Source organism: Equus asinus, chromosome 7, assembly GCF_041296235.1.
Source record: "Equus asinus isolate D_3611 breed Donkey chromosome 7, EquAss-T2T_v2, whole genome shotgun sequence".
Lineage (NCBI taxonomy): Eukaryota > Metazoa > Chordata > Mammalia > Perissodactyla > Equidae > Equus > Equus asinus.
Window position 1 is genome coordinate 64,386,883 of NC_091796.1, and position 144,179 is coordinate 64,531,061.

Below are 144,179 nucleotides of genomic sequence, written 5' to 3' on the forward strand. Positions count from 1 at the left end.
TTTGGAGGAAGCAAGTATTTCAAAAGTCTCAGGAGAAATCACAAGTCTTAAGAAGTCTAATGTCCTGACTAGCAGTTGGAGACTGGGTTAGCTTAAACCTCTGAGAGTTTACTCTGAGAGGAAGCTTTGGGGAAGTCCAAGCACGTCGTTTGTGCCTGCTTTACACTGATGATACATCAACTGTAGACTATTTCACAATCTCATTGTGCAGGCCTTGAGCAGAGGGAGGTGTGACCAGCTGCCAGCTGGGTTACCTTCTCCTTGGAAATTGAAAAGAAATTAGCTTGAGTTCTTGGGTCCCTCCTTAGGGAAGTCTGGGTAATTTATGCATTTTCCATTCACCTCAGAATCTGGAGAATTAATCTCCTTTATCAACTGTTCTGCCTCACAATGTGCTGTTACTTTTCTGCACTGCTTTGTCCCAAGTGAGGAATGTCAGCCATTGACCCCTCAACCTCCCTTGAATTACCATTCATACAAGGCATCTGAGTACACGGCAAACTTGACAGAAGTGTGCTTCGTTTCCCTCCCCCTTCCAGTCCTTTCACATCTTCCCACTTGAAACTTACCAACGTTCTAGGGGGCTCCTCATCAGCTCAGTTCTCTTTATACGCAGAACTATTTTGATCTTTTCTAGGCCTGCCTTTGAATATCCCAAAACTCTATCGTGTTTTGCAAAACAGTGGCTCTTCTAAGGGAATGTGAACCTTGAGCCTGCAAGGAGAAGTTCTGGCACAGACTTTTCTTTTTGGCCTTTGTGAGAAGTGGGGAGCAAATACTTCCCCACTGGCTGGGAATTATTGTTACATTGTCTTTAGAAGGTAGAAGTGGCTACAGTTTTGGTCTCACATAATTTGCTTCTTCTCCCTCATAGAAAGGACCAGATTTCATAGCCATCTGGGTTACATTTTTCCCCTTGCCTAACATTATTCACTCCATAAAACAAACAATTCAAAGGTAAAACAAAACAAAACAAGAAACTCAGTATGCAGTTCCTAGGTCTGTGAGAAAGTGCTCCATCTAAATCCTATTAAGCATATTTAAATACTATTCCTGAAATGTTTGGGCCACTCGACGACTAGGATTCATGGGCTAGGGTTATGATCTTAAAAGTTATTTAGGTTATTAGGTTGACTTAAAGTCATCACTGACCGACATGTCAGTTACTGAAGTTCTTTCAGAATTCTGGGACAGATGGTCAAATCATCCTACGTTTAAAGATTCTGATCCTTTATTCTCCTAAATGTCTGGATAAGACACTTCTATTTCCTATATTCTACAATCTCCCAATGTCTGCCTCAGGGATAATAGTCATATTTATATTGCTCAATACTCTTAAAAGAATAAGGAATACTTACATTTCATGGTATTTAGAGACTATGGTATAGAAATTTATCAGAGACTGTTCTTCATATTATTTTATTTCTGCCATTGGTGTTGTATTGTTTGTTGTTTCCAAAAAAACCCCGCCTTCACATGCATACAATTAAAAATTCAAAAGGCACAAAAGACTCTATAGCTAAACGTGAGCTTCCGTCCCACTCCTGTCCCTCAGTTACTGAATTCTCTTCTGCAGGCGAAACCGCTCTCCTCACCGACTGACTGCCCGGAGTAACTCAGAGGAGGGTTCTCCGCAGCACTTGTTCCTCTTTTAGTTGAGAGAGTCAATTATCAACCACCTTGTGCAGACAGGGCAGGAAGTGCCCAAGAGTCACCTGTGCTTCATTCTAACATTAAGATCTCTGCCCCAGAAGGAGCTTAGCCTTAATTCCTTAACATGTGATATATGTGGGAGCATGTTTTCAAACTGCAACTGCACTAGTGAATATCCACCTCTACATGTGATGACGAAACTTGCCTTTTGAATATTCATTCCCCATCTGAAATAAAAGGCCCCTGCTTTCCCTTGCTTGGAAAGCCAGGGCTTTGGAAATGATTCCCTGTGGTCTCGTTACTTGCTGCAAATAAATTTTACTTTGTGTGACAACTACTTCGGGTGAAGGCTTTGATTTCAACTCACTGAGAAGTGAACCCACTTTGGTTTGGTGACACCAGGACTAGTTTCTTATCTTCCAGAGGTATTTTATACTCCCCTCCCCAAGAGTGCACCTCTGTACACTCTACATTCTATATACACTGTTCTGTAGTTTGGGTTTCACTTAACCATAGAGTTTGGGGATTGTCCTATACCTGTGCATTGCCTTATCTTATAAGGCTCTTATAAGGATTGCCTTATCTTTAACTTTTTTTTATCTTTAAGCTGCACATGATTCCCCTTTATGGAGATACCAGCATTCATTTAACCAATTCCACTCAATGGACATTTACATTGCTTCTAATCTTTTGCTATCACCAACAACTCTGCAATGAATTACTTCATGTGTAGGTAATTTTGCATGTATAGAATATTTGCAGGATAAATTTGTAGAAGAAAATTGCTGAGCTAAACAGTATGGGTATTTTCAATTCTGAAAGCTATTGCCAAATTATCCTCCAGAGGGGTTATGCCCACTCACGTTTCCACTAGCACCATTTGAGAGTTCCTGTTTCCTAGCACCCTGACCCACACAGCATATCAAGCTTTCGAACTTTGTCAGTGTTATAATAGGTGAAAAGCAGTTTCTCGTACTTTTAGATTCTTTCACTGAATGATTTGAAATGTCAAATTTATCGCATACTATTTGTCTATCTGACCTATTTCTGGACACTGCTCTCTCATCTCTCCCTACACTATTACACAGTGGCTTTACACTATGTTTTACTCCACAAGTCAGTCTCATTACCTTTATTGCTCTTCTTTTCCCTAAGGCTTTTCCTGTCTATTTTTCTTATTTTTCCTATGTGACTTTGAGAAATAGTTTGTCTGGCTTAAAAAAAATATCCTGTTGCACTTTTACTGAGATTGCATCACATTAATAGGTTATTTAGGGGGACTGTTCCCTGCTAAAGCTATCGTCAGGAGCTTACCATTTCTCGTCCCTATCTTTTGAGTTGTGTCTTCCTTGTGCTTATAAAAATGTCTTAAATAAAACGTTTTCTTATTAATTCTTCACAGCATTTTTGGAAACAGGCAGGGAAGGTAGAAGATAAGGGATTAAACTGAGATTCTATTTGAGAGAAAGTCCTAATCCAGTTTACATCTGCTATTTGGTAAGGTCTCACTAGCGGATTTTATGCAAATTCAAAAACAAAACAAACTTTTCCACCAAGGATTAGATTTTCTTACTGCAAAAAGCTAGCGATACATAAGCACAACTCTGCAGTGTCTTTCCGGTGTATTTCCTGTGGCCAAGCACAGTGGAATGCATTCCAATAGCAAAAGAATTCTGAAACCAGAGTTAGCTTGAATGCTGTACAATGACACCCAAGATCTTGCCCTACTTCCTAGATTTTCCTTGTTTGGTTTTTTATCAAGTTTGATCATGCCTGGGTATTTGCTGAATATGGTACTTGGAACAGTGACTTTCTGAATGTGACATTGAGATCAATGGCATTTGTCTGCCAAAGGGTCTTTGGACTATAATTTTCAGAAATACTGGAGTGGTAACTCAGTTCTCTACCGACCTGGTGCTCAGGAAGCCCTGGAACAAAGGTGCAAACAGGAAGGGCAACTGGTGAATTGACTATGGAAGGTAAAGATCTTGAGGGAGAATGTTCTTTTGTGAATATTGAGTTACATACCTGGGCACTCTGGCATTCCAGCTGGAGGATCTTCCAGGCTTTAAATAAGTGTCTAATGAATTTAAAAGCTATCTTTAATGCTGCCTTTGATAAATGGCCACTCACTAAAGGTCAACCAAGACTTGATCAACAGTTGATTACCTGCAGCAACCTGGGCACTTCCCCCCATCAGCCTACTTCTGCAACACGGGGAGAGCTGAAAAGGAGCCTGCATACGTTACTGAATTACTTAGGATACAGGTATGTGTTGACATACATCTGAGTGTATTTTTGGATTACATTTCCAAAACAAATATTGTTTTCATCATTGTGTTATAGTCAACACTTTTCCCCTCAAACCCATGTGTAATTAAGAGCTGAAGACTGCAAAAAATATTTTACAAAGTGTACAGTAGTACGATATACATACCTAGGTAATGTCTGAGGTTTCTTGCTACCACGTAAATGAGAACAGTCTTTACTTAGCCCTCTGCAACAAAAAGACTACTGTGTTCTAAGAGAGAATGTTATGCAAGAATCTGAATAGCACACAGTTTACTGAATGCTCAGACTGTTTAGTGACATACCAGAAAGTAGGACAGAGGCTAAAAGCAGAAGTGTGGGGCAAGTTTTAAGTAATGAAGTTAAAGGCACGTGGCTGATGAAATATTTAATTATTAAAGTGGAGACCAGCTTGTAAAATTTAGCTAGTGAAAGTATAAAGATGAGCTGTGAACAGGAGAGCTGTTTAATTCAATGATTTCACTGGTTTGTTGAGCATTGAGAATGTTGCCAAAATCACTAAACTAGACCTTTCCGAACAGAGAATGGCAATGGTGTGACAGGGTCAGATATCACTTGCCTTTTATCCCCACTATAATGGTAACACTTCGGGCTATAAACAATAATTATTTAGACACAAGAAATTAATGAAAGGTGAGACAAAATGGGCAGCAAAAGGAAACTGTTACAGTAAACTAGTATCCTGCATATCAAGTTAGGAGAGCATTTTCAAGTCTAGGAAAATGACATACAAATTTCCTGATTATCCTTATATTAATAGAATCTGTTTCAACCAAGTCATATGAGGAATACTTTTTATAAACATGACTGTGCTCTGAAGTTTGAAATTTGCCTTAAGTATTACTAAATTCTGTGGTTACAGGACTCAACAAATCTGAGATAAGTGGAAATCCGAGTCTGACAAGTCTCTCAGAGAAAATAAAGGGAATTCTAGCTCCTTTTGATGAGAATTTTTCATTTAAGATTTATGGATTCCTTAGTTAGGGACCTTAGTACAGCTGAGGACCTGAGCGCCTTTATACAGAGACAGACATATATATTTATATACACACACCTACGTGTATATATATATATATATAAATAATTGTTCTAGAGAATTGTCTAAAAGATTTCAGGATCTGAATTCTGAAAAAGACTTCACACCATTAAAAATGTGGTTCCAGGATGATTATAATAGATTACAATACAGGATATTTTCAGCCTTCTTTAGCCTGGGGAATGTGGATTGACAATTCCCAGGACTACTTTATTCCTAGGTAAGAATATTTAGCTGCCATACGTAGTGAAACGAATACAGGTAAGATAATACGCTTTGGGCAGTTAATCTGTCGAGACGTCAGCCATTGTGCTCACAGCCCTGAAGGAGGCAGACGAGGATGTGTTTACTTCGGTTTACTCTTCTCACGAAATATGCTCATTTCTATTTGACTTGCAAGCATTGTGGTTATTTTTACCAGCAATAGAGACCAGAAGCAGGGGAGTGAGCTGGAATCTTGACTGAGGTAATGATTCTCAGGGCTCTGGCTGCAGTTGTTTGTGTGGAGTCTGGCCCTGAGTCCATTGGACTGCATGCCCGCACGCTGCACTGGCAGACGCAGCAGAGCACAGGCTGAAGCATCCACGCACTGCGGCTCCACCTCGTCTGGTAGTCGCGAGACCATGGTCTGGTTACTTAACCCTGTGTCTTGGTTTCCTTGTCGGACGATGAGGGCTAACGATGGCATTTACCTTACAGAGTATTGTGAACAACAAGTGAGGGAAAAGGTGTAAAGCGTCTAGAACAGTGCTGGGTAAAAGTTAACAATGATTGCAATAAAAGCCACACGATTGAGGATTTAATAAATTTGGCAAGCTAGTAAGCTTCCAGCCCTACATATACAGATGTATCCTTAAATCTGTTTACAGTTGAGAGGGGAAAGAATGAGCAGAGAAACCTCTGAAACAGGTGGTGGTAGCAAACCTTTACAAGCACAGATCTAGCTGAGAATTCCCAGTTCTCTGACTTGGCGTCGCTAAGAGGAACCAGCTCAGCCCCCGAACAAGACACCCATCTTGTTCCTGTCGCCCAAGTAACTTTCCACGTCACTGCCTTTGTGAGCAGTTCTCGCCCAGACTAGTCCTTCCGCTTCACTGTGCTCGGTATCCTTTCCCCACAGAAGTCATCTTTAGCACAACTTGTGGGCAGTCAACTAGCAGAGGCAAAAGTTTTGTGTAAGGACTGATCTTGAGGCGCATTTATATATAGGTACACACTGGCGATCCTTAGCCTCCAAAAAAGTTGCTGTCCCAACAGCTATTTATCTAAAGTTGGGAATACATTCCCTTCTTCATAAACAAAACACAACAAAACGTTACAGTGTCTCTGACTAAAAGCAAATTAATTGACCAACTACCATTTCCCATGAACTCATCTTTTCCACTTTTGCTTGTTTTCCCTTCCATTATGTTTCAGTTGCCGAGAGAGTAAATCCTAAGTTACCGTCTGGTATAGAGAGAAAATAGTCTGCAGCTGGAATTGGGAAAGCACTGGGAATTTTTTCTTCTCTAATTATAAATGCAGTGATTACTGACTTCCAAGTAAGTAAAAGTTCAGTAACGGGGGAAAAAATAGAACACATTCCAGGGTGCAGGGACAGCAAGTGCAAAGGCGGAGAGATGTGAACATGCACTGTTAGGTTTAGGGAACAGAACATGGCAAGGAGGAAACACTTCTTGGTCTTTGCAGGACACAGCCCCTGAATTACCATGGGGCACAAGCTGGGGCGTGCCTGTAATTATAAAATCTAGTCAGGCATTTTCATTGGGCACAGGTTAATGCAACAATCAGTTTTTAAAATAGTACACCTAAGATGTATTTTCAAGTTCATCCTGACATACTTCCCGCTCTTCTGCCATATCCCAAAAGCTATTAATTTTGCTTTCTTTGGTTGTGGAAAAAGCAAGGCCATTTTGTCTGAGCTTCTTCGTTCCTGGCAGGGTTTGCCTTTTCTCCAGGCTTCTCCCAACTCAGCAATTCCCATGAATTTTGATCACGCAATTTTCCTACTAGAATGTAAACTTCATGAAAGCAAGAATTTTTATGTTTCTAATTCATGGTTATTCCTAGCACTTAGACTAGAGCCTGGTACATAGTACAAGTCTAGATATAGTTCAATAAATTTAAACACCCATGATGAGGTGCCCTGTGCAGGGCCCGATGATGTTTAACGTATGCTCCCTATTTTTAAAGAGCTTGCAAACAAGTGGGAAAGGGACATGTAATCAAACTTCAAATCAAGCAAAAGGAAACCAGTGCAACTACTGAGGTACATACTGTTAACGGTGGGGGGGGGGGTGCTATGGACTGAAAGTGTCTCCCCCAAATTCCTATGTTGAGACCTAATCCCCACTGTGATGGTAGCTGGGAGGTGATTAGGTCATGAGGGTGGGTAGAGTCCTCATGAATGGGATTAGTGCCCTTACAAAAAGAGATCCCAGAGAGCTCCCTTGTCCCTTCTGCCATGTGAGGTTGCAGTGAGAAGATGGCAGTCAATGAGGAAGCGGACCCTCACCAGACACCAAATCTGCTGGTGCCATGATCTTGGACTTCCCAGCCTCCAGAACTGTGAGCAATGTCGTTTGTTTATAAGCTGCCCATTGTACGGTATTTTTGCTATGGCAGCCTGAATGGACTACGACAGGGTGCTCACAAGCAGTTATTAATTTCAACTAGAGGATGGAGGAAAGAAAAATTCACAAGACATTGTCCTCAAAGACAAAATTTCCATTAGGGCTGTGGAGGTTATTTTTGGTTGAATGATAATTAATTTGAACTCTTCTGGATCCAAGAAACAGAAACTCATCTCAAAATAGCTTCAGCAAATAGAAGGAACGTATAACTGGGAAATCTGGGGTGGCATTTTCTTCAGCTCTCCAGGAGCTCTTGGCCCTGCTCATGTGTCCACTTCCTTCTCCCACACAGATGGACATAATCCATGTTGCAGATGGCTCCAAGCTCATATCACACCATGAGCCACTGGATTATACTTAAGAGCCATGGAAAGCTATCTGCAGTTTGGGGCTAGCAAATAAAATCCTATGGAAGGCCTCTACTTGGTCTAGTTTGGGTCATGCGCCTATCTCTGGGCTAATCACTGTGGCTCATGGGGTGGGAAATATGGTCTGACCTGAACCATGTACCCATCACCTGACCATGGTACAGACATTGCTGTGATTGAGCTGTGTTAACAGGGGCTCATACAAAGCAGAACATAATTTTAACCAGGGGTGGGAAAGAGTTGCAAGGAGACTTTTATAGGATTGGCTGCCTATGAGAACAGGGAATAGGCAGGGCTAGGGCGGTACCTCATAAGGAGATGGGGAGGAAAGGACCCAAGAGGAGAAATAGGATGTTGGGCAGACAAACACAACGGGTAACCACTACAGTAACTAAAATGCACGCATTCTTAAACGAATGGTGCACAGCTTGCTGTAATAGAAATATGACTGCTGAGGCCAGGCAGTGGGAGGTCAGGCAGAGGAGTTGGGTTGGGCTAGGTTGTGGGGAGCCTCCAGTGAAACTGGGGTCGTCAAAGGGCTTCAATTGAAGGAATGTTGTGATCAGACCTGTCACTCTTTTCTCCCTTTCTCAGAAACAGCCCCTGGGCTAACTTTTCTGAAACATCTGAGCTGTCAGATCATCACGACCACATACCAAGTCTCTTTCCTTCCCAACGTTCGCCTTTCTTTCTCCAGTCCACACAACTGTCCCACTTCAATTCTATATGTAGTCCTACATCATGGCCATTTACTTCCCAATCCCAGATCAGAGTATCAATTCAGGGAATTACTTTTGTCCAGCACTGAAATTCCTAGATTCTTACAACATACATCTAGAACCTACTTTTCTGTCACTCTGGCACCAAACAAAGGATGTGGGAGTGAGAGGTTAAGTGGGAATGTAGTAGCAGTTGGCCCCAGTCTGCACTGGTTCTTGGAGTTAATTTTCTATCAGTTACCACATGTTCAGATTAGTCTGAAAGATAACTCTTGAACCCTGGACTCACAAGTTGTGAATGGATTATACGCTCCAAGATGAGAATGTCTCAATCTTCTCCCATGCACATACTCTATCCTCTGATGTTCTCAAGGAAGGAGTGTGCCACTGTGGCCACCAACCCTCCTGGTAAGAGGCAGTGTGGGTGACCACGGCTCATGAATTGCTAGATTTTAATATCTTTCACTCTTCATAAACTTTTTGGGAAGATTACCATGAACTGTACGGGATCAGAATTGTGTTCCCAAGAATGCTTAGAAGAGCCTACTCTTTGAGGTTGTTTAACGTGGGGCACAGCTACATGCTTCTGGTGAATGAGATAATGAATGGATCAATTCAGCAAGAGAAACACAGTCAGTCCAGGAGAAAACTACATTTACCTCTCGCTTCCTTGAACTATGTGCACGCACTAGTTCCAAAGAAGAAAAATCAAAACTGGACAATCTAAAATGAAAGTTATGGTTTTTTGTTTTTTTGCCATCCAAGCTGATCACTGCAGAGATAGAACAGGACTAATGCATCAGGAAAATTGAAGATGCTAAGAAAACTACCCTGCCTCGACTATTGAACATGAGAGGCAACAAAAGAAAGAGAAAAGACAAAGGTCAGCTTCTAAGAGTTTTCCTGCAGTCACTGACAGCCCCTGGTGCTGTGTGGGAGCCTGAACATGAGAACAGGTCCTGGACGCCGGAGGGGGAAGCGACGCACGGCTCTCAGGGGAGTCACAGTGCTGGCTGCTTCTGAGAAATCTACGTAGGAGCAAAAAGCAAAAAATGCCCCAGACTCTTACTGGCAGAGTTTGGATTTATTATGACAGCCTTAGGACCAGAAAATGGTCACAGGGAGTCAAATATTTTCAAAGATGAAGCAGAGATGGTAGTGTATGTGGGTGTAATCAAGGAAAGGTATGAATGATGCTCATCCAGGAGAAAGCATTAAAGCTGAAGTACTAACACACTTGTTTTTCATCTTACTCCAACAGAAGACCAGATGTAACCTTCCTAAATAGCGTCCCCACATGCCCTGACAACGGTAGGGTGGGGAGGAAGTGAGCTGTACCCTGTTATGCACAAACGAAAAACCATAAGGTAACAGACAGTACTAAGCTCATTCCCCCCTATTCAAATACAAAGGCAGAGGAAAAGTGCATGCTACGTCTCTGCCAAGAGACTATTTTTGGGGAAAACACACACACACACAGAGCAGCAAAAACTCTTCTATTCTCCAAAAAGTACAGTATTTAAATTTTAAAATTTCTATTAGTTAACCTGTGATGGAACAGTTTTAGAAGGGATCTATCTACTTGTCCTGAATTGATGAAAGGGCAACATATAAACACTATGGAAAGGAATACCAAATATTCAACACTGTGCAACTTGTCTCCCTACCAAGTTTGCATTTGTCACCAGAATGGACAACTAACACCACGTTTCCTGGGTATTTTGTGTTTTTAATTTATTTAATTTTCTTACTCTTTTGCTTTTCTTTCTCCAGGATCTTGTGAATCTGAGATATGGAAGGAAGTCTGTCCAGGCCTGGCAGGTCACTCTTTTATGAGGGCCTGGAAACAAGGTGACCACTGGAGACTCAGGCTTACAGCTATCTGTTGAGAGGCTGCAGCACAAACAGTGTCAGGTCACACAAGAGGGTGGGGAGTGGGGACAAAAGACAGAGAGCTGGTTCCTGTCCTTCAGTAGTTCCCTGTTAACTAGGGGAAGGAAAGAGGCAGGACGGAGTAAGACACAGCTGGGACTCAGGGAGCCAGGTTCAAATTCTGACCGTCTTTGGCTGGCCATGGGATCTTACAGGGTGGGAACACCCACTTGTCAAATGAAGGAATCAATCTCTGTAAAATGCAGGGATTAAATGTGATCAGCATTTCTCTAAGAATATTCCAATAAACATAACTCTGGTTAGCTAAGTTTGGAAAAACTGCCCCCGCCCCAGCACCAGATAGTGTCACACTGCACTGAGTGCATCAAAGGCTCCTCACGTCCTGCTGTAAAGGAATCTTTAACTGCATTTCTCAAACTTACTTTCTGAGACAACAGCTGTTAACATGTGCAGAACACGCTTTGGGGAATGCCCTCCCCACCCATGCTAGCTTTAGAAGTCTGCCTTGCTAACGGGGCTGGCCCTTCGGGACTCCACCTCTTCCCTCCTCTGCTGTTGTGTATTCAGTCCACCACTGAGCATTTGGGCTGAGCCTCACAAGCCACCACTCAATGCCGCCCCTCACTTTACTTCTCATGAACTTCACGTTATTTAAATGCTCACATGAAACTAAAACAGAGTTGGGCTATATAACCTCTAAAATCTGGACAAAGCCTGAAATTTTAGGATTCTTTGAAAATGATCACCAATACCCACTGAAACAGGATGTATATAACCAAGATGTTTCCAGCACTGCACTAACATTTTCTAAATGAGACCTCAGACGAAATTCCATGCCCCTGCCATTGTGCACACTGCTCTAAGCTCAACACTGCATCTCCTTGACAACTTCCTTTTCCCTTGACCAATGCAAAAGAAGAATGCAGGGAGACAGCATGGCTGTATTGGCTCCCCAGACCCATCCAGAGGTAACAGAGCTCAGGGGAGTGCTTCCTGTCAAATCTGCTCTTTGTAGGCACAGCAAAAGGTTTTTATGTAGGCAAATTATTATAAAACATTAGGAAACTATACGTATTGCCCATAACCATAAAAATATTTTAATCTATGTGTTTCAAATTGAGCCAGAGTATACCATCCAATTCCTGGCAGACCATGAGGCCCCGGGATGACAGCAGAAAATGGATTAGACACAATTTGAGAATAACCACAAGTCAACTACCCTACAATCAGTTTAGTCACATTCTAGTTCTTTCTCCAGTGTATGACTGCAGCCTCTTTCTAGTTCTGCCTTGACTCTTCTTTAACATCACATATTCCTTCTTCAGTCCCATGTCCATAATGACAAAAGATTATTCAGGGTGGCCCTGTGGCTGAGCGGTTAAGTTTGGGTGCTCTGCTTCAGTGGCCCAGGGTTTCGCCGGTTTAGATCCTGGGCGTGGACATGGCACTGCTCATCAGGCCACGCTGAGGCGGCGTCCCACATGCCACAACCAGAGGCAGTCACAGCTAGAATCTACAACTGTGTACTGGGAGGCTTTGGGGAGAATAAAAAAAGGAAAGAAGACTGGCAACAGCTGTTAGCTTAGGTGCCAATCTTTAAAAAAGGATTATTCAAAAACAATTTTAAGACATACAAATTAGTTTTCTCAATTGTCCAAATGCCTTATTCATTAGTAGCTGAGAAGACAGAAATATTAACCAACCCAATTAATTAAAAGCAAGTCAGGGGCTGACCCCGTGGCCCAGTGGTTAAGGTCACATACTCCACTTCAGAGGCCCAGGGTTTCCTGGTTCTGATCCTGGGTGCGGACACGGCGCCTTGTCAGGCCACGCTGAGGCAGTGTCCCACATGGCACAACCAGAGGCACTCACAGCTAGAATCTACAACTATGCACCAGAGGGCTTTGGGGAGAAGAAAAAAAAAGCAACTCAATCATTTTTCCTCTCCTGTAGGCCTTAATGGTGCAACCTCTAGGTTTGGTCTGCCTCCACTTTAAGTAGCTCGCGTTCCGTCACAGGAATGAACGCTGGAACTGGCTGACGAGAGTGCACTGACGATTCTTCTGTCTACTCTTTGGGAGGATGCAAAGCTGGGATATGGTGTGTTCAATGCCATGAGGACCAGGACGCTTCAGTTCCCAAAGAGGAAACAACAGAGAAAAAAAGAGAATGAAGATGACTGTGTACACATCACTGTCTGAGGCCTTCAAAAGAACATATTCAGGGTGAGAATTCCCAAAGATTGACAGATGCTGTTTAATAGAAGTAAAATGTAAGATTCCGAAGGCTTGCTTCGCATTTGAGGAGTAGTTATTGGGAAACCCGGTACATTTTGTAAGTATGTTCTAAACTACAGTAACACTGGATTATAACATAAGCATGGTTACCGCTGAAAATAAAGCTATGAACTAACAACAAAAGGCTTTAGCAAAGCCTAATTTTAAAGTAAAAATAAAGCAAGATTTAATCCAAAAGATTCTCCTTATTCTAGGTTTAAATAACTCTTGGGAACCTAAGTGGATTAAAATCGAACGATCTGCCCAGTACTTAGAAGAATCATCATAGCGTGTACACAAAATAGAGAATAAAATTTTAATGGTATCAAAACCAGAGCTTTTTGGCCAGTTTAGTACTTGCTGAAATAAAGCTGCAAAATGTTACTCAGTAACTGACTTAGCTTCTAAATCAAGCCAGAATTACACATATTCTGTATATTACGTTAGTATATACAAGTACATTCCGTGATAACATGCAGAGACATGGAAACAAGAGTACTGTAAAGTCAAAATCACCATCTCTATGGATGAAATAATGAACTGAAAGCAAAACAACCGTCCAGTAATGCAGAATATCTCATTTTGAAAAGGCGGTTTTGAATGCTGCTTTTTCAACCATTCAAATAAACTCCACATGGTTAAATTTGATTTTTTCTCAATATGAAAAAAGGGAAGCAGACATATTTCATAGCTATGGGAATATGTTTCTTTTTACTCAATATCAAATTAAAAGGTTTGATAGACTTTCACTCTTAGGTGAAAAGGACTCTTCACACCGTAGTGGTTAAGAATGAATCCCTTGGAGCTTGTAGGCATTTGAGTGTCATACCACCCACAGCAACATATGCTCAGGTATCTTCAATGATCCAGTCATATGAGACATGAGTTTAATATTCCGAGAACTAACTTAGACCTATGAAATAAACAGGGTATGAAAGTGGCCCGAGCTCACAGGACTCTCTGATCCGACAGAGACTGCGTCAGCGCTGCTAAGATCTCATCAGAAGCCTTTTATAGCACGGGTTTCTTAGTGAGTCACATATTTGGTCACGGAGCCTTGGGATCTTTTTAAATACTAAAAAGAAGTGCTTTGTTATGTTGTGCAAATTCAGTGAAAGGCCAAAATAGACAAGAGGACTGATGGTGCTGAGTAAAGCTTACAGGTAAGCTACAGATTTTACTATCTTATAAAGAAAGGAGTAGGTGAGATGTGCAACTGACCAGCTTTGCTCCCAGTTTGACAGTGATACTGGGAGGCCAAGAAAAATCCTTGCAAGATAAGCAAAGACAGCACCTTAAGTGAAACCTGGTGGAAGCTACTCAGAAGTGAGGGTTGGTTGTGGCAGAGATGGCTACCAATCCCCTCTAGTAACTCCTCCTTTGTGGGTGAGAACCCAAGAATGTATAAGACAGGAAGGGTAAAATATTGGCTTCAGTCATTTCTCCAAATTACGAATTGCAACTACTTATTATTGTTTGCGAACTAAGAGGTCACATATGAATTACTAGTGGCTTAAGAGCATATAAAAGAATGTGGTCTGGCTTCAATCGGAGCTCTTCTGCTTTGCTCTGTAATCTAATTCAGGACACTTTAAATGTTTTGGTGCCTTAGTGTATTAACATGTAACATGAGAAAAACTTGCCTCAAGGAGCTACTACATAGATTATTGAATCGTAAAGCACTTTGAGCTCCTCGGATGAAAAGCACTGTGGAAACAATTGCAGCTGAGGAAAATTCTCCCAATGCCTTGGAATCCTGACCTATTGTGCCGTGTGTCTCAATCATGTTTTCTTAAACATTTTGAAAATAAAATTTGTTAGTGGAATTCTATCCCTTTATATATTTTAATTGTTTGGCACAAAGATTTTTATATATTTAAAATAGCTGTCACACTCCCTACTCCAAAGTAGTTTACTAATTTTCCAATAAAGTTAATGAAATGTACTCATTATGGAGTACTCTGTCAAGTTCAGAAAACTTTTACTTCTTCTGAGGTACATGTGATGTAATATAAAGTTAATTTTTTCCCAATACAATTGAGCTAGTGTTATTTGTGTGGAACTACAAGTTTATAATGAAAAATTACTCAAAGTATGCCACACTGTCTACATATTCATCTGAAGAGTACAAAGATGGAGTTCTGAGAAAAAAGACAACACTGTAGAAAATAAATATGGTTCTTAAATTGTTCAAAGGAAACATTTAAAAAAATGCAATGTTTCATAACTTAAATAAAGCAATTAGTCAGAGGTAATAAATTATAAATACAGTAGTTCAAACATTTTGTTTCTTTTTTAGCAGTTTTTCCAAACAAGTTAAATTCAAACACTTTCAATCTGTCATACTCTTCTTTCAAAGGCATTTTGGAAATGGAAGCTTTCCTAGAAATCCAAACAATGATACCACCTCCTGATCTTTACATAGAACACACTGGACCTTGACCGTTCTAGATTTCTAACATACTTTGGTTAATACATTAGCTTCAACCCATTAATATGCCTCTATATTTGGGAGAGATTAGATTGTGATTTATAACCCTGCAGTTCACCCAAGCCTGCTTCACTTCTTGCTTGATTCTCTGCAGGGGTTTCTGTCAGACTGACAATTAAAATGATGAAAACTGTAAATAACTTCTTTCGGACTGAAAAAATGTTTTGTTTTTAGAATAAAATAAAGTGCTTTTAAATTCAAATATTTCTTGCTCTAAACAAAATTGGAACATACTTAAACCTGAAGTCTCCATACCTTGACACACATATTTTAACAGAAAAAAATGAGTTTTGGGCCATTAATGTCCTTCAAGAGTTCAGACAGGATCTAAACTGGGTTTTGCATTGTTATTGTGCTCATGCTTGTGCATGAAGGTTAAAAGAAAGAGGGCAACATCCAAGGATGACCAATAGGCTGTGTGCGAGGTGACAGCTGACCAATAGCGGCTCTCCACGAGGCCTTCTCTGAGCTCAAAATCGATTCTGTGATCCAGTTCCACTGAAAAGAAAAGGAGTCAAACAAATGAATACGTATGACAATAAGATAGTGTCTATAAAGACTTACTAGAGTTGAGAATAACAATTTAACTAATACAAGTGATTCTCCTAATTTTTTTCTTTTTAAGTGACTTTTCAGTTTAATCTTATGGGAAAAAACACTCAGGGCCTTAGTAGCCCAGGATTCTATTCGGTGGAGTCCTTTCCTTTGCAAGTCCAGATCAATATGGAATATAAAGGAAGAAAACAAAAACATTCACGTGGCATCAGAGTATATTTGGAGTAAAGACTCTCGGCTCAACTCCTGGCTTTCCCATTTAATCTGTGTGCCTAATGGGTAAAGTAAGGAAAACAGCCCTCTTGCGCAATCATGGGCCAGGCTTACACGCCATGATGCCTGTGAGAGGGCCACAGGGTGCTCAACGGCTCCGTCATGGGGAGGCCCAATACAGCAACTGGCTCTCTGGGGATGTGCTAGAAGACCAGCATCTGTTCACAGTCCTAGAACATTTTCTTCCCCACTTGGCTGAACTCCCCAAAGGCAGTATGACCCACCCTAGCCTCCATCCAGTCAATAGGGCCTACCCTGTGCCGGGGCATACAGGTGCTCAGTAAATGTCTACTCAATGAAAGCACCCACTGGGTGGCGGGAGGAACGGGGAGGAAGGACTGCATTTGTAACTGCTGTCCTCAAACACTTCAGTGAATTCAATCAAGTCTTTTCTAAAACCCACAGAAAGTGCCTGCAATATCTGTTAGAGAAAAATCATCTTAACAAAAGAAGGCTATAGGAGAAATGCAATCGATTCATTTAATAAATCCTTAGCGACAAAATACATAGAAAAATATTTTGATCTTCAGAAACTCCTTAAAACTGTCAATGACCCCTAGGGTATTTTGAAGGGTCTATCTTAAAAACAAAAACAACCAAATCACCACCACTCAGACACTCAGTCTGTTCTTTGTTCAGAATGCCAGAGGATGTGAAAAGTAAAAACTGGCAAAAATTAAGGATGTTGGAGAAAAAGTTAGGTTTTGCTTTACACTGGGAATTCGGTAACCCTTCATAGGAAATCACATCTCTCTTGAGGAGGATTTCATCTCACTGTTTAGCTAATGCTTATTTTAAACAGGTATTTTGTGACAAGACCAAAAATGCATATACAGCTGTTATTTTTTTATTCAATGGTGCTTTTCTGACAAGGAATGTCCATCGATCTCTCTATACATTTTCAGATAAGGTTCACACTTAAGCAGCAGAAAAACCAATTAGCTTGTAAAACACCTATAAAATATACGACATAGGCTTTTTTATAAAGTTTTTTGTAACTGCTATTTTGCTCATTTATATTACGATAAACTAATCCACAAGAAGTCAGAAGTAGCTGGAATCCGTATGTGCAACTGTGGGGTAGCAGTAATGTCAATCTTTTATCTTTCATATTCCATGGGACATTTGCATTAGATTTCTAGCTACATTCTGGCACACGAGACAGGAAGATGAAAAAGAGGAAACTGGAACTCTCAAGCATGATGAAGAGGAGTCAAGGTGAAGTTAGTTACTAAAAAAAAAAAAAGGGAGAAATAAGAGGAAAACCAGAAGAGATGGGAAACATACGCATTAATACTGGTGAAGACCACCAAGCTATAATTTCTAAGAATTCACTTTCAAATGCCACTGTAGAATGTCTTCCTACTCCAACAGTCTTAAGCTGAATTGTTTTACAGGTAAAGAAAAGGAGATTTTTTTCTGTTATAACAAGTGTTACTCTTAACATGCTATTATGGCTGTGCAACACTGCCTCTCAAACACCAGACACTGAAGTGCTAAATTTAATTATTGTCCTATGACATGCCTTTGTTGTTCCTGCCACCCACAGGAGCTTTAGTCAGTGTCGCTAACTAGACCGGCCTTCCCTATCCCTATTATCTGTCGGTTGTCCCCATCAAAACGGGAGTTAGGCAGCCAGCTTGTCCCTGATGAGCCTGTTTTAGTCTCTTGCCTTCCTTAAAAGGTTTACCCCAGGCAGTCTGGTTGCAGGTGCAGCAGACCCCACAGGTGTTGGTTTGCAGGTGGATGGATGGAAGCAGGGGCGCCTATGTCTCATCTTCCCTCCACTTTTTATGGAGATGGCAGAATTCCCAAGGGAGTGAGGTTCTATGTGGCAGCACCAGTCTCTATGTGCTGTGAGATCTGTTCTTAGCCAACGTTGGCCCAAATCTACATGGAGTTGCCTTGGATCTACTTTCCCATTAGTACCATTTCAAGAATGGGTGGTGCCACACAAATTGGTAGTTTTTTTTGCTAGTTTATCTCGCTGAGTTAGGTGAAAGAGAAAGGGGAACATAAAGCCATCACTTTGTCCTTCTTTCTCTCTCTTGAGTGCCTAAGTGCTAGAGTTTCTCTATCTACAAAGAAAAGAAGGAGATTCCTGCACAGTTGAAGAGAAGTAAAAATGAGAAAAAGACTGTGGGATTTTAACAGTCAGCAGCAGTTTGCTTATACTGTTTTAAAACATGGATCACAGTTGTCCCTTGGTATCCATGGGGGACTGGCTCCTGAACTCCCCGAAGATACCGAAATCCGTGGATACTCAAGTTCCTTAGCTGGCCCTCTGTATCTGTAGGTTCCGAACCTGTGCATACAGAGGGCCGACTGTATTTTCTTCTCTGGGGAGTCACACATACAGGCATACTTCCCCTCCTCATGACCCAAAGTGAATCCCTGCAATCTACATAGTGTCACCAGTCCTGTGCTTTCATCAGAGAGTCCTTTTATGCACAAGGCCTGTCAACATGGATATAGTATTAAAAAGATAACATGTGAATAGAAAGTAAGCATCTTAGTAACATGTGTACTAACTGGACAGGTTTCTACCATTTAATGGAAGCATCTTAACTTCCCTGGAGAGAAATTTTCAAAAGTGCAATAAATCTTAGACGTTATCTTACTTGTAAGTAATAATTATGGTCATAATTGCATGATTTCGGCTCTAGGAAGACACCAAGAAAAATACTTAAAGTAGTAGTGAAGGAAACCCTGTTTCCAAATGACTGGTGAAGGATTCATTTGTAATAAGAAAGATTATGCTCAGAGTTCTTGTTGGTAAGGTATGTCTTCTTATTTTTGTGCTGCCTCACGGTGACTATACATTTCAACAGGGTAGGTGTCTGACATTCAAAGAATGTTTACATTTTGTGAATTATCATAGCTCCAAATGCATCTAAGAATATTCTCCAGTCATCCTTTATTTGAAAAAAAGTAACAAAAAATCCTAAAATGAGTTTTACAATCAGTTGTCATACTTGCCAAAAAAAATTTCCCAACACTAATCTTCCCTGAGAGACATTCAAATACCTGACATCTGACCACACGTGGGCTATGTGGGTAAATATAGGTTCTGTGGGTAAATTTTGAATACAAACTAACTCCAAGAGACGGCCAGATTTGTTGGACCCTCTTCAATCTGGTTTAAGAAACTTTATTCAATCATATTCAGAACCCCCTTCCCTCACCATGGTTCTCGTCAAGAAAACCATCTTCTGATTCTCAGTATACCCACGCTTCCCACCTCTGTGCTTCTGCTTCTGATGCTTCTTCCCCTGCAATGTCTTTTTGTCTGCATGTCCAAATCCTACTTCCACAATGCCTTTCACTATTTCTCCAGGTGAAAGTATTTTCTCATTCCTTAGAACCGACAGAGTCCTTTACCTGTGCCTCCGCTATGTGCTTCATCACATTCTACCATATATTACAATTATTTATGCAGTTATCTACCTTTCCTAGTAAAGTACATGCCCTCTAGGAAATTTTTCATTTCTACAGTAGCATTTAACATCTTTATGGGCAGTACTGAAGTCTGTTTCATCTGGGCATCTTTTCTACTGACTACCCTGGTATGTTGGCTCATGGTGAACACTTAATACAATTGTTGAATGAATAAAAACAAGGGAGGAGAAAATAGAAGCCATATACACATGACCATCTGAACCAGTGTGGTGTAGCTACGGTTAGTGGTCTAATTGCTCGGGCAGTTGGGATCGCTTTAAGACAGTGGATGTAAGGCTACTTGAATGCAGCACCAATGTATGAGTAGATTAATTTTCCTTTCTCCAAATAAATATACAAAAAGCACAGATCCAGTGATTTCTTTACAGAAGTGAATAGGACATGAGCAGGGACCAGAGAGAACATTCATGTAAGATCACTTCTTAAGTGAAATCACTGAGTTAGATCAATGCAAACTGTTGCCATGGAGCAAAAAACCCCAAATCAACTTGTTATATGAAAACATTATTTTGAAACTTGTATCAAGCAAGAATTTCTTTTAAAAATAGAAAAAAATTAATGAAAATTAGCAATTAAATACAGAAGTTATAAAATTAGATGCAGTTAAAAATCCAAAGAAAAACCTGTAACATTTTTTGTTAAGACAAAACCCAATATTAAAGAAAAGGCAAGAGAGAGGAGCTATGGAAAAAGAAATGAGAAGTTAATGATAAAAATAATTTTAAACTGCTAAGATTAATCTTAGTGATACATTTAGAATCTGCTCAAAATTAGGAGACCGAAAATATCTCTTGCATCCAATGATACTAATTTTTTTTAAGCAAACCTACCCCTCTAACAAAACATTAAATATTTGTGTTGAAACCAGCTATCAGCTATGGCATGCCTATGGCCCTACCTGGTAGCATCCGACATCTGAAATAACTAGGAATGAGACAATTCTTTATGCCATGACACCCTTTTACATCTAAGTGTATTACAGCAAAAGCAGAGTGAACCTCTTTGAAGCCTCTAGTCCTAAAGGACTACTGTCCAGTATTGTCCAAAGAGAAGAAAGTAAGCAGCCTAATGCTTTTCTCCCCTCTCCAAAGGCCCTTCTTTGTAGGAGTGTACAGGAACATCATGTATTCTAGCATATTAAGTGGCTCATCAATACTTGGGTTTCATGATCACTACCATTTAAGATAAGAAAATACAGGAAGGAAATACATATACTTTACAATGGTAACATTCAAGCTGATCTCATAGAAGAATTGATCCGGTTTATCAATGAGCAGAAGAACTCTAGGCAGTTCATTTTCACAATACTCTGAATGCTATTCCTGACAGATACCATACCGAGGGCATTATCTTTATTCTGCATTACATTTTCCGGAAAAAGAAGTTGTGGGAGATTAAAGAACGATTCTTGAAGTCTGAAATCTGTGGAAAAAAAACACAAGATGCTGTAAAGTGTCGGCTGATGGTTACAAATGGCCTTCAGATGCAGTGGCCAAAAGTTAGAATAATATTCCTAAACATGCTGATTAAACCTAGCATACACAAAGCAGCACACACTGTGGTTCTTGTGAAGAGCTCTTACATGGAAAATGTAAGCATAATTAACTTTGAAATATAATGTCATAATCTGTTAACACCCAGATATCCCCAAAATTTATAGCTCATTTAAGTTCTAACCTAGAGGCAAAACAACGCTAAAAGAATTCATAATATGTTAGAAATACAGAGCCCAAGAAATGAAACAGTGAAACTACTGGAAATAAGCCTAGACTTTTCAAAAGAAATGAAGAATAGCCATATAAGATATTTCAGCTTGATGATAATAAAATGGTCTCAACTGACAACACATCCTTCAAAGAGAGAAACCCTGATTACTCATGAATTCAAAATCTGTGTCCATCTTACCCTCAAAAAGCGAGAGAATCAAAGTCGGCAGCTTCAGAACAAAGATTATCGAGAAGAAATGAGGCAATCAATGTGAGCAGAAAGAAGGAAGGAAGCCAAAGTCACCAGTCACAATGACCAAATTCCAGAAAGAAGACTGATGGAAAGACAGGTTTTACGATTTGCACGATATAGCCAAAATAGCACTCACGACAAGAATTTGTCTAAACAGGAGTACATGGAAGAGTATATTACTGAAGCAAGTCCAAGAATTAGTAAGGCAAATCTTGGGAATTTGATTTAAAAGATAGACTTCTACTGTAGTACTACTCCAGTTTTACTAGTTACATCTATGTCTAGAGATGAATATACGTAACTAAGACTCATGATTAGTTCACATTTAGTTCGGAGTCTGTAGTTGACAAGGAATTAACCATTAGGACTAAGAAAGAATTTATATGCAAGGATGACAGAAAATGTGTTTCGTTAGGCTATCAAAATATAATGATGCAATACAGCTAAGCACTTCTACTGACTGTGGTCCTAAAAGAAGAAACAGGCTACTCTACTATCATTTTGAAATTACTACCTTAAACAGTAAAAACTACTAAAAATAGCTTTCGTCTCTCACATCCTATAGATTCTCTCTGTATGTCTTCATTACCCTTTTCTGGGGCTCAAACCCTCCTCTGCTCTTCTTGTCCCCTCACTCACCCTAACATTTACTGGCATCATCACTGTGCATTAACATTATAAGGAACTGTGACTTTTTACCTGCCATTTAACAAAATTCTTTGAAATTATTTTTCCTCAGAAGTTTAGATTTCTTTTGACATCTGCATGTCACAACAGCATTTTCTATTTTCACGAGCACATTTCTGATATTAAGTAGAAGTGAGAGCTTAAGTCAGCAATGGTATAGGAACTCAAAAGAAAACTGAAATATTAATTTTGTACATATATCAAAGTCTAAAAAGAATGTTGTAGACAGTGTTCAAAAGGCTTGCAGCTACAAAATTTTCAGCACTCAGTCTGACACAGACAGGATTAAGTTAAAAAATGCTATTGGCCCAAATAGGAATGTCCAGGATAATTCACCCTGGAGTATGGTTGACTGTGGAGAAGGACCCAGCTTTCAGGGCTATCACTCCTTTTCAAGTAAGTTTTATGGATGGGAATTGATGCTGGTTATTTTAAAATTTAGAGTAGCAGACACAGTAAGTAAACAAGGCTACAAGTATCTGAAATGAAATCTGTTTAAAACCTTTTAGAGAAAGTTTTCCTCTTGCTATAGTTACAGAAAGGAAGTAACTGGTTTCAGAAACTACGTTTCCTCATATAAGCCAATGGAAAAATAGGACTAGACTTCTTAGTCTTATTTTACTGGACACTTAAAATAAGGTTCAAGTTTAGACCCCTGAAAGTAAATATACACGAAGTGTATTACTGTTTGACTACTATTTGAGATTTTAAACCTTATAAATGCACTGGCAGAAAACTAAGCCATCCATTCACTCGCTCGTTTCTTGAGCTCCCACTTCACCTGAGGTAGGCGGAGAGGACTGGACGTCACACAGTGGATCTAAGACAACTGAAGCTCTGAAGGTTGCAATGAGGTTGGACGAAGGCATTCAGGGGACTACCAGTAGGACGGCACTGGCTCAGCATTTAAAAAGTGTCAGGGGTAGACACAGCATAGGTTTAAAGCAATTACATGAATTTTTAAGGCTGAGAAGACTACATTTTAAAACATCTACTTTGTAAAAATTAGGGGTGCTTACCCCAGATAGATTTGTTTTATGCTTGGTGTTTAAAATGCCTGTCCCACAGGGTCCTGATTAATAACGTTCTCATCTATTAATTCACCAATGCAGAGTAAAACTGCATTTACCTGGGGATTATTCGTAAAAATGTAAGCAGAGAGAAAGTATTTTTCTTTAAAAGCTGAAGTATGCTTTAGGTTTTAGAGCTGACCGCTGGTGTTAATATCATAATCCCCTTTGCCTTTCTCAAGTGTTATAAAGATACAGTATAAACTTAAGGAAAGAACTGTGTGAACTAACATGCAGAATCAAGAAACCCAGAACTGCTGTGTGGAAGGGTCTGTGTTGCCACAGTGGTGGTAGCAGGCGAGGCAGCCGGCTTCTTCTCATCTTCTAGGGAGTCTTTGGATGTCTCAGATGGCTGTGATGCAGATGAGCGTCCAAATCTTGAGAACAACATTCCTCCGAGCCCCTTTCCAATGCTCGCAGCCCCTGCGTTTCACAAACAGGGCAGTCACTCTGCTGAATTACACCATGTAGCAAGCTGAGAGCACCACCCACAATCACCGCCAACTGGCAGAGGGACCAAGCCCTAGTCACGTTGTTCCAGGGTGGGAACGTATCAAAAAGACAACTTACACTGTAGGTTTCTAAATAAAAATGGTGTTGAACAGAATGAGAGCTGTACCAACTCTAGGAATACAGCTTACAAACAAAGGAATAAAGATTCTATGTATTTTATTCAAGTGATCATTGCTTATTAAAGGGTTCAGTAAGATTAAAAACTTTAATTAAAAAACCATGCCACTGACATCGGCATATATTTACCATTGACATACTTACTACTAAAATTAAGTGGATGATAATCTGTGATATGATCAAGTAAAGTATCAATGAGTCCAGCAGATAAAGCCTATTTATAGTGCCATCTTGTGGCATTTTACATGAAGGCAACTTACAAGCAAAAGCAATGGACAAATTCAAGTTTCACATAATTGAGCTCCAATGCTACACCAAACACTGTGGCTTGTCCTGGAGATCACTCAAAGGGGAACTAAGTCTCCTTGTTGCCCTCAGGGAGGACACAGTTTAGAGATTTTTGGAATCGGATCAGAGAACTGGCTGGCTAGGGCACCCTTAAAACTTAAATATTGCCTCATTTCTCTGAGGAGGAAGCAGAGCATTAGAAACTGTGTGACTTGCCCAGTATCTCTCAGTCAGTGGTAGGGCCAAGACTGAAAGAGGGACTTGATTCCTAGGCCTTTTCTAGTGCATCCAGCTATTTCAGATTCTAGACAACGACAGGGGCTTTTGGCCCTCATATACGATCAGTGAGAAGGTAGTTAACTCTAAACACATGAATTAACTGTTGGACGTTTTGTAATACATAGAGTATTCCCAAGTACCCAAAAGTTAAATGCCTATATAAAAAGTGCTTATACTCATTGATAAGGAATACTGAAGAGAAATTACCTAATATGCTTGCTTTGCCTATATTTGTTATAGATTCCCCATAGTGTCGGCGGGACAAGACTGGTGAAGTCACGGGGCTTGGTACTGTTGAAATGCCTTCATTCTCTGAAACTGAGGTAGGTTCTTTTGCTGGGTGGAGAAAGCTTGGCTTCATATGCTCATAAGGTAGAGGATTGGAAGTATTGTACCAGTGGATCTGGACAGGTGAAATGTTGCTGTAGTGTTTCAGTATTAAAGGTTCTAATCTGTAAGCCTTGATTAAAAAAAATTCAAAGAAACACAACATTAAGGCACAATGCTTGGATTTTAGTAAATCCTGTTTATTCTTATTCTATTGCATGCTCAGTAGACATTAGGGAACTTTTAAAAACCTGAAATTTCTAACATGGATTCCTATTTGTTCACTCTTAATAATGTGTATTTGATCAAATTATATACCCTTAATGATGAGACTACGAAAGGAAAAATAGAGTTAGTCCAGGCTAATAGTGCCCATTAATTTATTTTCAGAGAGACAGATTCATTTTTATTATGTTCTGATATCATCTAACAATTAGATTTATGTTAGTCTCACAAAAAAGCCAAAGTAGTAAACAGTAAACTGGAAAACAGGAAATAAGGTCAATTTTTAATTTTTAGGAGCTCCTACTGAACTCTGTTTTCAAACAAATTAATATAGTAACACAAATTAGATGAGATATAAGATCATTTGTCTAATGTGAAGCAGGGATGATACGGAAGAAAGGCAATGGCCTTGGCGTCAAGATCACTAGAGTTTATACTCTGGCCTCTGTCTCTAACTGTATGACACTTACTGAGTCACAAGGTCTCAGAGCCTCAGCTTCCTGAGCAACACTTCTTACCTCACAAGGATGTTGGGAAGAAAGATGTTTTTAAAAACTGCCTAGCACAGTTCTGACAGAAACCATTAAAAAACCATTGCATACAAAAAGAAATCAAAGAAAAACTATAAAATGAATAATAAAAATAACTTTAATAATATTTTAAAATGAGTTTGGAACTCTCCTTTATCATATAACAAAGTTAGGATGATACAAAGGATGGGGTATTCTCTGAAAGCTCAGAGTTCACCTATGAACTCAAGTTCATGTTCAAATGCTAAGAGAATGAGTAAACTGAACGTATATTAATGAAATACTTAACGTCTAGCTGGGTATTTTCACATATATTTTACTTAATCCTGACAACCCTATGAAGTAAAATATTATCGTGTGCGTCATATAGATGAGAAACACGTCTCAGAAGTGACTTGGCCAGGACTGTGCAGGCTGTATTCGAATCTAATACTAGACTCCAGGTCAGTGAAAGTTATTTCTTAAATAGAGCAGTTTTGATTCTTTCACATATGGGTAATTTTCTAAAATGTAGTGTCTAGTCAATGTTATATTTATTTGCTACTAGCTAAAGATCTTTTAAAAAACTTTACCCAATTATATAAAGCTGTTTTTCAGAGAAGGAATGCTATAGAGAGTAGTTTCTTTTAAATTTAGTTCTATCTAGGAGCGGGCCTGGTGGCACAGCTGTTAAGTTCCCACGTTCCGCTTTGGCGGCCCGGGATTCACCGGTTCGGATCCCGGGTGGGGACACCGCACTGCTTGTCAAGCCATGCTGTGGCAGGTGTCCCCCATATAAAGTAGAGGAAGATGGGCATGGACGTTAGCTCGGGGCTAGTCTTCCTCAGCAAAAAGAGGAGGATTGGCAGCAGGTATTAGCTCAGGGCTAATCTCCCTCAAAAAAAAAAATTTAGTTCTATCTAGCTTATCCCTAAAAAAAGATTTTAAGGAAGCATTTTTCTCACCTAAAAATCATACTTGGCATATAAACTGCTTACCTGCATGCAAGATCTTTGGAGTGTTCACATTAAAAAAAATTATTTACAGTACAAAGAAATGAGAATGTAAAAATCCAAAATTTTATAATTCTACCAGGCTAAAATAAACTCTTCTATTTTTTCATGTTTAATACACAATACTTAAATATTTTCATTTCTATGAGGATCTATCAACATATTTCAATATTGTAGCATGCTTTAGAGAAAAAAGTAAAGTGGGATTTTAAAAATTTATGGTTGTTAATTAGTATTACAACTGGTTAAAGTTTGAAAGTCCAGATGACTCCTGTCCCTTGTATTAACTGTCCAGAGATCATATTTTTACATTATACTCTTACACTACAAGTTAAAATATAAACAGATCAACTCTAAGATATTTTATTTCCTGAGTCCTAAATTAACCAAAACATAAAAGTTCTAAAAACAGGAACCTACGCAAATAGAATCAGATAAATGAATTTTTCTCATTAATTCAATGGTACTTTGCAAGATTTCTTATGGATTCTTTTAGGAACAATTTAATATTGAGAGAAAAATGTATCTGCAACTCACCACTGGATCTGTCGGATGAAAAATATTTAGTAACCGGTTACAAATCTCTCTGGGCAAAATATGGTCTTGACTTCCAGTGTTTCCTGGGCGGATGCCACGCAATGCCAAAAAAACTGCTAGTGGGGATCCCATGCAGAAGAAATTCTCAACCTAAAATGACAAAGTCATCCTAAATTTTAAAAATGGTGAAGTGTTTTTCAATAGAATTTGGCCACGACATAATATATGATAAAATACAAACAATAAAATTATCTCCAAATATGTCTTTTTTAATGAGTTTTGTCTAGATGGTATTCGCATTATTTGTTAACTATACACCAACCACTAATTATCCTAAACAATCTATTTACAGGAGCAACTTCATTATCTTTAAATCTAATAGAAAATGAAGAATGAGAAAAGGTGGATAGAAGAAGGAAGATCATTTCATTGTGTGTTTCCATACACTAATTAAAGATTTATTAAGCTATTTTTTTAAATTAAATTTTTTTATTGAGGTAACGGGTTTATAACATTATATAAATTTCAGATGCATATCATATTTTGATTTCTGTGTAGACTACATCATGTTCACCACCCAAAGACTACTTACCATCTGTCACCATACATGTGCCCTGTCACTCCTTTTGCCTTCCTCCCTTCCTAAGCTACTATTTTTTTCTTATGCTTTTTGGTGAGGAAGATTGGTCCTGAGCTAACAGCTGCTGCCAATCCTCCTCGTTTTTTTCTCCCCAAAGCCCCAGTACATAGTTGTATCTCCTAGTTGTAGGTCATTCCAGTTCTTCTATGTGGGATGCCGCCACAGCATGGCTTGATGAGCGGTGTGTAGGTGTGTGCCCAGGATCTGAACCGGCGAACCCCAGGCCATCAAAGCAGAGCATGAGAACTCAACCACTTGTCCACAGTGCCATTTTGAGTGAAGTAACACACTAGGTGCTCTTAAGGATAGAAAGACCAATAAGGCAGAGCTTCTGCACTCAGAGTTTACAATCCTGTGGGGGAGGCAGAATAAAATAAATCCATAATAGAGTGAAAGAGAGCAGAGACAGGAACAATTAATTCCAACTCTGAGGGCTTTACAAAGGAGGAAGCACTTACACTGACCACAAAAGATGAAAAGGATTTCCACAGTTGGGGTTGGGACACTGGGGCTGGGAAAAAGGACATTCCAGACTGATACAACCACATGAACTATAAAGCAGAGGCAAGAAAGAACGTGGCTCAATTTAGAGAACAGAAATAGTGTGACATGGCTGAAAAACTGGGTGTGGGGAAAATGTAGTTTGAAATGAAAATGTACAGAATCTTGACTGTTTGAGTTAGAAAGCTGGACTTAATTTATAAGTAGTGAAGGACAATAGGATTTGACCCATGTTTTAGGAGGCTAGTAAACCTGGTACTAGCTTGCGGATGAACTGGAAAATTGAGAGGCTGGTGGCTCAGAGACAAATTAGGAAACTACTCAAAGAGTTTAGGCAAAAGATAATCTGAACCTGGGCAGGACAAACTGTTCCATTCAGAAACGGAAATATGAGAGGTTAGGGTGGAATCAATCTGAGTGAATGGAGATGAGGAATGAGTCAGAGGCAAGTCACAAGATTTGAGTCTGGCTGATTGGGAGGATAGTGGTTCCATTAATCCTAACAGGAAGCTCTAGGTAAATCCTGCTTTTGTTCATAATAAGTTTGAGGTATCTGTAACACATCTAACAGGTAGCTGAAAATTTAGGGCAAGAGATATAGAATTGCATATATCATCATCTAAGTCTGTGTGTCACCATCATAGAAGTGACATGGAAAACCAAGAGAATGGGTAAGACTGCCTAGGAAGTGCACAGAGTAAAAAAGGGATTTTGATAGAACTATGAGGACTATCTATTTGATTAGCAGGTGAGGGAGGTAAAACTACAACAGGGAGAGTGAAAGGAGAAAGGGAACCAGGATAAAGTAGTATCATGGAGGCCAAGGGAGGAGAGGCCTTCAAGGAAAACAGGGTGTCACAGTGCTGCACTGCACACAGAACGCAATCTCTTTCCCTCCTAAGCGCCCCCTACCTCTCTTACATGTTCCATCTCTTCATGAGTGAGACATCCCAAATACATCCTTCCCTCTCGCCCCCAGCGTCTAAGAAATCATTCCAACAGAGTCTAACATTTCACCTCATCACAGCTCAAATGGACTATATGGTAACAGTGTCCCTGCCTCCAATTTTAAACTCCTTTAATTCCTTCCCCACAATGTCTCTGGAGTGATTTTTCTCTATGTCCAAATTAAAAAATACATATGAATGAGTATGCATTTTGAGATGGTACTTTTATGTTAAATATAGTTCTTTTTTTAAAAGATTGGATAACCAGAATGTTTGTAGATGACATCAGCAACATGGAAGAGTGAGCTGTTCCCTCTGTCTCTCCCATTTTGAGCTACAACTTAAATGGACATTCACTGACCAACAGAGGGAGCCCACACAGCACAACAGGACGCGTGAGACACACATGCAGCTACAAATCTGAGGGTGGTCGGACTGGTCCCCCTGGAAGTGGCAGAGAGAGGTGAGCATGCCCTTCTCTCCCTAGTAGCCCTGTGCATGCACATGAACGTTTTCCAACCTGGCACAAGTGCCCTGAAAGTGGGAACATGCAGCGGGGTGACTGTAGGAGGAGGTGGTAGTGACCCTTAGCCTGTAATCATGATCGCTCTTGTGGTGATGACCGGAGCCCACCATGCCCCTGTGCCACCAAGGAGTGGCCCTAGCTTGGTCCAGTGAGAAAGCCCCACCCGCCAAGCACAGTGGCCCTGCAGACTGTAAACAGAGACTGCAGCAGATCTATGCACTGGGGCAAGCATAGCTGAGGCCTGCATGCGAGCATGCTCACAGTGCTGCTGAGCCCCAAAAGAGGTAACATGTCCTGGGCAGCTGTGGAAAGAGGTGGTGGCAGCTTTTAGCTCACTGGTTATCACTCTCCTGGTGGGGAGGGGTAGCCCATAGTGTCCCTGCAGTGCAAAGGAGTGGTCCTAGCTCAGGTCTCAGCAGGAAGCCCTGCCCACCAAGCAGAGTCCGCACAAGCGCCTGAATGCACCCCACGCTGGGGCATGCACCCAAAATACCCCCACAGCATCGAGCAGACAAGGTAGGGCCAAAAACGTTGCTCCTGCTTCTCCCTAGCGGTAACACGAGCAATCTGCAACCTAAAAACACCACAAGTGCCCCGACAAAAGATTACTTCATCCAACACCATGAGAAACTGCAGCAAATATTCAGACCAGGAGGAAAATGACAATTTTCTAGAAACCAAAACTGAAGACACAGAAATTCAGAACCTAAATGACAGAGAATTCAAAACAGCTATCGTAAGGAAACTCAACGAGATGCAAGAAAACACAGAAAGACAATTCAAGGGGCTCAGCAATAAAATGAATCTCTTCACCAAAGAGATTGAAACTATAAAAAAAATCAAGCAGAAATTCTGGATATGAAAAGCATAATTAATGAAATACAAAACAATCTAGAATCCTTAAGAAATAGCACTGATGTTACAGAGGAAAGAATTAGTGTTCTAGAGGATAAAAATGTAGAAATTCTATAGGTGGAGGAGGAGACAGAACTAAGATTTCAAAAAAATGAAGAAATTTTTTGAGAAATATCCAACTCAATTAGGAAAAGCAACATAAGGATTATAGGTATTCCAGAGGGAGAAAGAGCTTGTTCAAAGAAATAATTGCTGAGAACTTCCCAAACCTGGGGATGGTTCCCGATTTACAAATAAAGGAAACTAACAGAACACCTAATTTCATCAATGCCAAAAGACCTTCTCCAAAGCATATAATAGTAAAAATGGCAAAAGTCAATGATAAAGAAAAAATATTAGGAGGAGCAACGCAGAAGAAAATAACCTACAAAGGAGATTCTATCAGGCTTTCAGCAGATTTCTTGGCAGAAACCCTACAGGCTGGGGGAGAGTGGAATGATATATTCAAAATACTGAAGGACAAAAACTTTCAGCCAAGAATACTCTATCCAGTGAAACTTTCCTTCAGATACAATGGAGAAATAAAAGCTTTCCCAGATAAACAAGACAAGGATGCCCTCTATCACCACTCTTATTTAACATAGTTCTGGAGGTCCTGGCCAGAGCAATCAGGCAAGAAAAAGGAATAAAAGGAATCCAAATAGGGAGGGAAGAAGTGAAACTCTCGCTGTTTGCAGACGACATGATCTTATATATAGAAAACCCCAAAGAATCCATCCGAAAACTGTCAGAAGTAATCAACAACTACAACAAAGTTGCAGGGTATAAAATCAATTTGCATAAATCAGTAGCATTTCTATACTCCAGTAATGAACCAACAGAAAAAGAACTCAAGAATAGAATACCATTCACAATCGCAACAAAAAGAATAAAATACCTTGGGGTAAATTTAACTAAGGAAGTGAAGGACCTATATAATGAAAATTACAAGGCCTTTCTGAGAGAAGTGGATGACGACATAAGGAGATGGAAAGACATTCCATGTACATGGATTGGAAGAATAAACATAGTTAAAATGTCCGTTCTACCTAAAGCAATCTACAGATTCAACGCCATCCCAATCAGAATCCCAATGACATTCTTTACAGAATTAGAACAAAGAATCCTAAAATTCACATGGGGCAACAAAAGACCCCGAACTGCTAAAGCAATCCTGAGAAAAAAGAACAAAACGGGAGGCATCACAATCCCTGACTTCAAAACATACTACAAAGCTACAGTAATCAAAACAGCATGGTACTGGTACAAAAACAGGTGCACAGATCAATGGAACAGAATTGAAAGCCCAGAAATAAAACCACACATCTATGGACAGCTTATCTTTGACAAAGGAGCTGAGGGCATACAATGGAGAAAAGAAAGTCTTTTCAACAAATGGTGCTGGGAAAACTGGAAAGCCACATGTAAAAGAATGAAAATTGACCATTCTTTTTCACCATTCACCAAAATAAACTCAAAATGGATTAAAGACCTAAAGGTGAGACCTGAAACCATAAGGCTTCTGGAAGAAAACCTAGGCAGTACACTCTTTGACATCAGTATTAAAAGGATCTTTTTGGACACCATGTATTAAAAGATCTTTTCGGACACCATGCCTTCTCAGAGAAGGGAAACAATAGAAAGAATAAACAAATGGGACTTCATCAGATTAAAGAGCATTTTCAAGGCAAATGAAAACAGGATTGAAACAAAAAAACAACCCACTAACTGGGAAAAAATATTTGCAAGTCATATATCTGACAAAGGCTTAATATCCTTAATATATAAAGAACTCTCGCAACTCAATCAGAAAACATCAAACAACCCAATCAAAAAATGGGCTGGAGACATGAACAGACATTTCTTCAAAGAAGATATACTGATGGCCAATAGGCACATGAAAAGATGCTCATCATCGCTGATCATCAGGGAAATGCAAATCAAAACTACACTAAGATATCACCTTACACCTGTTAGAATGACAAAAATATCTAAAACTAATAGCAACAAATGTTGGAGAGGGTGCGGAGAAAAAGGAACCCTCATACACTGCTGGTGGGAATGCAAACTGGTGCAGCCACTATGGAAAACAGTATGGAGATTCCTCAAAAAGTTAAGAATAGAAATACCTTATGACCCAGCCATCCCACTACTGGTTATTTATCCAAAGAGCCTGAAGTCAGCAATCCCAAAAGTCCTATGCACCCCAATGTTTATTGCAGCACTGTTTACAATAGCCAAGACGTGGAAGCAACCTAAGTGCCCATCAACAGACGAATGGATAAAGAAGATGTGGTACATATATACAATGGAATACTACTCAGCTGCAAAACAGAACAAAATCATTCCATTTCCAATAACATGGATGGACCTTGAGAGAATTATGTTAAGTGAAATAAGCCAGCGAGAGAAAGATAATCTGTGTATGACTCCACTCATATGAGGAATTTAAAACTATGGACCAAGAACAGTTTAGTGGATACCAGGGGAAAGGTGGGGTGGGGGGTGGGCACAAAGGGTGAAGTGGTGCACCTACAACATGACTGACAAACATTAATGTACAATTGAAATTTCACAAGATTGTAACCTATCAATAACTCAATAAAAAAAAAAAACTGGAAAAAAAAAAGAAAAAAAAAAAAAGCTTCCCAGATAAACAAAAGTTGAGGGAGTTCACTGCCACTAGACCTCCCTACAAGAAATAATTAAACATGCCCTCACAGTGGCAACAAAAAGACAAAGGTCTACAAAGCCCCAAGCAAGGAGACAAATAGGCAGACAAAATCAGAAACCTGCAGCTTTCTATCAGAAAAAGGAGGCAAAGACTCAATTACAACTTTTTAAAAGAGAAAGGGAAAGAAAGCATCAAAAGTAATGATAAAGACTTCAACTTAGTCACAAACTCACAACATTAAAAAGAACGATTTGTAACAGCAATTACTCAGAAAGGGAGAGGAAAGGGAAGGTACTTGCTTAGGTTAATGGAGAGCACAGGCCTTAAGAAAACGGACAATCCCATCTCCAATATCTTTCATACAATTCTCATGGTAACCACTAAACAAAAAATCAGAGCAGAGCCACAATTCACAAAAAGAGAAAACTGAGGAATCCTCCTCAGAAAACCACCACAATGAAATAGCAGATGAATACAAAGGAAGAGAAACAATGGAAACATAGAACAACCAGAAAATAAGAGATAGAATGGCAGTATTAAGCCCTCAGATATCAATAATCACTCTAAATATAAATGGATTGAATTCTCCAATCAAAAGACACAGAGTATGCGGATGGATTAAAATTCAAGATCCCATAAAATGCTGCCTACAGGAAATGCATCTCAGCTCCAAAGACAAATACAGGCTTAGAATGAAAGGATGGAAAACAATACTCCAAGCTAATGGCCAACAAAAGAAAGCAAGTGTTGCTAAACTTTTAGCAGACAAAGCCAACTTCAAGATAAAAAAGACAATGAGAGACAAAGAGGGCCAGTATATAATGATAAAAGGAACACTCCACCAAGATGATATAACAATTATCTATATATACGCACCTAACACAGGGGCACCAAAGTACATAAAGTAATTGTTAACAGACCTAAAGGGAGAAATTAACAGCAACATAAAAATAGTAGGGGACCTCAACACCCCACTTACATCAATGGAGAGATAATCCAGACAAAATGTCAACAAGGAAATAGTAGATTTAAATGAAACACTTGATCTGATGGACTTAATAGCTATATACAGAGCATTCCATCCAAAAACAGCAGAATATACATTCTTCTTCAAGTGCACACGGATCACTGTCAAAGATACATGATATGTTGAGAAACAAGGCAAGCCTCAATAAATTTAAGAAGACTGAAATCATCCCAACAATCTTTTCCAACCACAATGCTATGAAGCTAGAAATCAACCACAAGAAAACAACTGGGAAAGTCAGAAATATGTGGAAACTAAAAAACATGCTGTCAACCAACCACTGGATCATTGAAGAAATCAAAGGGGAAATTAAAAAATACCTGGAGACAAATGAAAATACAATATACCACCTCTTACGGGAGGCAGGAAAAGTGGTCAAGAGGGAAATTCATAGCAATGTAGGCACACCTCAACAAGCAAGAAAAATCTCAAATAAGTAATCTTAAAATGCACCTACAAGAGCTGGAAAAAGAACAAACAAAGCCCAAAGTCAGCAGAAGGAGGGAAATAATAAAACTCAGAGCAGAAATAAATGAAATAGAGACTAAAAAAACAGTAGAAAGGATTAATGAAACTAAGAGCTGGTTCCTTGAGAAGATAAAATTGACAAACCCTTAGCCAGATACACCAAGAAAAAAGAGAATGCTCAAATAAATAAAATTAGAAATGAAAGAGGAGAAATTACAACAGATACTGCAGAAATACAAAGAATTATAAGAGAATACTATGAAAAACTATATGCCCACAAATTTAATAACCTGTAAGAAATGGATGAATTCCTAGACTCATACAACCTCCCAAAACTGAATCAAGAAGAAACAGAGAATCTGAACAGACCAATCACAAGCACAGAGATTGAAACAGTAATTGAAAAACTTCCAAAAAACAAAAGTCCAGGACCAGATGGCTTCTCTGGAGAATTCTACCAAACATTCAAAGAAGATTTAATACCTATGCTTCTCAAACTATTCTGAAAAATTGAAGGAGATGGAATGCTTCCTAACACATTCTATGAGGCCAACATTACCCTGATACCAAAACCAGACAAGGACAACATCAAGAAAAACTACAGGTCAATATCACTGATGAACTTAAGTGCAAAAATCCTGAATAAAATATTGGCAAACCGAATACAGCAATACATTAAAAGGATCATACACCACAATCAAGTGGGATTTATTCCAGAGACGCAGGGATGGTTCAACATCCATAAATCAATCAATGTGATACACCACATCAACAACTTGAGGAATGAGAATCAGATGATCATCTGAATAGATGCAGAGAAAGCATCTGATGAGACCCGACATCCATTTACGATAAAAACTCTCAATAAAATGGGTAACGGAGGAAAGTGCCTCAACATAATAAAGCCCATATACAACAAACCCAAAGCCAACATCATACTTAATGGTGAAAACTGAAAGCCATCCCTCTGAGAACAGGAACAAGACAAGGGTGCCCACTCTCACCACTCCTATTCAACATAGTACTGGAGGTACTGGCCAGAGCAATTAGGCAAGAAAAAGAAATAAAAGGAATCCAAATTGGAAAGGAAGAAGTGAAACTTTCGCTATTTGCAGATGACAAGATTCTATATATAGAAAACTCTAAAGAATCCACCAGAAAACCATCAGAAATAATCAACAACTACAGCAAAGTTGAAGGGTACAAAATCAATTTTAAAAAATCAGTTGCTTTTCTACACACTAACAATGAACTAGCAGAAAGAGAAATCAAGAGTATAGTCCCATTTACAATCACAACTAAAAGAATAAAATACCTAGGAATAAACTTAACCAAAGAGGTGAAAGACCTATACACTGAAAACTATAAGACATTATTGAAAGAAACTGAAGAAGACTTAAAGAAATGGAAAGATATTCCATGCTCATGGGTTGGAAGAACAAACATAGTTAAAATGTCTATACTACCTAAAGCAATCTAGAGATTCAATGCAATCCCGATCAGAATCCCAATGACATTCTTCACAGAAATAGAACAAAGAATTAAAAAACTTACATGGAACAACAAAAGACCCTGAATAGCCACAGGAATCCTGAGAAAAAAGAAGAAAGCTGGAGGCATCACAATCCCTGACTTCAAAACATACTACAAAGCTATCGTAATCAAAACAGCATGGTACTGGCACAAAAACAGACACACAGATCAATGGAACAGAACTGAAAGCCCAGAAATAAAACCACACGTCTACAGACAGTTAATCTTTGACACAAAGGAGCCAAGAACATACAATGGAGAAGGGAAAATCTCTTCAATAAATGGTCTTGGGAAAACTGACAGCCACATGCAAAAGAATGAAAGTAGACCATTAACTTGCACCACACACAAAAATTAACTCTAAATAGATTGAAGATTTGAATGTAAAACCTGAAACCATAAAACTCTTACAAGAAAATATAGGCAATACACTGTTTGACATTGGTCTTAGTAACATTTTTTCAAATACCATGTCTACTCAGGCAAGGGAAACAAAAGAAAAAGTTAACAAATGGGACTATGTCAGACTAAAAAGCTTCTGCAAAGCAAAGGAAATCATGAACAAAAGGGAAAGACAACCCACCAACTGGGAGAAAATATTTGCAAATCATTTATCAGACAGGTGGTTATCTCTAAAATATATAAAGAACTCATACAACTCAACAAAGTAAAAACAAACAACTCAATCAAAAAATAGGCAGAGGATACGAACAGACACTTTTCCAAGGAAGATACATAGATGGCCAACAGACACATGAAATGATGCTCAACATCACTAATTATTAGGGAAATGCAAATCAAAACTATGATGAAATATCACCTTATACCTGTCAGAATGGCTATAATTACCAAGACAAAAAAGAACAAATGTTGGAGAGGATGTGGAGAAAGGGAACTCTCATCTACTGCACCAGACAGTTACTGCATGATTTCACTCATATGTGGGCAATAACAAATACATGGATAAAGAGAAGAGATTAGTGGTCACCAGAGAGGAAGAGAGTTGGTGGGGTGGGGGAAAGGGATAAAGGGGCACATATGTATGGTGATGGTTAAAAATTAGACTACTTGGGGTGAGCACAATTAAGTGTATTCAGAAACTGATGAACAATAATGTATACCTGAAATTATGATCTCAATAAAATTACTTGAAAAAAATGTTTGAAGGCTGCAGAAAATTAACTTGTATTAAGAAAAATTAAAAATATAAGAAAAAAAAGTGAGGGGCCCCGTGGCTGAGTGGTTGTTCACACATTCCACTTTGGCAGCCCAGGATTTCACCAGTTTGGATCCTGGGTATGGACTTGGCACCCCTCTTGGAGCCATGCTGAGGCAGCGTCCCACACAGCACAACCAGAGGCACTCACAACTAGAATATACGATTATGTACTGTGGGGCTTTGGGGAGAAGAAGGAAAAAAAAAAAAAAAAAAGACTGGCAACAGATGTTAGCTCAGGTGCCAATCTTTAAAAAAAGGAAAAGAAAAAGCAAGTGAAATAATAGTGACACAGATGAAAACAGTGATTTGTGAAAGGATTAAGGTAATTTCTTCATCTGTAAAGTGAGGAGAGGATAAAGGAAAGAGAAAGATACAAAAAATAGTTGAGATAGAAGAGAAAGCTGTGTAAGTCCTTTCTGCTTGATAGACATAGGCATACAGGCATACACAAATCTACCCCAGGAAACTGCTTTATGCACTGGCCGGGTACTTCATAAATGCTTATTAAATTGTTAAATCCACAGAATAAACAACTTTCCTTTCTCTGTTTATGACTGGTCTGCAGTCTGATAGACAAACACACAAAGGAGTTATTCTCTCCCAGGTAAGAGTAATCCTCTTTAGTGATGCCCAAATTCTTCAAAGAATTTTAAAGGCGAAAAAGACTTTTCGATATTTAGTTTAATCTCCTTGTCCAGGGACAATCAGATAAATTCAGAGATGTTAAACGATTTGGCTAATGTTACTTTACTAGTTAGGCAAAGCCTCATGATCAGAACCAAACTTTCCCACTCTCCAGACCAACGTTTGTCAATATTTTCTTCTTTTTTTTAAGTTCAACGGTCACTTGTAACAGATTGAACATCTGTATTCTAAAAGTAAATCCATCTGCTGGTTAAGAGGCAAAGAAAAATTTCTATTCCTTTTAGAACTCAAGTGCTAAATATTCATTTGCCAATTTATGAGACACTCCTTTTTAAATTTCAGATTTCTACATTTTTCTCTATGACTAATTAAATAACAATTAAAAATCCTTATTATTAGGCTACATATAACTACATATTAGAAGGATACACAATTATAGTACATAAGCTCTAGTAATGTGATATTGAATTTTGAGATCCTAATACACTTGGTGGATCATACTCAACTCTCCAGTAAAATACTCAAGCCATGAAATAGAAGAGTTTACTTTTTCTACCAAATCAATTCTATACATTTAACATTGATTATGTATAATAATGGTGGTAGAGATGGAACTCAAATTCCTGGTGGGGATGACTCCAAAGACCATGCTCTTACGGTTTTTAAATGTATATTATTACTTTACCTTATGGCTTTTAAATGTATAAGTTAAAAAAAAAACTTTGTAAGTCATGGAGATAGATTCAATAAGAAAATTCTGTTTTAAAAAAAATTTCTACATCATTCCATAACTTAACCTGTATGTTAAGTTCCTGTGATAAAGAAACAGATTTCAAGAAGAGATGATATAACACACTAGACATGGGCATACATTCAAAAGAAATGAGTATTAGGAAACATGCCATACTCCATGTAACACTGCAAACAAATTATTTGTTATTCAGCTATAGGCTGTGTTCTTTCCAACAGTAGATCAATGTCGACATCTCTCTGTCACTTCCTTCTAAATCACTGCTCCATTCTGATGCTCAAAAACCCTGAAAAGCTTCTACTGCCTATATCATATATAAGTTCTTTCCTTCCAGCTCTTCTTGCTCTCCTACAGCCCCTTGCTCTGGGTCCTGTTTATTGTAGCCAAACTAGCTTGCTCGCCCTGCTCCAGACTAACTACACCCGCCTCTTTCTTGTGCTTTTGTGTCACATTCTCATTGATGGAAATGCTAATTTTCCATCCCTGGAATTCTCACTGATATACCTCCACTCATTTTTCTTACCACCCACAACTAGTTGGTCACTAAGGTTTGTTAATTCTAAATACTAAATATCTTCCAGATCTATTTTTCTGTTCCCAATACTCAAGGTTTCGTGATGTTTCTTGGAGGTACTAGGTAGTTACATCCCTCCACACCTTTGTTCATGCTGCTTCTTCCCACAGAACAGCAGTCCTCTTTTCTTCCACTTGGCAATATCCAATTTGCTGAGATCAAATGTCATTCCTTCGTAAACTTCTCCAGGCAAAATTAAAACCTCTCTCTCGCGCATGTATCACTCTGTATACTGCTAACAGCACCAATAACACTTCGTTATATAACCTGAGGGCCGAGGAACTGTCTCGTCCATTCTTTTCTTTGTAGAACCCAGAAACTGTGTCCAACACAGAGTATGTGTTCAATAAATATTCATTTGAAAGAACAATTATTAAGATTTCATTTGAATCCTAATGTCATACTTCAAATGATGTTTGGAAAAAAAATTGAGATCAATAATGAAAATCTCATCTATCTTTCTTTACCTTAAACTTTAAGGCAGGTGTTTGTGTCACAGACGATGCCTTGAGTCCACACAGCCGTTCTTCTATTTCTCTCAGCCTAGGAAGCAGTGTGAGATTATGAACACACTCGTATTCATAATTCCATAAATACTAGACGCTCACTAGTTCACTAAAGTATAGAGAAGAAAAGGATGCCTCAGTATCTAATCCCTCAAATTAACCCGTATGGACAGTATTTGGCAAATGCACTTGCTGTAGTACAGAAAAATCTACACAAGTTTACGAAATGATTAGTGAAAGTACCCCTACTCTTCATAACACCTGCTGTTAACATTTTTTTGGGGAGATCTTTCAGTAAAATGTGAGGCAAGTACAAGCATATATACACCTTTAAAAAAGTCACATCAAACGTTCATACCACATATACTGTTCTGTGTCCTTTTTTCTACATTCAATAATGGATCTTAGAGATCTTTTCATTTCACTGCTTCTTGATCTGCTTCAGTCTCTGTAACAGTTGTGTAACTGTCTACCATATGGGTGAACTACAGTTTATTTAACCTTATCTGCTGATGAACATTTGGATTATTTCAATTTTTTTCAATTATAATGTTTTGTATCTACTTACATTTAATAAACAATGAAACTAAGTTAAAAAAAAGTGCTGTTCATTTTCTAAAGCTGTTAAAAAACTTTACCGGATTTTATATCTAAAATGATGCTCTAAGACTTGCCAACATATTTTCTTTCAAAACTATCAATTATTTTGACACTGTATGATTTGTGTATCTAGCTTATTGTACTTAATAAGATTCTAAATGCAATTTAGATATCTTAGACAACTTCTATGACACTAAAATAAATCCAAGGCTTCCTAAGAATTTTAGTCAACTAAATTGGTTGTTTTTATATAATGTTAACTATCAAAACGAGTGACTTTTCACTGTTAAGAACTGATCAGATGATTGCTAAGAGGACAAAGAAGATAGAGCTCGTAACTATATATGAAGATAGGAATGTAGCAAAGAATTAAAAGATAGCATCAGGAAGGCCACAAGTGATCAGATAATTATAAAATCTGTCAAAAACATACTTGCCAAGAAAAAAGGGCTTTAAATGATTTTCAGAATAATCAGAAAGGTAAAGGCCCATCTCTAAGATTAGTAAAACTACAAAGGACTACACACTGGCAAACATTTTCAATAAGGATTCTATGCAGTGACTCAGCCTGGAATATATTTTAGATTTCATGCTAAATAAATTGTGAAGACAAGACAGAAGGGAAAAGAGGAAGATGACAAAACCATTTATTTTATGCTGTAGGAAAACATATGTAATTAGCATGAAATTAATAGTCTCTAGCTTGATTAGGCATGTTATCTAACAATCTTAGTACCCTAAACAACATATTTCTTCTTTATCATGAGAATCTTAAAAGCATTCTCCTATGAAGTCCAGTAATTCCATGAAGTCATTTTAAACTGTCTTCAGAGACTAGGGCATCTTACCGCCGTTTTGTTAAATAGAGCTCGTCAAGGAGACGTCGCTCTTCATAGCCCATCCATCGCGCATCAGGCAACTCCTCCTCCTTTTGCAGCAACTGTTCATAGAGGCGGACTGGGTTCCAGCCAGTCATTATGTCATAAGTGATCACACATCCCAAGGAATGTGACACTATTGAGACCTTACCCCCTTTTTCTTCAAAGTCTGGATTCCGAGAACAGAAAAGGGAATATAATCGATTCAGCTCTTGCTGAAGGCCTTTAACTAGCTGTTTGAAATAAGAAAACATTGTCATATTAGAGTAATCATTGATTGCTAAAAACTTTATTTCTAAACTGAAATACATTGAGAAAGAAAAACACATATTACTGGCCAAATATATCTAGATTATTAAAATTAGCAGCTTCAAAAGCTTGCAGAAAATGAAGTAAGGTTTACACGCTATTCTAATCCATATCATCACTGAAGAATAAAAGCAGATATTACCCACACAGAGCCTTCCATAGTCCTTAAACCAACTATATGAGCCAAGAGTTCCGTAGATTAAAAAAAATGTTCTATGCAGATTCCAATAAAATTTCCAAAGAGCCCCTGGAAATTTCTTCTCTGCAACTTTATACATATGTAATTCTAAATTTTTGTAGCTTGTAGTTTTTAAGCCACAGCAAATTTTGGAAAAGAATATTTCAGTTTACGATAACAGGCGTACTAACATATTATATGTACTTATAGTATGTATTCTGTAAATACATTCTGCATTTGGCCAAGAGTAATGTAATGAAAGGCCATTGTATGACTGAAGAAAAAGCTAACATTGATCTACTTGATATTCCAAAACTCCCATTAAGTTGGCAACACAGAGTTGAGTAAAAAGTTTTATATGTCCAGAAACCAGGGCTTTGAAACGTTTAGAGGTTAATAATCTGGGAACCATCTTAGTCATTTTTCTTTGTAAAACTGCTTTCTTTGATATTTAGCTTTAATAAATATTGCTGAAATATTCCATATGGTCAGAAGAATAAGATTTTTTTGTTATTCAAACCTATACTGGGCCCTGATCTGAGTTTTTTTTTTTTTTTTGATGAGGAAGATTTGCCCTGAGCTAACATCTGTTGCCAATCTTCCTTTTTTTTGTTTGAGGAAGATTCTATCCGAGCTAACATCTGTGTCATCTTTCTCTATTTTGTATGTGGGTCACTGCCGCAGCATGGCTTGATGAGTAGTACAGGTCCACGCCTGGGATCCAGGCCTACAAACCTCGGCTGCCAGAGTACGCAGAACTTAATCACTATGCCTCAGGGCCAGCCCCTGACCTGAATTTTAAGGCAGGCTTCTCCTTTTTCTATCATTTACTTACTACTGTTTGATTATAAATTTCCTCCGTGATATTCAATTTCTCATTTCAGTACCTAATATGCAAGCTGTTACTCCAACATACAAACACTAGTTATGTTGCTGCTTCCATTTTCAATCTTGTTATTTTGTCTCAAGAGACAACTAGCCTCCATCAGATTTTACTGATGCTTCTCTATCTGCTGATACGAACTGAAAACCAGGTGAGCTTTCATGCTTGGCAGGGTTGGCAGGGACACAGATGAGGCCGGTGTTCTCTGACTGCTCACATCTCAGAGCTCTAAATGAGATGCTGAGGCCTGGCTAAACCCACTCTAACCATGTATGGGATCTAAGGAAATATATTCAGCCAATGAAGGAAGAGAAGGAAAGATGAGCTGGTATCATGTGGAAGGATGATAAGCTGCCTTTTCTTCAGGGAGGAATGCAAAAGTTTCACTTTAACTGGACATTACAGCTTTTTTCCTGGGAAAAGCAACAGAAATATGCTTTAGTGCAATGGTTCTCTAACTTTCAGTGTGCATCAGAATCACGTGGAAGGCTTGTTAAATACATATTGCCAGGCTCTATCCCAGAGTTTCTGATTCAGCAGTTCTGGGGACCACACCTTAGGACCTACTGCTTTAGTGGTAAATGTATATAACAACCTCCTAAGACATGCGTTGTATGTAATTCTAGTCAATCTAGTTCAAGGAGTAAGCAGTGTGATATGAAATTACATGTTCTGTTTAAAGGGAGCTATAGCGCAATGCTTTGAAATTGGCTTTGATAAGAGTATCAATTAAGTCCTAAAATTTTATAATTTTCCTGATTTATAATGTACCTGAAGGGAGGTGTAGAAAATGCTATGTTTAGATAAAATAAATTCCTTTAAAAGCAAGATTTGTTAACAGTTTTTACTTTAAAGGCCTTGATTTTAAGACTCATACCATGTAAATCTAGAAACACTAAAAGATACATACTTAAGTACTCTGGCAAAGGTACCCAATCTTTTTGTTTTTTTAAACACCAGACCTTCAAATTAAAATTTAAAAATTAAAAGAAAAACAAAAGATCTACCAGTATCTCTACCAGTGATTAACCTATTGCATATTAAAAAAATTCAAAGCCCCTCTCACTCTACGCAATACTTCCTCAGTCCAGCAATCATATATGGATAACAAAACAAGGGTAAACATCTGAGACAGAAAAAATACTGATGTGACATTAAAATATTCCACCATGGAATGAAACACAGAAAGGATGGTTTCTAAAGAGCTGGTGCTTTCATGTGTCTTAATAATCATATACTTGAATAGAAGCAGTCTTTGTGTTTCGTCATTAGAACATACCTAGACATGGCAGCATTTAAAATCTCTGCCTATAGCTTACATATACAGGGACATTTGTGGCCAACACATTATGATTTTGAAAGCCAACCTTTAAAAGGGCTTTGCACCACCTCTAAACGCTTTTATAAATCACCTACTCAGCAGGAAAAGGAGAACTCCACCTCTACGTTGTATCCAAAAGCCTACTCTAATTAGAGATCCCCCCCTCCTTTTCCTCTGATCCAATTATATTCTCCCAGCTAGAATCCCTTTGTGACCATGTCTGTTCATTTGTGATATCTGAACCAAGATTAATGATATACAATCGTAATTTTATTAGCCCTAAAATATTATCTAATCAAGTCAGCTAACTACTTATACAGTAGGCACTGGATGGCTTTTTAAACACTTAGAAGAGTTTCTAATTCTCACATCCACTGCTCAAAAGTTAAAATTTATGAAGAAAATCAACCCAAAAGGAAAAAGCCAGCAGTTTTAAGAGAGAATACAGACAAAATATGGCTTAAGAATATAGTTAGTCCTCTGTTTTCTCCCCGCTTCAGGAAATTTTAATGAGAAAAAGTAATTTAGAGTTTTAGTCATATACATCAATTAAACAATTTTTGAGTAACAACGGCAAGATGTGGCCATGACAATTCTCTTTATAATTCTTCATTTTAAAAATCCACTCAAAAGAGAGTTCAGATGTGCACAAAACATACAATTCTCTCTGGATTTTTCATGTTACTTTATTTAGGGTTAAAGTAAGGGCCAAAGGCTCTCTGATAATGTCTTCATAGTCTGGAATGAGTTTCTCTTTTTAAACTGTTCCTCAAAAAGTGTGACCTGAGAAGTACTGACTAATACACAAAACTTTTTCCCTAACCATGGCTTTTTAGTGATTATTGGCAGAGCCACTAATTGGGACCCTCCCATGAGCACCTCACAATCTCGAGTGCAAAGGGTCCTCACATGGCCTGACTCAAACTGCTGAGAAGGTAGGAGTCCCTTTAGCAGCTCAGCATCTGCCCCCGTGGTCATTCCATTCTAAAGTGGTCACTTCTACTTTTTTCAAATTATTTTTTCCAGTTCTACTGGGATATAATTGACATATAACATTGTATAATTTTAAGGTCTACAACATAGTGATCTGATGGATATATATATTGTGAAATGATTACTACAATAAGTTTAGTTAAAACCCATCACCTCACATTATTTACAAATTGTTTTTCCTTGTGACGCTTCTATTTTTTAAGGTAGCTTTAGTTATGACAAAGTTCTTCACTAGTAAACAAACATGTTCCCTTTCACATTTTCTCTTCATTGATTCTTATTTCATTCTCTAGAATTAACACAGCAAGTCTACTGATTTTTTTTTAAAAAAAATGGTAGCCCATGAAATACATAAAGACCGATACTTAATCACAACTTGAGAATCTAAGGATGAGGAATTGTACTGGGAACTTTATATACATTATGTCTTCAATCCTCGTGGCAACCTTTATCAGGTTGGTATTGTATGCCCATTTTATAAGTGAGGAAGCTGAGAAATTCTATCTAAGGTCACATAGCTGGTTAAGTGGTAGGTGTTTTTTTTTTGCTGAAGAAGATTCTCCCTGAGCTAACATCTGTTGCCAACCTTCCTCTTTTTGTATGTGAGCCACTGTCACAGCATGGCTACTGACAGACAAGTGGCATAGGTCTGTGCCTGAAGTGGTAGGTTTTGAATCTGCATCCATTTGATTCCAAAGGCTGAGAGGAAGGGGAAAAAAGGCTGTTTTTTATGTCTATCCAATAAACCAAACAATGTTCATTCACCAGGCATGACAATCCTAAAGGACTCCTGCTGCCTGTTATCACTGCTTCTCTAAGGAAACATATACTGTTTAAAAATAACTTATTCTAGAATATTGCCTAACATCAACCTTGTGCTAAATGGACTGTGATTTGTAGAATCAGCTTTCCTTTTTATAAAAAAAGAACAATTTTTGCCCACTTCTCTCAAAGTTTTTCTTTTGTTTTTCAAACGCTTTAAGTGATGTTTCCCAAACTTCTTCGATGGTATCACCTAGGGAACTGTCAAAAACACAAATTCACAGGGTCTACTTCAGACCTACTGAACTGCAATCTCCAAGGAAGGGATCTGGGAAATTCTTTTTTTTGGTTTCCTTTTCTTAACATTTATTAGGAAATAATTCCAAATTTATAAAATATTGCAAAACAGAAATAGTACAAAAATCATCCATATACCCTTTACCCAAGATTCACCTATTTTTAGCAATTTATCCTAGTTGCTTCGTCATTTGTTCTGTTACTATAACACATACACACAACTACTTTGTGAACCATTTGAGGATATCCTACATAAGTTATGTAATTTATGGTCCTTTACCCCTAAATACGCCAGCATGTATTTCCTAAGACGAGGAATATTCCCTTTCATAATCATAGTGTAGTTATCAATTTCATAAATTTACTTTGATATAATATTTCATCCAATTGAATCTGTCATCCACATGTTAATTTCCTTAATTGCTCTAATAAACCCCTTTTGGTGTCTCTCCGTCCAGCACAGGATGCAGCCTAGGATGAGACGCTGTACTTAGCTGGCACACCTCCTCAGCCTCCTTTAATCTGGAACATTTTCCACAGCCTTTCTTTGTCTTTTATCATATTGACATTTTAAAAGAACAGAGTCCCATTCTTCCTTTTTTATTGGAACTCCCTTATTTTGTGTCTGTCTGACGTCCCCTTATGATTGAAATACTGCATAAAATGACACTGTGTCCTTCTCTGGGTGTCCCTCAGTAACACTCAGTAAATGTGTTGCCTGATTTCTCCACTGTATATCTTTTCTCATTTTTTTAACTAATAAGCAGTCTGTGAGGAGACACTTTAAGACCATGCAAATATTCTGTACATCAACATTTTGCCCTCAATTTAGCATTCATTGATGTTTGCCCAGTCCTCTCTTACCTGATCTTACCATGACAGCTGTTAAAAGAGGACCTTCTAACTCCAGTATTCCCTCCATATTTACCAGTAAGCCCTTGGTATTCTACTATAAGCAAGGGACCTCCCTTCTCCCTCATTTGTTAATGTACTTAAAATCGACATGGACTTTTAACTTTTCCGTGATTCAGAACAGCTCATTATATTACCCTTAATAATTCTCTATTAAAGGTACCACTAATAATTCCTTAAGTAATAATAATTACTTAATTATTTTGGTGCTCAAATTGTTCCTGATTTGGTCAGAGGGATCTGCTTCTTCAATCTGGCTCCTGTGTCCTTGTGGTCTGCCCCAACATTCTTTTCTTTCACCTTTACCCATTCTGTGCTAGTCCTGGAACCAGCCACTTTTCCGAGGAACTCTAGTTCTTAGTGGAGAGTAACAGTGCTAGAGGCAAAGATCTGGGTGCCAGGTGTGCTCACTAGACCGGGGTGTCTTTGCTTCTTGGCTCTCAGTGGACAGAGGTAGTAAATATATATATGGATATAAACATATAAATATATAGATAATATCTATACACACTCACATATTTTCAAAATCATAAATTCACATTAATATCCTCAATTCCAAAGCCCCCCACAGGGTTCTCCTTTTGCCTGCATTTTTATGAGCACTCAGGGTAACTTCTAATTAGGGATGTTCGGGAAACACTGATAAAGATTACTAAAAAATCTTGGTCACAAGTTCAGAGTTTTTCCATGAAATGCAACTGGATCAACAAACAAACTCATTTAAAACACTGAGTGTTCTCTTTCCATTTTGTTTATCTTAGCTATCAGTTCCCTCTTCCTACTGAATATCTGTTTTATTCAGTTCCATTCCGAGGATTATTATCTTTGAAGATATAAGAGCAAAACAGAAAGTGACCACTTTCTCAGTCATCATTAGCTAACAGCCAGAGCTTTAAGTCTGACACTTGCCTCTTTCTAGTTTTTCTTGCTGTTAATATCAACTTATAACTTAAAAAAAAAAGGTCCTTATTATTATTCATGCCTCAGCACATTTCAGCCTTGAACATTCAGGATACCTTCCGTAGGAGTGCTACCAACCATATATATACATGTGTGTGTTAAGGCATGTATATATGGGGTGTGTGTGTGTAGAGTAATACGCTCTTGGCCATTCTCTTTCCGTTTCCCCCTCACTGATTTCACTTGCAATATTATAGTCCTACTTCCTAACCTTTAGGGCATATCTGACAACGTCCACTGTGCACTATAAAGGACTACAAACATGTTAATTATTAGTATTCTACTTCACCAGCTAGGCCTTTCTTGTTGGTTAGAATTAGGTCCAGAACAGCAGTTCTCCTTGAGGCTTCTTTTACTGCTGTCAATCAGATCAAGGCAGACCCTGCCCAATACTGGTACATGGCAATGAGGGGATATAGAAAGAAGAATGGAGAAAAATCTTACGGGCATGGTAGCTGCAGGAGAACATAGTTTTTGTGGCAACTAACCAAACACAATTCTGTAGATAAAGGATATTTCGAATGAAGTCAGGGAAGGACTTCGAATGAATAAAATCAGAACTGGACTGGCTTGGAGGAGCACAGAGCAGCTCTACTGATAACGACTCCCTGCACCAGTTCCTTCCTCTTTCAAATGAGAAGACTAACCATATCTACTTCAGAGTTTTTATGAGGATTAAACAAGTTAATACACGTTAGGTAACTACCAAGCTTATTCCTAGGAAACAGGACTCTTCTTCTCTTACCAGTCAAGTGAGAAAATGCATTTGGTAGCGCTTCTCTCACTCTGAGAACAAACTTTCACCCCTCACCTCCTTTAGGGTTAACTTTGTGATATGTTGGCAGCATTACCATTTGAGAACTACAGTAGTTCCCGTGTGTCTGGAATTTCGCCTTCCACAGTTTCAGTTATAAGCAGTCCAAAAATATGAAACAGAAAATTCCAGGAATAAACAATTCATAAGTTTTAAATTGCATGCCATTCCGAGTAGTGTGATGAAATCTCATGCCATCCTATCCGGGATGTGAGTCACCCCTTGTCCAACGGATCCACACTGTACATGCTACCCAACTATTAGCCACTAAGTAGCCGTCTCAGTTATCAGATTGACTGTCACAGTATTACAGTGCTTGTATCCAAATCACTCTTATTTTACTTAATAATGGCCCCAAAGCACAAGAGTAGTGATGCTGGCATTCGTAGAGAAGAGAAGCTGTAAAAAGCTTCTGTAAGTGAAAAGGTGAAATTCTCGACTTAATAAGGAAAGAAAAGAAATGATATGCTGAGGTTGCTAAGACCTACAGTACCTTTTATTACAGCATATTGTTATAATTGTTTTATTTTATTATTATTGTTGTTAATCTCTTACTGTGCCTAACTTAGATATTAAACTTTATCATAAGTATGCACATACAGAAAAAACCAGGATGCCTAGGGTTTGGTACTATCTGCAGTTTCAGGCATCCACCTGGGGGTTTTGGAACCCGTACTCCCAGGATAAGGCATGACTAGCGCATACAAATCCACTACAGACATGACACAACAAAAGCAAGTCTATTATATAAAAAAAATTTGAAGGAAATTTCTAAATGTCTAAAACTCTTTTGTGAGGACAATAATCATAAATACAATTAATGAGATTTATGAAAACTGTTATTTTTCAAAGAACTATTTTCTAACCAATCTTCCGCTTCCAAGATTATCCATTTTATTAAGGGTCCCAATGTGCAGTTTGAAGACTATCAAATTCACTATCGAATATGGGTTATTTATAAATTAATGGATTCCTGTACTTTCTCATTTGCTTGTAAAAAAAGAGCACAAAATGTTAAAATTCAGGACATATATGTTATCACTCTAAAAAATACCCAATAGCAACAAGATAATCACAATACTTACTTCATCTCTATAAAGTGGGCTAGTATAATACATTATGTCCATTGCACTGCTGTTCAACATATCCCTTAAACCTCGTACTTTGTCAGGAGTAATGGAATCAACAGTGTCTACAAATTAAAAAAAAAAAAAATTAAACTTACAGAAGATCTCTGTTTTAGGGAAAAAATAAACTGAAAAAAGTTACACTCCCTGAGATAACAGCTCCTTAAGTCAACTAAAATACTCAAGACTCGCTTTGGATCTAGAGAACCTTCCCATCCCGCAAAATACTGCAAGGATAAAACGTGAAAGACAAAGGGGACATGAGAAGAAAAGAAACATTAAAGGATGGAGGCCATTACCACATTCATAAAGCCTCATCATTTTTTATATGTACTGACTTTTTTTTTAAAGATTGGCACCTGAGCTAACCACTGCTGCCAATCTTTCTTTTTTTTTTCTGCTTTATCTCCCCAAATCCCCCCCGGTACATAGTTGTATATCTTAGTTGCAGGTCCTTCTAGTTGTGGCATGTTGTACTGACTTCTGCATGACACTCAGAGGTCTCAGAGCAAAACCAGACCATCTCTATTCCTGGAACAAGTGTCAAGAGACACAATCTCACTCTTTCGGTACCTCCTTTTCTGTTTCCTTCCTCTTCTTCTTTGGCCTATGCTCCTTGGGCCTGGTAACACCCACGTGAAATGCCTAGAGCCACTGGTGGCAAATCAGCAACAAATTAAAAAGTTTCCCTACACTTTACATGTACCTATCTTTAGTGAACCAAAGATCTTAAGGGCAAGAGCTGTCAAATTACAAAGGCAAATGAGCAGAAGGCCCCTTCAGTAAACAAGATAAAGCTGGTGTACCTGACTTTTGGAAAAAACTGTTACACAAACCGCACTGCAGATAGTTCAGCCTTCCAGGAGTTACAGCTAACCTCTGGAAATTACACCTTGGGAAGATTATTCTATTAAATGCCTAATAAGATGACTAGAGATACAGAAAAATTTGCATTTCTTATAGCAATACAAAAAAGGCCAATACCTGGATGAGTATCATGATCTGCAAGAACAGGGTGGGCAGGAGAAGGCTTATATTTTTAGTTTAGTGTAATTTCTCTTATCTTCCAGTTTTTCACTGCATTGCTTTAAATTATTTTATTTTTATTTATTCCCTACTTTAATACAATCTAACAAAGACTGGAAGGCAATGATTCAAGCAAAAGCCAGAGGTGTTTTCAAAGAGGGAAAGGGGAATATTGTGGCTTTTCATGGGTAGCACAACATATTTATAAATTGTAAAAGTGAAAGATGTGACTACCAAGCTGATACAAAAAGTTCAGCTGTCATTTCAACACATTTCCAAAATAGTTTGTACTGTGAAATACTCATACAGACAAAAGAAGATATTTAATATATATGTGCAGCTGAAAGAATAATTTATAAAAAGGACAACATGCTCACCACCTAGCTTAAGAACACTGCCAGGATCTCTGAAAGCCACAGCACAGTCATGTGCTTAGAATAAGGCTTTGGTAAATGGACTTTGTACACAATGGTGGTCCCATAAGATTAGTACTGTATACTCTAGGTTTGTAGAAGGCTATACCATCTAGGTTTGTGTAAGTGCACTCTGTGATGTTTGTACAACGATGAAGTCACCCAATGATGCATTTCTCAGAACGTGCCCCCACTGTTAAGTAACACATGACTGTATATTTCTAAACGATCACATGCCCTGCTTCTCTGCCAGAAGTGACCACCAATAAAAGGTTTGTGTTTATCACACTCTTGCTTTTCTTTATATATTCCTACATATGTCCACTAATATTAATAATTTTAGCCAATTCTATAGCATTTATTATGTGCCAGAGCTAAATATTTCATTGCATTTTGTCTGTTTCTAAACACTATGTAAATTGTGTTACTGTCCACGGTTTGTTTCACTCTCAACATTGCGTGTCTGAGATTCATCAATGTTGATGTATATAGCTTTAATTCATTCATTTTCCCTGCTGTACAGTATTCTACTCTATATGTATCTTACAATTTATCCTTTTTCCTTTGAAACACATTTGGGTTGTTTCTAGTTTTTTGCTAATATAAACTGTTCCTAATCACACTACATGCCTCCTGGGTGCACATATCTAAGAGTTTCTTTAGGGTATATCTATCTAGGAGTGAAACTGCTGTGTCATAGGGCACACGCACATTCAACTTTCAAGATGACCTCAAATTGTCTTCCAAAGTGCTTATACCAATTTATATTCCCACCAACAGTGAATAAGAATCTTCATTGTTGCACATCCTTATCAACATGTGGTGTTAAGCACTTTCATAAATTTTTGCCTGGTGTGAATGATAATTCATTGTGGTTTTAATTTGCATCTCGATTACTGAGATGAACATTTTATATATATTATACATAAATATATATTTAAAATATGTGTCTGTGTGCATATATTTGTTGTGTGTATTATCTATCTATCTATCTATCTATCTCCATTTAAGCTTCCTGTTCTTTACTCTGGATATTAAACCTTTGGTGGTTATATCTGTTGCTCTGTTGCAACATTTTTTCCCAGTTTGTGGCTTGTATTTCACTCTTTATGGTGTCTATTGAAAAAGAGAAGTTCTTAATTTTAATCTAATCAAATTTATCCACATTACTTTATAGTTGTGTTTTTGTGTCAAGATATTCTCCTATATTTTTTTCTAATACTTTTTTTCCTAATACTGGTACACTGGTGTATTTGCTTATCCTTGTGCCAATATAAACTGTTTTAATTACAAACGTTAAATAACAGGTCCAGCTACCTACTAGGACATGACTCCCCCCCCAACCTCACCCCCTTGTTCTGTATCTTGGCTGTTTTTGGGCCTTTGCTCTTCTATAATAATGTCAGAATCAGCTTGCCAAGTTTCATGAAAAGCTCTATTAGGATTTTGATTGGAATTGCAGGGAATTATAGATCAATTTGGGAGAACTAACATCTCTGAGATATTGAATCACCCAACCTAAGAAAATTATTGATCTTCGCATTTAAGTTGTATTTAATATCTTCTAATGGTTTTTTCATTTTTAATATAAATATACATATTTTATTAGATTCATTTCTAGGAACCTTATTTTTTATGCTATTTCTTTTTTTTTTTTTTTTTAAAGGTTGGCACCCGAGCTAACAACTGTTACCAATCTTCTGTTTTTACTTCTGCTTTTTCTCCCCAAATCCTCCCAGTATGTAGTTGTGTATTTCAGCTATGGGTCCTTCTAGTTGTGGCATGTGGGACACCGCCTCAGCATGGCCTGACAAGCGGTGCCATGTCCCCGCCCAGGATCCGAACCAGCAAAACCCTGGGGCACTGAAGCAGAGTGTGCAAACTTAACCACTTGGCCACCGGGCCAGCCCCTGTGCTATTTCTAACTGTGCTGGTATACAGAAATGCAATTATTTTCATACACAGATTTTCTATTTCACAACCTTGATAAACTGTCTTATTCTAATAATTTTTCTATAGATTCTTGTGTATATTCTGTGTAGACAATCATATAACCTGCAAATAAAAACAGATCTTTTCCATTCCTTAAAACCATTATTTCTTTTTCTTATCTTACTGCACTGGCTAAGACTTCAGGTAGAATATTTGTTGTAAAAGTGGACATCCTTAGCTCGTTCCTGCTTTGAAAGAAATGTTTTAGTCTTTTAATACCAATGAGTGCAATGACGTTTGCTGTAGGTAACCTTTTATCATTATTTTAAAGTTTAAAAACAGTAAAATTGACTCTCAGTTTTAATGCATTATAGTTTTGCATAACTACCACCATGATCAGGATACAGAACTGTCTCATTACCCTAAAAAATCCCCACATGTTGCCCTTTTGAATTTGAACCCTCTCCCTCCCCTAAACTCTGGCAACCCCTAATCTGTTCTGTCCTGACAGTTTTGCCTTTTCCAGGATGTTACATAAGGGAAGCCTAAATTATGTAACCTTTCAGATTGGCTACTGTGATATTGTGATACAAGAAACATATCTTTGGTCTTTGTCCCTGGTCCCTGGAACAGGGTTCCTAAAACTTGAAATTTCATGAGTGATAGGAGTGAGAGGAATGTATTTTATTATTCATAATAAGCCCCTCTCAACCACACTTAAGTTTATGTTAATGAGGTGACTCTTGGAGGATGGGGCCTGGTTGCCAGAGGAACCAACCATGTGATTAGAAGGTTGAATTTTCTGCCCCATTCCCTGACCTCTGGGAAGGGGAGAGGGGCTGGAGACTGAGCTCAGTCACCAATGGTCAATGATTTAGTCAATTATGCTTACATAATGAAACCTCCATAAAAACCCTACACAACAGGGTTTGGAGAACTTCCGGGTTGGTGAACACGTGGAGGTAGTGGACGGGTACTGTACTGGAAGAGGACATGAAATCTCTCCACCTCTTCCCCATAACTTGACCTACGTAACACTTCATCTAGCTGTTCTGTTACATCCTTTGTAATATCCTTTAAACCAGTAAATGTAAGTAAATGCTTCCCTGAATTTTGTGAGTCATTCTACTAAATTACTGAATCTCAAAACGGGGTCATGTTATTTCCCACCCCCAGCCCCCAATTTACAGCTGGTCGGTCAGAGACACAGGTGACAATCTGGACTTGTTATTGGCACCTGAAGTGGGGGGTAGTCTTGTGAGACTGAGCCCCTAAGGTGTCTGCACTCTCTCTGGGCAGATGGTGTAGGAACTGAGTGAGGCTGTAGGCCACTAAGTTGGTAGCCACCAACAATTGAAGAAGTGGTTGGTGTGGGGAAAATCCCCCCCACGTTTGGTGTCAGAGGTGTTAAGAACAGAGAGTGGTATTTTTCCTTTAGCTGCTTTCACTCAGCATAATGCCTTTCAGATTCTATCACAGTAGTTTAAACCTAACAGAAAAGTACACACTCATGGGTTTTATTAAAGGGTGCTTCATCCATGTTGTCTACACTCCTGAGCAGTCTAAGAAATTTATCCGGGTGAATGGGAAAAGCCTGAAAGATAGCATTATTACACTAGAACTTCACACATGAGTTGTTGCTGGCTCTTGGGCCACTGGCATTTTTTCTTAACTCATTACAACTTTTGATGCCATTTTGGTTTATAAGCTATAATTGACATTCCTAACTGATTCAGAAGAATCCTTGGAAATCATCCAGGTAGGCAGGTTAGCACTGTGATGTAAAGGGCTCTGTCATTACTCAGACCCAAATTCTGCCTGCCATTCTCAAATTCACCTTCTACTGAGCTTGTTTCCTTAGCAGTAAAACAGGGAAAATAAAATAGATATTTCACAGATTGTGAGAAAATTAACTGAGATAATCCATGTAAAATGAACTGTAGTAAGCCAGGCACACAGTAAAGCTCACAAATGAGAGCTGCGATCATGGCCACCACAACCTACCCATTTGCCAGATTATGTAAATAATCAATCTAAATATTCTATTTTAATGGTTTTAACATTCAAAGGATACAACTTTGTGTAGAGAAAGATGTATATATACATTTTGGCTAACAGCTCTTTAAGGAGGGAAACAAAAATGATTTTATTTAAACAAATATACTGTACAATTTCTCTATGCTAGATTGTAATTCACCAGCTGAGGGATCGCAGGAACAACAGAAGAAAACAAAAACCTGAGATTGTATCTTCTAAAAATAGTGGAGGAAAATTATTAGGAAGAAAATGTAAGGTCTTATGGAATTGTGGACAACAAAAGTAACTTCGACAAGTTACTTTTTTTTTTTTTTTATTTTTTTTTAAAGATTTTATTTTTTCCCCTTTTTCTCCCCAAAGCCCCCCGGTACATAGTTGTATATTCTTTGTTGTGGGTCCTTCTAGTTGCGGCATGTGGGACGCTGCCTCAGCGTGGTCTGATGAGCAGTGCCATGACCGCGCCCAGGATTCGAACCAACGAAACACTGGGCCGCCTGCAGCGGAGCGCGCGAACTTAACCGCTCGGCCACGGAGCCAGCCCCTCGACAAGTTACTTTTATGTTAAAAAGTTTAGAAAACATTTTGTTTCCTCCACATGCCCCACTGCTCTCCTAATCCAGAGGGCATGCATGAAAACTGTGCTGTGAAATCTAGATGGTGGTCCAAAATGACACGTCAATATAATTATTTTAAAAATCAATGGATTTTATTTTCTCAAATAATCTAAAACAAAGAGTGAGTACACCTCAAGACAACTAGATTAAAGACCCTTTGTCCTCAGTGAGCAACAATTCTTTGCTACTGGCTAAATCATTTAATTTTTAAACAAAATGTACCTCCGTCAAGAGTAAGCTTTGACCGCCACTCAACAGGCAGAAATTCAACATGTGTTGCATGGTTAGAAAAATGCCTTTCTTCTATTTTTCTTGCAGCCTCTCTCATCCTAAAAAAAAATAAAATAAAATTAACAGAAAAAAACTTTATCAGAGTAACTCCACATATGTATTTAAATGGTATAAAATGTCTTTCATCATAACACTTCCATTTGCTTATAACTTTGTCGAATTATGTTTCAATTACTGCTACATCATGCAATAATTTGCCACATTTTGGGCACCTTTATTTCAAAGTTACTTTCCTAAATTTGCTATGATTTCCAATATTCCAAGCTTTCACATCATATGCTAAATAATTATAGGCGTCAATGTTCAGTGGAGAGAACAGTATAATGAGCGCCCCTGTGCCATCACCCAGCTCCAAACAGTAGCAAGCCATGGTCTGTCTCTTTCATCTATTCCTCTACTTGTTCTCCCCATAACATGGATTTTAAAATTTTATTTTTAAAACTAAGATATACCAAAGTTGACTTTATTCCCTTCTGGTGTCAATTGTATAGATTCATGGTTAGCACCACCACAATCAAGATACAGTTCCAGCATCCCCCAAAAACCCCCTCACACTACTGCTTTATAGTAGCACTCTTCTGCCATAATATTTTAAAGCAAATCTCAGACATCACGTCATTTCATCTGTAAATACTTTAGTACATACTTCTAAAATGGAAGGAAAACATAACCTATTCAGTACTATTATCATACAAAAAAATTTAGTAATTCCTTAGTTTCAGCAAATACGTAGTTCAGTGGTCCCATTTTCCCAGACTATAATACTAATATATAATTTTTATATAATATTAATGTGTAGTAATATTAAAAAGTCTTTACATGTTTGAACTGTGGTCCAAATACAGTTCGTGCATGGTAATTGGTAGATATGTTTCTTAAGTGTCTTTTAATCTACAGCTTCCTCTTCTTTTTTTTTTTGCCTTGTAATTTCTTTTGGTTTTTGTACTGTAGAGTTTTTCAGAGTCTGATTTTTAAAGACTGCATTTCTGCGGTGTTATTTAATATGTTCTTTGTCTCCCATTTCCTGCAATTTGGTAGCGACATATAGGGGCTTGATCAGACTCAAGTTCTATTGTTTTGGCAAGACTACTGCTCCACAGGTACGTACATCTGGGTTTCATCTTTTTGGTGATGCTAGCAGTTATGATGATCATTGCTTAGATCCATTAATTTATCATGGTTGCAAAAAGGTGCTTTTTAAATTCCATCACTCCTCATGCCTCCAAAAAGAGAAATTTCCTCACATCAAATATTTGGCTGCCTGTGGTACCACCAAATAATTTCTGTATGAACTGAGAAAAGGTATGATAAATGGTTCTTTCCTTTTATTAATAATTTTCAAAATACTGAGACGTTAGTTTTATATTTTTTGACATTACTAACTCATAGATTTAAACGTATGTGAAGCGCTTCAATCCACGGTAGTTATTATCCTTACAGATGTTCAAATTGTCTCCTTTTTTGGTCAGTGAATCTCTTCAAGTTGGTTTATGTGTCCTTTTGACACAACCTCATTATTTTTTTTTTAAACAATTCAGTGGCTTTTAGTATATTCAGAGCTGTACAACCATCACCACTATCTAATTTCAGAACACTTTCATCACCCCTAAAAGAAACACTATACCCACAGCAGTCACTCCCCACACTTCCTCCCCCCAGGATCTGGCAACCATGAACCTACTTTCTGTCTCTATGGATTTGCCTATTCTGGATAGGAATCACACAATATGTGGCATTTCGGGTCTGGATTCTTTCATTTAGCATAATATTTCAAGGTTCATCCATGTTGTATCATCAATCAGTACTTCACTGCTTTTTATGGTTGAATAATACTCCATTGTACAAACATACCACTTTTGTTTATCCATTCATCATCAGCTGACGGACATTTGGATTCTTTCCATTTTGGGGGGCTATTACGAATAAAGGCTGCATATTCTTTAAAGAGTTTTTGTGTAGATCTATGTTTTCAATTCTCTTGGGTATACACCTAGCAGTAGAACTGCTGGCTCATATGCTAACTCTATGTTTAAACCTTTGGAGGAAATGCCAAACTATTTTAAAAGCAGCTGTACTATTTTACAATCCCATCAGCAACATATAAGGTCCTAATTTTTCCATATTCTTGCTAACACTTGTTATTTTCTATCTTTTTGATAAGACTCATCCTAGTGGGTATGAAGTGGTATCTCTCTGTGGTTTTGAATTGCATCTCCCCAATGACTAATGATACTGAGCATGTTTTCATGTGCTTACAGGCCAACTATATGTTTTATTTGGACAAACGTTTATTCAAATCCTTTACCCACTTTAAAAACTATGTTCTTTTCTTATTGTTGAATTGTAAGAGTCCTTTATATATCCTAGATGCTAGACCCTTATTAGACATATGCTTTGCAAATATTTACTTCCATTCTGTGAGTTGTCTTCAATTTTCTTGATAGTGTCCTTTGAAGAACATAAGTTTTAAATTTTGACAAAGTCTTATAAATCTGTTTTTTCTTTTGTGGCTTCTATTTTTGATGTCATATCTCAGAAACCATTACCCAATTTGAGGCCACAAATATTTACTCCTACGTTTTAAGAGTTTTATAGTTTCACTCTTATATTTAGGTCTTTGATTCACTGTAATTTTTGTATGCAGTGTGAGGTAGTGGTTTAACTTCATCCTTTTGCATGTGGATATCCAGGTATCCCAGCATCATTTTTTTAAAGGCTATTCTTTCCTCATTAAATTGTTTTGGCACTCTTGTTGAAAATCAATTGAATTCTCAATTCTATTCCATTCATCTGTGTCTATCTTTATCCCAGCCAGCAGCACAACGTCTTAATTACTTTAGCTTTGTAGCAAGTTACGAAATTCAAGTGTAAGCCCTCCATCTTTCTTCTTTTTCAAGATTGTTGTGACTATTCTGGGTCCCTTACATTTCCACGTGAATTTTAGAATCAGCTTGTCAATTTCTGCAAAAAAGACAGGTGGGATTCTAATATGGATTGTGGTGAATTTACAGATTAATTTGGGAAGTACTGCCCACTTAACGACATTAAATCTTTTAATGCATGAACATTGGTTGCCTTTTCCATTTATTTAGGTCTTCTTTAATTTCTTTCAATGGTATACTGTAGTTTTCAGTGTACAAATCTTGAACTTCTTTTGTTCAACTCATTCCTAATGATTTTATTCCTTTTGTTACTATAGTAAGTGGAAATTCTTTCTTAATTTAACTTTCAGATTGTTCATTGCTAGTGTATAAATACAACTGATATTTATACATTGATCTTGTATCCTGTAACTTTGGGGAGGTCATTTATTAGCCCTAATAGTTTGTGTGTTTGTGTGTGTGAACTCTTTTAGGATTTTCTATATATAAGATCACGTTATCTGCAAACAGAGATGGTTTTATTTCTTCCCTTCTAATCTGGATGTCTTTTATTTCTTTTTCTTGTCTAATTGTCCTGGCTGAAACCTACAGTACCATGTTGAATAGAAGTGGTGGGAGGGTACAACCTTATTTTGTTCTCAATCTTGGAGGAAAGCTTTCAGTCTTTCATTGATAAAGTATAATTTTAGCTGTGAACTGGTAGATGCCCTTTATCAGGTTAAGGAAAATCCCTTCTATTTTTAGTTTCCTGAGTATTTTCATCATGAAAGGGTATTAGATTTTGTCAAATGCCTTTTCTGCATCAAAAACCACATGACATGGCTTTTTTCCTTTGTACTATTAATGTGGTGTATTACCCTTGACTTTTTTTTTGGTGAGGAAGATGTGTCCTGAAATAACATCTGTGCCAATCTTTCCCTAGTTTGTACATGGGATGCCTCCACAGCATGGCCAATAAGTGGAGCAGGTCTGCTCCTGGCATCTGAACCCACAGACCCCAGGCTGCTGAAGCAGAGCATGCAGAACTTAACCAGTCAGCCACTGGGCCAGCCCCTCCTTGACTGAGTTTTTAAATGTTGACCCAACCTTGCATTCCTGAGATAAATCCCACCTGGTCATGCTCTATGAACCTCTTTACATGTTGCTGGATTCAGTTTGCTGGTATTTTGTTGAGGAAGTATCTGACAAAGTTTTTTTTTTAAGTTGAACTGTATTCTGCTTTAATCCGTCAGCTGGTATTAAGAGGTGTTAGAATAAATAGTGAAATAACACTCAACACTGTATTATTATAGAGATGTTGCTGAGGATACTGTTCCTGATATTACAAAGTATTTGTTTTATAAGGACTCAGGAAATACATTTATTTGAAGTCTCAGAACCAAATACACTATGCTCTCACCAACAACTGATTTGTTCTCACACATCATAAATCTGATCAGATTTTTCTATAAAGTATAAACTGGCTTTTCTGTGTAAAATGTAGAGCTCAGATTCCTCTGGTAGTAATTAATTGGAAAAGCTAAGCTGCTAACAACTTAAAGAATTCTTAGCTTTTTCAGAATTGTGCAACTTTGCAGTATTCTCAGTTTCTGCAGTTCAGAGAGTAAGATACAAACTTAAAACTATACCTTTTTCTTGCTTTAATCAGTTTAATTAGTAAATTAACAATACATTAAGTTAAAAAGACTTTCTTATCCCTCTCTTCTCTGTGTTGTGGAGGGAAAAAAATCAAACAAATATCATTATCTAGACATAATCACTCTCAAAATTTGGTCCAGAAACTTCATCTACAACTTAAGAGACAGCAGAATAGTTGACATTAGAGAAACATGTGGTAGGATGATTAAACTCTATTATACCCTGGACAAAAGTGTAGATTGCAGACTAGATGGAGAATGTATTCATCAAAGAACTCACATGGCTGTATTTTTGATAATTCTTCCTTGGTCCATTTTCTGCCCAATACCATGCACAACAAACACAATATGGGTAGTCTGTGATGGCTTGTCTTCTAATGTTGCTTCTTCTACATAACCTCTATGAAGTCTGGTCCCACTACTTGATGCTGTAGAAAAATTATGATTCTAAGTTTACTACTAATTACAGAAATAGCATTTTCACTACATATTACAAGAAATAAATAAAAGAAGTATTTTGAAAAAATTTCACCAGGCTGTAGGGGATAAGATTTCTAAGATGACGTATATTGACTGGCTCTGATATAAAGTGCTGAAGTGGACATGACACCAAAACCAGAAACCATAAGGAGAAAGAAAAGGACAGGAGGGAGAACAAACTGAACACAAAAATTAGAAACTTTTCTATAAAGACAATACCATGAAGCAAAGATAAAAGATGAATGACAAACTGGGAGAAGTTTTGAAAAATATGATGCACAATAAGTTAATTACCTAAGTATAGAAAGAGAGTTTACTAATCAAAAAGTGAAAAGACAGTCATTCAAATAGCAAAATGGGCTAAAGATATGATAAGGTAATTAATAAAACTAATACAACAGACTAATGAATATATAAAAAGATATTCAAGCACATCTGTTATCAAAGACATTTAAAAAATGGGATAGTAAAACAGTTACATGAGACAAAAATTTTTGAAAAAATTTATTTTTTCAAACTAAATTCCCTCTTTTCTTCTTTTCCCTCTTTTCTTTAAGTCAAACTTCTTTAAAGAGTTGACTATTCTCACTGCCTCCATTTCTTCACCTTCTATACATATACTTCATACTATGCCAATCTGGCCTCCACCCCATCAATCCATCTAAGTCACCAATGACCTCCATTTCGCTAAATCCAACAGAGAATTTTCAGTCTTCATCTTTCCTGACACCATGTTTCAATTGCCATGTTTTATTTTCAAATCACTGCCTCAGTTTTGACTGCTTTTGTGCTTTCAGAAGTAGAAAAGATATTTATTAATCTTGTCTGACCATTCTAAAGATATAATTATTTATTGATGAATACATTTCAACTCTTTTATCTGAATAAAAGTTTCGTTTAACAGGGGAGTAATTGTCACTAAAGTTAATACATATTTAAAATATACTAAAAACACAATTTGAATAGTCTATTTTGAATAGAATAGTAAGATTCCCCCAAATTTGACAAACTATACTAATATTTATAACAATTACCTTTAGAAAATCCCAGTTTTTGGGTAACTGTTCTTGCTATTTTAGATGTTGTTGCATCACTATAAAGATACACTTCATCCACACTGTGCCAGTCCACATGGTTTCGACTCAACTTGAAACTGTGAATGGCTGTTGCAAAAAGGAAAAAGTAATTTGAAGGTCTCCAACAGAAACTTCGTTTGTGTGAAAAATCAGCAATACACAGATTTTTGAATCAATATTTGAAATCAGTTCAATAAAAACATACTTCACTGAAATGCATACTGATGTGAATCAAGTAATAGACCAGGCACTTTATTTTATAAATGACTAAACCCGCTACAGGGAAGGGCAACTTGTTAGAACAATATGGAAAATCTGGTTTAACTACCATAATTTTAAACTCTAACATGTAGTTAATATGTTTCAATTATTAAAGAACTGCTTTCCCAGGTGGTGTGACCATTCCTTAGGTCTAAGGGATATATACCTTCATGAAAGTCCTCAAGAGCTTTGACAAAGAAACTTAAGTTCCATTTCTTCTATTGATTTTATTTTTGGATCTGTGACAATTTCACTCCATGCAAGACAAAACAAGACTCGGAGGAAAAAAAAATTTACCCTTAAACTGGGAAGAGAATAATCTAATTTATTAGAACGTAAGGTATTTTTGGAATGGATATTAAGGCCAATTATCCCTGGGTATTGCTCACCACAACAAAAATCCAAAGTTGAAAGATGTTTTAGTAAGAAATCAAAGAAATTTTTTTCTACTATGATGTTCAAATAAATATGATTATTGCATTTCTCTAACTGAGTTACACTTGGTGAAAATGAGCTCTTAAAAAAAAAAAATCAAACCTACATGCTCCAGAAATATATAAGCTCCGTGAGGCAGGGACTATGTCGTAATCATTCTGAATCATTAGAAACAAACACAGTCCCAGTACAGCACCTGGCACGTATCATAAGTTCAGTAATGTTTCTGGAAGCAATGGATTAAGAAAATTGTCATAGCAGGTCCACCAAATTCGTAATCTGATAATACTTATATCTGAATGACTTAAACTTTTCCTCTATATCTCTGGTACAAAGGTAAGAAAAACTCACATACCCATCTGCAGGCAACCAGGCACCTTCAAATCACAGACAACCAGGCACCCTCAAATCACTAAGCCTAATTTATTTTTTTAAAATCCTTTTGAAGCAAAGTATTATCTCCGATTTATATGCAAAGACACGGAGGTACAAAGAGATTAATAGCTGGTTACAGGTAGTCTAACTCTTCTGTTCTGAAGACGTGTTGAAAATAACCTCAAGCTAAATGTGAAAGGACACAGCCCTGATCAAGATCTAAGATCATAGGACATTTTTATGAAAACCTATTACCTCTGGAATATACAGAAAAGTAGATCTTTTCCAGGAAAATGTACTTCTTAGTTCTATTACAAATGCAATTTCAAAATTTAATGAAAAACCAATTTATATTTTACTTACCTGCCAGGACACATTACCAACACTGAACACAAGACCAAATACAATTAATGTAACAAACATTAATAATATCTTCAGTTCCAAAGAATACAATGCACAAACTCAGCTTTTTAAATAAAAGAACTTTTCAAAAATTAAAAAAAGTCTTTTGCAAGAGTTTAACAATTTACTTTTCTAATTCTATGGCTGATCAAAGTCACTACTTTAACCCTTTTTATCTACTGTTTCTAAACTACATTTTGCTAAAACTATTTTGAGCATCATATGCTTAAAATATTGAAACTAGAAGACCAAGATATTAAGAAAATAGTGTTAAGTCAACAAAATTTCATTCCTCCTTAAATCATCCACATACTGTCTTAAGGTAAAACATCTTAATATTGGCAACATTCCATTAGTGGACTATACACATCGTTTACGGATGCTTATATCTCTTATAATTAAGTAACACTAAGCAAAACAGCATAATGATACGTTTCTAAAAAACTACTAATTTCTATGCTCTAAATACAACTCAATGCTCTAAGCCAGGAACATAACTACATGGAGAAATAAAACTACAATTACTGTACCTTGGGAACGCTTTCGCTTAAGACCTGCCGCATCTGTACTCTCCTTATATCCTCTCCATTTGAACAGAGAAGGGAGGGAGAAGGGAGGGAGGTGGTAGACAACTAAGAAAGCAAAAACACTGAGCTTCAAAGTAAATTTTAAATGAGGTTTGCTATTTTGCCTTTTTGTTCTATTAACTTTGAAAAATGAGTTGTATTTGACAAACATTATTCTAAAGGCTTTATTTATATAATTTCTACTTAAAAATCAGTGAAGCAAAACATTAGTTTAATGTTTATCAAATATATGCTCTACTTCTACTGAAAGGAAAAAAACACATGATATCTAAATTTATCAGTTGAAGACAACTATGTGAGCACCATTTTTAATGTCTTTACACAGACAGAATAAAAAATACAACATGGCATTTTTGTATGCGAAGAGACTTACAAATCTCATCTTTACAATACTAAGGTTATTTACTTTCACCAAATTTGTGACTATGACATAGCCAACAGCCAATGTGCAAACTGAGAATGTAAAAAATAACATTTTAAACATTTAATGCAGCTTTGTTGAAAAGATACCACAGTATACATTTCACTGGATGCTCTCCATTACTGAAGTATAATGGAGCCTTCCCAAAGAAACAAAAACTCTTTCCACAACTCTGTTCAAGCTGTTGAAGATTTTTAAAAATGAAACTTTTCCAAAAAAAAAAAAACTCACCCAAATTGGAAGCTCTACTTTTAACTGATTTATAAATGATAAAATAATGAAAGATTTATTAGTGATAGAATGATGAAAAAAAATCATTAGTAAAAATGTATGCTGTGACATCCTGTAAGCATGAAACAGCCAACATAGAGGAAAGCCAGACACAGACTTGCTATTTGGCAAATCAGTAGATAACCTTAAAATCAACATTTTCCCTGTCAAATATTGCTAGTTACATATCAATAAATTTCTTTATGTTCTAAATAAGAAATTATTTAAAAATCCACTTGAAATTGAAGCTTACAAATCAGTTTCTTAACAGTTCAGGTAATGAATCTCAGAATCTATGATTTAGTTCAAATTTATGTTCTAACACATTTGATTTTTACCCTCACTCCCTTCTACATTAATGTGGCCTTCAAAGGTTAAACACTGCTCAAATATGAAAATATTTAAGTTTTGTTATTACTAGAAATATTTTAAAAATCTGTTGTATATATAGATGAAGTATATTTAAAGATTTGTGCAATAAAGGAAATTGAGAAATGCTTACAAGGCACTTTGTAACTATATATACTAATTAGATGGCTGCAAAAAACTATAGAGTGGGATTAAAAGCTGGGTTGTAACATAAGGATTATAGAACATTTCACTGTCACAAGGGTGGAAAAGGACAAGTGAAGCCACTTCTTCACTGAAAATGTCTCCTCTTTCCTGTGCTTTCCCATCAGTCAGTGAGGAGAAAGCAGATGCACCACTCGCAGGAGACGTTTTCAAACAAAAACTTTACTAGGAAAAAGCTAACACGCCAAGGAGATCGAACTGGTATATATGTGTGACTCTACTATCTAAAGAAACAAAACCTGATTTTATAAATCCACTAGTAAAACAACATGAACCAATTCCACATTCACTAAAAGAGAACTAACAGGAAACATGGACTATCTGACCACACTTTAAAATTATGCACTTTCAGAAAGCTTTTCCTTCTAAAGGAATAGGGTAATTTAAGAATTAAAAAAAGACAAACACCTCAGTATACCAAAAACAGAGAAGCATATTTATTTAAAACATTTTCACAAAATTAAAGACACAATTCTTAACCTTCTTCTCAAATATAATTCTTATTTTCACTTGAAAGTCATTTGCTTTATTTGTTAGAACACCTTGTAGCATAGTTAGCTTTATCTTTTATCAACCCAGAGCACAGAATTAGGGGGACCACCGCAGCACTGCAGAGACAAAGAGGTTTACCATCAACCCAAACAGCGATCACAGCGAAGGGAAATTTAAGTGCCAGAAAGCATTACTTAATTTTTTCCTTTTCTAAAAGAAAGATTTACTTAGGAATTCTTAAGTAGTTTTAGCAACAGTATGCAAAAACTCAAAATACAATTGAAAATGCTTATTAAACGCTAAGATTTAATAAAAATTCTTTTATATAGTAAAGTCTTACAAAGCAATGAAAAAGATTTAAAGTACTAAAATATTTCCAATTAATTTCCTTACTATAATTCATCTCAAAGTAGTTTTCTTCATTACATAATTCTGAAAGCAACAGAGTATCAAGAAAGGGGGTTGCTGACAACATACCAATCCCTAGGATGTACCAACTCAGTAACCTTTCCGTTTATTAAAAATGCTGGCAACTCAGCTCACCTCAACTTCAGAGGAAGGAGGCTTGCACATCTCAAAACTGCCAACTAGGAGAAAACTGGTAACCTGTTTGGATCTCAGGAAATTTAGTTAGGTCCATTTGTAAAAGTTAAATAATAACTAAAAGCTAGAAGGTGGGAATCCTCTTAGTCACCAAAGAGAGAGGAAAAGGAAAGCTGGTTGGGAAGAGTTAGCACTCCTTACCTCTTCGTAGCGTTTTGACTTCAGAAATTCTATATTCACAGTTTAGGATATCCTTATCCATTTTACACACCAAATTGTTAAATGCTATAAATTCTTACAGATCCATCAATAGTTGTGCTGTTGTAACATCCCAAATTAGCTGAACAGTAAAAAGTCTGTTTTTTTTACTTTCAACCTATCTGTGACTTTATATTGATAGTGTGACTCTTAAGGCAGCATATAGTTGGACCTTGGATTCCTAACAAATCTGTCAATCTCTGTCTTTTAATTGGAATCTTAGTACACTTACATTTACTGAAGTTACTGATATGGGTGAATTTAGGTCTACCGTTTGCCATTCATTTTCTCTTTGTTCCATAGGTATCTTTGTTTCCGGTTTCTCTTTTCCTGGTTTCTTTTGGGTTAATTAAATATTTTTTACTATTTTATTTTAATTCCTCTATGGCCTTTTTTCCTTCTTTTTTTGGTGAGGAAGATTGGCCCTAAGCTAACATCTGCTGCCAACCCTCCTCTTTTTGCTTGAGGAGGATTGTCGCTGACCTAACATCTGTGCCATCTTCCTCCACTCTCTACATGGAACGCTACCACAGCATGGCTTGATAAGCAGTGCATATGTCTGTGCCTAGGATCCAAACGTGTGAACCCAGGCCACCAAAGTGGAGCGCATGAACTTAACCACTAAGCCACGGGGCCAGTCCCTCTATGGCCTTTAAGAAAAAAATTTTCATTGTTTAATAAGTTTAGATTTACAGAAAAGTTACAAAAATAGTACAGAGAGTTACCATATATCCTTCACCTAGCTTCCCCTAATGTTAGCATAACTATAGTACAATTAACAAAACAAAAAAATTAACATTGGTACAATGCTATCAGCTAAAATACGGACTTTATTCAGATTCCTCCAGTTTTTCTACTAACGTCCTTTGCTGTTCTATGATCCAATCCAGGGTGCCATGTTGCATTTTACTATCATGTTTCCCTAGTCTCCTCTAAACTGTGAAAAATTCCTCAGTCTTTCCCTGTCTTTCATGACCTTGACAATTTAAAAAAAGTTTCAGCTTTATTTAGGTACAATTGATAAATATGACAAATAAAATTATAAGATATTTGAAGTGTACACTGTGGTGATTTGATATACTTAGACATTGTGAAAGGACTCCCCCATCTACTTAATTATGGCCTTGACACTTATGAAGAGTATTGGTCACTTATTTTGTAGAATGCCCCTCAATTTGAGTTTATGTGACATTTTCTCACAATTGAATTGAGGTTATGCATTTTTGGCCAGACTGAGGTGCAGGACCAACCCACTTCGTTCACCTGTTTTTTACTCATAATCACTTTGATAGATACATTATAAAATGATGAAATGCTAATCTACTACAAGGCTTAAGTATTTACAAAATTACTTATTTGAAGGTCTGATTTTATCCGTATAATTCATCCCCAGTGAAACTCTAGGCTTTAATTTGTTAGGCTGCTAGATAAATGTTTCCTAGCCTAGGTGGTGTGGTGGGAAGAGAATCAAGTTTTATTTTAACTCTCAGAGAAAACGAAATTTAGATTGAAGTATCTAAATGACAAAAAGCGACTGCATTTTTTGGGGTTATCTTTATCTGTATGCTAAAAAAAGCTATGTTAAATTTCATCAATCTATTTAATACAAGGCTACTTTGAGATTAGTAGGAAAATTAATGAGAAAATTCTACATATATCTAATTAATCTGTGGCTCAGCTACCCTAACTAAAACACAGATAAGGTCAGAAAGAAAAGGAATTAGTATTTTATTTTAACGTCCTTCAAGGCTAGAACTCTATTTAATTTCTTAGAAATTCTCCTAGAGCACTTAATAAGAGTTCCTGAATATAATATTTTTTAATGTTTTTAGTTTTTAAATGGATTCTTCCAGAGAGCTTCATTGGAGTGCCTCCAGTGCAGTGTGATCACCTCTCTCTACTGCAAATCTCTTCTCAGAATGTGTGATAGTCACTGTGTTATCTGGACTTCCTCTCTAGCTCTTCTCATCTCTAGGCTCTGCTTCCCCAAGAGGTTTACAACTGCTCAAGGGTCAAAACCATGTCTTATCTTCTTCACACGAGTGCCTAACACAGCACTATCTGCACACAGAAGCATTCAAAATTTCCTGACAATATGAAGAGCCAAGGCTTTATTATATGTACATGAGAAAATCTGGGTGGAAAAGGCATATTTTTCCCCCTCAAATTAATGAAATATGGAATTCCAGAAACTTGGAGGTAAGAAGCAAAATAAAAGATTATAATATTTTTTATCTTTGTAGCTGTGGTAAATTTGAGTTATTTTTCCAACAATGGTGGCTTTTTGGACAGCAAATGTTCTTTCCTTAAGACCAGTGATAATTTTCAAAGGTACTATAAAATTTCCCATAATCTTCAAAGTCAAATGTCACATCTTAGCACATAAATCTTTTACATAATACTGAATAACAAATAAAACGGCTGAAAATTTATGACAAGAGAATATATACTGAATCAAACTTATAACCTTTGTTCATAACAAAACATGCTGATGTTTCACCTAAACGCCACAGCATATTTGAAAAAATCAATTTTTCTTGTAATAAACCTCAAAGAATCATCATTTTGAAAGATGATGCAAAAGTGTTTTAAAAGTTTACCAATTCCCTGTTATTTCTAATTTGAATTTTACCACTCAATGTATATCCTTCAAGCTAGCAAAAAAAATTTACTATATTATCCCAGATTGATGCTCTAGAATCAACACACACAGTCAAAGACATACTGAAAATTTACTCATACAAATAAACCATGTTCTTTTATCAGACTTATTTTTAAACGACTGGCTTATACAATCAGGGCACTGTGAAGAAAACTGAAATATCCTGCTACTTTTAATGTTTCCTTAGGGAAAAGTAGTGAGGAGGACACAAGAAATTCTAACTTTTATTGTAACAGAAACAAGACTCCAAGTAGATGGGATCTAGAGACGAGACAGAGCTCAGGACTGGCCTCCACAGGATGAATGAGCAAGTGGGAAAACCGTTTCAATACAGTAAGAGAAAGGAGAACAATCTACTTATATTTTTATTTTTCATACTCATCCTTTTTTTTATCTCTAAGCTCTCGGGTTTTTCATACATTCACAGTAAAGAATTTGGGTGGTAACCTGGGTTGTTAAGGTGAACTCGCACTTTTGAGACAAGACTTAAGGAGAATTAACAGAAAGAAAAAAATTCAGAATTTGGCCTTCTCCAACAGCAATGAAAGTATGAGAAAAGGTTCAGTCCTTTAAACACTATGAAGTAGGCTTTTGTGATTATTTTGTTAGTGGTGATGAGAGGTTACAAAATACTTTAGTCACTGAGAGAAGATTACAGATATGTAAAATTTGCTATTTGTGCTGTAACCAAAGTGCTGTCTCCATGGTAGTCTGCAGGAATACGGACACAGCTCTGCCCTGCAGACCCGGAGCTGCTTTCTACACTGACATGTAAGAATCTCGAGCATGAATTTTACAGTGAAATAAGGACAGATTTGACTCTACAGAAGAGAAAAATGAGATATTTAAAATTTCTAGCATATGACATCTGGCACACAATAGACAACTATTACCATATAGTTGTTAGATTTAATTGCCAATTTATTCAGAAGCCATAACTTTCCTCAGTTATGCAGACTTTTAATCAACTAGATACAAAAGATATTTTAATTTGGTATAAGCTAAACTATACAGTTTCCTTGCTTGTGATGTGTGTGTGTGTGTGTGTGTGTCTATGTTTGGAGAGAGATAAAAGCAAAGAGTAGGAGAGAGAAAAGACTTGGATATCACTAACAATAAAAAAAAAAAAAAAGCCAAAGCTTATTGTTTTGACATTACGTTATACAAACAATTACTTCCATCCATGTAACTCATGTTTTCCAAGCTACATTCTGTGAATTACTTGATCAATACTGAGTTTTTCTGCTCTAGAGATGTTTTACAAGGGAAGAGGAAAAATCAATTTGCAGTTTGATTCACTAGATTCAGTACGGCTTGCCAAAGAACCAAGGGCTTGCCAAGAAATAAAAGCAAACATAGATGAATAAGTGCTTTTAGGAAAAAAACTTTACAGAAATCTACAAATTCTAATCCACCTGTACTTACATACTCACCAGAATAGCTGATCCCACTGCCTGCAGTAAATGGAACAACAGAAGTATTTTTAACTTTACCACACAATTTGAATTTTACTCAAGATCAGACATAACAAAACATGGCAATCCTGGCTATTACACAGATATTTTAAACTACTGCAAAGTATCCAAATGCTGAATAAGGAAATATAAGGAGATTGTTTCAAATTAAAAAACTGATATGGTTATCAATATGGAGATAGCTAAGAGGTACTTACACAAAGGAAATTAAAGTTGTTTTAAATTTCAGGAAAAGAATCAGCATTAAAATATTAACAAAACTGCTCTTTTGATATAATGACGAGATTTTTTGTAAGTTCAATTTTCTTTGATAATTAAAAAACTATTAAAAGGACTAATTCAGACAGTACGTGATAATTTGTACATTTATAGGAAATCATGTTAGTGTCATGCCAGCGAACATACATATTAAGTAAAATAAAATTAAGATAGTTCAGAAATTCACAGCACTTTTAAATTCTAAAATAATAAGCAAATGTTTAAAATCAGAAAATTTTATAAATTCTAACCCTCCTGAATTACTGTGTCAAATTTAGGAACTATTCTAACCTTTATCAACAACTTACTTGGTTTACAGAACATATTAAACATGTTAATTGGTCTTACCATCTTTTCCATCTATGGATTTTGACACTTCAATATCAAAAGTTTCCTGCATCTGCTGACCTCTAAAACAGCTGAGATGTTCTTGCTCAATTAAATTACTTTCTTCTTCTTCCAGAGGCTGCCAAGTACCATCAATAAACCACTGTCCACGCATTACTGGTATTTTATCGGCCTCTGAAAAGAGAAATCACAGAATTACACATTTTAAGATCCACCTCCCGGAAAGAGACATAGTAACGACAATTTTATATTTTGCTACTGCTGTGGCAAAAACAGACTTTCACGACCCAACAGAATCGTTTAAAATTTTCAATTTCAGACTTCAAGCCATAGTAGCTAATTTTTCACAGTATATAACTTTACTTGTATTAAATGTTACATGCCAGAATCACTTTGGCATTAGAGGCAGATGAGCACACGTGTATGTGAGTGTATCTGAGAACGCCCTACATCTCTTTTGCTTATTCGCCTAACTACCTGGCCCGCCCATGTGCAGTGGTGTCTCTAACTCCGCCTTACTACTTATACAACAGGGAATGATCTTATTTTATTTCTCCTTCTCTCTCCACTCACTCAGTTTTAGTTTTGTTCTTTCTACTTTGTCAGAACAAGTAACAATTATATCCATGTCTCCACCACTGTTTTAATCTTGGAGCTACAACTAAATTATAACTATTTCCTAGTTTCTTTCATGTTCAAAGCTGTTTATCCACAGCCCTCACACTGGAAGGACAGGTTGGCTAGCTTGAATTTTGTTTCCCTGAGTTTTTAAAAATGCTGCCTTATTGTAGCCTTCCTTTGTATTGTTCTTGAGAAGTGTGACATGAGCCTAAGTTTTTTAATTAGTAATGTGATTCCCTCCCCACCAGGAGTTCCAGAAAAAAAACTGTCATTAAAATCTAATGTTTACTAGTTTTTAAAATTGAATAGTTCATGACTCAGAGTTCATTGTTCTGGATCAGTTTGTCCAAGGTGGGCCCTTTAATATGGAGATTTCGGTTATTTTCTTATTTCGGAAAGTTCCCTTGGATTATGGTTAATAATTAGTTCGGTTCCATTGATTTCTGTTTTTTCTTCAGGGTCTCCAATGTAAGTATGTTCAGTCTTCCTTTGCCTGTATTCCACTTCAACCACTTTCTCTCTGAAGGTTTTTACTTCCTTCTGCATCTCGTTTTCATTATTTTGGTCATTTTGCTTCTTTACATCAATGCCCCTATTAGGATGTCCACAAGTTTATTTGAGGACATTTTATTCAGTTGGAGTAGTACAATACAGTTTCTCTTTGTTTTGTGTTTGCTTTTGGGGGGAGAATTTTTATTAGCGGAAATGTACTGAATCACATTTTCTGTATTCCTCTTAAAGCAGCCTTGTACGGTATCTTATTTAATTCTATTCCCAAGCATTTTATGGATAGAGGTCTTAGTTCAAGAGTGTCTGCTTCTTCATATTAGTAAAAGCAGCTCCTTAAATGGATAATGTTATAGTGGTGGTGGTGGTGGTGGGTGGAGATTGGACTGGTGTGCCTTGTTTCTCTTTCTTTTCTCGAGGACTCGTAATTTTCTTTCTTCCTTCTTCCCTCTCATTGCCGTGGCTCCCAAGGACACCTTTCCTTCTCTCTTCTCTCCCAGGAGCAATGTTTCTCTGATGCTGCTACTTCCCATCCCTCTAACTTTCACATGCCTTCCCTCTAGCTAGTGCTATGAAATACTAAGTCCTAGGCCTGTGTTTGTATTTTGCCAGTTGCGTGGGGACGTTTTCTTTCTGAGGGTGACTTTGTGCTTCATTTTAACCTATGATCTCCTCTTTTTTCATGGTCTCTTAAGCCTCTCCTTGCCCTCTTCTCCAGACTCAGAGGTTTGTAGCAGCAACAGGAGCTCTTGTAACTTGCTCTTTCTTCACATGCAAATAACTTAACATTTGTAGCGCTGTCTCTCTTGTAGTAATGGTGAAGGTGTGAGTTATGTACGGTATATGTGTGTGTATGTGGTCCTTTTTGGTCTTATGGCTTTTGGGGAGGACATGTGGAGATTTAGATTTGGACAGTTGCCTTTATCCTCCAGACCCAAAAGCTCATCTCATTTAATCTTAACAGTAAGCTTAAAAGACAGCTATAATTATCCCAGTTTTACAAATGAGTAAGCTGAGTCTTAGTGAACTAAGTAACTTGTCTAAAGGCACATAGCTAAGTAATGTGAGAACCAAGATTCCAACCAGAATTTGACTTCAAAGTTCATTCAAGCTCTTTCTAATACACAATGCAACCTATGTTCTCAAATAGGAAAAGTCTCTTTTTAACTCTCTCCCCAAGAAACACAGGCCATTTAGTTGTATTGCTAATTTTAAAATAAATAATCTGGGAAACTTTATATTGCCAGTCTATTATGAGACTTAGAAACCAGAGCCAACCATGTCTGCCCATAAAAATCATGGAAATAAAAAGCAGAGTTAGAATGAGTAAAGCAAGTTTATAGCACACATCTGCACTCTCAAATCTTTTCCTCTCTTGAGCCTAATAAATCTAAATATGTATTCTTTGGATAGATGTTTTGGAAGCTTTATCTAAGCTTTACTTATTTTTATTTTTTACTATTTTTTAAATTATAGTTGTCATCCAATATTATGTTACTTTGCTTTACCTAAGCCCTAAATTCCACCAGTAATGCTGTCAAGTACTGCAGTGTTCTGGTTCAGGCCTCTGTCTTGAACTCTAGATCCAAATATTCAACTGCCAACTAAACATCTCTTAGTAGCAAGATCAACAGTTACTAGAATCACAAAAAGTCATGGAACACACTAAGTTTCTGGAAAAAACAAAACAAAACAGAACACAAATCTGTCACTCTACCTGTATTCCCTATCATAGTGAATGGTGTGCTGACAGTATTCAGCTGGTAACCCAAGAGAAAAATCTGGGAGTCAGCCATGATACCTCCTCCTCACATGCTTCTTACAACTATAACTGAACACATGCTAAGTACTGTTTATTGTTTCTCCTAAATCACCCTCAAATTCATCCCTTACTCATCAGGTCTGCAGTCAATGCCTTAGTTCACACTCTTATCACTTCTTGTTTTATTTCAAAAACATCCTATCTAAACGTAGTATCCCTAGCTTTAACTCTATGACACTTTGACCACCACTACCAAATGCCTGCTCACAAGCATATGTGTATGTGTAAGCTGATGGACAAACATACACACACACGGATTCCCCTAACTTACCCTCTCCTCTTTAAAAACTCAATCCATCTTTCATAGAGTTGCCAGAAAACCTTTCTAAAATGCCACAAATCATGTTTGAATCCAGTGCAATACTGAAATTCTTTTATGGCTCCTCACTGTCTTCCAGATAAACTCTGAGCTTCTTAGGATGGCTTACAAACTCTTTATGATCTTTCCTTGGACTACCTGATGTTACTCTAGGTATTTATTCATCTAATACCTGAATATCTACCATGAAACAGGTAGTAGGGTAGGGTCTGGGGATACATAAAATAATGCTGATGGTCCCTGTGCTTTCCATGTCAATGAGGACAGTTCCCTGAAGGTGTTGCGCTGACTCTTACTTCTGTATCCTGCATGTGCTGCTCCTTCTATTTAGGATGCTCTTCCCCTTTTGCTTTACTTAGCCTTTATACTTAAGTCCTTCGTCATCTTCTCTCCTCTGTGATGCCCTTGAATTAATTCTGTGCACATCTATCAGTGTTTATCTTACTGTATTTTAACTGGTTAGTCTTCCTCACTTCTATGGGATCCTTGGATATAGGCACTATGTGCTCATGTGTCTCTAGAATCTACAAGATAGGAGTACCTGGCATAAAGTATAATTTCAACAAAGGTATGCTGAATGTTGCTGAACAAGCATTCATGCAGCATTACCCCCTGGCTGGCAAGTTTGGAATACCGAGCACTTTAGTGTTCAGTTCACCTATTCAGCACATGTTCAATTCAGCACATTAGTGTTCCTAACTGGACCTTCCTCAGCTTGAGTGGTACTTGCCAGTCTGTGTAGTTGGTTTATGCTGCAGGGTCTGTCAGCCATTAACATTCTATTTTCTCAAAATTATCTGATTCAGAGGAAAGAGTCTGCCTATGTTCTAAGAATAAAAGAACAGGGGATATTTTGGGGCAAACATTTTGTGAAAGGATGACACACATACAGAAAAGTATACAAATCATAAGCACACAGCTCTATGGCTTTTTACATGTTAATGACACTCAACTCAAGAAAGAGAACATTATCAGCACTTCAGAAGCCCCCTTCTTGCATCTCCCTTCCAGGTGCTACTCCTCACCCCTCACCAGGTGTGAATATAATGCTAACCTCTAGCACCACAGACTAGCTTTGCTTTTTAATAACTTATACAACAGAATCATGTAACATGCACTCTTTTATTTGCCTTCTTTGGCTCAGTATTATGTTTGTAAGAGTCAGTTACAAAGATGGGATCATTTAAACTACTTGCCGGATGTTAGCAGGTGAGCATCAGAGAGCTGTGAGTTATGTTCTTGGCCTAGCTACTTCTACCATTAAAACAATTCTAAATAATATAGCGACATCAGCCAACAAATCCCTAATTGTATGCTGTAATAGATATTAAATCATCAAGTCAGTAATGAATCTCCAGAGACCAAGCTCCAAGGCTGGAGAACCACTCTAAATGTGCTTTCCGTCACATAAATGAAGAACTCTCCCCAGCTTGAGCTCTGACATCCCACAATAAGCCATCATCCCTTGTGGCTCTCCTCACTCCACCTGGCCTCCAATACCCCAGACTAGTCTGCTTCTCATGTGGACACCTCTTCACTCAACTTGGGCTCTGACACCACATGCCAGGCTGTCCCTATTTCATGGGAGGAGGAAAAGAGAGAAGGGCTGGTGTAGTGGTTCTCAGTTCAGAACGATTTTGCTCCCCAGGGGACATGTGGCAAGATTTTGCTCCCCAGGGGACATGTGGCAATGTCTGAAGACAATTTTGATTGTCACAACTGGGGAGTGGTAGTGCTGCCACTGGCATCTAGGCCAGGGATGTGACGCTAAACATCCTGTAATGCTCAGAACGGCTCCTCCAGTCCCACCCTTCCCGCCCAGCAACAACGAATTATCTGGCCCTAAATGTCAACAGTGCGCAGGTTGAGAAACTCTGGGCTAGCACCATCTTTTAAAACCTAAAACACTGCTATCTTTTTAGAGAGCAATTCTAGACATATACTCTATAGAAACTCCTGCAAAAATGTCTAAAAATATAGTACAAAGATGTTTACCTCAGCATTGTTACAACAGAAAAAAAAGAATAAAAACCAACAAAATGATCTAAATTTCTATCAATAGAGGACTGGATATATAAATGTTGCCTGGCACATAGTAGGTATTAAAAACATTCATTAAATAAATTAAAATATGAATGAATAGATAATACACTGATAGTGAAATAATGTTCAGAATAAGTAGGTCTGTACTTACTCACATGGAATAATGTCTAGAATAAAAATGAAAAGATTGAATCATAGCACTACATGTATACATATTTGTGCATGTGCATCTATATGTATAAATAGTATAGTTCTGTTTTTGTAAAATACATATATTGGTTTATGTACTGAAAGTAAGTGGAGAAAAATACATTACGATGTTATTAACAGATACCTCTGGGAGGTCAGAACATAAGGAACGTTCTGTTTCCACATTACAAATATCTATAATGTTTGGCATGTTTACAATACATGTTTTAGTCTTACATTCATTGTGATTTGAAGCTTATGTATCAACTTTACTGGGCCACAGGGTATGGAGATATTTGGTCAAACACTCTGGGTGTTTCTGTGAGGGTGTTTTTTGGATGAGATTAACATTTAAATCAGGAGACTGAGTAAAGCAGATTGCTCTCCATCCTCCAGAATGTGGGTGGGCCTCATTCATTCAGTTGAAGGTCTGAATAGAACAAAAGGTTGACCCACCCTCGAATAAGAGGGAATGCTGTCTGACAGCCTTCAGACTGGAACATTAAGTTCTTCCTGTCTGATGACCTTTGAACAGACACTGGCTCTCTCTACTTCTAACAAAGGCCTGCTGGCCTTGGAACTTGACCTGGGACTTCACCTCTGCAGATTTTGGACTTGCCAGCCTCCAGAATTGCATGAGCCAATTCCTTATAATCTCTTTTATTCTCTGGAGAATGCTAATGCATTCAGAAAAAATAAAGATCACATATTTTGGAAGAAACTGCAAGATGCCCATCCTCTATCTATCCTCCTCCCATTCCTCATAACAGAATACAAATTTATTGAGGGCAGCAATATGCTCAGTTAAAAGACTACTGACTTTGGGTAGGGGATACAGCAGGGTCACTGGTGGTAAAGCTCTAATCTTTCCCCCTCATCTCTGCCACGTGTCTCCAGCTCCTGAAGCTCTCTTACAAAGGAAAGAAAGCGGAGTAACAGAAGGAGGCTCTGCCCCTAGTTTCAGTGGAGCTGCCACATAGCCCTGAACTCTAGACATCTACACTTCTTTTAGGTGGAGAAAAATATACCCTTTTGTGTTTAAACCACTGCTATTTGGGCTTTCTATCATATGTAGCAGAATCTCAGGCTAACTGATATGATCTTACACAGGTATCTACTTACGATGTCACTTCACTTTGTAGTTATAGAATGGTGAGATCTGGACCCACCTGTCACACAACAGACTGCAGACAGGAACCCAAGACAGACTTTCACAGGGCTGTGGTATGTGCAGAGAGGCAATCTTGACCTTCTTCCTCAGACTCAGCTATGCCCCTAGTGCTTTACTCACTTGGGGTCCAAGGCATGCCTATAATTCACTGCTCTAGAAACTTACAGAACAATCTGACCACCCAGGACTTAAAGTAGGAAGTCACAGAGTAAGGGCCAAGAGGAATGGTGGGGTACTGGTATTCAGGGGAAGAAGAAATAAGCAAGGATTAGATATAAGAAAAGTAGAAGACACGAGAAAGGGGGAAGGAGAGAGGAGATAAGGAGGATGGAAAAGAAAGAGGTGGAAGATTAAGCAAAATACTTCCTCATTCATTCTTAAGGTTTGTCGTAAACTTACTATCTGGGAATTCTGAACGTACTTTTCACAGAATGAATACCATAAACGGTGGCTAGGGTCCCAGATCAGCCCCACAGAGGCCTATTTACATCACTCTGTGCCTAACGTATTGTGCAACTATTTCTAACTGCCGTGTATAATGGAGGAGGAAGGTTCTCTGGTCCAGGGCACTTCCCTCTTTGGGCTCTGGCAGGGTGTGCAGTGTATTTCTCAGCTGTGCCACCTTCCCATGGGCAGCTTCCCCCAGCACACGACCTTGGACTACTTCTCCCACCCCTTTTCAGGCAGCTGAGGTGTGTTCCCAGGCCAGGCACCTGCCTGTGGAAGGTTCCTCAGCACTCCAGGGGGCAGGTTTCCAGCAGTTCCACAGGGCAGCACCTCAGTGACCACTGCCACACTCTTCAACAAGGTCAGACTCTCAGCCCTGCGAGGAAACGACATCGTCCTTGAGTGCTCTGTCTCAGTCCTGGGGGTGGTGGCTGCTACCTGTATCTGCTATTTCTGTATTCTTCATAGAGTTCTTTTTGCCCTGAACTTCATTTCTTTGTTAATAATTTTTTATGTTACTCTTTCTCTGTTGAAATTGCTGTGCAGTTTCTGTCTCCTGATTGGACTCTTAACTGATATAACAAGATTTTCCAGAAGGGGAAATCCAAATAGTCAGTAAACCTAGACCATGAAATACACCCAGATTCACTGGTAATCAGAGAAAGAGATGAAATTTGAAACACTTCTATTTCTAGATACATACTCTAGAGAAATTCTGGCACATTTGCAGAAGGAGACATATTTAAAAATTTTTACTACAGTACTCTTTATAATAGCAAAAAAATGGTAAACAACCTAAGTGTCCAAAGATGACGACAAACTGTAGTACATGCATACAATGGACTACTACTACACACAGTGGAAAGATAGCTGGAGCTACACGTCAGCAGACACATCTCGAAAACCTAACATGAACCAGAAAGCCAACTGCAGAAGGATAGAAACAGGGCAGCACTACTTATATCAAGTTAAAAAAGAAAAAAAAAGGGGGCCACCCCATGGCCAAGTGTTCACACGCTCCGCTTTGGCGGCCCGGGATCTCACCGGTTCGGATCCAGGGTGCAGACATGGTACTGCTCATCGGGCCATGTTGAGGCAGGGTCCCACATAGCAAAACCAGAGGGACCCACAACTAGAATATATAACTATGTACTGTGGGGCTTTGGGGAGAAGAAGGAGGGAAAAAAAAAAAAATGGCAACTGATGTTAGCTCAGGTGTCAATCTTTAAAAAAAAAAAAAGCCAGTGTGAATCATAACCTAATAATCTAAACAATGCATGGGAATAAACAGCAAGTTTAGGAGAGTGGTTACTTTTGGATTGAAGAAAGGGGAATGAATGGAGTCAAAGAAGAGATTTTGATTATATTTGTAATGTTTAATTTCTTAAGCTAAGTGAGGGAAAGTACTGATTATTGGTTATGTCATCTAGACTTCTGTACATACTTGAGATATTTCATAATAAAATCAATTAAAAACAATAAACCTGACAGTTCTCACAAGTTGGCTCATAAAATAAAAAGAGAATACGTATAAAAATAATAATGTTTAATTGGCAAATGGAATGAAAGGCAGTAAATTAGGAACTAGTTATCAAATGTTACTTTCCATCTGAATACCTGAACACCTGCTCATTCACTAGACAGGAACTATAATCTGGAGGAATGATGTACAACAAAAGTAATTAAACAATCATTTATTCTGATCTTCATTTAGCTTGGTTACAATGTTATAATTGCAAAATTGGGTCAGTAGTTAGCAATCACACAAAATTCTATCTTACAAAATATATAGACCTCAAAATATACCTGGGATCACATTTCAAAGTAACAATTACACTAAGAATACTAAATTACATTGAGGCAAGAGTTGCTGTCAATAATATCTACCATTTACCAAGTTTAAATCAATTTCACAGAGGTGAGAAACTCTGGACAATACAATTATACTGTTAAGTACTGTTTGCTTCTTTTGATTCAAAAAACAAGGCCATAAGGGTTAAAAACCTGTACATATTTCTCAGTTCTTCATCAGTCTAACTGTAAAGTTGAATAAGTGGTTTATTGTCCTGGTATCAGTTTGCTAGGGCTGCCATAACAAAATACCACATTCTGGGTGGTTTAAACAAGAGAAACTTATTTTCCCACAGTTCTGGAGGCTGGAAGTCCAAGATTAAGGTGTCAGTGGGTTTTGTTTCTTCTGAGGCCTCTCTCCTTGGCTTGCACTTGGCAGCCTTCTCACTATGGCCTCACGTGGTCTTTTCTCTGTGTGCGCATCCCTGGTGTCCCTGTGTGTGTCCACATTTCCTCTTTACATAACACCAGTCAGAGAGGATTAGGGCCCAGCCTAATGGCCTCCTTTCAACTTGATAATCACCTCTTTAAAGGCCCTGTCTCCAAATACCATCCCATTCTGAGGTGCTGGTGGTAAGGGTTTTAACATATGAGTTTGCAGGGGGACATAATTCAGCCCGTAACAGTCCTCAAAAGTTTTTATTACGTGATCCTTTCAGGCATTCACATTACGTTGTCATCTTTTTCTCAAATTTTGATTCACAGAAGGAAGATTTTAGATGTGGGCAATGTCTTCATTTTGAAATGGAGAACAGGCTTTAAATCATAGGCCATTTTTGTCCTTAGCCTTCCAAGTTTAATATTTTGGTGGATCCAGGCAAGGCAGAATTTTACATGCTTAGGAAAAAAGTTCTCTCTCGGCTAGTCAAAAAATGTTCCATGTAATCTGTGTACGTATGAGAGAGAAACCTGTGCCCAAAATAGAACATATAACATTAAAATAGACTTTTGAATTTTTAATGTTAATTTTAGCTTAGTGGAGACAATTCAATACTGACTATGGCCATTCTATGAGATTATTAAAAATCAAGAGAATATGAATTAACATATTTGGAACTTTTATAATTAGCAGTGTCATTCAAACCTATCTATCTTATCTTCTTATCTTCTCTTTCTATATGTGTTTTCCATGGTTTTACCCTGTAATCAGACTTGGCTGATTATCAGAATCATTGGAGGAATTAAATTAAAAGATGGATTTTTCAGGTTTCTTCCTACACACTTAGTAAATCAGAGTCTCTGGAGATAGTGTCCAGAAACATGTATTTTTTTTAAAAAAATTCAGGTTATTATGGTGAAGGCAACGCTCAGAAGTGACCACTAGTTCCCAATCAGTTTAAATTACTAACCTCCAAAAATATCTTGAGCACATTCTCATACATACTTATTTATACATTATGCATATGTATTACTGTTCTAAAATGTTTTATACATTATAAAACATACAAAAATAGAAAATTTGAAAGGATGAAATAGAAAGTAAATATAAATTCAAATATTTTCACTGTAGAATCCCCAACAGGGTGTTTGCACACATCACTTCAGAGACCACTTGCTTAAATTACGAGGATCTTTGCTTCTTTAATTGCAGCACTATTTTCTTCTGAGCTCCAGACCCATATATCCAACTGCCCACTGGATGCTTCTACCCGGGTGTGCAACAGGCATTAAATGCAATATGTCACAATAAATGATTATTTAGCTTCCCTCGGCCACCCCGAAGTGGACTTCGGTGGGAAACCTGTTCTTCCTCTACAATCCCCGAAGTTGAAAACATGAGAGCTAAACTAGACCACCCTTCCTCTTACTCATATTGCATTAATAGCGTGCATTCTACTTCTTTAACATCTTCCTCCATCCTTCCAATAACCAGGTGAAAAGGGCTGTCCTGGACCCTCACTGATCCTCACTTGCAATACTGCAATAACTCCTTAACTAGCTCTCTGATTATGATTACCACTTTTCCAGCGTTCTATTTATCTTCTCCACGGCTGCCAGAGCGATAATCTTATATGAAAAAATCTGATGAAGCAATTTCCTCATTTTATACCTTCCAATATTTCATTCTCACAGGCTAAAATTTAAGTTTGCATATGAAAAGGCATTGTCCTGATTTAGTCTCTGCCTGCCTACACAGTTGCCATCTTCTACTCTTTTCTTCCTTATTCCCAATGCTCCCGCCAAACAGAACCCGAGTCCTCTGAGTGCATTATCCTTCTTCATGACTCCAGGCCTTTCCCATGCCATTCCCTCGGCCAGCAATGCCCTTCTTTAAGATCCCAGTGGAGCAGAAGTTTCTCTGGAAAGCTTTCTGTAAGCCTGACGTAGAGGTGGTCACTCTTCTTTTACCTAGTAGACACTAGATGAATATTTATGGAATGAAACTAATAAAATGTGGCCTGCTGAGTTGTAAAAAAAAGAAAAAAATGTATCAAAAGAAAATAGCTCACATTCACAAAATGTGGACATAATTCACATTATGAAGATTAGGAAGATGAGAAACAAATGTCAAAACTGTCAAACAGCTTCTCTTCAGGCAGGTTAACTGGCTACAGATGAAACCTCGTCATCTCAGAATTTAAGCTCGAAATTAGGTCAAAAGCAGAACAAAATCTAAAATCTGTGAAAAAAGAGGAACGGGAGAAAAAGGAGAAAAGAAATATTTGTGCAGTCAAAATTCAGAATGCTAACAAGCATAAAAGCAAAAACTTGAAGACATGTAAAAACAAGCTGAAAAAACATTTAAGAAGTTCCTAAGACCAAAGTCACAAGAAACTTATTTGAGGAATATATTCAGAAAATCATCAAACAGAAGGAGTAAGTAAGTATAGCAGTAAAAGTGGACAAGTAATTCTGACCTAAGCAGGCTGCCAAATACTTCAGGATATTAGGTACTAGTGGCATACAAGCTTCCCATCTGCTCAGATGGCAAAACTGTGAAGTGGTAGATGGTACACAGCAGAAAAGGAGGGGGGTAAGGACTCAGAAGGCCTAGGCTCTAATGCCAGGCCCACCCTTAACCTCTCTGAGCCTCAGTTTATCATCTGTAACCTGAGGATATTCTACCTCACTGCAAGGTTATAATAGGGATTAGTAAAATACCTTATGTGAAAACACCTCGTAAACTACAAAATCTCATTCCAAATTATGGCATTATTCTAGTTCACACAGTATCTTTTAAAGTTTCTAAAACCAGAGGCAGTGCTTAAATCTAGCTATACCAAGACTAGCCTTCTAGAATCCTCAGCCACTTGACTAAACTCCCCTTTCCCCTACAATCTCTTCCAAAATAAAATCTCATGCTATGACAACCAGAGAAGCAGGTCAGAAGACACAGAACAAAATATAAGCTAAGACTTGCAGATGAGCTCACTGCAGATCCACTTTGACTGGCAAGTTAATCAGTTCACTGATTTACTTCCTGGTGATATCAGTAAAAGGTGGGTTTGGTGGGCAGCAGGTATTATGCCAGCAAAAAGAGGCAGCAGCAAAGAGTTCTGATGTACAAGTCTAACAATCACTTCTACCCTACAGCCCAGAAAAGCTGCAGAAGACTTCTCGGTTTCACTCTGTGTGGCAAACAGCCATTTGATCCGTATTAGCTCACTAAAGGTTTTATCATTATCCACTCCAACATTCCTGGGTGGGAAGGCATGTAGGATATGAGAGTAGTACCTTGTGCCTACTAACTACTACAGCAAGACCACCAAGAATGAAGAGAGGAAATCAGTTTGCTAAACTGGAAGGAGAGACTTCTACTTCTAACTGTGATGGAGTAACACATACTAGATTTACTGTCCCACCTTAAATAACTAGAAAATCAGACAAAATATATGGAACGATGATTTTCAGCTATTGCACAACAGGCAGAGGAGGACAGTGACTACTGAGAGGACTCCTATAACTGTCCGAGCTTAGTGCCTAGAGTTTTCACACTGCAGCGCAGGAAGAGGTAACCCAAACAGAGCCTAGCAGTCTGCCTCTGTTGCAAAACGGCTGAGAGTTCAGGGAGGCCAAGGTAGCTGGAATCTGTGGAGCAAAATATTGGAAAGTAGAGGCCTATAGAGACAGTGCTGGAGTTCGCTAGGGGTTCCCTTGAGTCTTGGGTTGAACACTTACCTAAGCACGCACGGGGAGAAAACTATCTGAGGCCACGGAAAAGGACCACTGGAAAGGAGTAGGTGGAACAATCTCCAGAGCTCATATAGGGCTGGAAGAGTTCAAGTTCCAATCAGCCAGAGTGAAGAAGACCTAATCCATGGGGCAATGAGTACTGTCCTCAGAAAGGTACTGCCTCAGTAATAGGGATAAATCCGACTCTCTAATAAAGCTCAGAAGAAAGCCTCGATAGGATCAAACTAATTTGAAGTAACTTAACTGTGTACTAGAACAAAGCCCAACGACATTAAAGGAATCCTACAAAATCCAGCACACAGCAGAAAATTTACAATGTCGGGCATCCAAAAAACATTAACAGGTATTCAAAGAAGCAGGAAAATGCAAGCTATAACCAGGAGAAAAGCCAATCAAAGCAACAGATCCAGGAACAACACAGATGGTAAAATGAGAAGGCAAAGACATTAAAACAACCATTACACTCCCTAGATTCAAGAAGGCAGAGGAAAACACAAACGTGACAAGAAAGAAAATTGAAGATACAAAAAAATACATCAGAAATGAAAAATACACCAAATGAGATCGACAGTAGATAAGACATTGCAGAAGAAAAGATCAGCGAACTTCTTAAAGTTTATAAAACAGCAAAAGAACATATTCAAGAACACAGCAATAGAAACCAAATGAAACAGAGAAAAAAGAACTGAGAAGAAAACGTACAGAGCTGCGGGACACTATCAAGCAGACTAACATGCATGTAGTGGAATTCCGGAAAAGGGTGGGTTGAACAGAAAAAAAAAGAATTCAGAGAAATAATAGCCAATTTTCCAAATTTGATGAAAACTTATAAACCCACAGTTCCTAGAATCTCCACAAATCTTACGCAGAAGAAATATGAGGAAAACCACACCAAGACACATCCTAATCAAATAGCAGAAAATCATCAATAAAGCCGGGGGTGGGGGGACGGCTGCCAGAAAAATGAATAACATGTAGAAGAAAGACAAAGCCAACAGCAAACTTCTCATCAAAAACTATACAAGTGAAAGATAATGGAGTGGCATGTTTAAAGTTCTGGAAAAAAAAGTTAACCTAGGATTCTATACCCAGAAAAATATCTTGCAAAAAATGAGACAGAAATACTATTTTAGACAAAAGCCAAGAGAATTTATCACCAGGAGATCTGGAGTATGAGAAACATTAAGGACAGTTCTTCAAGCAGAAGAACTTGATAGAAATTTCCATACTAGATGGAAATTTGAATTTACATAAAGGAATGAAGAACAATAGAAATGACAAATATTTGGCAAATACAAGACATTTTCTAACTTAAATCTCTTCTAAAAACTCTACTTAAAAATATTTTGAGGGTTATGACATATGTAGAAGTAGAATGTATAAAACAACAGCAAAAAGGCTTTGGGGGTAAACGGAAGCACACTAATAAGATGCTTTCACTCTACACGAAATGACAAAATCATTTTTTTTTTAAAGATTGGCACCTGCGCTAACACCTGTTGCCAATCTTTTTGTTTTTTCTTCTCCCCAAAGCCCCCAGTACATAGTTGTAGATTCTAGTTGTGAGCACCTCTAGTTGTGCTATGTGGGGTGCAACCTCAGCACAGCCTGACAAGCGGTGCCACGTCTGCACCCAGGATCTGAACCCTGGGCCACCAAAGTGGAGCATGTGAACTTAACCAGTCAGCCACAGGGCCAGCCCACAGAATAATTTTTGAAGTTAGACTGACAAGTTAAAGATGTATGATGAAAATCATAGAACCACCATACGTACAAAAAGTATAAGTCAATTTCAGCCTTTACTTAGGATGTAGAAAGCTGAAAGATTGCTGCTCCTACCCTTGAAACAAACAAAGACACATTTAATTTGCAAAATTATAATTTTTCTTAAATCCTTCAGAGATCTGAGGTCACAGGGCAAGCAACTAATATTCAAGGAAAGACAGGAACAAACAAGATGTGAGCACGTGCTTACTGAGGGTAGACACCAGATGTCATATAAGCCAGTAAAAAGATTTCAGCTAAAATCTTTAACAAACTGCTAAAGATCAAGTGTGGGCTACAGTGAGAGTACACAGTCCCTGGGGCTTCAGACACAAAGGGAAACTGCACCCCTTTGCACATTCTTCTCCAAAAATTTCACTAGGAGCTCCTGAGAGAGGGGAATGGTGAGAAACCTGGAGATGTACCCCTTCATGGTGCAGGCCTGGGGGAGAGGAACAGCAGCAGCTGTGGGAAAGGAGTGAAGCTCTGCCTAGGACCTCCCTACCTCACCTGTGGAACAAAAGACTCAAGCTGCTGCTGGAAGGGGGGCAAATGCTCTTGCATTTAGGGCACAGATGAAGGCTCATATCAGCTGGGAAAAGGCAACAGAAAAAAAAAAACTACCGTTGGTGTAGGGGTAGGACACTGTCCTGGATCTAGACCAGGAGGTCTCCTACAGCTGGGGTAGGGGCAGAATCACTGAGAAGGCCCCACTCTTAAGACTCAGAGACAGTGTGCTGAAGAATGAATATGGATCAGAACAACAGAGATGTCCCTTCTCCACTCCTGTTCCCACCATCATCACCAATATAGCAAGCATTTAATCTACTACTGGGGGAGGCGACGAGCATGGAGAAAATCCCTCTGGCCAACCAAGCCCCAACTAAACACGGTAATGCTAGGGGAATCTGAAGCCTGTGGTGCATTGATGGTAAGCGTTGTAGTAACAAAAGCCAAACCCAGCTCAACTCCGAACTAGACTGATCAACCTCCCACACTAAAGGCCTAGAAAAAGACAAGGAGTGCCTGTGTCTAGGTATAAATACTCTCCTGTTCTACATAAGATGTCCAGTTTTCAACAAAAAATTGAGACATACAAAAAGCAAGAAGAAGAAAAAAAGAACAAATCATACTGTCAACAGACAAAACAACAAAACCAAATTAGAGATGTTCCAGATGTTGGAACTACTAGAAAATTTAAAATAACTATGATTAATACGCTAAAGGTTCTAGTGGAAAAGGTGGGCATGTATAAGCAGATGGATAATTTCAGCATAGAGATGGAAACTACAAGAAAGAATAAAAAATGCTAGAAATTAAAAGCACAATAAGAGAGAGAATACCTTGGACAGGCTCATGAGCAGATTCATCACAGCTAAGGAAAGAATCAGTGAACCTGAGGTAAATCAACAGAAATTATCCAAACTGAAGCACAAGGAAAAAAGGAGTGGTGAAAAAATTAAAGAACAAAATAGAGCATCCAAGAGCTGGGGAACAATATCAAATGATCTAATATATGTGTAATTGGAATCCAAAAAGCACAGTGAACATCAACCAGGATAAAAATGAAAAAGATATCCCTAAAAGCTAATAATGGAAATAAAAGAGAATCATAAAAAATACTCAATCTAAAAGAAGGCAGGAAAAGAGGGAAAAAAGGAACAAAGAATAAATGGGACAAAGAGAAAACAAATAGCAAGATGGTCAATTTAAACTCAATGTAGCATTAATCACATTAAATGTGAATGGCCTAAAACACCAAATAAAAGACAGAGATTGTCAGAATGGATTTTAAAATTCAACATCCAATAGATAGCTAAAGACACACAAGTTGAAAAGCAAAAGGACAGGAAAAGATATATCATGCAAATACTCATCAAAAGAAAGTTGGGAGTGGCTAAACTGTATCAAAATAGACTTCAATACAATAAACCAGAGATAAAGGGGGACATTTCAAAATGATAAAGGCATTATTTTACCAAAAGGATGTAACAATCCTAAATGTGCACATACCTAATAACAGAGCTTCAAAACACATGAAACAAAAACCAAGAGAACTGAAAGGATAAGTAAATAAATCCACCAATATAGTGAGGGACTATATCTTCCTTCTCAATAAATGATAGATGAGTAGACAAAAAATTAATAAGGATACATAAGTTTTAAAATGGAAGTACAGAGCAGAAACAGGTAGGTGAAAGAAAAACCAACAAGATGAAATAAGATACCAATTTGTGAGTTGAAGGCCAGAACGTCTAGAACCCCTTGAAATGCAACTTTGGACGGGTTGAACTGGCAATCCTCTGAGTGTAGGTGAAGACAACTCAAGATGAGGCAGCTTTAAGCCATTTAGACTGGAGGAATTAATGAACTAACAATGTTATCAATGTGAGGTCTATAAAACCCCGGCAATCAGAATTATTTGGGATACCTATTAAAAATGTAGATTCTCAGGCCCCAGGCTCAGATCTCTTTAATCTAATCTCCAAGGAGGAGATCTGAGAATCCACATTTTTAAGTTTTCCCACTGACTGTCAGGCTCAATGAAATCTTCAAAGTACTGGTCTAAGACAGGATGCCGTTCTACAGTCAAGGAGCACGCAGAGGCTCTTTAGAGGCTGAAGAGTATTCCACTGTCCTCACTTCACCTGCAAAGTTCAACCTCAGAGACTTCAGGAGGAATTAAGGTCCCTGTAGGGTGATACTTCATTGTGATTCCTAGAATTCTCAGGGGGTGATTAAGCAGGTTTAAGATGAGCACATAGATGTATACAGAGAGAGCAGGATGGGAGGAAAGGGAAGGCAGGGCAATATGTGTGCATGCATGTGTTAGATATATATACAGTCATCAAATTTAGGCTGAAGTAATTTTGGTAGAGCATAGCCTCCCACTTTTCTTTTTCACAAATAAAACAGGTCAACCACACATTTTTTAATTTCCAGAAGCTAGGCTTCTAGTTCAAGAGGCAATACACCAGCCTGACTTAAATACAATAGCTAACACTTATTGAACCAGGTACTGTGCTAAGCACTCTACATATGTGTATTTCAATGGAATCTTCATAATAACTCTGTGAAACAGAAATTATCTCCATTTACAAAGGAGAAACTGGGCCATGCAGAGGTTATAACTTGCCCAAAGTCTTACAGCTATGGTAAATCAAGGATTCCAACTAAGGGAATTTGACAACAAAGATCTGTTCTCTGAACCCACTTGGCTTTTACAGCCAATGCTGGATAAGGAATGGCTGTTTCAAATCCCTGGACTAAGGGCAGATTCATATTTGAAGCTAGATCTTGCACTAGGCGCCAGACCTAGCTGCCACCCCTACTACTCCTGGTTCAACTGCAGGTCAATGAAGAGGACTCCCTCAAGGTTTTCATGCTGAGGCCTCCACCGCAAGAAGAATTACAGGCCATTTTTCTTTCTTGCCATATGGCAGAAAACCAAGAACACTACCGGGTCTGCCTCTACTGAAAACTGAGCAGCCTTTTAGAAAGCTGTAAAGTTCTCTATTGTATCAAAACTCCTGGTAGCTGGTAGAGATATCCCAAATGAGCTGCTGGGGTGGAGTCAGCACCTCCCACATCTGGTGACAGGATGTGCATACCAAAAAAAGAATATTCTCAAGAATTTAGAATGCTTTTATGGAAAAGAATTCCTCCTTTCCTACAGGCAGATATGTAACAGAATGACTGATGCATTCCTCTGGGGTCCAAGCCAGGAAGACTAAAGACAACACAGCTCTTTCTGGGGTGTGAGACTAGGCAACAATCAGTCCCAGCTTCTCACAAGAGCAGGCAACAGTTATGAGGGTTCTAGGGCTGCAGCTAACTGAGAGTCAACTACCAAGAGAGTAGGGCAAAAGAATGCTATCAGGACAGAGACTACAAATTGAAATAGGAGGGCTGAAAGCCAAGAATGTCAAGTAGGTTCTAAATTTGAAAGGATAGAAGAGGCAGGAAAATGGAGAAAATAGTAACAGCTAACTGCTACATAGAACTTATTATTCATCGTGGGATGTTTCGAGATCTTTAAATATTTCAACTCATTTATTACAACAATTCCAGGAGGTAGGTACTATTATGCACATTTTATTACAGAAGAAGAAACTGAGGTACAGAGAATTTAAGTTGCCCAAAGTCACACAGATAGTATACAGCAGAGCTGGGATTTGGGCCCAGTCTGCCCCCAGCGGTCATTTACATTCATAAACACTACACAACGCTGCCTCTCTAGAAAAAACAGTACAAACTGAAACGGAGGTGGCAGAGATGAAACTGAGGAGCTGAAGCAGGGTAAGAGTTGATTACAAACCAAATGTTGTCAACCAGGTCCACCCTTTACATTGTGACCTACCATACACTTTGATGGGTTCTAGATCTGTCCATAAAAGATGAACCCTGTCAGGCAATCAAAATTCCAAACAATTCAATCCAGTATTCCAGGATCAGGAACATTCACTATACATGCTGCAGTTACATTCTTCTACCCCACAAAAAAGTATAATAGATAATGTAGTTTACACAAATTAATGTAACAGGCTAAACAGTAAAGAAGTTAAAGAACAAACTGCAACTATATCCAAAAAGATATTCTAAAATATAAGGTCCCAATTTTTCTGGAAGGGCAAAGAGCCGAACCATGGGTGGGGTGCTAATCTTGAATTAGAAGAGTGAGAGTAGTTAGCTATAAAATGAAAACGTCAAGCAAAGCAAGTATCCGCACATGAGCCTTTGAGACATGCACACCTGTTCATTTAGTGCCAGCCATGGAGTAAGGGTTCATTTTAGCAGTGGACAGCCAGCACGGAAGAGTGAGTGCCACTGAAAGTGCGTTCCTCATTTGAGTGGTCCTCACAATCTCTTCCAAGTAGACGCTCTTTTTCCAATGACTATCTTTTGACTCACAGAAAAGATTTGGTTCCCCAAAGCATAAACAAACTTGGGGGGTACTTAATGTTAAAATATATGACAGATGTTAAAATGCAAGTTTTACTGAAGGTCCAGGTAGGTGAATCAGGTGGACATGGGATACCCTGGGCCTATCTAGAAGCAATTCTATTAAATGGGAAGAAAACAATGTATTCAGCCAATAAAATACTAACTAAAAGTTGATCATTTGTAGTAAGTAGTAAAATACAAGGTGAGATTGCTTTAACTATGTATATCAAGGCTCAGAAGTAACTCCAGCTCTGCTCCCTGGGCACCATCTCAAGTTACCGAGCGGCACGTTCCATGGCATAGGATTTAGAAGTCTCATGTTTTAGCACACTCATCCAGTTCTTTGTCCCTACCATGTGTCTCAAGGGCTATCCTGCATCACTGTTCAGAATGATGGTTCACTGAGAAGTGGCTAAAGGAAAATTAGTAATGTTAGAGAGATTTCCATTCACATAGTTAAAATTATACTCTAGCAAATAAAAACTTAACTCTCAACTATTTGGAAGAACCATACATTCAGATGGAATGTATATTTCTCTAAGATTTCCAGATATCTGAGGTCCTGGGGTATAGAAATACCAATAACAATGTAATTTCCAAAGGCTGGCTTGGCTCCCAACAATCATTCAACAGGACTTATTTGAAAAAACAGTGCAATGATTATAATCTAGATATAGCTTAATGTAGCAAGATATCAGAAGAAATACTAATGAGTGTATAATTTATTCTTGTCATATGGCAATCTGGTATAATTAGAAAATGATACAGAAATCAGAATTACTTTTATATAATCATATCAATATTTCTACCACTTTTCTTTAGTTCTCTGGCACTAGCAATTGCTACTTTTCACCACCTTGAATTTCACTTTTCCGTAATCCAGGGGTAGCAAAAGTATCTGTATTATGCTTTTCATTTCATTAATCTACTCATTTGTCAGGGATTCAACGTCTTTTATGGGCACAATTTCCCTTCACCAAAGCAGATGCAAAAGAGCAAACTGCAGGTTATATACAATGGCTATAAAAAACGTTTTCCCTTGTTTTATTTTTTTAACTGAGCTTTTAGAAATGCATTGTGGCAAAAAAGGAGAGACTACTCACAACTAGAATCTACAACTATGTACTGGGGGGCTAAGGGGAGAAGAATACCACAAAAAAAAAAAAACAAGATCGGCAACAGTTGTTAGCTCAGGTCCCAATCTTCAAAAAAAAAAAAAAAAAGAGACTGTATATCTTTTATTCAGTATTGAAGTTGTTCTTGATAACATACACAGTTTAAATTTCCTCACACTTATGAAAAGATAAAGGTCTACGATCAGATTCCCCAACAATCAGGGAGTCTAGCACTGCCTACCTCCCCATGTCTTCTGCCAATAATCTTTATCTCAAGTTTCCTGTGAATACACCTCCCATTTCCCGCTCTCCTTTCTATCCCCTACTCTCCTCACCCAGTGTCCACAATTCTCAGAGGATTCTGTGACCAGTACATCCAGCTTTTTCTTGCTCTCTACAGAAAAAGATCAGCCCTAGGGCTCCAGACATCAAAGATCTTAGCAAAGCACAAAGGACAGGGAATGATGTGGAGATCATTCATCCTGGGTCATCAAAAGACCCAGGAAATAAAATTTGGAAGAGGGAAGAGCACAAAAGGTCTCTTTTATAACAAAATACTAAAGGAAGAAAGAAAAGAAGGGGGGGGGAAGAAAAACATACTAATCACTCTGAACATTTATATACAGCAACTACACAACATGCATTATTACATTTGAGCCATACACAAAGTGGATCAATAACTGATACCAGATCAGTTTTCAAACTAATGGTACAATGCAAACAAAAAGAAAAGTCCTGAAGGCTGTGGTCAAGTCATGCCAAGTCCTGCCCTCCACACCTATCACTCATTTGTCATTCCTATCTTTGTGCTGTTTCAGGAGGTCACTGAAAAATACACTCTAAAGCAGGCCTGAAATGGAATGGGGCTCTCAGAAGACTTCTGCCAGAATTCTGCAAACCTACACAGCCAGGGCTCCAATGAAGCTCAAGGATGCTTTCCAGGCTGGGCTAGTGAGAGATAATGAAGTTAAAAAGAGTAAGAAATAAAAGTCTCCAACACATTTTCAGAGCCAGGCATGCCAATCCCTGGTCTCTATTCCCTATAGTTCTGCTTGACTGGGGGCAGAAACTGATCAAGAAAGAGTGCCTTCTACCAGCCTGGACTCCATTACTTTCCCATGATGCCCTATGCCTCATTCAGGATTACTAATTATTAAGGTTATTAACCCTTAGATGAAAAAGACCTAACAGATGGTTACAGTTATGTGAAGTCAATAAACATCACATAATTTGGGTACTTGCAGAAAAAGCTGTAATTGTTCTATCTCATTTTACTGGGAATATTATTTCCTCTTCAATATATCATGAAGACTGGTTAATTTCTAAGGTGTTTGACACTACAACTGGTTTAGAATTGTAAAAATGGAAAAAGACCTTGTAAGCACATCAGATGGGGGGAAGGGAAGGGAAGAAAGCTGTGGCTTATAGTTAATGACTGCTTCTGGAAATTACACATTCATATAAATATTTGGTCAATTAAACAACTTTATCACTTTAGTCAATGAATGGAAATTACATACTCTCTAGTTCATACTGCTCATATCACTACCATTAGAACTGCCATGAGGCTATTCTAAACTCATCAAATATCTCTATAACGGCCCATATGCCTGCCTATAGCTATCACTATATGGTTTGGCCACTTTCTTGCTATTTTCTTTACACACGTTCTTTTACCTGTGATGAGGTACAGGCTAATAACAAGCAGCCCTGGGGACTAGACAGTTTTGCACCGGTCAGCCTTCTTAACCTTCATGTGAGTTCTACCAGTAAGGTATTTTGTTTTCTGAGGTTCACACAGATATAGTTAACACCTCATACTTTGTGCCAGCCATTGTTCTAAGCATGTTATATATGATAATTCTCAAAAGAAGCCTATGAGGCTGCAAGCAGCTTAGGAAGAACACAGAGCAAGGGAGTTCATTTAGCCATTCCTCAGCAATGATGTTTTTATCTAAAACATCCACATGCAGTCAGAACAATATCCAAAAAACAGTAAAACAAAAATAAATTTCCTATAATTAACACTTTTTTGGGGTAATATATTGGCTCCCTATCTATATTAGGCAAATTCTGTTCCTCTTCTGATTCATGTACCCCAAACTGGTTCAAATTTTATCTGCTGGTAAGAGTTCAAAAGGAAGAGTGAATTTAAAGTAACATCTTTCTTTTAGACTAGGCATAGCTAACTAGCTGGCCTCGACACTCAGATGCAGTGGGGACAATGAGGTCACAAAAGTTTAAATGGCCACTAGAATCCTACCACCATTCTATGTAGGAATTTATTGGACTTTTTTTTTTAACCTTTCATTACCACTATTCAAAAGTTTCCAGAAAAGTTAAAAAAGCAAAGTAAAATGGCAGGAAGGTCAAAAACTTCAAAGTATCCTAAGAGTCCCTCCATTTGAAGAAAGGCTGAACAGTCCACACTGGGACTGACCCTTCCTGAGAAGGTGTGAAAACGTATATAATACAGAGAGCCGAAGAACCAAATAGAGCAAAATTACATGGGATTTTGTGAGAAGTGGTAAACTATGGACAAAAACCAAAACAGTCATGTGTCACTTAACAACAGAGATATGTTCTGAGAAATGTGTTGCTAGGCGATTTCATCCTTGTGCGAACATTTACATAGAGTGCAATTACACAAGCCTAGATGGTATAGCCTACTACACGCCTAGGTTACACGGTACTAATCTTATGGGACCATCATATACGCAGTCCGGCGTTGATCGAAACGATGTTATGCGGTACACGACTGTACTGCATTTTCACTGTAGCTCAAATGAAGGCCTAGGACACCCACAGGATTACATCTTGCAGAAAATGCTAAAATGGAGTCAAAACAGGTGTTGCTGTTGTGGTAGTCAAACAAAATCGATTTATAAGCTATCACTGGTTTATTGGCTATCTGCTTTAAGAAAAAAAAGATTCAAGAAGACCAAGTTCTCATTTCCTTTCAGGTTAACTTCCGTAGGCCCTCACTGTTTCTCACTTGATTTATGAAACTAGTATTCTACGATATTCTCCAATTCTCCAATTCAACCTTTGGGTTGTCACTCATCACGGTTCTCCGATACTCAGGGGATAAAGTCCAAACTTCTTAGCACTGTGTATCCACCTTTGCTCCTTTTCTAGCTACGCGACTCGGTCCTTCACTATGTGGAAAGCTTTCCTGACACCCTCGTGCTTCGGTGGGTCAGACGCTCTTTGACACTGCACTGTATTCCCCTACTAGACCACAAACTGCTTCACCGCTTTCTGGGTAACCTTGAACAAGTTCATGAATTTCACTGAGCCTGTGTCTTCATATACAGAATGTTAGCATTAATTTGATATCATTATGAAATAATGCATGTAAAAATCACTTTGTAAACAGTAAAACACTATGCAAGTATTAACAATTTTGTCATAAACTAAAAAAGCACACAGTATTTTAGGTGAATATACTTCAGCCGATCTAAGGGTAAGATACATCTCCGGGTTTCCAGTCCCCTCTCTAAGGATGCACTGCATTTTATCCAACTTTCTGACTCCACTAAATCCTTGTGCTTCTATCTTCAAAGGAAAAAAATCTATAGAGACATCTAGGTCGTCTGAAGAAAGGACTAAGTGGGAATCTCCCGAGGGTAGGGATTGTCCTTTTTTCCACCTTCCCTAACGCCTAACGCCTCCCTAACAAGAGTACTGCGTTATGCACATACAAATACCTGATAAAAATCAGAGACGAATAAATGAATGAATGAGTGAGTGAATACAAGCATATTCTGTCCCTGTGAACTTATCATCAAAAGGAGTGATGTGACAGATCCCATATGAATTTGGCCTTGTGAAAATGGTAGCAAATGCCTTCAATGTCACCTTAAAGTGTAGTAAGAAATTAAATTTCCTGGTATGCTTAGTGATTTGCTACACGCTGTAACTGCTATCTCAGCGCCTCATGCTTAACATATGTTTTAATATTATCAGCATCACATGCAATTCAATACCTATTTATTGAATACTGCATTAGGCTCTAAAAGAGAAGGAAGATAAAGGTAATGGACTTTGCCCATAAGATGCTAAACGTATAGAAAGTTATCAATACATATAATTAATACTAGGAATTTGTAAGACGTATGGAAGACCTAAGGCTAGTGACAATTAATGAAGACATATGACTTAGGACACTGGGCCCATAAAAATTAAAACTGCGTATTACAAATTATTGCTGGCCAACAGCTTCTATTACTATAGAATATCTATTATACAGTGAGAACCTATTACATGTAGAATATACAGACTCTATCATATATTACATACGTAACACACAATGCATGCAACGGCAGATATTTCTGATTGCCTTCCTCCTTAATCTAACGGCAAACCTAACTGCGTTGTTGTCTAACAAGTAAGGACCCACTGTTAACACTTATATCACACATGTGTGCCAAGCACATTTCCAACCCTTTAGGTATATAATCTCACTTAACGTCCACGACAACAGGACAAAGTAGATACAATTATCCCTATTTTACAGATGATGAAACCAAGGCATAAGCCTTGTAAGGTTAAGAGGCAAAAACGAAAATATGTAAACAAGGAACTAAGGGACAAAACGCGTACTCCATAGAGGGCGAGCGACCCACTTGCCAGAACTGCTTCACGCAGTGCTCTCCACCTCTCCCGAACGCGGTCGGCGGGAACAACCTATCTCCTTTCCTTTCCCTTCCTGCCAGGGATTAATTTTCTTTTACCGAGTCCATAAGTAAACTGTTGATTCTCGCGCAGATCCTCTCCGACATTCCCACTCCGGAGGACAGGCTGCTACTTAAATCACAGGTCGTTCAGGATGAACGAGACCGAGTCAGACCCCCGGGTGGACACAGCTCGGGTAGGATCACCGACTGCAACCTTTCGAGCTGGGCATCGTTCCTGGAGCACCTCCAGGGGATGGCAGCAGCACCCGCTCACTAGGAGGCGCTCCCCGGCAGTACCCGCTCCTCCTGACCCCAGGCAGTTCGGGTTCTGCCATCTGCTCCTTCATCCTTCACCCGCCGGCGCTGCCCCAGTCTCCGTCCGGCTCCGACCAAACGCCAGGCCTCAACGCCTGCCAGACCCACCCGGTGCGTGTGGGCCCCGCAGAGGCGGCCCGGCCCGCTCCCGCCCCCGCCCCCGGCCGGCTACTCACGGTTCCAGTACACCGGGTAGCACTCTCCTTGGGTCACATCCACCTCGTAGAGGCCGCCGCGCACACACACCCGCTCGACGTGGACCAGCTCCTCCAGCGCGGGCTCGCGCCCCGCCGCGCGCGGGCAGAAGCCGCAGCCGCGCTCGTCGTAGTCGTCGTCGTCCTCCCCGGAGCTGGAGGCAGGGCCGCAAGCACGGTCGCCGCGCGGGTCCTCGGCCTGGGGCCGGCCGCCCGTGGCCTGCAGCAGGGTCCGGAAGGCGAGCTCGATGCGGAGCGAGTCGTAGCCGATGAAGGGCTTCCAGGTTTTCTTGTCCTCCTTGAAGAACCAGCGCACCTCCTCCGGGCCCAGCTCCGTCACCACCTCGTAGCGGTGCCGGGCGGCCGCACCGCAGGGCCGGGGCCACCTCCTCTCCGCGGGGCCCCCCTCCGCCGCTCCGCCGTCCCCCGGGCTCGACGGCCCCGGCGGCGGCGGCGGGTGCAGCGACGAGGAGCTGCCGCCGCCGCCGCTCCCGGCCTCGCTGTAGAAGCGCAGCGAGGGGCCGGACTCGGCCGAGTCGAAGTCGTAGTGGTCGTCGCCGAGCCCGGGCTCCGCGCGCAGCAGGGCCAGCGGCACCTCGCCGTCGCCCGGGTCCCCGCCGGGCAGGCGGTCGAAGCAGCAGACGCCGCCCCCGAACGCCGGCTCCGCGTCCGCGCCCCGCTCCCAGGCGCCGCCGCCCCGGCCGCTCTGCTCGGGGCTCCGTGGGGCCCCGCGGCCCGGGTAGTTCATGGCGTGGAGACGCGCCGGCCGCCGGCCCCGCGCCACGCCGCGGTCCCGCGCTTCCGCCGCGCACGCACGCCGCGCCGCGCCGCACCGCGCCGCCGGGAGTTTTAATCTCTCAAACCCGACCCGGCGGCGGCGGCGGCCCCGCCCCCCATTGTCACGCAGCCCGACGTGGGAGGCGCCGGCCCCGCCCCGCCCCGCGCCGCCCGGAAGCCGGGTCCCGGGGGCGCCGCGTGCTGCCGCTGCGGCTGCGGCTGCCCCCGCCGCTGCCCCCGGCCGTGTCTCTGCGGCCGTTCCCGGCTCCTGCAGCTCTGGCCGCCCCAGTCCCGGCCGCCTGGGCTCGGAGCCCCGGTGGAGACGCTCTCCTCGCGCGTCCTCGCAGCGTGGGTCATGAGCCCAAAGGCACGTCGAGGGGCCCCGGAAGTTGGGTCCTCCTGCCTTTGCATTTGTGACCTTGGGCCCCCCCTGCTGCCTCAGCTGAACCTTCTGGGTCACCTAGTTCGGCACCCTCCGGAATAGCCGGCCCACACGAGAGCACTCCACTCCATGCCACTGATTCCTAACATTGGCGTCACCACTGCCACTCAGAAACCCGAGTCTAAGCCTCCTTCACATGTCAGCTCGTTATTGCTTGTGTTTACTACTTATTTTCTGTTTTCTCAACCTCATTGTAAGGCCCTTGATGGAGACCAAGTCTATATGTCTCAGCCTCTCCCACACAGTGAGTGCACGATCAGTGTTGATTATAATGATGGCAAGTCCAGCTAGTTGTGGTTATTAGATTGAAAGCCAGCGAACAACTGGGTTCTAGACTTAGCTTTGCTAGCTAACCGCAGGCGAGCCACTTAATTTCCTTGATCTTTTCGCTTTCCTCACCTGTAAAATGAAGCGATTATTGGACCAGATCACGTATCTCGAAAGTCTCTTCCAGCCTTGAAATTCTGTGACCTGCAAGGTTTCTTCCTGTTCTTTACGCATCTCTGATTCTGTCGCTCAATTTCTGGGATCAGGTTGAATGCTGAGGCTCCACTGCATGGTTCTTTATGTTACAAGAAAAGTTTTATTTTATAAGCCCATCACTCCTAGGTTTAGAAGCCAGAGGGAAACAATCTCCAACGCCAGTGTTCTCAATGCAAGATCAGACAATCTTCACATTTTCTTTTACACCCTTTGTGGTGGGATCAGATTGGTAGGGCAGTTTTTCTTGCCCTTGGGATCTAGCCTGTAAGAGATTAAGTCACTATTTAAAGCAGGACTGTCTCTAGCCTGTACAGTGCCTTTATATGAATTTTTAAAAAACGACATTGCTTCCTGTGGGCAGATACAAAGCAGTGTTGGGGTTCAAGGCTTGGTAAGCAGACCATGGGCTGGATTTCTGCCCCAATTTATGCCCTTGCCCAGATGATAATCTTGTGTGTTGAACAACCTGACCAACTGGATACTGCAGCCCTGATTCAAAGCACCTAAGATGAGAGCCTTTGTTTCCATTTATACTGCTTTCTGAGTAACTGCTTTTCAATTTCTTCTCCAGTCTTTTATTGATAATGTGCAGAACATGAAATTGGATCGGAGCTCTATTTACTACCCATGAAGACATTCATTCCACAGTGTTTTGAGGGTCACCTCTGTGCCAGGCCTCTGTGCTTAATTCCAATACAGAAGAGAATGGGAGAGACTCAGTTCCTTCTTCAAGGACCTAACAGCCTAGTGGGGGCTACAGACAAGTAAACAGATACATTATAGTACATTGTGAAAAGTGCTATAAAGGGGATTTAAAGTACAGGATATCATAACATTGAGAATAGCTCTATTCCTTTAGGTTTCTTGATGGAATGTAGTCTACCGGTATAGCTATCTGGTCAGATTATTTTAGCTAAATGTTAGCTCTTAAATTCAATTCCAAATAATGAATATTATCCTCTGTAAAAAAAAATTACCCCTTACCCTGTATGGAAAGAATGTTTTTATTGTTTAAATGTTGTGCTTATTAGGTTTCTCGCGGTCTGTTGCATAAGGCCACACTCTTTTAGGTAGCATGATCTTTCTTGAAGAACATGTTGATCCTCAAAGATGGTGAAAAAGCCACAATCCAGTTGGCAGGAGAAGGGAAGCCCAGATTCTCTCCTGACCTCACTGTCTTGGTTTAGTCCTTGGGGAAGGGAGATGTCACTCCATATTTGTGGGAGCTGAGCTTACTTCTGCCCCTTGGAAGTGAGCTGGAACTAGGACAGACCCATGTTGCTGGCCCCAGGCTCACAGCGAGTAAAGATATTTGTAAGTATAGTATCTAATTTCACATGACTGTATGTGTTTATTTCCTTGTTATTCTTAGCCATATCAAGGCAAAGGTCATGAACTTTCTTTTCTCTTTAAAAAGTCATCCTTTATCTTATTCTTCCTGCTACTACTTTCCTACTTTTGCTTTCCAGAGCATCTTTTCAGGTCATAATATCCTGACAAATTGGGGAAGAGTTCCTCCATTCTGGTCCTCACCTGTTGGAACAGGTGTCAGGTGGCTCCTCAGCACTCTACATCAATATTGTATGCAGTTGACATAGGAGTCTCTGAACTTCCATGGTTGTGTGTAAAGCAGTCTATTGTATTTTAATAATTATCCAAGACTGAGCCTCCTTCACATAAACCTTTATGATTGATTAAGACTTCTGGCATTTGTGGACCTGTGCTGCTGCAATAACCAAGCAGAAGGACCAAGCCTGGGGGAGTCCTTGTTGACGTGGGAGAGGAAAAGAGGCAAAGCTCGCTGGTCTGTGCTATGGAGGACTGAAGCAGCTTGCCTGCGCATCTGCCATCCTCTCTTCCCCATGAGGCATATAGCAGTGCCCGTTGAGCGACTAGGGCCATCTTCCCCTCCTCATCTCTCAAAAGTTACCTAGAATAATTTTGTGTCACCTTTCCCTCTTCTGCCCTCTTAAAGATTGTCCTTGTTGTTCATGTTAACCCATTTTCACCTGTTTAAATATATTAGTGGTAGCCTTATGCCATATACTTTATTCTGAGCCAATAACACACACCCACACTTGAAATGGCTTTGCCCACAGTATATGATGAAATATTTAGTATGAAGAAAGAGGGCGGTCATATGACCATCCCTCCATCTGCTGTATTTCCTGTTTGGTAAGCCATCCACTACATTTTAAATTTTATTTTACTTTTTATTTTTAGGATTATTTATCTGATTTCTTAAATGAGAGTTTCTTAATCCTTTTGGGCTGCTATAAAAAAATACCGTAAACTGGATGGCTTGTAAACAACAAACATTCATTTGTTACAGTTCTGGAGGCTGGGAAGTTCAAGATCATGGTGCTGGCTGATTTGGTATTCGGTGAGGTCTTCCTGGTTTGTAGACAATCAACTTTTTGCTGAGTCTTCACATATTGGAAAGGGCTAGGGAGCTCTGGGGGGCCTGTTTTATGAGGGCCCTCGTGACATAATCACCTTTGTAAGGTCCACCTCCTGACACCATCACCGTGGGGATTAAGATTTCGACATATGAATTTGGGGGGGATGCAAACATTCAGAGCACAGCAGGGAGTATCTTCTTTGGTGCATCAACTAAAATGGAATGATAACTTGAAATGAAGCAGGACATATTCATTGAACATGTGTTAGATATCTGCTAAGTTTCAGGCACTACGCTAGGCCCTCCAGTGAAGCATTCACAGTCTAGAGGTATCTTTAAATAAACCCAGAATGCCAGCTTTTTATCTGCTCTGAGGATTATAATTGCAATGCCAGAATGACCACAGGAGTCATTCTTTCTCTAAAGATAGATCAATAGAGGAAGCCAAATTACAATCAAAAGGTAGTGAGGTGTGCAGAAATAATATAGGAATAAATAATGGATAAGGTCATTCATGCTTCTGTTTATTCATTCAGCAAATATTTATTGTCTAGTGCTCTTTTTCTGATAGTTTGCTTTTGTTTTTATGTTTACTTGGAGTCAGTTAAAATGTAGAATTATCAAATGCATTTACTTAAAGATTTTTAAGAGGTTTGCCCACAAAACTGTACTTATCAAAACCCTGTAGAAATTTTTTTTATATTCTCTAGAAATAAGTGTCAATTAGTATAAAGGTATATATTCAGATGAAAGAAAATGTAAATCAATACAATATTGATGCATACTTTATGGAGACAGCCACAAAATCCTCATCAGCTGGTTTATATCAGAGAGAGAAGATTTGGTTATTTCATTACAGAAAAGCCAGTAAGTCTATAATCATAGGTTGCTGCGAGGTCCACATTATGTATCCATTGTAGATGCATTTGAAGACTCTTGTGCTCCAGGGTTTTTTTTCTGTCTCACCCCAGAGGTAAACTGAAAATACACATTCACTCACAAAGTATATAACTCATATTACTTCAACAAAAAGTAATTGATAATCATAATATTGTACTGAGAAAGACTTAGAAGTGGCATCTTGCATATGTGTAGTTTATTCTGATTTTCATATAACAAGTGAAAAAGGAAAGAAACAAGAAGCTGTGTTTCAACAGGGATTTCCACTAGTGCACCTCTGGGTAATTTGCTGAGCTTTTAACGGACCGAGTGGCAGAATCGATTCACTGTTTTTGCAAGTGCTGCTTAAGAAATTGTGTTGATCCTTACATCGTCAGTCAGCATTTCAAATGTAAGGTTTCAGCTTGAACAACGTATGATTCCAGGCTCACAAGCCCACAGATGCCTTCCACAGCTCTCCCACTGGCTCTTTTTTTAAATTATTATTATTAAGGTTATGATAGTTAACAACCTTGTGAAATTACAGTTGTAAATCATTATTAATCATGTTGTAGGTACACCACTTCACCCCTGGTGCCCTCCCCCCATCCTCCTTTCCCCTGGTAACCACCGATCAGTTCTCTTTGTCTATATGTTAACTACCACCTATGAGTGGAGTCATACAGAGTTCGTCTTTCTCTCTCTGGCTTATTTCACTCAACATAATACCCTCAAGGTCTATCCATGTTGTTGTGAATGGGACAACTTTGTCCTTTTTTATGGCTGAGTAGTATTCCATTGTATATATATACCATATCTTCTTTATCCAATCATCAGTTGCTGGGCACTTAGATTGGTTCCATGACTTGGCTATTGTCAATAATGCTGCGATGAACATAGGGGTGCATGGGACTTTTGGAATTGCTGATTTCAGGTTCTTAGGATAGATACCCAGTAGTGGGATGGCTGGGTCATAAGGTATTTCTATTCTTAACTTTTTGAGGAATCTCCATACTGTTTTCCATAGTGGCTGCACCAGTTTGCATTCCCACCAACAGTGTATGAGGGTTCCTTTTTCTCCACAGCCTCTCCAACATTTGTCACTCTTGGTTTTGGATATTTTTGCCATTCTAACAGGTATAAGGTGATATCTTAGTGTAGTTTTGATTTGCATTTCCCTGATGATTAGCGATGATGAGCATCTTTTCATGTGTCTATTGGCCATCCGTATATCTTTGGAGAAATGTCTGTTCATGTCCCCTGCCCATTTTGTAATTGGGTTGTTTGATTTTTTATTGTTGAGTTGTGTGAGTTCTTTGTATATTATGGAGATTAACCCTTTGTCGGATAAATAACTTGTGAATATTTTTTCCCAATTAGTGGGCTGTTTTTTTGTTTCAATCCTGTTTTCCCTTGCCTTGAAGAAGCTCTTTAGTCTGATGAAGTCCCATTTGTTTATTCTTTCTATTGTTTCCCTCATGTGAGGGGTTATGGTGTCCAAAAAGATTCTTTTGAAGCTGATGTCAAAGAGTGTACTGCTGATATTCTCTTCTAGAAGACTTACTGTTTCAGGCCTAATCTTTAGGTCTTTGATCCATTTTGAGTTTATTTTAGTAAATGGTGAAAAAGAATGGTTGATTTTCATTCTTTTACATGTGGCTTTCCAGTTTTCCCAGCACCATTTGTTGAAGAGACTTTCTTTCCTCCATTGTAGGCCCTCAGCTCCTTTGTCAAAGATTAGCTGTCCACAGATGTGTGGTTTTACGTCTGGGCTTTCAATTCTGTTCCATTGATCTGTGCATCTGTTTTTGTACCAGTACCATGCTGTTTTGATTACTGTAGCTTTGTAGTATGTTTTGAAGTCAGGGATTGTGATGCCTCCAGCTTTGTTCTTTTTTCTCAGGATTGCTTTAGCAATTCGGGGTCTTTTGTTGCCCCATATGAATTTTAGGATTGTTTGTTCAATTTCTGTAAAGAATGTCATTGGGATTCTGATTGGGATAGTGTTGAATCTGCAGATTGCTTTAGGTGGTATGGACATTTTAACTACATTTATTCTTCCAATCCATGTGCATGGAATGTCTTTCCATCTCTTTATGTCGTCGTCGATTTCTTTCAAGAAAGTCTTGTAGTTTTTGTTGTATAGATCTTTCACTTCCTTGGTTAAATTTACCCCAAGGTATTTTATTCTTTTTGTTGCGATCGTGAATGGGATTGAGTTCTTGAGATCTTTTTCTGTTGTTCATTGTTAGCATATAGAAATGCTACTGATTTATGCATGTTGATTTTATACCCTGCAACTTTGCTGTAGTTGTTGATTGCTTCTAATAGTTTTTCTATGGATTCTTTGGGGTTTTCTATATATAAGATCATATCATCTGCAAACAGCGAGAGTTTTACTTCTTCGTTGCCTATTTGAATTCCTTTTATTTCTTTTTCCTGCCAAATTGCTCTGGCCAAAACCTCCAGTACTATGTTGAATAAGAGTGGTGAAAGTGGGCACCCTTGTCTTGTTCCTGTTCTGAGAGGGATGGGTTTCAGTTTCTGTCCGTTAAGCATGATGTTGGCTGTGGGTTTGTCATATATGGCCTTTATTATGTTGAGGTATTTTCCTTCTATACCTATTTTATTGAGGGTTTTTATCATAAATGGATGTTGGATCTTGTCGAATGCTTTCTCTGCATCTATTGAGATGATCATGTGGTTTTGTTAATGTAGTGAATCACATTGATTGACTTGCGGATGTTGAACCATCCCTGTGTCCCTGGTATAAATCCCACTTGATCATGGTGTATAATCTTTTTGATGTATTGCTGTATTCGGTTTGCCAAAATTTTGTTGAGGATTTTTGCATCTATGTTCATCAGTGATATCGGCCTGTAGTTCTCCTTCTTTGTGTTGTCCTTGTCAGGTTTGGGGATCAGAGTGATGTTGGCTTCATAGAATGTGTTAGGGAGTTCTCCATCTTTCTCAATTTTCTGGAACAGTTTGAGGAGAATAGGTATTAAGTCTTCTTTGAATGTTTGGTAGAATTCTCCAGAGAAGCCGTCCGGTCCTGGACTCTTATTTTTGGGGAGGTTTTTGATTACCGTTCCTATTTCCTTACTTGTGATTGGCCTATTCAGATTCTCCATTTCTTCCTGATTCAGTATGGGGAGATTGTAGGAGTCTAGGAATTTGTCCATTTCTTCCAGGTTGTTCAATTTGTTGGCATATAGTTTTTCATAGTATTCTCTTATGATCTCTTGTATTTCATTGGTATCTGTTGTGATTTCTCCTCTGTCATTCCTAATTTTATTAATTTGCAATTTCTCTCTTCTTTTCTTGGTGAGTCTGGCTAGGGGTTTGTCAATTTTGTTAATTCTTTCGAAGAACCAACTCTTTGTTTCATTGATCCTTTCTGTTGTCTTTTTTGTTTCAATATCGTTTATTTCTGCTCTTATTTTTATTATTTCCCTCCTTCTACTGACTCTGGGCTTTGTTTGTTCTTCTTTTTCTAGTTCTGTTAGGTGTCGTTTGAGGTTGCTTATGTGAGCTTTTTCTTGTTTAGTGAGGTGAGCCTGTATTGCGATGAATTTCCCTCTTAGGAATGCTTTTGCTGCATCCCAAATGGTTTGGTATGTCGTGTTCTCATTTTCATTAGTCTCCAGATAAAATTTGATTTCTTCTTTAATTTCTTCAATGATCCATTGTTTGTTGAGAAGCGTGTTGTTTAGTCTCCACATTTTTGCACCTTTCTCTGCTTTTTTCTTGTAGTTGATTTCTAGTTTAATAGCATTGTGATCAGAAAAGATGCTTGATATTATTTCAACTCTCTTGTATTTATTGATGTTTGCTTTGGTTCCCAAAATATGGTCAATCCTTGAGAATGTTCCATGTGCACTTGAGAAGAATGTGTAACCTGCTGTTTTTGGATGAAGTGTTCTATATATATCTATTAAGTCCATCTGGTCTAATTTTTCATTTAATTCTATTATTTCCTTGTTGATTTTCTGTCTGGATGTTCTGTCCATTGGTGTTAATGGTGTGTTGAGGTCCCCTACTATTATTGTATTGTTGTTGATGTCTTCTTTTAGTTCTATTAAGAGTTGCTTTACAAATTTTGGTGCTCCTGTGTTGGGTGCGTATATATTTATAAGTGTTATGTCTTCTTGGTGGAGAGTCCCTTTTATCATTATATACTGTCCCTCTTTATCTTTCTTTATCTGTTTTGCTTTGAAATCTACCTTGTCTGATATTAGTATAGCGACACCTGCTTTCTTTTGTTCATTATTAGCTTGGAGTATTTTTCTCCATCCCTTCACTCTGAGTCTGTGTTTGTCTTTGGGGCTGAGGTGTGTTTCCTGGAGGCAGCATATTGTTGGATCTTGTTCTTTGATCCATCCTGCCACTCTGTGTCTTTTGATTGGGGAGTTCAATCCATTTACATTTAGAGTGATTATTGAGATGTGGGGGCCTACCACTACCATTTTGTGTCTTGTTTTCCAGTTTTCTTCAGTTTCCTTTGTTTCTCGTCCCATGGTTTAATCTGTTTTGATGTAGAGCTGCTACTCTCTGTTGTTGTCCTTCTACTTATCTCCTCTGCTCTTGGTTTTGTAGCCCCTTTCCTTTTTTGGATTTTTCAGGAATGAGGGTTTTCCTGAGGATTTCCTGAAGAGGAGGTTTTGTGGCAATGAACTCCCTTAATTTTTGTTTATCTGGGAAAGTTTTTATTTCTCCATCGTATTTGAAGGATATTTTCGCTGGGTAGAGAATTCTCGGCTGTAGATTTTTGTCCTTCAGATTTTTGAATATATCATTCCACTCTCTTCTAGCCTGTAAAGTTTCTGCTGAGAAATCTGCTGATAGCCTGATGGGGGTTCCTTTGTAGGTTAGTTTCTTTTGCCTGGCTGTCCTTAGTATTTTCTCCTTGTCGTTGACTTTTGCTAGCTTCACTACTATATGCCGTGGAGTTGGTCTTCTTGCATCGATAAAGTTTGGAGATCTATTGGCTTCTGTCACCTAAAGATCCATCTCTCTCACCAGATTTGGGAAGTTCTCAGCCATTATTTCTTTGAATAGGCTTTCTGCCCCTTTCTCCTTCTCTTCTCCCTCTGGTATACCTATAATCCTTACGTTGCATCTCCTAATTGTGTCTGATAATTCTCGGAGAGTTTCTTCATTTCTTTTTAGTCTTGCTTCTCTCTCCTCCTCTGCCTGCAGCAATTCTATATTGCCATCTTCCAAATTGCTAATTCTGTCCTCCATATTATCGACTCTACTGTTCAGAGCATCTAGATTTTTCTTAATCTCCTCTATTGTGTTCTTCATTTCCAATATTTCTGTTTGGTTCTTCTTTATCGTATCAAACTCTTTTGTGACATAGCTCCTGAACTCGTTGAGTTGTCGGTCAGAATTCTCTCTTAACTCATTGAGAATTTTAATGATGGCTGTTTTGAAGTCATCATCATTTAGGTTATATATCTCATTTTCTTTGGGATTGTTTTCTGTATATTTGTTACTTTCTTTCTGTTCTGGAGATTTAATGTATTTTTTCATATTGCTTGATGTTGTTGATTTGTGCCTCCGCATGGAGATAGAGTTTAGTTGCTCCTTTCACTTGTTTCAGCTGCTGTGGTGGGGGAGCAGCTGTTTATACTGCACCAACCAGGAACCCTGTCCGCAGTTGCTAACTGGGCCTGGGCCCCTCCTCGTAGCCACAGTGGCCCTTTGAATTCCCTCCTCTGCCGTGGGGGCCGTCACAGGGGGGCTTCAGGCTGCTGGTGCCTACTGTTGCAGCCCACCTAGATGTGCTCTCTCCTTGAGGTCTGCAACGGTGTTATGGGCTTTTCCAGCAGCCAGGGGTGGGATCACTTATATTTGTCGCTCCGTTGCTGTCGGCACCCACAAAATCTCACTTGTCCTCTGTGGGTCGCAGGAGAGCTATTGGCATCTTCTACAGTCTGTGGTTAGTTCACCTAGCTATGCTGCTTATGCCCTGGGGTCTTCCAGCCTTGTGGCTGGCGGCTGGGTGCCTTCTACTGGTGCTGTGCAGAGGCTTTCCCTAAGGCTGCTGTGAGCCTGTAGGGTTTCCCCCTAGGCTACGAAGCTGGGACTCTGGAACTCACCCCAGCCCCAGTCCTCTCCGAGATCTCTGGCTATCCCTAGTCCCACAGGGCGGGCAATGGCAGCTGGGGGTCGCCCCGCCCTCTGGGATTCTCCCTGGGCCTCTCCCAGAGCTGTGAATGCTGGGAATGGTCCCTCTGCTAATGGGAGACAGAGAGTCTTGTCTGCTGCCCGGGCGGAACTCCGGCGCTTCCCCTCCGGGTTGCAGAGCCTGCCTTTGAAACTTCCCCCAGCCCCAGTCCTCTCCTAGATCTCTGGTAATCCCTAGTCCCACGGGGCAGGCAATGGCAGCTGGGGGTCACCCCGCCCTCTGGGATTCTCCCCGGGCCTCTCCCGGAGCCGTGAATACTGGGCGTGGCCCCTCTGCTAATGGCAGACAGAGAGTTTTGTCTGCTGCCCGGGCGGAACTCCGGCGCTTCCCCTCCGGGTCGCAGAGCCGGCCTTTGAAACTTCCCCCAGCCCCGGTCCTCTCCGAGATCTCCGGCAATCCCTACTCCCACAGGGCGGGCAACGGCAGCTGGGAGACCTCCGTACCCTCAGCGACTCTCTCTGGGACCCTCTGGGCGCCGCGAACACCAGGCGGGGTCTCCCCGCCAATGGCGGGGAGAGACTCTCCCCGCGGGCTCAGGTGTGCAACTCCAAAGTTTCCCTCTGCATTTAGGAGTAATTGCGGGGGGTTTAGGTAGGGTTCTGGTCACCTGTTTCCACCGTCGCTCCTCTGTTGTGTGCTCGCTCCTGCCCTAGATGTGTGTAGATCCTCTGGGGGCGTCCGTTGGAAGAAAGCCCCTTGCGGGTACTAGGCTGCTCAGTCGGGGTCGGAGAGTTTTCACCTATTTCCGCATCCTCTCGGAGGAAAGTCCGTCCGCCTTCTGATGTATAGTCGCGTGGGTATCTCAGACGTCCTGAGATGCTGTCTGGATATCCTTTGTCAAGCGATAAGTGTCCAAATAATTGTAGACTCGAAGGGGGAGAGACAAAGAGGACTACTCACGGCACCATCTTGGATCTTCCTCCCCTCACGGGATCTCTTTGAGCCCCTTGCCTCGTCTGGGACACGGCCAGAGTCTGTGGGCCTGGCTGTGGCTGGTAAGCTGCTGCCTTGCAGGGAATTCTGCTCTAGGGAACTTCCTGGTGTCCCGAATGCTGGGCAGGGCCTCCCTGCCAATGGCGAGCAGGGGCCCTCCCTGCCTGGGGGGTGCGGGGCCATGGAGCCTCCCCCCGGGCTGCAAAGCCAGGTGCTGGAGCTCCACCCAGTCCCCAAGCATATCCACGGGAAGTCCGGGCACCCCCTGCACTGACCCGTGCAGGGCCGGAGAGCGTGGGCCCAGCAGCAGCTGGCGGTCTGGTGCCATGCTGGGGAATCCGCTCGCCGGGAGCTTCCCTTTGTTCTGGTTTCTGGGCAAGGCCTCCCTGCTAATGGCAAGTGGAGGCCTTCCCTGCTGGTGGGTGTGGGACCCTGGAGATTCCCCCTGGGCTTAGGTGTAATTGTGGGGGGCTTAGGTAGGGCTGTTGTTACCTGTTTCCACCGTTGCTCCGCTGGTGAGTGCACACTCCTGCTCTTGGTGTGTGGCAATGCTATGGGGGAGTCCGCTGGAAGAGAGCCTCTTGCAGGAACTAGGCTGTCCGGGGGTCGAGGGTCAGAGAGTTTTCACCTATTTCCACCATCTCCCTGGGGGATGTCCATCTGCCTTCCGATGTATAGCAGCCCGAGTCTCTTAGGCGTCTTGAGATGCTATCTGGATACCCTTTGTTAATCGGTGAATGTCCAATTAGTTGTAGATTCTACGGGGGAGAGACAAAGAAGACCACTCACTCCGCCATCTTGGTCCCGCCCTACTCCCGCTGGCTTTTTGAACCATATTAGACAGCTGTTAGGAGAATGTCATTAATAAATTAAAATGGGATGGTAGGGAAGCAAGGTTCTTCAGAAATTTAATCTTCTTCCAGATTAAACAACCTGTATTTTAAATATAAGAAATGAGTAACAATGGCCTTGGATTTACAACTCATTCTCTCTTCACTTGTTAAGTTTAGAACTTCAGATTCAAACTAATGCTTCATCCTCACTAAGAGCCTTCAAAGAGTCCTTCATCTGATTATTCATAGTACTATACTTCTCAAGTTAGAAATTATAAACCTTGATCTCATATAACTGTCCTTCCAGGTTAGAAACCCTAATCCACAGGTGCTCTTGAGATAATTGTCATTAAGTTATAGAGGGACAGTGTATTAGTTTCCTGGGGCTGCCATAACAAATGTACACAAACAACAGAAACCTATTCTCTCACAGTTTTGAATGTTAGAGGTCAGAAATCAAGGTGTTGTCAGGCTTGGTTCCTTCTAGGGGCTCTGAGTGAGAAGTTGTTCCATGCCTCTTTCCCAGCTTCTGGTGGTTGCTGGTAATCCTTGGCATTTCTTGGTTTATAGCTGCATCACTCCAGTCTCTGCCTCTGTCAACACGTGGCCTTCTTCCTGGTGCGTCTGTGTCTCGGTGTGTCCTCTCTTCTTAAATGGGTACTAGTCCTTGGACCTAGGGCCCACTCAAATCCAGTATGACTTCATCTTAACTACATCTGCAAAGACCCTCTTTCCAAAATAGTTCACATTCCAAGGTTCGAGGTGGACAAGAATTCTGAGGGGACATTATTCAACCTGCTATGGACAGTGAATGTAAATATGCAAGCACAAGTGTCTAAACAACTTTGGTGAACACATAAACAATGACTAGATTAATTTTTTCTTAGAGAACTTTTAAATACTACTTAAATTAAAATGGTAAATGTAAAATCATAAACACAGATGAAGAAATTCACCGTTTCAAATACAGAAAAGGATATGGTACAAAGGGAATTTTGTAATATGTTTACTATAGTAAAGACAGTGATTCATTACAAAACAAAAATAGTATTTGACAGAGGTAGCTCAGGAAAAGTTGCCTTTTGACTCACTCAACCATTTCGATTCATCCATCCATCCATTTGTCTGTTTATTTTCTCACCTATTCAAAAAGAATTTAAGGTGATTTCCAGAAATACATTCAAAACAATGAATATAAGCGAGAAAAATAGAGAAAAGGGAACAGTGGCATTAGGAAAATAAGAAGTCAGGGAATAAAACATACTGGGTAAAGTCTCATGTATTTGCGAAATTGACATGGGCCACAATTTGGCTCTGAGCTTTCCAGTAGATCAGTTACGTGATCCGTAGTCTTGATAAGATGAAACAGATGGTAATTGATTTTTCTTGTTTATATGTAAACAAGGAAATAAGGCATTATTCAGCAAAAGGAATTACTTATTTTCGTCTTGAGAATTTTAGATGATAAATATGTAATTGTAGCACTTTACTATGGATATTCCTCTCTGAAACTTCTCAGATAAGTTATAGATTTTCTACAAAATGTTTTTTGGGGGTCAATGGAAGAGCGAGTATCTGTTCAAAATCCTTACTGACAGAGACATAGTACTAGAAAGTATAATTTGAAGTGTATTATCTTTGTTTTGAAAACAGAACAACAATAACAACAAAACAAAAAAGCAAACCATAGTTGGAAATATCTTGACATTGGCGTGAAAACAGCAGAATGGCTCGATAGCCTAGTGTACATCTATGACTATGGAACACACTGCAGAGAGCGGGTATGTCCTGGCATAGAAAGTTCTCCAAGTCATATTATCAAGTGAAAATAGCAAGTTAAGGAAAATAATCTGTGGTTTGATCTTATTTTTACATTAAAAATACGAACAAACCTACACTTTACATGTGCGTATATACACGTATTTGTGAATATTCACCTTTATCTGTGTAAATTTTTGGCATACGTTTGAAAGGATAAGCTACAAATCACCCACATAGTTACTTCTTGGTGGTGGGGAGGAAATGAAGTTGGACCTTAAGTTCTATATTATTTGAACTTTATACGATGAGCACACATTTGTATGTTACTTGTATAATTAAAAAATAATTTTTAAAACAAAATAAAATGTAGAATGATATTGTTCAGTATTGACCACCCTCCTCCTTTAGAAGTTTCTCTTCTCCAAGCAGCTTTCTCCTTGTATGACATCGTTAATGTGGTTGATTAGCATATTTGAATACAATCAGTCTGTACAGATGTCATGGAAATCACACATAGGTTGCAGACATACCTAGGTTCAGTTCTCAGTGCTGTCAAAGACTAGCTATGTAAGCTTTGAACCTCAGATTCATCATCGATTAGGTAAGGATAATGACAATACTTGCCTCACTTTGTTGTGGTCAGGATTATTTAAGACAAAATGAGATAATAGATATGAAAGCCCTGTAGAGCCTCCCCTAATTGTCACCTGCCGTAGCTGGCAGCAAACACATGACGTAATGGAAGACCGTCCTATATTTCAAAAGGTTTCCTTTTTCTTTGCCCTTGCTTTCTTTTTGCTTATCTATAAATCTTATGAAGTAGAATGGGGCTATTAAGCATCTTAAGTATCTTATTTATTTACATTTCAACTAGTCTTGTGATTCCTTAGTTACTTCACCTTGCTCTTCTCAGGACTCTCGGCCAGTCCACACAGAGGTCAGGGAAAGGAACTCAACCTCTCAGTCCTCCAAAGGTCTGTAATTACCCGTATCCTTCTCCCTGGAGCTTTCATAAACCCTTTTTGGCTCCTCTGCCTTAGTGTAACTCCTTGGAGAGGCCACAGACCTGAATTTTAGGTCACGTGGAGTCCTTGTTGCAACTCTGCCCTCTCCCCCGCTTGTCACCACTGGCTTTCTTAATACCAGTGGCTCAGCCCATTGGGGTAAGAAATAAAGTCTCACACACCCTTCAATGTGCTTTGAAATCTTTTGAGAAGTCCTGGGACCTACGAGATTCTTTGGCACCTTCAAAGATCATGAAAACTATGAGAACCCCTTCAGAGCTAAATGAATTTTAGGGTAAGTGAAACTTGCTTGTAGTTTTCTGATTTGATGACTTAGTAATCTGAGTCAGAGATGAAAACACAGAATTCACTACTATAATTCTTAGGAAAAAGATGCAGATAGAATTTTATTTTCAGCAGCATCTTTCAGCTCCTGTAAATAAAAGTCAGGCAATATTTTCCTACTTGTAAAATGAAAGACAATTGAAATGACCTCTCTCAAGGGGTATTAGTATTTAGGGAAAACTGACAAAAGATAACTCAAATGAACAAACACGTATCGAATGCCTATTAAATATGAGCCAAGCACTCTATTAGGGACAGAATTTACAGTCCGCTGGGAAAGATGGGCAATTAAATCTGCAGTCCTACAGTTGAAAGGAGCCTTGAGAAGGGCCTTGAAGTGTATTATGTGGCACTTAGAGGATGCTCAACCCATCTGCGAGGGCAAGGACGTGGCCATTCAGTCACAGAAGTCTTCCTGGAAAAGGAAATGCCTAAAGCAGAACCTGAAAGATGAATAAAAGGTGGCTGAAAAGGGGAGTAGAGGTGGGGTACAGGAGAATATTCCAGGCAGAAAGAATCATGCACCTGCAAGAAAGGATTTGAAGAACTGGAAGATAGAGAGTGGGCCAGGAGAGATGAGCAAATCTAGACTATTAGATTATTAGTGATCTTCTTTGAGAGGATCATATACTGAATTTAAATAGTGACCTTAAGTCTCTAGCAATGATCAGAGATATGACTTTCCTTAAATCAACCTGCCTGTAAGCAGTTTGATAGCTCCTGTATCATCTAGCATAGGGCCTTGCACATAACTGTCACTCAGTCTATGTTGCTGAACCAGGGCACTTCCAGGTGTTTGTTTCATTCCATGACCTGCACTGATATTATCATCATTTTCATATGGTCCCATCAGCGGCTCATGCTCTGTAAGTCATTGTTCAGTTTTAAATGGAAGGGCATTGCAAAGCTCAACCCGCTTTAAAATATTTCCTCAATAGTCCTGCCATGATGAGTCCTTCCTACTGGGTCTGACATACACCCATAATTTGAGGCACTTTCTTGAGTTACATAATAAAAGTAGGAGCATTGTCCTCATATGTGTACCCTTAATGTGTGCAACTGGTATGGCCAGGCTTGCCACTAAATATAAAGGAGGTCATATTAAGTGTTTTATGCCCAAATTATAACTTGAGCCTCCACTCACTTGATTGCTAGTCAAATACTTCCTAAATATTTCCTGCAGTCCCCAAAAGGATGGCTTATATCTGCTTACAGTTTGTTCCATCCCCTACAATAATCATCCCAGCCCGCTATGTTCCTCTTCTCCTGCTCTGGCAACACTGTGTCTACCCATGTGCCCTTACTCGCTTCCAAGGAGCTTGAAGGAACCTTGCTGTTGCCTTGTTAATGGTGCCATCCGCTTTTGATTTTGGCGGTGGCCCTGCCAAGGTGCTCTCTCTGACTCCCTTTAAACCTCCACCATCCAGGAGCCAGAGCAGTGCCAGGCTCAGATGGGAGGAGGACAGATCAGTCCTCTTTCCAGTTCTGAGCCGCACCTTTCACCAGGAACATAGAGCTCTGCCTAGAGTCACAAAATTTCCCCTTTAATCTCTCCCTTCAATTTCAATACCCAGGAGCAACTCTCAGCTCCCCTTCGTCTTCTTCCTGTCCTCCCTCCTTCCCAAAATAACACCACAAAAGCCTCAGAGAGAAAGCGTGGGGTCAACCAACACAGAAAGTACATGATCAGATTGGAATATCTAGCATCTGTGGTCAAGTTAACGCACTAACAAGGTCAAGCACTTTAACGGTTTTTCCTAAGAACCGTTACTAATCTCCTCCAAAGGTGAAGAAAGACGTCTCTACTTCTGGGTACAAAAGAACCTGAAGCTCTTTTTTTTTTAAAGATTTTATTTTTCCTTTTTCTCCCAAAGCTCCCTGATACATAGTTGTGTATTTTTAGTTGTGTGTTCTTCTAGTTGTGGCATGTAGGATGCCGCCTCAGCATGGCTTAATGAGCAGTGCCATGTCCATGCCTAGGATTCGAACCAGCAAAACCCTGGGCCACTGAAGCAGAGCGTGCAAACTTAATCACTCGGCCACGGGGCCGGCCCCAAGAACCTGCAGCTCTTATTTTTTTTTAAAGATTTTATTTTTTCCTTTTTCTCCCCAAAGCCCCACAGTACATAGTTGTATATTCTTCGTTGTGGGTCCTTCTAGTTGTGGCATGTGGGACACTGCCTCAACGTGGTTTGGTGAGCAGTGCCATGTCCGCGCCCAGGATTCGAACCAACGAAACACTGGGCTGCCACTCGGCCATGTGGCCAGCCCCATAACCTGCAGCTCTTAAATGACAATTTCCTCACTTATAGTCACCCAGGTTTCAAAAATCTTAAGACTCTAGCCCAGCTGGGGAACCCTGGGCACAAAGGAAATTTTGCCACCTAGAAGGAAAAAGATAGCTCTTTTCCATTAACCCAATAAATTCCCAATAGTTTATCAGATTGGTAAAGGCACAAAGGGTCGAAACTCTTAAGACAGTCAATGTCAATGTATGAAATAGCTGGAACCATAAAACTCTGGGTAGTTCCATGTGAATGGTAGAAAACAGGAAGGGCAGACGGTGAGAGGGAAACCTTCCAAAAAGAGATTCTAGACATGAATTGGGTGGAAGAAAAACTCTGGCCCTGTCAATGAAGCTGTGAATGTTTTGACTTTCTAAATTCACCCATAAGTTAATGTCATCAACAAACTCTGAAAAGATGTCATAAATATGACTGACATAAAATTACAAACCTTAATAGATAGAGTTCCTAGTCGTAGATTGGAAAAACTAATAAGCCCCCATCAGAAAACTGGGCAGAAGTTATGAACAGAAAATTAGCAAAAGAGGAAATGAAAACTTAAAAAGTGAGATAAAGGGTTCATCTGGCACATTAACAAAAAAATATGTAAGTAAAACAATAAATGCATGCCACTTTGTGCCAAGCAAAGTTTGTTTGTGCCGGATCACAGGGGACCCTGAATACCGTACTCATGAGGCTAGAATTTATTCTGTACATAATAGGAAGACATTGACAGATTTTGTTAGCAGGGAAGTATCATCATCTCAGCCCACTTCCTCTTTCTAAAAGGAAGATTAATTAGTCAGTGGGGTATAAGATGGACTATAGAAGATGAGATTACCTGCCATAACAGTAAAGATGAGGGAACAGTTCCAGAAATGGTGTGTGCAGGCATGTTGTTAGAGATCTAGCTTTGCAAAAACCCACAAGAAAGGGCTGAATTATGCACTCACTGCTTCCATCCATTATACTGTCTCTCAGTAGAACTTGCTGCCTGATGAGTGATGCTAATGTACCATGAGACTCTGTATAAATTGATATCACACAAGAACAGCCCAGAACTCATTTTTCAAATTAAACAGAGGTGTCCTTTTAAATAAATTTTGTCTTTTCACAAAAATTAGGAGGGATAAGCACCAAGAATTAGAGGATTTCCATTTTCAAAAAGTGCTTTTTTTCTTTCTTCTTCTCGATGTCCATGACATGTGAGGAACAATTTTCTCAGCCTCCTTAAAATGGATATGCCATCCATTTTTAGTGGTCCTGCTTCATTGCAAAGATAGCCTACTGTAATGAGCCTTCCTTAAGTTTGGTTTTACCACCCAAACAGAGAGTTTTTCTGTACACTCTTTAAAAAATATTGCAAACTTCTTGGAAGATGCCTTTCCCTAAATGGACATAAATATTGTTTCCTTCTTTCAAAGAAATTACTGAACAACAATTCTGTTTAGTTGGCAGTAACATCGAGCAAAACCTCATTTTTAGTGCCCAGCTTTCTTCTGCTTACTTCTTGTGTTTCACCATGGTCCCGGGCTCACTAAGGACGTGATGATGCAGTGAGGATCGGCCCTCTCCCCAGCTGAGGCCTGCTGTCATCCAGACCATCAGCTGTACTCAAGTGACTGTAATTAATTGTTTTAAAAAATTATTTATTACTATTACATGGAAGTATTTCTCAGAACTTTTCCAGGTAGAGCTGTAGGTACGGAAAAACAGAATATTTGGACCACAGTAACTTTTTCTTTCTTTTTGTGCGTGGGTGCTGTAGGCCTTGCTGATCCCAGCTGTCCTTAGCATTTTCCTTCACAGAAATGGAAGGAAAAAAGTTGGTGCTATTGACAGAGGTCAGGGAAAGCACATGTGTTCCAAGCTGTGTAGTGAATGGCAGCGTGTGGGAATGAAGGAGTGGAGTAAGGATGGACGGGAAATTAGGAAACTCGGATCCTAGCCTCAGGTCTACCACTGCTAGACATGTGACCACCGGCAATCCTTTTATCCTCGCAGGGTCTGGCTTTTCTCATTTGTAGTATGAGGAAATTGAGCTAAGGTCATATCTAGCTGTGACCTTTTATGATTATTTTTCCTACTCCCAAATTTGACATCTGTGACTACATAAGATCTTTGGCCCTTTTGCCAAAGGGGGGCATCTGGCATGCCATCATTAGCACCAAATAAGATGAAAGCAATTGAACTGATATGTCATGTTAACCCAGAGGAAACTAAAGCTATTGAAATAGTAGGAGTGTCCTGGGAGTTGGGAAGATACTGGATGTAGCTTAGAGATCGCTTACATGATCTTACGAATTAGCTCTCTTTTCTATACTTCTCTCATTTTTTCACTCTTGTCATATCTCATTTTTGTATTTTATGTTGTTTTATATTCCTCTTCCAACCCTGACCTTTTTCTTTCCTTTATAGTGTTCAGGCTTCAGTGTTCTTGCAAAGGAGTTTCCAGAATTCAGGGTCTGAAAGAAATGTCATGTTGTAACCTCTGCTAACTGAAATATAATCCTAGGCAGCTTCATGCATCAGTTTGCCCTGGACAAAGCCTCTGGAGTGTGAGTGGTGTGGTGCCTTGCCCCTGCAGGAGTTCCTGGCCCTGGGGTCCCAGGAAGCAGATCCTTTCCATGTCATCCAAGCACCAGGATCCTGTGACTCACCCGGGGTGAGACAGAGGCTCTTAATTCACTTCTGTCCATGTCCACCTGTGTCCTATCTTCTTGTTTCTAAAAAATGTTTTTCTATTTGGTCAAATTGCAACTTGTTCTATTAACCAACGTAGTGAGTATACATTACAGGCCACATATGCAGTTTCACAAGAAATGGAACCTCTTTTTTCTCTACTCTGTTACGTGCTCGAAAATTAACCTCAGGGTCTGAGTTCTGGGTTGCTCATCTGTCCAAGGAATCAGGCTGGAGGTGAGGAGTCGGGAGCATCCGTCTTATGTTGTCATCATTTATCCATCTTGGCATTTGCCAAGATGGTCAGCTTCCATGTCTGGCCTTTGATGGTTGATCAGTGGGTCACTATTGGGTGTTCCTTGTTCCAACCTCAAGGCCTCTTCAAGCCTACTAGCTCTTTCTCAGTTGTATGAACACTGTACAGCTTGAGTGCTACAGTGGCATATGGAAAACTCTGTGAAGCTGTCTCAGGTCCTCTGGGCAAGGAGAAACATTGTGCAGCCATCTCTACTAGCTCACACCAGGCTGAGTGGGCAGAGATGAAGGGCCTAGCAGGCTCCCTATGCTCTACCCAAGACACTGAACGTGGAAGGTCCTAGCTGCAGCCTAGGGAAGGATCTAGGAAGCACTGGGCTGGGGGCGTTGGGTGGAGGATAGGGAGGAGAGGATAGAGGAGTAGAAGTAAGGGAGAGAACTCTAGGTTGATATCTTAAAATATTATCCCACTACCCCAATATTAACGAGTCTAAATTTAATCCTTGATTTTTGGCACAAGAAACAATAATAAACCTTAGACTCTTTTGACTTTTTCATTCTAAAGATATAACTAAGATAAGATATTGCTTTCAAAAGTCCAATGCTGTCCACAGTGATAGTGAAATTGCAAAGGGGTGATGTTGCCTGGTTCTTCTGTTTTCCTTTTCTGCTCTCTTTTTCTCTCTTTCAAGACTTTCTCTTCCCTGTGTTGCTTCTATCCCAGGGATAAAAATGGTTTCTTCTGTCCCAGGGATAAAAATGAGATAAGTTCATTCCTGTTAGAAGTCTCTGTCCTGTGGGAGTATTTAAATTTTAAGAGAAGAGAGTGGGGTCAAAGTTTAACACAAAGGAATGGATCATTATTGGTAGAATTTAAGATAATTGTAGGAGAGCCATTTTCACTGTTTTCTCACTACAGGAGTATCCAGTCCATGGTTCAGGGTCAAGAAGTGGGCATGCTCTCCCTGTTCCCTAAAGGCTGGGACAAATCAGGTAAGGGAGGAACAGCTCAGATGAAGGAGCGGCCCCTGAGGCAGAGTGAGCTGATGTGAGAGAGTATCTGCAAGGATGTGAGGGGCAGAGTTGCAGAGCTGCTGTCAGAAGGAGCCAATTAGAGACAGGCATGGAACCGGGCTGGTACGCTAGACCGTCAGGTCAGGTTGAGAAATGTGGAGGGGCTGGGGGTTTCCCAGGTGAGCTCTACAACAGGGAATGGGAAAGGAGATTTGTTTTATGTGGTGCTTGATGTATGCTGTGGGCTTAAAGGTACTGATCCAGACCGGTTAGTGGCTTATGGCAATATGATGGGGGAAGTGGACTCTCTTCAGTGTTTTGGAAAATCGCTGCCATGCAAGTGGGCTGTTTCTTGTTTTTTGAAATATGGCCAGAATTTATTTTCAACAGTTGTTATTTGGCATATTCCTTAAGTATCAAGAAAAATGTGTTTTAATATAATGGCTTTGAGATGTATCTTCTTATTACTTATATTCTCGGTGCAAAAGTTATAAAAAGTCTTTCCTAGTCAGTTTGGGCTGCTGTAAACAACAATGCCATAGACTGGGTCACTTACAAATGACAGGAATTTATTTCTCACAGTTCTGGAATCTGGGAAGTCCAAGATCAAGGCACTGGCAGGTTCAGTGTCTGGAGAGGGGCTGCTTCTTGGTTCAGAGACAGCCATCCTCTTGCTGTGTCCTCACGTGGTGGAACTCTCTTGGACTTTTTTTTATAAGGGCACTAATCCCACTCATGAGGGCTCCACCTTCATGACCTAATCACCTACCAAAGGCCTCATCCTCTGTTACCATCACAGGGGGTTAGGATCTCGACATGCGAGTTTTAGGGGGATATAAACATTCAGTCCACAGCACAGTCTCACCTCTAACATCTTCCAACATAGTTGGATCCTTTCATTCCATCTCTGGTCCAGCAAAGTGGGGCAGGGTCAGTAAAAAAGGAATCACCTAGAATATTCTCAGGCTTCCACTGTGCTGCTTCACCTGCCCAGATCTGGTTCAGTGTCTCCTTCCTAGACTTAGGTTGTCTCATTGCATCTGTGTCTGGTTAGTCAACCCTTCAGTTGGTTAGCTGGTTGTGATTCTGGACTTCGTCACCATTCTCCTGTCTTCCCGATTGCAGGTCTTTGCTCTTGGACAGATTCTGGATGCATGTACCCTGGGACTCCCCTTGGCATATTATCGCCCAAACGTGATGACCTTGGTTAGAGTTTTTTAGGGTGATGGGGCTCAGGATTGGGAGTAGAACCCATAAAGACATTTAAGCTATAATCTAATTTCCCCTACTTGTCTTCATTTGTTGAAAAAGATACTAATCTTGGATACTAAATGTATCTATATAAAAACTTCTTTTCAATAGCTTGTTTGTAGTCCTATCATCACTGATGGTTAGTTAATTGAAATAAAGCAAATAATTTTCTGTGCTTCCATTTTTCTAGGTGACAAGCTGGCAGAACATACTTTTAAAACCAGATGCTTCTAAAGAATTACTAGCAAAGGGGATTGTTGGCTGAAGGTTAACAAAGCTTGCTTGGGAGAATCTTCTGAGGTAAAGTGAAAGTTAAGATGAATCAACTTGAGACCAAAGAGGAAATGGATGCACTGAAACAAATACACAAGCGATTCCCAGCTTTGGATTTTGGAAAAATGACAGGAATAAACAGGCCAGCCAAACACTTAAGAATCCCTGACAGGGTGGTCCTTTCTGACAAACACTTCAGGGTGGAGGTTAATTAGAAAGACAGTTTCACAAACATGGCCCATTCTCACCAAGACCCCTCTTACCTTACCCAGTCTTACTCAGAGAGCAAGACCTCGATTAGCACACTGGCGAGAGCCTGAGCTTCGGAGCCAGACAGGCCCAAGTTGGAATCCCAACCCCACCATTTACCAGCTGTGCGCTCTTGTGGGAGATGACCAAATCTTTCTCAGCTTTAGTTTTCGTCAACTGTAAAACAGATAGTAATACAGATAGTAAAACAGAGAGATTATTGCAATGATTAAAGACAATGCATATAAATCTCTCGTTCGTTAAATGATTGCTCTTATTTTAGTGAAGGGAGGGCAAATTCTAGTTACTCTCACAGTTGGCAGGCTCTTTATCTGGTTATGATGGATAATACACATGCATTCCTGGATTTGAAGGCCCTGCTCAGTATGGTCTGTGATTGCCAACATGTTCCACAGAGGCCTGTTTCCAGACTTTCCTTAGTTTTGTCAAGTAGAGCTAAATGTTGATGGAAACTGTCACTTGTCACATCCCCAGAAGCCAGGCATCTCCCTAATCTCTGTGCCTCTCCAAGCAGGGCTGTCAAAGAAGGCAAATCAAGAGTTCAGACAAGGGACTGTCACTTTGGCATCATTCCTTTGCCCAGTCATAGCGATGTGCCAGATGCTCAAAGCTAGCTTGGAGGGACAGGCTGGAGGAGCCCAGATATTTTAACAGAAAAAGATACTTTCACACATTAGTTTGAAGCAAAGGCTTATATGTTTGTAAGACAAATATTAACCTCTTAATTGTGGTTGTGGCTAGAATCAATCACAGTTTTAATCTGCAATGCTGCAGTATAAGCAAGTAGGGGATCCTGGGAAAACATTCTGAATTTTTAAAATTTCATCTCAATAGGATTTGTAGAAGTCCCAGGTGTTATTGCTGACCTGGATTCTCACTTCCTTACTGCATGGGTGCTCATTTCCTTTTAATTACCAGTTTATTTCAAAATGTGAGTTTGCCTCCCAATGGTGACCAGCAGACCGATGGCAATTTCATGAGGTCAGGCCTGGGGAAGGACGCGAGGCCTGTTTTCACTCGGTGTCGTCCACGGTCTTTCAATCACGTGTGAATTGTTTGCTCATTCAGTGCCTCTACTGCCTCAAGTCAAGCGACAGAGAATATTAGAATCACTGTCACCACAGATGTTATTGTCACTGAGTAGTATTTATCATAAACTCTCCACTGCACGATGCCAAGGCAAGGCAGATAGGCAGAATAATTGCCCATGAGTAAAGACTGTTTAACACACAGGTCCCTCCACAAAGTCCTCTAGACTCTTGTGCAAATACCCTGTGGTTTGCCTCGGTAGGATGTTAATTTGCAACAAAGGCAAATTATGTGGAGAAAAGGGGAGGAGAGTGGGTAATACTCAGAAAGTTATTTAATTACAAAATATATATTGCTATCTCCTTGCCTTTAAGGTCTTCAAATAAGGAAGGTTGGAGGTAGTGTACTATAGTTCGGTGGTTTCTAGATAGTTGTTTTTCATGAATCAGTTACCTTTTAAAAATAAAAATTGGAGGGACTAATATAAGGTTGCCAAGTTCTTTGAAAATTTTGTCAAGTAAGGAAATTAAAACAGAGAGTTCCTATAAACTCTTGCTATAATTGCATGAAGAAAGACATTTGAATATGAAAATAAAAGAGTGGATATAATTTCAGAATGAAGAATAGTCTTTCAATTGAATAATAGTGGCTAACGTTTATTAAACACTTACATGCAAAGTGCTATTCTAAGCCATTTGAATGTACTGTTTTACTCATACAAACTTGTGAGATGGATACTGTTATTATTTCCATTTTATAGATAGAACATTGAGATAAAGAGAGAACGTGTCTAAAGTAACACAGTTAGTAATGATTTGGATTTGTTTCTCCAGAGTCTATGGTTTTAAAAACTAGGTGATAAGCCTTAATAAGGACTTACATACACTTAGTTTCATTTAAAAAATAGTTACATAATTTTTTTTTTCTAATTTTGACACCAACAGGTGAAAACGTGGTCACAGACCTGCACTAGTCTGCAGATCAGGGTGTTGCTCCAAGAAGGGCAGTGAAAGGGTGAGGCTGGAGTAGGCTTGGCCGCAGTTCACGAGGACCTCAAATTCAGGCTTTTGATGTCATCTTCAAATACTGTTCTACATATAGACACAAAGAGACACCAACTATTTTAATAGACAACCCAAGGAAGTCACTCACCAAGTTTCTTTTTACTTGCATACTATTATCAGACATATCTCCCACAGTGCACTATGAACTGATTTTTTTCAAAGTAAGTTTTGTAATTATCTTGTGAAAAACACCATTCTACTGGCGTTGAAACTATATTGTGAGGGACAGAGAACTTTTATTGCTGTTCCTCATTGTTTCCACAGAGGGGATGGCAATCCATCTCGTTCCCGGGATAGGCATGCCAGGACCCCTTTCATCTTCTGCCCGCTCACTCTTTCCTCCTTTAGGGAGATGGAATAACTTACCTGATTGGTGAATTGGCAAGGCTCTGTGCTTTTTGAGGTTATCTTTCAGAGCCAGTCTGTCTCCAAGATGCGCACTTCCTCCGCTCTTCCCTGTGGTTTGGCTAAGCAGGCAGCTCTGCCCCTACAAAGAGGCCCGCTATTTCGGAGTGGAAGAGAATTCAGTTTTGGGAGGGTACCAGCAGCCCCTTTGGCTTCATATCTACAGTCACATTATCCATTCGGCTTTATCTCTTATAAAGCTAACATATTTATTTTTCTCTCTCTCGTGATTTTTTTCAATTATTTTATTGAAATATAAAGGTTTGTAACATTGTGTAATTTCAAGTGTACATTATTATTTATCAATTTCTGTATAAACTGCATTGTGCTCACCACCAGTAGTCTAATTTTTATCCATCATCATACATATGTGCCCCTTTACCCCTTTTTCACCCACCCACCAGCCCCTTTCCCCTCTGGTAACTAGTAAGCTGTTCTCTTTTTCCATGTGTTTATCTTCCACATATGAGTGAAATCATGCAGTATTTGTTTTTCTCTGTCTGGATTATTTTGCTTCACATAATACCGTCAAGGTCCGTCCATGTTGTTGCAAATGGGACGATTTTGTCTTTTTTATGGCTGAGTAGTATTCCATTGTATATATATACCACATCTTCTTTATTCATTCATCAGTCACTGGGCATTTGGGTTGCTTCCATATCTTGCCTATTGTGAATAATGATGCAATGAACATAGGGATACATAAATCTCTTTGGATTATTGATTTCAAGTTCTTTGGATAAATATCCAGTAGTGGGATAGCTGGATCATATGGTATTTCTATTTTTAATTTTTTGAGAAATCTGCATACTGTTTCCATAGTGGCTGCACCAGTTTTCATTCCCACCAGCAGTGTTTGAGGGTTTCCTTTTCTCCGCATCCTCTCTAACATTTTTATTTGTTGTCTTGGTAATTATAGCCATTCTGACAGGTGTAAGGTGGTATCTCATTGTAGTTTTGATTTGTATTTCCCTAATAATTAGTGATGTTGAACATATTTTTGTGTGTCTGTTGGCCATCTGTATATCTATCTTCTTTGGAGAAATGTCTGCTCAGATCCTCTGCCCATTTTTCGATTGTGGTGTTTGTCTTTCTGTTGTTGAGTTGTGTGAGTTATTTATGTATTTTGGAAATTAACTCCTTGTTGGATATATGATTTGCAAATATTTTCTCCTTGTTGGTGGGGTGTCTTTTCATTTTATTCATAGTTTCCTTTGCCTTGCGGAAGCTTTTTAGTCTGATGTAGTCCCATTTGTTAAGTTTTTATTTGTTTCCCTTTCCTGAGTAGACATGGTATTCAAAAAGTTGCTGCTAAGACCAGTGTTAAAGAGTGTACTGCCTATATTTCCTTCTAGGAGTTTCATGGTTTCAGGTCTTTAATCCATTTTGAGTTAATTTTTGTGTGCGGTGCAAGATAATGGTCTACTTTCATTCTTTTGTGTGTGGCTGTCCAGTTTTCCCAACACCATTTATTGAAGAGACTCTCCTTTCTCCATGGTAGGTTCTTGACTGTTTTGTAGAAGATTAGTTGACTGTAGATGTGTGGTTTTATTTCTGGTTTTTCAATTCTGTTCCATTGATCTCTGTGTCTGTAGTATATTTTGAAGTCCGGGATTGTGAAGACTTCAGCTTTGTTCTTTTTTCTCAGGATTGCTTTGGCTTTTCAAGGTATTTTGCTTTTCCATATAAATTTTAGCATTCTTGGTTCTATTTCTGTGAAGAATGTCATTGGGATTCTGATGGGGATTGCATTGAATCTGTAGATTGCGTTAGGTAAGATGAACACTTCAAATATATTTATTCTTTCAATCCATGAGCATGGAATATCTTTCTATTTCTTTGTATCCTCTTTGATTTCTTTCAGTAGTATCTTATAGTTTTCAGTGTGTAGGTCTTTCACCTCTTTGGTTAAATTTGTTTCTAGAGATTTCATTCTTTTTGTTGCAGTTGTAAATGGGATTGTATTCTTGACTTCTCTCTCTGCTGGTTCATTGTTAGTGTATAGAAATGCAATAGTTTTTTTTTTGAAGAAGATTAGCCCTGAGCTAACTGCTGCCAATCCTCCTCTTTTCGCTGAGGAAGACTGGCCCTGAGCTAACATTCGTGTCCATCTTCCTCTACTTTATATTTGGGATGCCTACTGCAGCATGCCTTGCCAAGAAGTGCCATGTCCTCACCCGGGATCCAAACTGGCAAACCCCAGGTCGCTAAAGCAGAACTGCGCACTTAACTGCTGCATCAGCAGGCCAGCCCCTGCAACAGATTTTTGTAAGTTGGTTTTGTACACTGCAACTTTGCTGTAATTGATGATTATATCTAATAGTTTTATGGAGTATTCTTCAGGGTTTTCTGTATATAGAATCATGTCATCTGCAAACAGTGGGATTTTAATTGTTCCTTTCCAATTTGGATTCCTTTTATTTCTTTTTCTTGCCTAATCGCTCTGGCCAAAACCTACAGTACTATGTTGAATAGGAGTGGTGAGAATGGGCATGTTTGTCTCATGCCTGTTCTCAGAGGGATGACTTTTAGCTTTTCACCACTAAGTATGATGTTGGCTGTGGGTTTGTCATATACGGCCTTTGTTATGTTGAGATATTTTCCTTCTATACCCATTTAATTGAGAGTTTTTTTTTATCGTAAATGGATGTCTGATCTTGTCAATGCTTTCTCTGCTTCTATTGAGATGATCAAGTGATTTTTATGCCTTGTTTTGTTAATGGGATGTATCACGTAGATTGATTTGTGGATGTCGAACCATCCCTGCATCCCTGGTATATATCCCACTTGATCATGATATATGATCCTTTTAATGTATTGTATTCGATTTGCCAATATTTTGTTGAAGATTTTTGCACCTATGTTCATCAGCGATATTTGCCTATAATTTTCCTTCTTTGTTCTGTCCTTGCTTGGTTTTAGTATCAGGGTAATGTTGGCCTCATACAATGAGTTAGGAAGCGTTCTGTCTTCTTCAATTATTTTGAATAGTTTGAGGAGGAGAGGTATTAAATTGTCTTTGAATGTTTCGTAGAATTCTCCAAAGCCCTCTGGTCCTAGACTTTTGTTTTCTGGGAGGTTTTTTGTTTTTTGTTTTTAATTTTAAGGGACTATATGTGAGTTTTTAAAAATTTTATTGAGGTCATAATAGTTTATAACATTGGGAAATATCAGTTGTGCATTATTGTTTGTCCTTCACCATATATGGTGCCCCTTTACACCTTATGCACACTCCCCAACCTCCTTCCCCTCAGGTAATCACTAATCTGTTCTCTTTATCCATGTGTTGGTTTATCTTCCACACATGAGTGGAATCATAAGTGTTTGTCTTTCTCTGTCTGGTTTATTTCGCTTAGCTTGATGCCCTCCAGGTCCATCCATGTTGTTGCAAATGGGACGATTTCGTATTTTTTACAGCTGTAATCTATTGTGTATATGTACCACATCTTCTTTATCTGTTCATCAGTCAGTCGGCACTTGCGTTGCTTCCATGTCTTGGCTATTGTGAATAGTGCTGCAATAAGCATAGGGGTGCATGTCTTTTTGAATTGTTGATTTCAAGTTCTTTGGATAAATACCCAGTAGTGAGATAGCTGGGTTGTATGGTATTTCTATTTTTAATTTTTTGAGAAATCTCTATACTGTTTTCCATAGTGGCGGCACCAATTTTCATTCCCACCAGCAGTGTATAAGGGTTCTGCTTTTTGATTACTGTTTCAACCTCGTTACTTGTGATTGGTCTGTTCAGATTCTCTATTTCTTCTTGATTCCTTTTGGGAGATTGTATGAGTCTAAGAATTTATCCATTTCTTCTAGGTTATCCAATGTGTGGGCGTGTAGTTTTTCATAGTATTCTTTTATAATGCTCTGTATTTCTGTAGTATCCATTGTAATTTTTCCTCTTTCATTTCTAATTTTATTTATTTGAGCCTTTTCTCTTTTTTTGTTGGTAAGTCTGCCTAAGGGCTTGTCAATTTTGTTTATCTTCTCAAAGAAGCAGCTCTTAGTTTTGTTGATCCTTTCTACTGTTTATTTTAGTTTCTATTTCATTTATTTATGCTCTAATGTTTACTATTTCCCTCCTTCTGCTTACTTTGGGCTTTGTTTGTTCTCCTTTTTTTTAGGTCTGTTAGTGTAGCTTAAGATTATTTATTTGATATTTTTCTTGTTTGTTGAGGTGGGCCTGTATTGCTATGAATTTCCCTCTTAGAACCATGTTTGCTGGATCCCACAGGAGTTGGTATGTTGAATTTTCATTTTCATTTGTCTCCAGGTATTTTTTAATTTCTCCTTTGATTTCTTCATTGATCCAGTGGTTGTTCAGTAGCATGTTGTTTAGTCTCCACATGTTTGTCACTTTCACAGGTTTTTTCTTGTAGTTGATTTCTAGTTTCATTGAGGTTGGAAGAGATGCTTGATATAGTTTCAATCTTCTTAAATTTATTGAAGCTTGCCTTATTTCCCAACATATGCTCTATCTTTGAGAATGTTCCATGTATACTTGAGAAGAATGTGTATTCTGCTGTTCTTGGATGGAATGCTCTCTATGTATCTATTAAGTCCATCTGATCAAGTGTTTCATTTAAGTCCACTATTTCCTTGCTGACTTTCTGTCTGGATCATCTATCCATTGATGTAAGTGGGGTGTTGAGGTCCCCTACTATTATTGGGTTACTGTTAATTTCTCCCTTTGGGTCTGTTAATAATTGCTTTATGTACTTTGGTGCTCCTGTCATATATGTTTACGAGTGTTACAACTTCTTGGCGGAGTGTCCCTGTTATTGTTATACACTGCCCCTCTTTGTCTCTCATTGTCTTTTTTATTTTGAAGTCTACTTTGTCTGATATAAATAGGGCAACACCTGCTTTCTTTTCTTTGTCATTTGCTTGGAGTATCATCTGCCATCCCTTCACTCTGAGCCTGTGTTTGTCTTTAGAGCTGAGATATGTTTCCTTGTTTTCTAACCCATACAGCTACTCTGTGTCTTTTGAGTGGAGAATTCAATTCATTTACATTTATAGTGATTATTGATATATGAGGGCTTAATCCTGCCATTTTATTTCTTAATTTCTGGTTGTTCTATATTTCCATTGTTTCTCTTCTTTTGTATATCTGGCTGCCATTTCATTTTGGTGGTTTTCTGTGGTGACTTTTTTAGTTTGCTCTTTTTAAAAATGAATTGTGGCTCTTTTCTGGCGTTTTGTTTAGTGGTTACTATGAGGTGTGTATAAAAGAACTCCTAGAAGGCCAGCCCCATGGCAGAGTGGCTAAGTTCATGTACTCTGCTTCAGGGCCCCATGGTTTCGCTGGTCGGGATCCTGGGTGCAGATATGTCACCGCTCATCAGGCCATGCTGATGCGGCATCCCACATAGCACAACCAGAGGCTCTCACAACTAGAATATACAACTATGTAGTGCAGGGCTTTGGGGAAGAGAAGAAGGAAAAAGAAAAAAGAAGATTGGCAACAGATGTTAGCTCAGGTGCCAATCTTTAAAAAGAGATAGTCTATTTTCTGATAGCCTCTTATCTCCATTAGCCTCAGCAGGTTCCATCCCTTTCCTCTATCCCTTATGACTTATTGTTGTCACAAATTATTCTGTTTTGTGTTGTGATTTTGTGACTAAGTTGAAGTGTTTATAGTTACTTTTTGATGCTTTCATTTCCTTTATCTTTTTTATTCTGGATTTTTTTAGTTGAGTTCATAATAGTTTACATCAATGTGAGATTTCAGTTGTACATTATTTCTTGACTGTCACCACATAAATGTTCCCCTTCAACCCCTGTGCCCACTGCCCACTCTCCTTCCCCTGGTAACCACTGAACTGTTTTCTTCATCCATATGTTTGTTTATATTCCACATATGAGTGAAATTATGTTTTTTTTTTCTCAGTCTGACTTATTTTGCTTAGCATAATTCCCTATAGGTCCTTCCATGTTGTTACAAATGGGATGATTTTGTCTTTTTTGATGGCTGAGTAGTATTCCATTGTATATATATACCGCATCTTCTTTATCCAATCATCAGTCAATGGGCACTTGGATTGTTTCCATGTCTGGGCTATTGTGAATAGTGCTGCAATCAACATAGGGGTGCATGTGTTACTTTGGATTGTTGATTTCAAGTTGTTTGGGTAGATACCCAGTAGTGGGATAGCTGGATCATATGGTAGTTCTATTTTTAGTTTATTGAGAAATCTCAATACTGTTTTCCATAGTGGCTGCACCAGTTTGCATTCCCACCAGCAGGGTATGAGGGTTCCATTCTCTCCACACCCTTTCCAACATTTGTTATTTTTAGTTGTAGTGATTATAGCCACTAAGATACTAAGATCTATATATAGCCACTATTGATACTAGGGTGGTATCTTAGTGTTATTTTGATTTGCATTGTCCTGATGATTAGTGATGTTGAACATCTTTTTATGTGTTTATTGGCCATCTGTATATCTTCTTTGGAAAAATATCTGTTCATGTCCTCTGCCTATTTTTTGATCAGGCTGTTTGTTTTTTTATTGTTCAGTTGTGTGAGTTCCTTATAAATTATGGAGATTAACCCCTTGTCAGATATAAGATTTGCAAATATTTTCTCCCAATTGGTGAGTTGTCTCTTTGTTTTGATCCTAGTTTCTTTTGCCTTTCAGAAGCTCTTTAGTCTGATGAAGTCCCACTTGTTTAGTTTTTCTTTCATTTTCCTTGTCTGAGAAGACATGATATTCAAAAAGATCCTTTTAGGTTCAATGTCAAAGAGTGCAGTACCTATATTATCTTCCAGGAGTTTTATGGTTTCAGGACTTATCTTCAAGTCTTTGATCCATTTTGAGTTTATTTTTGTGTATGGCAATGAGATAGTGGTTTACCTTCATTCTTTTGCATGTGGCTGTCCAGTTTTCCCAATACCATTTATTGAAGAAACTATCTTTTCTCTAGTGTATGCACCTTTGTTGAAGATTAGCTGTCAGTAGATGTGCAGTTTTATTTCTGGACTTTCAGTTCTGTCCCATTGATCTGTGTGCCTGTTTTTGTACCTGTACTATGCTGTTTCAATCACTATGGCTTTGTAGTACATTTTGAAGTCTGGGATTCTGATGCCTCCATCTTTGTTCTTTTTTCTCAGGATTGCTTTAGCAATTCGGGGTCTTTGGTTTCCCCGTATGAACTTTAGGATTCTTTGTTCCATTGTCATGAAGAATGTCATTGGGATTCTGATTCTGTAGATTGCTTTGGGTAGTATGGACATTTCAACTATGTTTATTCTTCCAATCCATGTGCATGGAATCTCTTTTCATCTTTTTATGTCATTATCAATTTCCTTCAGTAATGTCTTATAGTTTTCATTGTATAAGTCCTTCACCTCCTTGGTTAAATTTATTCATAGGTACTTTATTCTTTTAGTTGCTATTGTAAATGGAATTGTATTCTTGAGTTCTCTTTCTGTAAGTTCATTATTAGAGTATAGAAAAGCAACTGATTTTTGTAAGTTGATTTTGTACCCTGCAACTTTACTGTAGTTTTTGATTATTTCTAATAGTTTTCCGATGGATTCTTTAAGGTTTCTCTATATAAGATCATGTCATCATCAAACAGTGAGAGTTTCACTTCTTCATTCCCTATTTGGATCCCTTTTATTCTTTTCTCTTGCCTAATTGCTCTGGCCAAAACCTCCAGTACTATGTTGAATAAGAGTGGCGATAGTGGGCATCCTTTTCTTGTTCCTGTTCTTGGAGGGATGGCATTCAGTTTTTGCCCATTGAGTATGATGTTGGCTGTGGGTTTGTCATATATGGCCTTTATTATGTTGAAGTAATTTCCTTCTATCCCCATTTTCTTAAGAGCTTTTGTCATAAACGGCTTTTGGATCTTGTCAAATGCTTTCTCTGCATCTATTGAGATGATTATGTGGTTTTTATTCCTCAATTTGTTAACGTGGTGAATCACATTGATTGATTTGCGAATGTTGAACCATCCGTGTGTCCCTGGTATAAATCCCACTTGATCATGATGTATTGCTGAATTTGAGTCACCAACATTTTGTTGAGTATTTTTGCATCTATTTTAATCAGTGTTTTGGCCTGTAGTTTCCCCTTTTTGTGTTGTCGTTGTCAGGCTTTGGCATCAGAGTGATGTTGGCCTTGTAGGATGTGTTAGGAAGCATTCCATCTTCCCTAATTTTTTGGAATAGTTTGAAAAGGATAGATATTAAATCCTCTATGAAAATTTGGTAGAATTCCCCAGGGAAGCCATCTGGTTCTGGGCTTTTATTCTTTGGGATGCTTTTGATTACTGTCTCAATCTCTTTACTTGTGATTGGTGTATTCATATTATCTCTTTCTTCTTGATTCAGCTTTGGGAGGACATAAGAGTCTTAGAATTTATCCATTTCCTCTAGATTATCCATTTTGTTGGCATATAGTTTTTTGTAGTATTCTCTTATAATTTGTTGAATTTCTGTGGTGTCTGTTGTTATTTCTCCTCTTTCATTTCTAATTTTGTTTATCTGAACTTTCTCTCTTTTCCTTTGTAAGTCTGGCTAGGGATTTTTCAATTTTATTTATCTTCTCAAAGAACCAGCTCTTCGTTTCACTGATCCTTTCTACTGCCTTTTTTGTTTCAATAGCATTTATTTCTGCTCTGATTTTTACTATTTCTCTCCTTCTGCTGACTTTGGGATTTGTTTGTTCTTCTTTTTCTAATTCAGTTAGGTGTAATTTTAGATTGCTTGTTTGGGATTTTTCTTCTTTCTTAACATGTACCTGTATTGCGATGAATTTCCCTCTTTATATGGCTTTTGCTGCATCCCGTATGAGTTGGTATTCCATCTTATCATTTTCATTTGTCTCCATATATTTTTTGATTTCTCCTTTAATTTCTTCAATGATCCATTGCTTGTCCAATAGCACGTTGTTTAGTCTCCACATCTTCGTACCTTTGTCAGCTCTTTTCTTGTAATTAATTTCTAGCTTTATAGCACTGTGATCAGAAAAAAATGCTTGTTATTATTTCAATTTTCTTAAATTCATTGAGACTTGCCTTGTTTCCCAACATATGGTCTATCTTTGAGAATGTTCTGTGCACTCTTGAGAAGAAGATATATTCTGCCTTTTTTGGGTGGAGTGTTCTATATATGTCTATTAAGTCCTACTGGTTTATCCTTTCATTTAATTTCACTGTTTCCTTGTTGATTTTCTATCTGGATGATCTATCCATTGATGTGAGTGGAGTGTTGAGGTCCCCTACTATTATTGTGTTATTATTAATGTCTTCTTTTAGGTTTGTTAATAGTTGCTTTATGCACTTTGGTGCTCCTGTGTTGGGTGCATAGAAATTTATAAGTGTTATGTCTTCTTGGTGGAGTGTCCCTTTCCTCATTATATACTGCCCTTCTTTGTCTTTCTTTGCCTGTCTTATTTTGATGTCTACTTTGTCTGATGTAAGTATTGTAATACCTGCTTTCTTTTATTTGCCATTAGCTTGGAGTATCATTTTCCATCCCTTCACTCTGAGCCTGTGCTAGTCATTGGAGCTGAGATGTGTTTCCTGGAGGTCTTGTTGTTTAATCCTTCTCGCCACTCTGTGTCTTTTTATTGGAGAATTCGATCCATTTACATTTAGGGTGATTATTGATATATGTGGGCTTAATGCTGTCACGTTTTTCACTCATTTCCTGATTCTCCTGCATTTCTTTTGTTTCTCGTCCTGTGTGTTTTGGTCTACCCATTGAATTATGTAGTTTTTTTAATGATGTGTTTCTTTGTTTCCTCCTTATTTATTATTTGAGTCTCTGTTCTGCTTTTTTGTTTAGTGGTTATCATGAGGTTTGTATTCAGAATCTTGTGTATAAGATAGCCCATTTTCTGATGGCCTCTTATTTCCTTAGTCTAAACTCATTCAGTCCCTTTCCTCCTCCCCTCCTAAGTTGTTTTTCTCACATCTTATTCCAGCTTGTGTTGTGAGTTTTTGGTTAAAATTACAAGATTGTCTTTGTTTTTGGTGTTTTCTTTCCCTTTACCTTTAATGCCATACTTGAATATTTGCTATCCTATTCTGATTCTGTCTACCTGTTTATCTCCTTATGCTGTGCTTTGAAACCCGTTTCTCCCTTTTCTTTTCAGGTATGAGAGCCTTCTTGAGGATTTCTTGTAGGCAGGGTCTCGTGGCTATAAACTCCCTTAGCTTACGTTTTCCTGGGAAAGTTTTTATTTTTATTTCTCCATCATATCTGAAAAATATTTTCTCTGGATAGAGTATTCCTGGCTGAAAATTTTTGTCCTTCAAAGATTTGAATATGTCATTCCATTCTCTCCTAGCTTGTAAGGTTTCTGCAGAGAAATCCACTGAAAGCCTGATGGGTGTTCCTTTGTAGGTTATTTTCTTCTGCCTTGCTGCCCTTAGTATTCTTTTTTGTCATTTATTTTTACCAGTTTTACTACTATATTCGTTGTAGTAGGTCTTTTTACACTGACATATCTAAGAGATCTGGAAGCTTCTTCCACAAGCATTTCCATCTCTTTCCCTTGGTTTGGGAAGTTCTCTGCTATTATTTCTTTGAATGTGCTTTCTGTTCCATTCTCCTTGTTTTCTCCTTCTTGAATACCTATAGTTCTTATATTGCATTTCCTAATTCAGTTGGATATTTCTCAGAGACTTTCTTCATTTCTTTTTAGTCTTAGTTCTCTCTCCTCCTCTGTCTGGAGCATTTCAACATGTCTATCTTTGATTATGCTGATATGCTCCTCTATGATGTCCACTCAAGCATTCAGGGAATCTGTATTTTGTTTTGTCTCTTCCATCGTGTCTTTCATCTGTAATATTTCTGATTGTTTCTTCTTTATAGGTTCAATCTCTTTTGTGAAGTAGCTCCTGAACTTGTTGAATTGTTTCTCTACATTTTCTTTTACCTTGCTGAGTTTTTTGATGATAGCTATTTTGAATTCATTGCCATTTTGATGACATATTTCTGTGTCCTCCGTACTGAATTCTGGGTACTTGTCACTTTCTCTCTGGTCTGGAGTTTTGATATAATGTTTGATATTGCTATAGGGGCTGGCTCTGGTCTTACGTATCCTGATATTATTTGGTTGCAGTTCCTGCCTATCAATACTGGGTAGGGGTGAAGAACTGCGTGTTCTGAGCCCTCTGCCTTCAGCTGAAATACCAGGCAGTGGAGCGGGTGCAGGGCTGGTGTGGAGAGGGGCGCTTTCTCCTGTGTGCTCTCTGGGCTTTCTTGCTCTGCTCTTGCTATCTGCTCTCCTTGGGTGTTGGCTTAATGAGGTCACCCCTCAAGGAAGCTCTTGCCCTGGTAGAGGTCTTCCCTCTAGGCTGCATGGGACCTCAGGCGTCCTTGATGTTTCCATGAATGAATGTCCCTTCCCCTGTTCCTTCCTTCTCGGAGGTCTCCTGTGGTCCTGGATTGCAGTCTATTAGGGGAGGGAGGGAAGTTTTCTCTTACCCTGTTCCAGCTCTTCTGAAGGGTGCTCTACCTTCTCTGCCATCCAGCGTATGGCTGCGTGTGTCTCTCTGACGTTTTTGTGTTGTGTTAGGATGTCCTCTGTTGGAGTATGGATGTCCCTTTTCATTGTATTTTGGAGGGGAGAGAATCCCAGACAAGTTCACTCTGCCATGATGGTGACATCATTGTCTCCTTTATCTTTTAAGTTATAATTAAGTATTTGCTACCATGTTCTGAAAGAGAGCGCAATTTTCTGATTTTTGTCTGTTTATCTCCTTGCTCAAGGCTTCGTACACCTTTGCGTTTTTGTTCCAGGTGTGAGAGCATCCTTAGTCATTTCTTATAAGGAATGTCTAGTGGTGATGAACTCCCTCAGCTTTTGTTTATCTGGGAAAACTTTTATTTCTCCATTGTATGTGAAAGATGGTTTCACTGGATAGAGTATTCTTGGCTGAAAGTCTTTGTCTTTCAGAATTTTGAATATATCATTCCATTCTCTCCTAGTTTATGAGATTTCTGCTGAGACATCCTCTGAAAGTCTGAAAGGGGTTCCTTTGTAGGTTATTTTCTTCTGTCTTGCTGCCTTTAATATTTTTTCTTTGTTGTTGACTTTTGCCAGTTTTACTGTTATACGCCTTGGAGAAGGTCTTTTAGCATTGATGTAATTAGGAATTCCATTGGTTTCATGTATTTGTAGGTCTGGTTCTTTCTCCAGGTTTTGGAAGTTCTCAGCTATTATTTCTTTGAACAAGCTCTCTTCTCCTTTCTCCATCTCTTCTCCCTCTGGAATACCTATAATCTTTATGCTGCTTTTCCTAATTGAGTAGGATATTTTTTGAAGAATTCTTTCATTTTTCAAAAATCTCAGTTTTCTCTCCTCTGCCACTGGAAGCATTTCTGTATTTCTATCCTCTAAATCACTAATTCTTTCCTCCACAATGTCAGCTCTATTTTCTAAGGATTCTGAAGTATTTTTTATCTCATTAATTGTGTTCTTCATATCCAGAATTTCTGCTTGGCTTTTTAAAAATATAGTTTCAATCTCTTTGGTGAAGTATTACTTTTTCTCATTCATTTTATTCCTGAGCTCATTGAACTATCTTTCCAAGTTTTTTTGTAGCTTGTTGAGCTTCCTTATGACAGCTATTTTGAACTCTCTGTCATTTAGATTGTAAATTTCTGCAACTCCAGTGTTGGTTTCTGGGGACTTGTCCTTTTCCTTCTGCTCTGAATTGTTGCTATAGCTTCTCATGTTATTTGGTGAAATAATCATTTGCTGGGGCATTTGTGGTAGTATCAGGTCACAGATTTCACCTGCTACCGCTGGGTGGAAGCAAGAGCTGTGTTTCTGCTCCCACCCTATCTGCTGGAAGTTGTGGGGCTGTAGCAGTACTATGGGCACTGGTGCCAGCTGGGGAAGCATTTGTGTGTGCATGAATATCTGCTGCAGCCTCTTCTTACTGTCATGCTGGCTGCTGTGCTTGGTGGGCAGGGCTTCCTCATGGGGTCAGATCCTGGACCACTTGTTGAGACTGCAGTGGCAGGGTGGGCTCTCCCACTGGCTGGGGAAGTGTTTGCATGCAGGTCCAGGCCTGCTGCCACCCCTTCCCACAGTTATGTTAAGGTACATTCCCACTTTTGGGACTGCAGCAGTCCTATGGGCACTTGCACCAGCTGGGAAAGCATTCAGTCAGGTGCACAGGCCTGTTGGGAAAGGATAGGGGAGTGCTCACCTATCTCCACCAGTTCCTGGGTAATCAGTCCATCCACCTTCAGATGTATAGCTGCATGGGTCTCTTAGGTGTCCTCTTGTGCTGTGTAGGTATCCTCTGTTGGTCAAAGGAGGAGAGATGAAGGGAACATCTCACTCCTCCATGGTGCTTACATCACTTCTACCTTGTGTTTTATTTCATATTTGGTTGCAGATTTTGGAATGGAAGAAAAGAGCTGTTATTTGTTTAGTCCCTAAACTCCAAAACTATACAGCATCATACAATTGTAAGATGGAGTTTTGATGAGACCTTAAGAGGTCATCTGGAACCATATCTAAGTTGAAGACTTCTACAGAATAATCATCCTTAACATTTTCCTCAGGACTGACTATGTCAAAGGTGCTGGACCAGAAGCCTTCTGCATGAATGATCTCATTTAATTTTTACAGCAGTCTCATGAGACAGGAACTATTGACATAACTATTTTACTAAGTAGAAACTTAAAGCTTGGAGAGGTTACATAGTATGCTCCAAGTTACAGAATGATCCAGCAGAAGGGCCCCATGGTGGGTAAACAAGATAGATGCCATCCAGCTGTGTATGGAGAAGATAGACATTGAACAAATTAACCAAGTGAATAATTGATGGCAGCTATGATGAGTGACCTGCCAGATGCTAAGAACACACAACCTCTAGTCTGAAGGGTCAAGGAAAACACTCTTCCCTGACAAAGTGACATTCAATCATGAACCCCAACTGTGCATGGGAGTGAGCAAGGCAAAGGGGGCGGGGGTGAATGGGTGGGATGGGAATCAGGATGAGGAGTGGGTAGTATTCCAGGAAGAGGGTACCACAGCTTAGAGGTCTGAAGTGAGAAGGGCATGAGTCCATGGAGCTGAAAGAAGGCTGCTGCAAAGGAGGTGAGGGAAGAGGGAGCACCAGATGAGGCTGGAAGGCCAGGTTGAGATCATGGTAGAGGCTGTGCAGGACACGCTTTGGATTTTGGATCTTATCTCAGGAGCAATGTGATGCCACTGAAAGATATAAATAAAGGGAGCGACAATTGTGCCCATTTCTTTCTGTAGTGTCCCCTGTTTCTAAGCTTTCAACTCTGACTATGTCAGAGAGAAAATTCCTATTAGGTGCTAATCTCTCTCGAATGCCTTGAGGATTTGATGAACTGCTCATCTCTCTTCTAAGGTGCAGCATGTGTGAAATCTGTTCAATAGTTCTTAGTGCCTTAGGATCACCTGGAAAACTTTTAAACATTCTGATGCAAGGACACACTCAAGAACAATTAAATCAGAATCTCTAGACATGGGAGCAAAGCATCCGTGTTTCTTAGACATGGAAGCCTGTGCAATTCAATTTAACAAACATTTATTGAACCCCTACTGACCCTAATTCCAGGCATTGTGTTAGCTGCCCTGCATACAAAGAATAAGTATGAACAGCTGTTAGCAGCTGTGAACTATTCAGAAGCTGTAGCTTCTGCAGCTGCTACAAAAGGCAAGCAAGGCTGAGGGAGCCCCAGGAGGCAACTAAAAGAATCCTTGAAGTCAAAGTCAGTGGAAAATAATAAACCATGTGGTTGAACATCCCTGGAAAATCACCTAATCTTTCCACTGCATCACTGCTTGGAAGGAAGCCCCAGAAATATGGAACCCCAAACTATAACACATGAATGCTCATTCTCTTGGTACCGGTACCTGGTACCCATGTGAGGATTCAGAGCCCTTGAGAACCCCAGTGCTTGGCTTGCTCTCCCTACCCTTGGTTTGGAGAGCTGGCCAGAGGAAGGAGGCAACACATCTGTCTATTCATTCATTCACACCTCTATTGAGCACATCCTTTGTGCCAGGCACTGTGCACTGGGTGTCAGGATCATCCACCTTTTCTGAACTCAAGTTGCTCACAGAAGACAGGAGATCCAATCTGTTGTTATTTATTGAATCAGAATGAAAATGCCTTCTGAGTGTATTTTGAAAGGCTGATCTGTGGTTAAGAATAGATAATGAATATTCAAGTCCTTTGGTAAATAAAGAATTCATGATGGGTCATGAGAAAATTCTGTACCTTGAATTATGAAACCATAAACCTTCAAGGTTTGCTATTTATGCTACTGATTTTGTAATATGTTTTCAGAGAGCAGCAATGATTTCTTTCTCACTTGTTTCGTGAATCTTCTGGTATTATATCAGGCACAAAAAGGCTTTTAACAAATGTTATTTTGATTATGATTAAATGACTCTACCCAAGCCATAAAGGATACATTTTGTTTTCTGAACAAAGTTAAAAAAAAAAAAAAAAGAACATACATTCCAGTATAAAAACAGGCCAAGAGTCGAGTCCAGTAGAGTTGTGAAAATTTTGAGAGTATAGAATCATGTCTCATTTTTGAAATTCTAGGGGTCATGGCCTCTGAGAGCTTGAAATTCTAAGATTTTAACCCGAGTAAGATAAGAAGTCATATTTGCTTAATAAATATCCAAGTTTCCATCAAAGTGCTTTAAGTGCTTCTCCTACTTGGCTTCACTTTGAGATAAAATGAGAGAAAATAAAGATATATTTCATAGTCTCAGACAATCTCAGAGATGGGAGGGAGCAGAGCATCCAGAAGACCATCCAGAATGACCCAGACAGCTTTTTTAGAAACATACCTGTCGGCCTGGCTGGGTGGTCTGGTGTGGGGGACTGGGCGCAAACGCTGTTGGGAAGCTCTCCAAACGATTCGGATGCCAGTGCTAGTTCAGAGCCACTGGTCAAGACCTATCACTCTACTTTATGGATGGAGAAACTAAGACCCAGAGATGTGAAGTGAGCTATTTATAGTTTCAAAGCTAGTGACAGAACTTACTATTGTGCTTTCTGTTATGTCACGTAGATTTCCATATTTCTGCCAACATTACTATACCCTCAATTCCACTGACACTGCCTTTGCTGTATAAATAATTAAAACACTTTTTCTTGGATATTGTGTAGGAGAAATCTTCGCTCTGTAAGGACCAGTGTGCCCAACCCCAGCAGCGTCAGGAGGTATGATCACAAAGACCTTAAATAATCATTTAACTGAAAGATGGGGCTACACTGGTGTGGTTTCCCAGGATTTGGAATCAAAAGGGAGCTGAAAATCATTCACTTGGTTTAAGAAACAGAAGTATATTTGTTTAGCAGTCTTTATTGTTCTACTCTGATCTTTCAAATGAAATATACTCAGACTAGTTAAATAAAATAAAAAACCGTAGAATAGTTTATTGAGAGCACACTTAAATTTTCCTTGTAATATAATAATTTGGTTATAGGTACCTTTTTCCCCCAGCTGCTGCTAAAATTTTAAGAAACTTCTCCTTCCATCTCAATTTGAAGTATGATCAGAAACTTGTACCTAACCAACTAAGCACATATTGAGTGGAAAGTGTCACAGTTTGTGTTTCACACCCATTCTCACTTATATCTGTTTTGAAATACTGAAGAGATTAGCAAGCTTGATGCTATTTATTCTAATGCTAAATATGAATGCAAGTCCCAGTGGAATTGTAAATATGTTTGTTCTAACAACTCTAAATTATAAGGTGAACAATCTGTTTTGTGCTTGTCTTCTCTGCTCTTTCTAAAATTGCAAATTGCCCAGCAAGCTAAGCCCATGAGTAAGCCGAAAAGGGGCAGTGTGGGTGGAGAGATGTGTGTGCGTGTGAGCACATGTGTGTGTCTGTGTGTGTGTGTGTGTGATCGAATAAAAAGAAGGGAGTTCCACTGAACTATGTGGGTAACTAGTTTCCTTACTATCACTTCCAAGGGCGCATTTGGTAAATCTCTCTTTACTTTCTTCTGTCCTGTGCAGCTCTCTCTCTTTTTGTCTCTCAGAGAGACAATGTTATACCACTAACGTTAGATGAATCATTCATAGTACCATAAAAACCCCTAAATACCAAGCGACAAAAAGCCAAATTTCTAGAAGCTCAAAACTTTAAAAGAAAATCCATGCTCTGAAGCTAACCATGATTCCTTCCTCAAAATGTGACCCCTTCTAGACCCTGATAGAATTTTGCTCTTGCCCTCCTAATGCCACGTACCATCTTCTACTTTGTGCCCTTAATTCTACAGTGCAATATAAATGCTTTATGGCCGGACATTCAGGCATCTGCATCTCCCACAGCCCCAGTCGGGTACTTTGTGCGTAGCAGGTACTCATAAAGGAATATCAGGAGACTGAATCTCTAAGGCTAACCTAAGCAGAGGGGCCACTATTTGATAAAGAATGTAGCATGAAACATTAACGCGAGGCTTGAACATGCCAATTTCACTAAAGACTGTTCTCACATTATGTAGCAATCAGACAGATGCCTCAAGAGGAAGCAGGTTTCTTTCAATTGGTATGTAATGTCATGGGGCTTTGATAGAAGATATACCTAATGCTTTAGAAAGCTCTTAAGAGAAGCTCCCTACCTCTCTAGGAAAGCTAAAAACAGGCAAGGTGAAGGCCACAGTAAAAGCCTTTGTGGAGGCTCTCTTCACCTGTGAACTTGACAGCCTCTCAGAGGCAATATAACCTGGCTCCGTGTGGAGTTCTTGAGAGGCTCTGCCTCCCTGGTTCTCAAAGTGTGGTTCCAAACCAACAACTAACAGTTCATGGTGCTTTGGAGCTGACTAGAAATGTCAAACTTCTGACTGTCTCGGGACCTACTGAATTAGGAACTCTCCGGTGGAGCTCAGCAATCTGGTTTCTTAACAAGCCCAACAGGTGAAGGTGCAGCAGGCTAAAGTTTCACAATGCTCCGGCACCCTGACCCTCCCCACTGCTGGGCGCCAGTGCCTCAGGCCACCTGGGGAAAGCTCCCTTGGGCCCTGGGCTCTTGATGCCTGGAGAAAACGAAGGTTTATGGGGACGGTGGGGGAATGAGACTTACTCTCTTTTCTTGTCTTATTACAATAAAAATACCCCAAAGCTCTCTCCACTAAAATAGCACCTTAACTACCAATTCTAATCTTAATAGAGATTTGCTAATTCAGCTGAGAGCTGGAATAGTGCTTAGTTAGACACTGTAACCTGATTTGGACGCACTGGGCTGAGTTGACATTTATCTTCTGTGATGACCGCGAAGGAAAGGCTGAGTAGCATAACCAACAGCGTATGAACTGTTTTAAGAAGTATGTTTAATGTATATAACAAAAAATATCAGAGCTGCAGTAGGTCTCAGGAACTGATTATTTTTCTGATCTCCTTATTTTATAGAGGTCTCGTGGCCAGTTAGTGATAGATTCAGGACCACAAACCACGTTGTGACCATTCATGAAGGAGTGCTTGATCTGGGGATTCTATACGTGGTCTATCTGTGCCCCAGGAATACTTCGTACCACTCAACACTTACATTTCAGTCTTCTCCTCACGTGGAATTGACGGCAGGCCTACACTCTGAGTAGACCAAAGACCAAGACGACCTCCTGCCCTCAACTGAAATACCCAATATTTTTCTTTTTTCAAGTTTTAAAAAATAACAGCTTTATTTAGATCTAATTGAAAAATCCACATACTATAAAGTTCACTGTTAAAGTGTACAGCTCAGTAGTTTTTCGTCCAGTGAACCGTTCATGGACATGTGCAGAGTGGGGAAAAATTAAATTGCTGGACATACACGTTTCCAGCTGAGGTTGAGCTCTCTCATACCAAAGACAAGTGCTCTTTTTGTGGTCTATTTACTGCCACGTTTTTTGAGTTTTTGTGCTTTTTGTTGGTGATGTTACTGTTTAAAATGGTCCCCAAGTGTCGTGCTGAAGTGCTGGTTACTGTCCTGAGCACCAGAAGACTGTGATGTGCCTCACGGAGAAAATAGATGTGTTAGATCAGCTTCGCTCAGGCCTGAGTGATAGTGCCGTTGGCTGTGGGTTCAGAGTTAATGACTCAACAATGCAGTGCATACAGAAAAAGGGAGAGGAAATTTGCCAACCTGTCTATGAGGCTGCTCTGGAAAGTGCTAAAACGACGTCTATAGCGTGTGATGAAGAAGATGGAAAAGCAGCTAAATTTGTCAATTCATGAGACGATAACCAATTTGAAAAAAGCGTAAAGTATAGTGGATAGTATTGTTGTGAGACTGAAAGCCAGAGAAATTTACTGTCATATTACCCAGAGTGAAGAACATGTTAAACTCTTCTTGTCTAGTGTTTTAGTATAAAGAAATACTGCAAATAATTCATTTTAAGAAATATATTAAATAAGGTGTTTAAACACACGTAAAACAAGGTTATGTACTGAGTGGTGGATGAAAAATGTTATGACCAGAAGCTTGTGGGAACCTCAACCTGTATTTCCCTCAGAAGCAATGGCTCAGTCTTTATTAACTCAGTGTTGTGGCAACTTTTTTTTTTTTTAAAGATTTTATTTTTTCCTTTTTCTCCCCAAAGCCCCCCAGTACATAGTTGTATATTTCTCGTTGTGGGTTCCTC

General features: G+C 39.1%; 1 protein-coding gene across 10 annotated transcripts; it reads right to left on the reverse strand.

Moving 5' to 3' along the window:
• Positions 1 to 13,190: 13,190 nt before the first annotated feature.
• DDHD1 (DDHD domain containing 1) lies at positions 13,191 to 98,874 on the reverse strand. Of its 10 annotated transcripts, none has more exons than XM_014834272.3 (15): positions 97,975 to 98,874; positions 71,878 to 72,051; positions 71,230 to 71,250; positions 64,521 to 64,622; positions 62,476 to 62,604; positions 61,242 to 61,389; positions 56,374 to 56,480; positions 50,088 to 50,194; positions 41,544 to 41,806; positions 40,057 to 40,132; positions 27,191 to 27,340; positions 24,787 to 25,039; positions 23,614 to 23,805; positions 21,005 to 21,088; positions 13,191 to 15,877 (listed from the first exon to the last, which is right to left on the reverse strand). In XM_014834272.3, the coding sequence occupies exons 1-15, from the start codon at positions 98,738 to 98,740 to the stop codon at positions 15,696 to 15,698; spliced, it is 2,754 nt and encodes a 917-aa protein (XP_014689758.2). In that variant the 5' UTR covers positions 98,741 to 98,874; the 3' UTR covers positions 13,191 to 15,695. The 10 variants fall into 10 exon arrangements, with proteins under 10 accessions (XP_014689758.2, XP_044629537.1, XP_044629540.1 ...); XM_044773607.2 differs by lacking the exon at positions 13,191 to 15,877 and adding an exon at positions 17,034 to 17,438; XM_044773602.2 differs by lacking the exon at positions 71,230 to 71,250.
• Between the last annotated feature and the right edge of the window lie 45,305 nt (positions 98,875 to 144,179).

What these genes read in the sequence shown, in the direction of transcription:
- DDHD1 (XM_014834272.3), bottom strand. Translation starts at nt 98,740, where the DNA reads ATGAACTACCCGGGCCGCGGGGCCCCACGGAGCCCCGAGCAGAGCGGC. An exon ending in AAAACTGGGATTTTCTAAAG is followed by an intron (nt 61,390 to 62,475) that starts GTAATTGTTATA and finishes ATTTTTCTACAG; the next exon opens with CATCAAGTAGTGGGACCAGA. An exon ending in CTCTATTTAACAAAACGGCG is followed by an intron (nt 40,133 to 41,543) that starts GTAAGATGCCCT and finishes ACTGCTTCCTAG; the next exon opens with GCTGAGAGAAATAGAAGAAC.